We start from the raw sequence: 144,179 nt of genomic DNA on the forward strand, positions 1-144,179 counted from the left end.
TGCCTTCCCTTACCTCTGCTTTCCTGAGTTCCTTAGACTTTCCATTGGGAAGTCTAGATAGGAAATACGTCTACTGACTGAGTTTGTGGGAGTGCAAGCTGAGGGCAGTGCCAAGTCCCAAGCTGGGAGCGTGGTACCCAAAGAAGTCTGGGGAAGCGCTGAGGACAGTTATGAATTAGGGCTGGTGTGGTGTCTTTAGAACCACAATGCAGCGCTTTGTAGTAAGACTGAAGCTTTGTCTTGCAAATTAGAATGTATAGGGAATTTCACTTTTAATTATTTTCCTCTACTTTAGCAGTATGTTTCTTTCCAAGCTTTAGCAATGAATTTGTTATCTCAATTCACTTTTAACTTAATATGTGAGTGTTGTATAGTGTTTCAAGTGACACATATTTCAAGACAATATGCTACTTTTCTTTGAGGGTCTAAAATAATCTTACACAGGGTTACCTCCCCATTTCAAATGGTACTCAAAGGTATATTTTATTTTTTTCAACCCTTTGAAGCACTGCTTAAATAGTATTTAGTTTATGTTAGTTAGTTCAGTAGTTCAGTTGTGATTTTTATAGATAAAGAATTTTCCTTCAGAACTTAAATAACTCTGATTCTTTGCAAAGTTAGACTTCTGTATTTTCACATTTTCTTGTTTTTTTGGTATCAAAACTTATAAAGTTATATAACTACAAAGGCAATAATGTTTTCTTATCATTTTTACAGGCTGGAAAACATTAATATTTACAACAGATGCCAGAGATGGTAGAGCAATTATTGCAAAATAATATAAAGCTTTAACTTCTATCTAGAGATGATAAAAAATTTTAAGAGAATATGTAACTTATACACATGGAAATACTAAATCTAATTGGCTAGCCCTATTGGTCCCTCAAAGTACTGTTGCTATTAGCTTTATAATAAGGATGGCAGAATCTATCTTTTGATTATTTATTCATTTAAATGATGACTCATAAGTGGATGGTGCTATGGTCTGAATGTGTCCCCTTCCAAATTCATATCTTGAAATCCTAATGCCTGTTGTAATGGTATTAGGAGATAGGGTTATTATGTCATATGGATGTAGCCCTCATGATTGGAATTGGTGCCCTTGTAAAAGAGGCTCCAGAGAGATCCTTAGCCTGTTCTACCACAAGAGGACCCAACAAGAAGGTGCCACCTATTAACCAGAAAGTGGGCCCTCAAAGGTGAGATGAAAGTCGCTCAGTCATGCCCGACTCTTTGCAACCCCATGGACTATACATACCGTCCCTGGAATTCTCCAGGCCAGAATACTGGAATGGGTAGCCGTTCCCTTCTCTAAGGGCTCTTCCCAATCCAGGGATGGAACACAGGTCTTCTGCATTGTGGCAGATTCTTTACTAGCTAGCCATCAGGGGAGCCCAAGAATACTGGAGTGGGTAGCCTATGGCTTCTCCAGTGGATCTTTCTGACCCAGGAATCGAATTGGGGTTTCCTGCATTGCTGGCAGATTCTTTACCAGCTGAGCTACCAGGGAAGCCCTAAGTGGGCCCTAACTAGATACCAAATCTTCTGGTGCCTTCTTCTTGAGTTTCTAAACTCCAGAATTGTTATTTATAAGCTACCAGACTTAGTTAATTTGTTATGGCAGTCCAAATGGACTAAGACAGGAGATACATCTACTGACTAGTTTTATAGAACTATCCCACAGGTGACTATATCAAATCTGAAACAACTGATGCTTTTCTATAGTCATTTCTCTTTAAACTTACTAATTTTTAATTATTCTTTGTTAATTTAACTGCTTATAAATTATCTAATTGGCTGGTTGTTTTGAGGGGTGGAAAGGGTAGAGGCAAGGAAATTGATATTGGCCCTGAATTTCATATTGTTTCAGCCTGGAGCAATGGCTATGACCAAACAATCTATTTTGATGATGTGGAAAGGATAATTTTCATAATAAATTTGAAAAATCTGGAGACATGGAATAGCACATTCTAATGATCTCTTCCTTTCTATAAATAGTAGCATTTTGGATTTGATTGGATCATATGGATTCCAATTAAGCTCTATTCTCTTGATCCTTTCTTTCACATGTTGCATATTAAGCTATGCTTTAAATATTCCACAGTCAACAAGTGGAAATATTGGTTTACCACAATAATTCATTTCCCCCCTCCCACGCTAAAAATGTCAACATTTAAAGGAGACTAGGATGGCAATCAAGAAAGTTAGGATCTATTTGCATGAAAATGATTCACTTTCCTAAACTGACTCTGCTTGTCTATGTCTTTTTTGGAATCATAAATTACTGTCACTGATGGTTTGGATAAAATTATAATCTATTTTCCTGTAGTGTTTGGTGTGCTCTTATTATGAGTCATAACCATTTTTTTCTATGGGAAAAAGATGAGTAGGGGCAAACTTGATGATAAATAGGATCTGCTTCTCAATAGTTATCACATAAAGACAATCCCTAGGATGTTAAATACCAAGTGTTTTTATTTTTGTTTTTTCTAGTTTTTATTTTTATTTTTGTACCGTGTCTTTTTGACTCATGGCATGCAGGATCTTCCCTAACCGGGGCTCCAATCCAAGCCCCTTGCAGTGGAAGCACGAAGTCATAACTCCACTGGGCTGCCAGGGAAGTCCTAGTTTCATTTTGTTTTGATTGTATTAAACTACTGCTTTAAGAAGTGTAAAATAATGTCTTTCCTTAGTTTTACATTGAGTAGAGGAACTTATTAAACTATTTCTTCTCCAGCTTATTCCTAATTTTTAAATCATTAGGTCACTTTTTTTCCCTTCTCAAACTAGCCAACCAAAAAAAAAAAAAACAAAAAACAAAAAACAAAAAAACAACCAAGCAAAGTATAGGACCAAAGCAAGAGGCTACAGTCCAGGATGACTGACATTGCCATCAGGAAGAGCCCAGTGCCCCATGCCCTAAGGCTAGGAATGTGGCTTTTCTTCTTTTTTTGGATAACATTCTTGGAAGAAGCAGGGCTTCCCTGATAGCTCAGTTGGTAAAGAATCGCTCTATAATGCAAGAGACCCCGGTTCAACTCCTGGATAGGGAAGATCTGATGGGGAAGGGATAGGCTACCCACTCGGATATTCTGGCCTGGAGAATCCATACCATGGACTGTAGTCCATGGGGTCACAAAGAGTCAGACATGACTGAGCAACTTTCACTTTCACTTGGGGAGAAGCAGAGAGGTAATACATAGCTGTCAGTGAGTAAAGCTAAGGGCCCCCATTCTTTTGGAATCATAAGTTTTCTTCTATTTTCTTTTTTTCAGACCTTGAGACTGTCATGGCCAGATGGTTGACTGAGCTATTAAAGAACTTTCTGCCTCTTGGGAGGTTGGAACTCGGCAAGAGTGTGGATGATCCAGGGACAGACAGCACACTCAACAACGCACTCAAAAATGTCAAAAACGTTTCCAGTATAAAATTAAGATTTGCTGGGAACTTATGTTACTGTGTTTAGGCACCACAAAATTTGCAAAATGAAGTGGTGTCCCCTTCCCCATTTTTGATGTAGCGCCAATGACAGCAGCTATAAGAAAAATAGAGTGAAAGGGAAAGTTGCTCAGTAGTGACTCTCTGTGACCCCATGGACTCCCACCAGGCTCCTCTTTCCATCGGATTTTTCTGGGCAAGGATACTGGAGTGGTTTGCCATTTCCTTCTTCAGGGGATCTTCCTGACCCAGGGATCCAACTGGGGTCTCCTGCACACCAGGCATTTTTTACTGACTGAGCTACCAGGGAAGCCCCAACAGAAAAATAAGCCAGAAGAAAAGACTGCGTGCTGCATTCTCAAATATGGGGTCTGTCAACTCAGGAATGAGTGCTTTTATTAATCCCTTCTTGGGAGGGATATGGATAATTTCCTCTAAAAATAGTCTCCAGTGTCTCACAGTGTGAGGAATGGAGAAAGGCAATCTGTTGCTTTAGCTAGTGACTGGCTAGCAACAATAGTAGCTTGTATATTTACTGTGCTTTGTAATTTCAAAGCACTTATTTTATTATAAAAGTAGGCATTTCTGCAAAAATTTTAATGGGTTGTTAAGTGGGTTGAAAAACTCTTTCTTGCTTAAAATCTACTTGTGATGTGGAAATTTGATAGGGATAACTAAAATAGTAACTGATGTTAATGGTACAAAAACTTTTCCAATAAGGATTTGCTAATTTTCTATTTTCAAAAGTAAAACTTAGTCTTTAGTAGATTATTCAATATTTTTGATTGTCTCAATATCATTTTGAACAATATTTTTCATTGTACAGACTGTAGATATAGAAGTGTAAGGTATTTTTCAAACTATATATGGTCATGAAATTCAGTCTTCTGAAATTGTCATGCTGCCAGTTTTCCAGTTAATAAAATATTCTTACTGGTTGAGATTCTCTTACAAGTGAATTTTCATGGCTATGGGGATTTCCCTGGTGGTCCAGTGTCTAAGACACTGTTCTCTCAGTTCAGGGGACCTGGGTTTGATCCCTGGTCAGGTGACTAGATTCTACATGCAGCAGACTTGGTGCAGCCAAATAAATAAGCAAATAAATAAGTAATGACTATGAATAAAGCTGTGGTTACTCTTTTGACCTCTGTCTTTACTTTCCTCCATTCATTTCTTCTTTCTTTTCTTCATTTCTTAAAACCTGCTCATATGATGGATATGCTGCTCTTTGAAATACTGGAGAGGCAGGATGGGCAAGAAAAGACATGTGGCAACTGAAACAAGGACACTGAATGTCTGAAGTAGCTAGGAGAAAGTGAGGAATTATCTGAAAGAAGTTGTTTTGGCAGTTCCAGTAGTGAAAAAGACCTGCTGATGCTTCTTCCCATGTCATTTTAACCCTTGACAAGGACTCAAGGAAAAGATACTAGAATTGGCCAATATCCTGCTTACACTGTAAGAGAACTGGATTGAGAGTCAGTACACAGTAATAAAGAATGGCTATAGCCATCCAGGACTTTCCCAAGCAGCCATACTTGCCATTCCTTTTGTATATGACTGCCGGTCTTTTTCTGAGGGCACATAATTCTCATTTTTCTCATTTCCCTCTGAGCCCACTTGAATCCTCCCATCAAATCTCCTACTAGCCAGCCCATAGACTCTTTGGAGCCTGCATCCTACCCCCCGACCCCAACACACACTCATACACATAGTCATATTTGAGTTCAGATTCAGAATTGAGTCTTATCCTGGGCCAAGGCTTCTGTGATTTGACTTCTCTGCTGCTTCTTTATGAGCTATTAGTTCAGATCACAAGAAAATACTCTCATAATACATTTATGGACTTCTTTGGAATGAAGAATAAACATGATTTTTTTTTTTTTTTTTTGGTCACATTGTACAGCACGTGCAACTTCCCCGATTTAGAGATTGAACACACATCCTCAGCAGTGGAAGCATGGCGTCTTAACCACTGTATCACCAGGGAATTCCAAAGAGTTACGAGGTAGGGGAAGGAGCAAGGCAGAGCTGAAGTGACTTCCAGGCTTATTGATTACTGGTTCTGTGACTTTGAGTGCTTCTCTGTGCTTCAGTTTCCTCAGTTTAACAGCAAATATATCAATAACTTGCTCACTGTGCTTTGGAGATAATTACATAATATAATTTAGTCAAAGGATAACTGGTTAGCATGAAGGAGGTACAGACAATTTTGGGGTTTTGTTTCATTTTTCTAATAGATCCAGAAGTAGGAATATAATAAAAATGATAACACATCTACTAAGTTAGTGGCTTGGGAACAACCTGGAGGGGTTGGTAAGTAGGTTGGTAACAACCTGATTGGGGAGGGAGGTGAGAATGGGAGGGGACATGGGGAAACCTGTGGCTGATTCATGTTGATGTTTGGTAGAAACCAACACAATACTGTTAGGCAGTTATGCTTCAATTAAAAATAAATAGGTTAAAAAAACAGGTGAAGTGTTATTGTTTGCAACAGAAAAAGTCCCAGTTGATCCAACCACCATCTTTATGTAATCTTATTCTTTAGTGGAGGATGAATTTATATTGGCTTCCATACTAACTCTGTATTACAAGAAGTAACATATCAGCTTTAGAAAGAGGCCTTGCTGCTGCTGCGGCTGCTGCTAAGTTGCTTCAGTCGTGTCTGACTCTGTGTGACCCCACAGACAGCAGCCCACCAGGCTCCCCGTCCCTGGGATTCTCCAGGCAAGAACATGGGAGTGGGTTGCCATTTCCTTCTCCAATGCGTGGAAGTGAAAAGTGAAAGTGAAATCGCTCAGTTGTGTCTGACTCTTGGCAACCCCATGGACTGCAGCCTACCAGGCTCCTCTGTCCATGGGATTTTCCAGGCAAGAGGACTGGAGTGGGTGCCGTTGCCTTCTCCGAGAAAGAGGCCTTGTCTCCCACTAATTTACCCAGAAATAGTTGCAGTTGGACTGAGATAGAGTCTAGTCAGTTCCTCAGTGTCTTTATGCTCATTTATTTAAAAAAAAAAAAGCTTACTTTTAAGAATATGTGATTTCTTAACTTTAACAAGGTCTAAGACAAAACCTGTGTTTACATTTTGGCTACTAATATTCATTTCATTTCCACTGAATCCCACAGATATAGTTATTCCTTGAAATTATTACATCAAGGAATTACTTATTCCTGGAAATTAATGTAATAATTTCAAGGAATTACTTATTCCTGGAAGTTAATGTAACAATTTCAAGGAATTACTTATTCCTTGAAGTTAATGTAGTAATTTCAAGGAATAAGAAGTTAATGTAATAATTTCAAGGACTAAGCACACATATGGATAATATCACATGTTAGTCAAGATAAAAATTGATCCATATGTGTGGCTTGTGGGATTGTTTTTCTGGATATTTATTATGTACAGAATAATTATTATATTGAGTGGTGAAACTTCTAATTCTCATCTAAGAGCCTGTACATTTCCACTTTTTGGAAAAGCAAAGTTGGGGAGCCCAGAAGGACACTGTCACTAATGAGGAGTTATTAGGGACATCACCTTGAACTAACATAAATGCCTTCAGTGACTAGTATAGGAATTTTATCAGAAGTCAAACAGATTTTCCCAAAGTTGAGTTGGCTGCTAGTTTGAAGATGATAATGATTTCATGTGCTTAAAGATCTAATTACATGTGGATTAAGAACTGCAGTTAAAATTGATGTTTTCTTTGTCTTCACTTACATTTCACCCAATATGTGACTATTAGTGCTGGTTTTCATTTCTTTTTCCTTTGTAATAATTCTACTTGTAATTATGTGCTGCATCAGGGATTTAGATTATCTGCCATTGTCTGGGGGACCAGAGAGTATAAGTCTGTAGTCAAAATACCTGGGAAGACATCATAATCATTTGCCACAGTTGTTGTGTCCCGGTTTATTTAACCTTTTTTTCCACATTGCATATGCAGGTGTAGACCTTCTCAGTCATTGCTTGTTGAAAGGATGAAGACAATGATAAACATAGAAAATACACAAAAATTATTTGGCCACATAGGCTTGACTAGGTAAGACTGAGGACAAAGATGGTGATAGAAACCATCTCTAAGGTCTAGAAGATGGGACTATACTTCCACCTAACACAACTCTGTAAGGAAAATGTTTGTTTCTCCTTGGTGATATAAACTGTAGTTGAAGATAGGATTATTTTTATACATAACACATCTCACGTGGACAAGAAAAGAAAATTCAGAATAAGAAGCAGGAACACATCACTCAAAATTTTATATCTTGAAAGAGGAAAAGAGAATTAAGGCAAACAATCTGCATGAAGAGTACAGTTTGTAGGGAAAGAGTGGCCAGAAATTGGCAGCAAGAAACCAGACTCATTGCCAGCTCTTCAGAAAGCTGTGCTCCATAGAGGGCTAGGAAGACTGGTGGACAGGATAGCTGTGTGTCCTTCCGTTGCAACAGGAAGGTTATGGTGGGTCAGGAGATTCTGTGGCACCTGTCTCCTCTTGCCCCAGGCTGGCTGTGGCCTCTCTGAAATACTGGTGAAGCCTCCAGATAGGGTGACTTCAGTTCCCCAAAGAGATCTAGAGAGTGAAAAAACATGCAGAAGAAAAGGCCAAATGTTCAAGATGCTGGAGGAACGCAACATACAAGAAAAGATACAAATTTTGAAGCAAGGAAGGGGGAGTAATGAAATCATTTAGGGAGGCCCCTGAATCTATAACTAGAATTTTTTAATCACAATAAGAAAAATGGGATAAATATCTTCTAATACTTTATATGTAAATTTCCATCAGTTCAGATAAGGCTGGACTCCAAAAGCAAACACTGAGAAATGTAATATGTTCTGAATTCCATAGGATACACAATCCTCTTTCCTAATTCAGGAGTCTCTAAGAGTAACAACTTTTTAATAAAACAATAAAATGAACAAAACTTTAAAAACTATCAACAAATATATTTATTGTGGTGGCCTTCCCCCCTATTAGATACACTTTGTTAGAAAGTAGTATCCCTTTTAGTTCCATGTGGACAATTAAGCAGGTAAGAAGATTGTTCTTCCCCCTCCCAGTTGAGAGAGAAAGAAAACACACGACTTTGCAAACATGTTATATTTTCCTTGCTCTAGTTTTTGTTTTCTATGAAATCAGAATTTTCTTCTAATAAGTATGATTTTGTTTTTGGAAGTAAGTTACAGGTACATGTTTACAGACATATAACCCAAGGGGTAGCAGAGGCTGAATCACACAGTGCGGACATAGACTGGAGACCTGTTCCAGGTAATCACAACCCTTCACAGTTTTGTAAAGCACAAAAATCATCTCCAGCTCTATGGTTTCTTCCACATTTTGCCTTCCTCCAATCCCATACAGTATATTAATTCTGAAAATATGTGCACTCTCACGCTTCTTGCAGAAGGACAAATGAGGGCAAGAGAACCAAGCTTAAAACAGTTGTTTCCGTGGTGATAATTCCTATGATTCCAAATGCCAGGCCTTAATATCTGAGCACTCCCTAGATTTCCTGCACAAATGAACACTGTCCTTTGAAAGGTGTTTCTCTCCTCTGATCTCTGGTGTCTTTTGAAGGGACACAGCATCTTGTGAGTTTGCAGAACTATCATTTGCTTCTTTAAACAATAGCTTGAAAACATGTTTTTATAGGGAGAAGATGTTGCTTCTCCAGCTGTCATCATTAGGTTGTTACAGCTTCTAGCCTATTGATGATTATGTACAAAATTTCTTGTCTCTTAAAAATGCACAGAAGCACATAAGAGAAACATTCAAAAGCATCCCTTCTTTGATCTTTTGGCTCTTTGTTGTTAACTACGCTTGTATGAAGAATATAGCAACTATCTGGAATGTTGTTTAGACTGAGCGGTAACTGACACGTTGTCCGTTTGTGGTCCTAATGGCTGGAGCACCTGTCCTGGGCATCTGGTGGAGATAGCAGCATCACGAGTTTACGACAATCTCACGGGACCCTCTAATGTACAGTGCTGACGGATACCGATTTCTGTTGTTTATCTTGGACCTTTCGTTTCTTCTGCTGCTGTTTGTTTTCTCGTTGCTCTGGAGTTTCCCTGCTGGGCTCCAGACCTTTGTTATCAGGTATTGCATCTTTACTTTCTTCTTTATTAGGTTTTTTTCTTTTTCTCTCCCTTCCTTTTCTTCCTGAAATGAAAGGAGACACCTTTTAAAAAGCATTCAGTCATGTTCAATTTCAGTTTTCAAAGTTTTTAAAGGCAAGTTGAATTTCTCTTAGGTTGCATACCATACCCGTAGATACGAAATTATCTACTATTTAAATCATTCATTCAATTAGTTTTCTGTAGGCTATTGTGCTATACTTTAAGCAATGCAAACATGAAACACATGCAACATATGATGAAGCAATTAATATTTGATAGTTTTGAATTCCAGAAGGTTCTATTTCTGTAAGTTTAGTATAATTTTACGTGATAGCTATTGATGGATAATTAATATAAATTTTCAAATAGATTTCTGGTGGTTCAGATGGGAAAGAATCTGTTTGCAATACAGAAGACCCAGGTTCGATCCCTAGGTCAGGAAGATCCCCTGGAGAAGGGAATGGTAACCCACTCCAGTATTCTTGCCTGGAGAATTCCATGGATAGAAGAGCATGGTGGGCTACACTCTATGGTGTCGCAAAGAGTCAGACAAGACAGCAATTAATCCTTTCTTTCAAGAAACTTACTGATGTGTATATGTTATCTGACTCCTACAAAAGGTTCTATTTTGTTTTCAAAATTTTCCAAGTAGCAGTTACCGATTTGCATTCTGTCCCAAAGAAAGGCAACGTCAAAAAAGGTTAAAACTACTGCACAGTTGCATTCATTTCACATGCTAGCAAAGTAATGCTCAAAATTCTCCAAGCCACGCTTCAACAGTACATGAACCATGAACTTCCAGATGTTCAAGCTGGATTTAGAAAGGGCAAGAGATCAAATTGCCAACATCCGTTGGATCATCAAAAAAGCAAGAAAGTTCCAGGAAAAATATCTACTTTTGCTTTATTGACTACGCCAAAGCCTTTGACTGTGTGGATCACAACAAACCGTGGAAAATTCTTCAAGAGATGGGAATACCAGACCACCTGACCTGCCTCCTGAGAAATCCGTATGCAGGTCAAGAAGCAACAGTTAAAACCAGACATGGAACAACAGACTGGTTCCAAATTGGAAAAGGAGTATGTCAAGGCTGTATATTGTCACCCTGCTTATTTAACTTACATGCAGAGTACATCATGCGAAACGCTGGGCTGGATGAAGCACAAACTGGAGTCAAGATTGCCAGGAGAAATATCAAAAACCTCAGATATGCAGATGACACCACCCTTATGGCAGAAAGCAAAGAAGAACTAAAGAGCCTCTTGATGAAAGTGAAAGAGGAGAGTGAAAAAGATGGCTTAAAGCTCAACATTCAAAAAACTAAGATGATGGCATCTAGTCCCATCACTTCAGGGCAAATAGATGAGAAAACAATGGAAACAGTGACAGACTTTATTTTCTTGGGCTCCAAAATCACTGCAGATGATGAATGCAGCCACGAAATTAAAGGACACTTTCTCCTTGGAAGAAAAGCTATGACAGCCTATTAAAAAGGCAGAGACTTACTTTGCTGACAAAGGTCCGTCTAGTCAAGGCTATGGTTTTTCCAGTGGTCATGTATGGATGTGGGAGTTGGACTATAAAGAAAGCTGAGGGCCGAAGAATTGATGCTTTTGAACTGTGGTGTTGGAGAAGGCTCTTGAGAGTCCCTTGGACTGCAAGGAGATCCAACCAGTCCATCCTAAAGGAGATCAGTCTTGGGTGTTCATTGGAAGGATTGATGCTGAAGCTGAAATTCCAATACTTTGGCCACCTGATGTGAAGAGCTGACTCATTGGAAAAGACCCGGATGCTGGGAAAGATTGAAGGTGGGAGGAGAAGGTGACGGCAGAGGATGAGATGGTTGGATGGCATCACCGACTCGATGGACATGAGTTTGAGCAAGCTCTGTGAGTTGGTGATGGACAGGGAGGCCTGGGATGCTGCAGTGTACAAGGTCGCAAAGAGTCGGACACGACTGAGTGATTGAAATGAACTGAACTGAACTGATACATCTGCATGTCATTTACTAGAAGAGAATTAATTTGCACAACAAATATGCAAAAAGGGTGAGGATAATTATATTTTAATACAAATATTTATATGTTGAAAGTAATTTTTATTGAAAATTATCTACATGCAGGGGTACCTGTGACTATGACTTATCAATAAACCTATGGTATTAGCCACGAGGGCAAGAACTTTATCTCTTTCAACGAAATGAGTAGATATTTATTGAAATATACAGGATTCCATGAGAATCTTGACCTTGAACAGGGTTTGAAGCACAGATTTATTCAGATACACAGTGTGAAACATTTTAAAAAGTGGAGTCAATTCAATTTTAAAGGTTTTGATGTAGGAAGCAGAGTGAAAGAAAGATTGGAGCTAGGGCGAAGAAATGAATTTCATTCTATTGGCCTTGGGTAACCGTTAGCAGTTTTAGGAGAGAGTAATTTGATCAGTGGGCTTCCCAGGTGGTCTAAGGTAAAGAATCCACCTGCCAATGCAGGAGACATAAGAGATGCAGGTTTGATCCCTGGGTCAGGAAGATTCCCTGAGGATGGCCTGGCAATCCACTCCAGTGTTCTTGCCTGGAGAATCCCATGGACAGAGGAGCCTGGCAGGTTGCCACGGTCCATAGGGTGGCAAAAAGTCAGACACGACTGAAGTGACTCAGCCCGCAATTTGATCAAAGTGCATGAGTCTGGTACCAAATTAGATGAATTGTTTTTTAAATTTCAAATTAGTATATTAGCTATATTTTATTATTATGTTAACATTTTATACACACAACCTACATCGTAAAGTAATTTTGAGGACATGGTTTAGCAATCTCCATTAACACACATATCCCAGTAAAAAATTACTGATTCAAAAATACAGTAAGTGAAAACTAAGAACTAAGTATACCTGGGTGTGGAAGAAATTCTGATTGGGTGTATCCCTACATACTGAGTCATGCAGAATCTGAAATTAGTTTCAGTCTACAAAAAGTCATTTTGAACAAAAGTATTTTCGAGAAATTATTTGCATGGGAGAACCAAAATATTTTCATGTCCTGAAATAGGCTGCAAATATTGAATTCAGTGGTTTGGCTTTCCTTTTCTTGAGCTCTGGTTATGGAATTCTAGGAACCAACATTATTAATACTGTATATGTATGCTCAGCCAACACAGTCTCCTTGGATTTTATGCCACAACTAGCTTTGTCTGAGACTATATTTATAAAATCTTCCAGTTACTTTGTGAAAACTTGCCTTGTTGGGCTCAACATAAAAATCTCCAAAGTTTAGACTTTAAAAGGAGAGTAAACAAAAATAAGAATTCAGACCACGTAAATCAAATATCAGGCAAATTATTTGGGATATGTAGAGAACAAAAAATATTAGAGTTGACTATTACGTCTAGGGCTGACTAGTCGTATTGATGAATTCCACTATTCTTTTCACTTAAAAGAATATTGCTGTATTGATAAGATTTCTATAGAAGAAATTCAGGGTGTTTTCTTTTTTTTTCATGCTGGCTTTACACATTTTCAGTGCTGACATGAACTTAGTAATGAAGAGAAAACTGAAAAGTTAATTTATTGTCTTGCATGTGTACTATAATTTAATTTTCATAAATATGTACAAACTGAGACAGATGCTGGTTTTTGTGGTATGTGCTTGATTTTCCAAAGAACATGGCTGAAAAGGTTAGATTACATAATATTTCCATTTGAAGAGCATTTTGGAGGTGTTCAAGTTCAACTCTAAAAATATCGTCAGTGAAATTCATTCCAAAGTTCCATAAAAACTACTGACCCTAAACAAAATGTTATTTTTATGGAAATCATCCAAAAGTTCAGTGTTTGACATTGTTCTCTTGATGATGGTCCAACATTTTACAGCTGTGATCCCAACCATAAAAAATATATTGTTTCTTTCTTGGTCATGGATTGATTTATATGTTTGCTAGCTACATGTGACAACATACTCAACTTACAGTGCATTTCTGCTTATTAGCAAACTGATATGATTATTTCTTAATACAGGCAGAAACATTCTTGGAAGTAGCTTGAAGTTCAGTATTAGAGTTTTATTATCCAAGGAGTAACTATTTAGTCTGGGCGGTGAGTGAAAGGGGAGGCTCTACTGAAGTAACAGGAAACTAGCACGTTGTACGTTGCTGTTGCCTAACAGAGGGCTATTGCACAACAGAAAAATGAGATTATTATTTTTTACAGGCCATGTGTTAGTGGTTGGAAATGCTAACTATCCTTTTGCATAAATAATATATTTTCCTCTTGTCCAAGAAATAAAAATGCAGAAGAGTGTCTCTAGTCCATTAAAAATCACATGCAATTTGGGAAACTCTGTCAGGTTTTCATTAAAGGGGATTTCTTTTTCTATTCTGCTGACTTTTCATTGATGTGGGCAGGAGTTATTTTTATACATTTTTCTTTTGGTGATTTTGCAAACTATGCATTCCAGTTATCACAGTCTTACATATACATTTGTGCTTTGTCATTCACTGATTATGTGTGTGCATGCACACACGTGCACCAGAATTGGGTTGTAGAGTGCTCCAATGATTAAAAGAATGTTCATCATGCTTCCATGTCCCAGCTATGAGGGCCGTGTTTGGATAGAAACCATCAAAAAGAAATTAGTCCTTGCATAGAAGTGTAACGTTTAAGAACATTAAAATGACATTAGTCAGAAAAACATGGTGTTCAAATTCTAGATCTGCCACCAGCTAGTTGTGTGACTTTTGACAAGTTGATATCTCTTGGGATTAATTGTCTGATATTTAAAATGGGGATAATCATTACCACTTGCTAAACTTTTTAAGGATGCTTGTAAAGCACTTACTGTAGTACATGGCACACATTAATCATGGGAGAAATGAGGGCTAATGTTATTAACTCATTATACAAACAGGAGTTAAGCCTCTATCTCTGCCAAGGAGTGTGTTAAAACCTGGAGAGACAAGTGAGAGATGCAGACAGATACAATAAATAAAGCCACACACTAATGCAAAAATAGTAGCATGCACAAGATCTATTGGTTGCAGAGCAAGGAAAGCATTGAACTCTGCCAATGGAGATCGAACAAGACTCCCCAGATGGGGTGATGTTTAAGCTGAGCTTTAAAGAATGAATGAGAGTCTGCCAGGCTGATGAGGGGAAAAAGGCACAGCAGGCAGTGAACAATATGTCAGTGGCATGAAGGCATGCAAGGACATGGTGAATCTGGGGAACTAAAGTAGACTCCCTTGGTTTGATCAGAGTCTATATATAGTATATTACCCAGAGAAACTGGAACGACAGACAGTACTTGATTGCCATTTTGGGAGTTTGTTCTGAGGACCAGTGGTACTGAAAACTGGAGGAGGGCAAGTGTCAGAATTTGAGAGCAAAGCAGAATTTGGGTGTTTCTGTGACTAGTTTAGAAAAGGCTATTTTCTATTTCAGAAACACTTCTAAAAGTAATAAGAACCCATAAAGTGAATATGGTGATGACTGGTATTTATTTTTGAGCCTTGACTTTTAAAAGAGTAGCTAAAATTTAGCTAAAATCTCTGTGAAGACCATATAGCCACATATTATTCAATATTCGTTGCAAATCATAACTGAGTAGGTGACTGACATTTTTGAGATTCTGAAGTTATTTTCTATGAATACAATACTGGAATGGGTTTCTGTGCCCTCCTCCAGGAGATCTACCCAACCCAGGGATGGAACCCCAGGTCTCCCCCATTGCAGGTGGATTCTTTTTGGTCTGAGACACCAGGGAAGCCCATGAATACAATAGCGTATTGTCACTTATGTAAACATTTCCTAGGATCTTCTGCAAACTGGGTTTCCAAGCACAGATGACTTTGAAAAATAGATTCCTAGTGCCACTCCTGGAGATTATGAGTCAGTAGTTTTATGATGGGCCCAGGAGTTAATAACATGTTCATTCCCAGTTTATTCTTCTGTGCAACTACATTAAGAACCATAACTAGAGATCAATAGAAGTCCAATTTTCTTAAACATGTGCTTTCAAAAAGTTTATTTCATATCACAGCACTGACCATTTAATTTCTTATACTTTTCCCATGAATATCTGGTATGTTTTTTTGATTTACTGTAGCCATTAATTTTTAAGTCAAATTTTCTAATTAGGTACATTTGGAAAAGACACCTATATACTAAATAAAAATTAGTTGTAGATTGTCTTTTTAAAATATGTTCAAACAAAAGTATGAACTGAAAAGAATAAATATATTAAAAAAGAACAAAATAAGTGATCTTGAATAATATTTCCTAAATTATGTATTACATATTTTAAGTTCCAAGTAAAAATAAAAACCACAGAAAATGCTCAGTTATCTTTTTAAATGTAATAGGGTTATGAATAAAAGAATTGTTCTCCTTAGAATCACAAATAGAATTTGTTTATTGAGAATTACTCAAATTAGGAATATCAGTTCACAATTTTCTGGATGTTTAGAAATATCTGTGTATGCTGCTGCTGCTAAGTCCCTTCAGTTGTGTCCGATTCTGTGCGACCCCGTAGACGGCAGCCCACCAGGCTCCGCCGTCCCTGGGATTCTCCATAGATCTTTATAAAAGCTGCTTCTTGGTGAATTTCTTGCAAGGTACCACTAAGGGGAGCTATTGAGCTTTAAGTAGCTCAACTTCAAATACTAAGTTTTCTCAGAAAGCTAAAACTGTATCCCACACTCTATGAACTGAGGACTAAATATCACAGAATCTACCATCAAGCCAGTTAAATGAGTATCTCATCAGAAGTATGAAATTAATTGTTAGGTAGTTTCTCTTTATTGGGTATGGCTGGAAATTCATTTGAGAAGCCAAGACTTTATACTTTCAAAAGAGCACAAATGATGTGAAAAAGGAGTTAATCTGATGATTTTTGGACCTAGAGCTGGACCTGAATTTTATGTTTAGAGGATGAAAATTCCATTTTTTCCCCTTTTTTGTGAAGACATCACTGAAGAAATTTCGCAAAGGAGGGGAAATTGCTACAGTATGACTTCTTCAGCAAATATGATCTATTGTGTAAATACATATTTAAAGGTCTTTGAATTGTGGGCTATATAAACACAGGACAGCTTGACCTAGTGGTGCAGAACAGAGCAGAAAGTCAACAAGGCTAAATTCCTTCTCAGCTATATTTTCACCAAGTAGAATCGACTTGAGAAATGCATTAAAACCTTTTGCGTTTTTTGTGTTTAACAGAACAGAAATACTTATTTCCTTTCTATTATTTTAGCCTAGGAATTTATTTCAAATACAGTGCAAATATGGTATAATGGATACTTAAAGCAAAATAGGCAGACAATGTCTCCAAACGGAAATTTAAGCTACCTGTTTTATCTACTCTGTATAGTTGATCCTTGAACAACACAGGTTTGAACTGCACAGATCCACTTATATATGGATATTTTTCTACAATAATACCACAGTACTACAACTTCTGGTTGGTTAAATCTCCAGATGCAGGGGAACCACAGATATGGAGGGTGACTATAAATTATACTTGGATTAACCCTCTGAAGTTGTATAAGGGTCAACCATTGTTTAATACATGAATTAGTTCAACTGTATTTCCATCTAACTTCCAAGATGCTTCTGAGTAATTACTTGCAGAAAAATAATTTGATGTATCATTACATGCTCTGCTAAATGCTGTAATTTGTGAAATTATCTTGAGCCCATTTTTGCAAAGATATTAAGACTAAAACAGCATTTTGGCTACCAATTGAAAAGGGTTAAAATAAGAGGTGTTCATCTATTGTTAATGGCAGAAAGTGAAGAGAAACTAAAGAGCCTCTTGCTGAGAGTGAATGAGGAGAGTGAAAAAAATGGCTTGGAACTCAACATTCAAAAAACTAAGATGATGGCATCCATCATTTTGTGGCAAATAGAAGGTGGAAAAGTGGAAGCAGTGACATATTTTTTTCTTGGGCTCCAAAATCACTGCAGACAGTGATTGCAGTCATGAAATTGAAAGACACTTGCTCCTTGGAAGGGAATCTAAGATGAACCTTGATAGCATCTTAAAAAGCAGAGACATCACTTTGCCAACCAAGGTCTGTCTGTCAAAGCTATGGTTTTTCCAGTAGTCATGTACAGATGTGAGAGTTGGACCATAAAGCTGAGTGCCAAAGAACTGATGCTTTTGAACTGTGGTGCTGAAGAAGATTTGAGAGTCCCTTGGACTGCAAGGAGATCAAATCAGTCCATCCTAAAGGAAATCAGTCCTGAATATTCATTGGAAGGACTGATGATGAAGCTGAAGTTCCAATCCTTTGGCCACCTGATGTGAAGAGCTGACTCACTGGAAAAGACCCTGATTGATGCTGGGAAAGATTGAAGGCAAAAGGAGAAGGGGGTGGCAGAGGATGAGATAGATAGCATCAATAACTCAAGGGACATGAATTTGAGCAAACTCCGGGAGATAGAGGAGGGCAGAAGAGCCTGGCGTGCTGCAGTTCATGGGTTCACAAAGAGTGGGACATGACTTAGTGACTAAACAACAACAACAACGACAAATCTATTTATGTCCCATTCTTTTGGGGATTCTGTAACAAGATTGTCCTGACTATAAGGTACTGAGTGTAAATTTTCAGAGGTTAAAGAAGATAAACCCAAGCTTCCTACCATGGCACCCAGGGCGCTTATCCTCTGTGACCTGGCCCTTGCTTATGTAGTTGTCAACTTTGAAGTCTTCATCCTGCTCTCCCTAGTCACCCCTGCACATCACTCACCATAACCCACAATGCTTACAAGTCCCACTGATGCATTTCCCTAGAACGCATTCTCTAGTATCCCTGGATCTAACTCAGACTTAAGTGCTTGCATGTCACACCTTCAGAAAAATCTTCCCCATTCTTGTAACCTTTTCCTCGGCTGGATTAATTAGGTCTCTCCTCTCTTTGCTCCTTAAACTCCCAATTAGTAATCCTGTTGTAATAATCAAGATGAAGATGACTTAGGCTGTCTATTTTTAGAAATACAATCTGCCACTGTTTCTACTTTTTGCTTATCTATTTGCCATGAAGTGACGGGACTGGATGCCATGATCTTAGTTTTTTGAATGTTGAGTTTTAAGCCACCTTTTTCACTCTCCTTTTTCACCTTCATCAAGAGGCTCTTTAGTTCCTCTTCACTTTCCGCTGTTAGAGTGGTATCATCTACATGTCTGAGATTGTTGATATTTCTCCTGGCAATCTTGGTTCCAGTTTGTGATTCACCCAGTTGGCATTTCACATGATACACTCTGCATGTAAGTTAAAAAGCAAAGTGACAATATACAGCCTTGATGTACTCCTCTCCTAATTTTGAACCAGTCTGTTGTTCCATGTCTGGTTTTAACTGTTGCTTCTTGACCTGCATATAGGTTTCACAGGAGGCAGGTAAGGTGGTTTGGTAGTCCCATCTCTTGAAGAATTTTCCACTGTTTGTTGTGATCCACACAGTCAAAGACTTTAGTGTAGTCAATGAAACAGAAGTAGATGTTTTTCTGGAAGCCCCTTGCTTTTTCTAAAAGACCCTGATCCTGGGAAAGACTGAGGGCAGAAGGAGAAGTGGGCAACAGAGGATGAGATGGTTGGATGGCATCAGTGACTCAGTGGACATGAAAACTGCAAACTCTGGGAGACAGTGAAGGACAGGGGAGCCTGTCATTCTGCAGTCCACAGTGTCTCAAAGAGTTGAACACCACTTAGCAACTGAACAAAAACAGTAACAATTTTTAGAAATAGTGAGAGTAATGACAGATGACTAAAATTTAATGAACACTTCCAAGTGCCAGCCATACTTCTAAGAGTCAGTACTGTGTCTATAAGTTCTGTTATCACCTCCATGGAGAGATGAGGAAAACATCTTTCCAGATGAGGAAAAAGATGAGGAAAACCACTGCACTTCTCTGCCTTCACATTCTATTTTGAGAGTACAATGTGACATGACATCCTTGTATTCTTGTTTTATTTACACGGAGACTGATGAAGACAAAAAAGCAAAAAAGAAAAGACAGTGTCCAGGTGTGAACTAACACAAGAAAACATAGAGGTTTTGTAAAGATGAGAACATACTTCCTTTACCTCTTGAAATTCCAGTTTCCTGAGCACCCAGTTGCTCTTCAGAATCTAAGAGGACTTTGCAGTAGATGTTTTGTGACAGCACCGTTCATTTACATCATGCATTACAGGCTTCTGTTTTATTTCTACAAGTCAATTTTCATTATTTCCACCCGTCTCACAATCATATAGGGGTGACATATTGTATACATATAATTTGGAAATCATTTATATATTTCATCACTCATATGTAACTTAGAAACTTCATTTGACCTTTAAAACTACTACTACTACGCTTTTAACATTCTAATAGAATTTATCAGAGATTTTTTATATTTAGCTACATTTAATAACATTTAATATCAGATAAAGAGGAAGAAAAACTGTATGAATTCAAATTTCAAAATCCCACTGAGGTTTGAAGGCAGTTCTATTATCAATAACTTCATTTTGTGGCAGACATCATAAATAGTAATAATAACTTTTTAGAATCTGTATTTCCATAATATCTTAGCATAATGAACTTGCTTTTGCCAAAGCAAATATGTTTCTTATTGATTGTTGTCAACAGGTCTTTATGGATTTTTTTCTCTCCTTCAGTTGTTTAAATAGTTTCATTACTCACTGAAGATATAGGATGTGAAATTTTGAATTCTGGCTCCATGTCCCAACTGAACTTTTCATAAGCCTTTCTCCCAAGGTAACTCCAGTCTATCACAGTGCTTCTGCTGCCCAGAATACTACCCTGTAGACTTTCTGCACTCAAAAGGGGCATTAACTGAGAGTCCAAAGTTAAAGATATTGAATAAAGCATACTACGATGCCTTCTTGTTGTAAGTCATCAGTATTCATCAGTATTAAAATAGTTAAAAAGTACAAGGAGAAAAAAGAACCCTCAAATGTTTTACTATTTGCAATATGCACAATTTACCCATTATAAAACTAAAGTGTATCCTGTATTTTATTTTACAATATTTAAAAAATACAATAGGGCATTACAATTTATATTATATAACTATTTTAAATTTAATATTCTTTTATGTGGGCTGATTTCTTTTGAATCAACTACTTTGGTTTGAAAGTTCATTTGAAATTAGTAATTTCAGTGTACTTTTTTTTTTTTTTAAGTGCAAAATTTCTTAACTTGACTTTGAAATTTTACCCAGCACATTAGGGTAGATGACAACATTCTTGGAAACTAAATCACGTACAATTTATGTGTCAAAAGTTTCTTGATCTAAGCATGTTTGCATAGTGTGTTTTGAACTAGATCTTGGGTCTTATACAATTTTATCTATTGGATAAGCATGTAAACATTCTGATTTTCATTTGCTGTCAAAGAATGTGTTGGTAAATTTCAGCTTTAAATCAATTAAATTTGGTTCATTCCTTCTACCATGCAATTCACTACTAGTTTGTAAAATTACTATTACGGCTCTCCTTGGAAAAAATTGACTCTGCATATGAGTTTTTGATTGCTAAACATACTGTTTGTGAATTTATGAGGATGTGTGTATATTGCTTATCTTCAGAAATTCAGATAGTGATGTGGCCAGTACTGCTATTTCAAAAACTGTTGAAGCCTGCCTTGTGGCATTGTCAAACGTCCTCTCTGAAATTTTCAGTTGAGATCAGTCTTCTCAAAGTATTAATGACTCTCTCAGGAATGAATGGATGTGTTTATCTTTGTTGTAGCACTCATTCCCTACCCTCTTTCCTTCCTCATGGCCCACCTTCAACTCAGAGTAGCTGCTATATAGGCCACCACCTCATAGAGCAAGGTAGAGAATATATGTGACTCTGTGGAATGTTTCCATCAATTTTTTTTTTCATATCACCCTTAAAAAAATTGATTGCAGCCATTTAAATATTAAAAAAAAAAAACACCCAGTAGAATAGCCTCTTAGAAAATTCCTACCATATGCATATTGCCAAACTTAGAGTGTGTAAGATAGTATTATAGATGGGATTTCCTGCAAAATTATTTTAAAGCAGAACTCACAATTATCATTCAGACCATATTTTGAGTGATTCCTTTAAGAAGGATGAACAATTACTTCTTTAATACTTCATTATAATTAATCCTTTAAAAAGTTTCACTTTTGTGATAAATTAGTTTTCCTAATTTGTGTCAATTAAAAAATAAATGTAACAATTTTAATATATCACTAGTCAACAATAAGTTGAAAATACCGCTCAAAGTGTAGACTGCTTTGAAAATCTGAGCCTTAAAAATGTTTTTTCCTAGTGAATTTTCATTTTCTTGCTTTAAATCTTTCTGGGTGGACAATCATGTTACCCCAGTCCCCACAAAACATGTCAAAGTAACAACTAAAAATGTTTCAATATGTTGACTTACCCAATTCATTTACCTTAGAAGATCAGAAACCTCAGTTATATCAACATTTGATTCTGAAAATTAATATTTGATATTTTAAACTGTTTTACATCCTTGCATATTCCTCTTGAGAGAGAACACAGTGATAATGCATTTTCGTGTAGAGCTTAGGATAACACTGGTATTTCAATTTTCTTCTTTTTCTTCAGTTAGGTGTATAGGCTCACAGTTCAGTCTTTCATACTTGAAATACAGGTTCTGAAATCTTTTTATGGTAAATATCCACCAAATACTTTTTTTTTTTTAAAAGAGAATCTCTAAGCCAAGAGCACCGTCTTCATCTTTGATGAAATATAACTTTCCAATTAACAGGAAAGTCCTCCATTTCAAAAGGCTGAACAGAATGCTACTTGAAAATTCATTCCAGCTGGTTAAATTAAAGAACTGAAATAAATCCAAAGAAAGAATATTCTCTTGGCATTTATCATTTGATTTTCATTTGGATAAATTTCCATTTGCTCCAAGAACTTGTCTCGTCTCAGAATTTTGTTCTTCTGAGACAAAAAAAGAAGTGTTGATAGGCATGTTTGTGCTGTACTTCCCCCCTTACCCGGATTGTCTACACGGTTGTATTGACAGTTGGAGATGGCCTCGTACTTGATGACACATTTGTAGTGATTGATTATACAAGATGTTGATATTATTCTAGTCTCTTTCATCATTTTATGTACCAGCTGACTGTGCTGTCTAATTCTCATCCTACCACATCCCACTCTTTCTTTCCTTTGAAGCTTTTTACTGCTCTATGGGGGAAAAAAATGTAACTCTAATCTGGAATTACATCACAGGGGGAAAAAGAACCATCAAGAGTCTCATTTAGCATGTGCTACTCCACATTTTTAGTAAAGATGTCACACTCTTTTATAGTCATAATTTACTGTTTTCAGAAATTTATTGATTACTTATGTAAAGCTAATTTTTAACACACCTTCAGTACATCCTCAAATATTTTCACTTTTCTTTTTTATTATAGACTTTATCCTAAACTATTGACTTTTTAACTAGCTTGGAAAACATAGAAAATCCCATGTAGCCTTTACTATATTAAAATGTGTAAGAAATAAATTTTCTTCGTCCATGCAAATAAGATCATAAGGGGCGTATTTCACCTTTAGCAGATAAAACAAGCTATTTTAGTTCTTTTTCTCTCACTTTTGGTGCAAATATCTGTTCTGATTAGAAATACTTTTCACATTCATTTTCATGACCAACAAGACAGCACCTTGTAATTATTTCATCAACAGTAGTTACATATACTTGAATGGAATACAAACAATTTAATTTAAGTTTTTAGCAGTTGAGTGTTCACTAATCTAGAAATATCAATCTGATAATTAAGCAAGATTTGAGACCTGGGCTTGATCCCTGGGTTGGGAAGATCCCCTGGAGAAGAAAATGGCAACCCACTCCAGTATTCTTGCCCAGAGAATCTCACGGACAGGGGAGCCTGATGGGCACAGTCCATGGGGTTGCAAAGAGTTTGGACACAACTGAAAGACTAACACTCACTCACTCACAGTAATATTTTACCATATCTCATTTTACAGTTTTTTGTTGTGCTTCCATTTTCACTGTACTGATGCATGTTAGGGTGGGAAAGGAGTTAGGAGGGTAGACACATGTGCAACAAATGTGTATGTTTGTGTATATATATAAGTATATATGCACATATTTATTTATAGGTCCTTTCCCACCACAGATGGAAAAGTTCTATTTTTCTGGTGGATTTAAAAATACCAATTCATGACAGAAAGCCTGTTTTCCAATTTAATTTTCAGTAAGTCTAAAAGGGGATTTAGCCAATTAAAAGAATCCTTCAGAAACTCAAACCTTTAAAATTAAGAGACATTGCTAAATTACACTTGACTTTTTTTCTTATCAAACATTTTCCATATGTTAAATTAAACTTAAATTAACTTGCACCCTTTCTTTCTTTGCAAATTTTCAAAATGTTGCATGAAAAATAGAATATGATACCCTAATATGCATTTGATTAATGCAGAAAAGTTTAAAAATTATATTCATTCTTTGAATACTCTTTTACATGTGGACTTTCTCTCCTAACGTTGACATTATCATGAAAAGCCCAATTTCCCTCTTCTTTCTTCATGACCAACTAGTTCATTTCCTTCCATTGTTTTGATTGGGTTTCTAAGTGTACATTATATGTATTTTATATATATATTATCTACTGAATTCTGACCTATATATTTCTAGGCCCTTTTGTAATACATCATGATATTGAATTATATTTATATTTTTTGTAAAAGTAGTTATATTTTATATATATAATGTATATATAATTATATTTCTATTTTTTGTAGTAGTAATAAGTGAAAATATGGTGGGCTTATCTTTGTAGAAACTCAACCTTAATTCTGTTTCCCTATAAAAATATTTGAAAAGGAAATACAATTCACAGAATGGGTTATTTCGGGTGGGGTGGATAATGTTGGGGCTTCCAGTAGTGGGTTCCTGATTCATTTGCATAATTTTATGCACAGAGCACTTGGAGGAATAGGGAGGCCTCCACACCTGGGTACACAGGTAAGTGTTGCTACCATTGCTCGGAAGAATGTGGCAGTTTTGCCTTGCTTTTTGTCACAAGCCTCCTGTACACAGTAGTGACTCAATAAATATTTGTTGAAAGACTAAGTGAAAATATGAATGATGCTTTTTTTTCCTTGATTTAATGCCTGTCATTCTATTGAGGGAGAGATGGGGAAGGGCAGGCATGCACAGAGATACTTTTGGTGTTATTCTCACACATGCAAGCGTGCTGTGAGTGAATGAAGTCACTCAGTCGTGCCCGACTCTTTGTGATGCCATGGACTGTAGCCTGCCAGGCTCCTCCGTCCAAGGGATTTTCCAGGCAAGAATACTGGAGTGGGTTGCCATTTCCTTCTCCAAAGCGTGCTGTGATTACCCAATATTTTGAACAACTTGTCTTAATGAATGACATTTTGGAGTCCTCTGCCAGTTAGGGGCTTCCCTGGTAGCTTAGTCAGTAAAGAATCTGCTTGCAGTGCAGGAGACTTGGGTTTGATCCCTGGGTTGGGAAGATCCCCTGGAGAAGCAAATGGCAAATCATTCTAGTATCCTTGCCTGGAAAATGCCATGGACAGAGGGGCCTGGCAGGCTGCAGTTCATGAGGTCCCAAAGAGTCAGGCATGACTGAGTGATTAACGCTGTCACTTTTCTGCCAGTTAGCCACTTCCATTTCAGCATTGGTTTCAAGTGACTACAACCCACTCCAGAGAGCTACATCATGGTCGCAGGCAACAAATTTTGATTTGTCATGCTCTAGAAGATCATCTTTGGGACCAAACCAATGATGAATAACTGGAGTATCCACAAGGCCGCTTCAGAAGAGATCTTGGAAGTCCAGGGTGCAGAGAGATTACAGAGGATCTGACTGCCTTCTACTGTGAGGAGGAACTTCAATTCCAGAACAGTGTTAGGGATCTGAAGGCTCTAAGGTTTCACTGGAACTCGGAATGTGGACCAACTCCTCAGCCCCAAACTGGGAAATGGGGCTTAACAAAAATTTTTTCTGAGGCTGGAGAATAAGAGGTGGTTAGGGAGAGAGACAGAGACGGGAAACAGAGGAGGAAGGGAAGGGAAAAGTTGAAAGATGGCAAAATAACTTTTTCTTCAAGTTATCTTCTATAGCAGGCATAAATGATGTGTTAGGAGTTAGGAATGTAGCCTTCTTCTAAAATATGAAAAATGACCCTGGTTTATCTTGGCCCAGTCTTGGGCCCAATCTTTTGAACTGGTACTACACAGTCTCAGAAGCTTGATTTCCTTTTGAGTTTTGAATGACTGTGGCTCTTGTAATGCACTGAATTCTGCATTCAGTGGAATTCCACTATAATGAGGGGCCATTTGATAATATGATGAAACTGTCAATTGAAGAGGGTGTAGCAAGGGCAGCAAATGGCACGTGTAATGCAATTAACCAGAGAAAGTCCTGGAAAGACTTCAGCCAAATGAGCTGAAAATGAAAGAAACTGTGACAGTTTCTGAAGGAAGGAACGCCCTCTTACTCAATCTCCATGAAAATGAATATTTATTGTTTAATTGAGTATTTAAGAATCAAATAAGAAGGTCTTGGAAATAAAAAGGCTGAATGAAATAGCAAAAAATGTTTTAAAGGAATAAACAGTTATTAATATCTCATGTTTTGGTTTTTTATCTTCTGAGAAAAATACAGAATCTTCCTGTATCCCTGAAGACCATTTGAAAGTAGAAAGGGGAATATGTGACTAATGACTGCTATAAAACTTTGCCTTCTCTCCAGGGGATTTTTAGGAAAGAGGGTAGTAGTCAGGAGGTGATTGAAAATGCTGAGGAATATGGACTTCCCTGGTGGTCCAGTGGTAAGGAGTTTGCTTGCCGATGCAGGGGACACAGGTTCAATCCTTGCCCTGGGAAGTTTCCACATCCTGCGGGGCAACTAAGCCCACGCATCGCAACCTCTGAAGACAGTGCCTAAAGCCTGTGTGCCACAACAAGAGAAACCACTGCGATGAGAAATCTGAGACCCGCAACTAGAGAGTAGCCCCTGCTTACCACAGCTAGAGAAAGCCTGCATACAGCAAAGAAGACCCAGTGCAGCCAAAATAGTATTATTATTAATAATATTAATAAGTATTAATAATGCTAATAAAATATTAAAACTAATTTTGAAAATGCTGAGGAGTAAGAATATTTAAGGAAGGCAGGAATAAGACTGGCAGATTTGTCTCTGCTGGGCTAGGGCCTGGAGGGACAGGAAGGAGAATCCTTCCCTTTCCATCACACCCTGGCCATCCTTTTGTTGTTGTTTAGTCACTAAGATGTGTCCGACTCTTTTGTGACCCCATGAACTGCAGCCCATCAGGTTCCTTAGTCCATGAGATTTTCTGGGCAAGAATACTGAGTCGGTTGCCATTTCCTTCTCCAGGGGATCCTCCAATCCAGGGACTGAATCCGTGTCTTCTGCATTGGCAGGCAGATTCTTTACCGCTGAGCTACCAGGGAAGCCCTGTGCATCCTTAATCAAGTACATTTTTGGATCCTGCAAACTTCATTGGCCTTTTTAGCTCCAGAAGACTTGAGGAGCGAAGCACAAAAGGCTGTCTTGTGGGCAGCCTTCCCTGAGTATGAACAGGTCTGGGGGTGTGGGTGATGATTCTGTCCTAACAGAAAACAATCCAGTGATTTCTAAAAATCAGCAAATATTTCAGAGCTCACCAAAGGCTCTAATAGGTGGTTTTCCCTATTGCTTATAACACATAATAACTATTTGTGTTCTTTAGGTATGCTAATATATTTAACATTTTTGATTCACACATGGATTAATCACATATTTTGCTATACTAGTTGTTAAATGTTTTGAAAATCACTCCTTGCCTATAGACATCCTTCAAGATACATTTCAAAGGCTGCTTTGTCCATGAAGTCTTCCTTAGTTATTCTCCAGAAGGTGAGTAGGGATGCAATAGAGTCTAGCTCGTATGACCTTGGACTTTGAAGTTAGACAGATCTGAGTCTGATTCCCTGCCAAATCATTTAGTCATTGTCTATCCTTGGGGGATGTTACTTAAACTCTCAAGACCTCATTTAAAAATATGTATGAGCTTAAAAATATGTGTGGCATTAAATTAAATGTCAAACATGTGAAATGGGTATCAGAAAATGTGCATTTTATATTTGGCTATGTTCCTTAGCAGCTATGTGACCTTAAGTGAAGTTTTTGCAATTTAATTGCCTCATTTATAAACATGAACAGATAATTCCTCTTCTTCTCACTAGTTGGGATAGATGTGAGGAACAAGTACTTAGAAAATTGAAAAAATTATATAATTATGTAATTTATAGTTATAAAGTTTTAACTCCTAAAATATTATGATGATGGTGGTGGTGGTGGTCTCTATGAAAATACAAAAGACTGGAGTAAACCAAGTCACCTTTGAAAATAGAAAAGCTCTAATAGGACTAAAATAAAACTTCAGGGGCACTTAAATTTTTAAGACTTTTGGTGGAAGTCCTTAACCCACTTAAGTCTACGTTGTTCAGTCATTCACTTGTGTGTGACTCTTTGCAACCCCACGCACGGCAGTACATCAGGCTTCCCTGTCCTTCACTATCTCCTGGAGTTTGCTCAAATTCATGTTCATTGAGTCAGTGATGCCATCCAACCATCTCATCCTCTGTCACCCCCTTCTCCTCCTGCCCTCAATCTTTCTCAGCATCAGAGTCTTTTCCAATGAGTCAGCTCTTCGCATCAGATAACCACAGTATTGGAGTTTCAGCTTCAGCATCAGTCCTTCCAATGAATATTCAGGACTGATTTCCTTTAGGGATTGACTGGTTGGATCTCCTTGCTATCCAGGGAACTCTCAAGAGTCTTATCCGTCATCACAGTTCAAAAGCATCAGTTCTTTGGCACTCAGCTTTATGGTCCAACTCTCACATCTGTACATGACTACTGGAAAAACCATAGCTTTGACTATATTGACCTTGTCAGCAAAGTGATGTCTCTGCTTTTTAATATGCTGTCTAGGACTATGACTCAAGTCCATGTGCTTTAGTAAAATTTAAAAAAAATCTTACTTCTTACATGTCTCTCAAACATGTTACAGTCTCTTTATTCTCATTTAGTTCAAGCCTCTTACCATCTCTAGAGTATAATTTTGTACAACTAGGGACATTGCATTTTTTTTTTTTTTTTTTTGCTTCCAGATGTTTCCTACCCTGTTGTCAGGTTACCTACTCAGCACAGAGGGCTGCTCTGCCCTTCCTGTTGGTCTCTTGTTTTTTTAATCTCCCTGGTTCCTGTACTTCCAAAGTTGGGAGTATGTGGCTTAGAAGGTCCTTCAGAATCTGACTCCAGGCTCTTTTATTGAGTGCCATTTCTTTCCCTAATTCGTCTTTGATTTAGCTAAAACCACATGTGTCATGATTAACTGATCACATTATACTCTTTTTTTGCTTTTGTGCCTTGGATGTCGGTCCTTAATAGAAAGCTTCTTTAGCTAGAAAAATGCTACTTGTTCTTCAAGAACCAATTATACTTTACCTCCTCTGTTTCCAGAACACCCGACCCATCTGTCTATTTTATCATTATTTGTTTACAACCAACTCTCACATGAAATTGTAAACTCTCAAGTGAGTCTCATTACAGATTTATGTATCCTCCTTGTCATTTTCGCCTCTTGCATCTAGGATGGTTTCCGGAATACAGTAGTTACTCCACTCATAAAGTCAAATGAAAGGATGAATAGACAGAATGTTCAATGCCAGAACCATGCAAAGCTGGGCAAGTGGTAATACCACAGAGCTTAATCAACAAAAGAGTTTGACAATTCTATTCATGAAAACAGATTTTCTTATAGGACATCAAGTTATTTTTTAGACTTACTTTGCCTTTGTCACAATGATATTGCTTTGTCAGTTTCTTTACATTCTTTTTAGTAAAGGGATCTTTGTTTTTGGTGATGGTGTGATCCTGTAAATAAAACTGTTCTATATGAAGAATGGCATCATCACGTCACCCCAGCTGGAAGCAGTGAGGATACAAGGCTTACTCATGGTACCGTTACATTCAGCTTTCAATTTTCTAGGCTTCAGTTTGTCCTCTGATTAATATGCAACACATGCCTGATGAGTTAGAGATGATGGATTTAGTCATATTTTCTATAGTCTGTTTATGAGAACGATTAACTTCTTTTTTAAGTCAGTGAGGATAGTCAGAAGGGACACATAGAGTAATGAAAGAACTGGGTAGACAGCTGAATCTGTCAGCAATTTCTTATGGAGGAAATCATCACTGTGAGTCTTCACTTCATAAAAAGGGGCAATGCCAGTTAATGTTTGGTCCTTGGCTTGGTAATCATTTATCCAGGGCCCCTTCAGAGAGCATTATGTAAATTGGGGGAGCCCTTCAAATTTTAAGTAGCATGGCTTGTTTTGCTGGAACAGCTTAGTGTCAGGCAGAATAAGAGTCTCCCAAAGCTGTCCATGTCCTAAAGCTGGAGCCTATGAATATGCTGCTTTACAAGGTAGATGGAATTAAGGTTGCTGTTCATGTGACTTTGAGATGGATAGGATATCTGGGATTATCTAGGTAAGCCTTCACGAGTCCTTGTGTACACATGTCCAGTCGTGTCCGACTCTTCATGACCCCAAGGACTGTAGCATGCCCGTCTTCACTGTCCATGGGATTCTCCAGGCAAGAATACTAGAGTGGGTTACCATGCCCTTCTCCAGGGGATCGTCCCAACCCAGGGATTGGACCTGGATCTCCTGCTTTGCAGGTGGATTCTCTACTGCTGAGCCACTGGGGAAGGCCTCATGAGTCCTTAAAAGAACTTAAAAGGAAGAGGCAGAAGAGAGAGTCAGAGATATGGTATGGTTAAAGACTCAACCTGCCATCTGTGGCTTTGTAGGTGGAGGAAGAGGCCAAGAGTCAAGAAATGTGGGCAATCTATACAAGCTGGGAAAGGCAAGAAACTGAATTCTCCCTTGGCGCTTCTAGAAAGAGACACTACCCCTTGGACACCCTGATTTTAAAGTGATCAGGCACGGGTGGGTCTTCTGATATAAGAGAATTGTAAGATGATAACTTTGTGTTGTTTAAGACACTGAATTTTGGCAGTGATAGAAAACTAATATGAGCCCAAACTTTGTAATGGTTTTCTTATATTTCAGCTCATAAATATATGCCAAAATGGTTTTGAAGGCCATTGTCTTGCTATTTAAATGCTCTAGGAAACTTGAATGGATCATCTTGGTTCTGAATAACATCTCGCTTGTCTACAAAGACTTTTAGAACATAAGCACCATAAATTTCTTTCTGGCAACTTTCTTCCTGGACATTTGGAGAAACTGAATTCACTGATGATCAAGTGAAAAATAGTAGATCAAAAGCAGCCAAATGTCAGAAATACTAATTTCTTAAAAAGTTCATAGCCTCTAATATTTATCCAGTTCTTGTGAGAACCAAAAATTTGCTTCTCCTGAATATGATCTGATTAATTTTAAGACAAAGTTGTAAAACAAGATGGGTCCTTTCCATCTTATTTTTACATGTATGGTGAATACATTTTCTGCATCAATTTGTGAACAATGATTCCTATTAAGCAGAAATTCATCTGGAGTATATCATCTGCAAGATCAGCTTTAAGAGAAATGAAAGAATGTAAAAACAGGGAGATTCTTTTTTTTTTTTTTCAGGGAGATTCTTTAAGAATGAAATTATGCCTTCCTCCAAGCACCCACACCAGTGTGGTTATAGAGCTTCAGGGAATTTATTCCAATGTTTTCTGAACTCACAGTGTTCATTGCTTTACTTCTTCCTATCAGAACCTCCTGAGGTCAGAAAGTTTTGCCCTTTTCAGAGACTTTTTTCAGCCAGTGAAGGCTTCTGAGCTAACCAGAAATCAAAATGGGATGCTGTATTATGTCAGAACTGCATGTTTAGTCTGCTTTCTTAGAAATAATCAAGAAAAGTTAGATGTGAAAAGACACAGATGTTCCTTTCCCAGCAATATTTTCATACTTTTGAAGTATACTATGAAAAAACCTAGTTGCAATCTAGAACAATATCTATTTTGTATATCCACATATTTTATTGATTTATATAAATTAAATAAAGATAAATATTTTTTGGAAATGTTTAAGATTACATATTATTATTATATCATATATAATATGTAATGCAAGGCAATAAATGTTGTTTCATGTTGATTTTGACCCTTAACCCAGCATGTCTTTCTTTGAAAATTCATAGGAAATAGATATTTTACTATTTATTCTGACTTATGTGAAGTGTTAGTCACTCAGTCATGTACGACTCTTTGTGACCCCATGGACTCTAGCCCACCAAACTCTTCTGTCCATGAAATTTTCTAGGCAAGAATACTGGAGTGGGTAGTCATTTTCTTCTCCAGGGGATCTTCCTGATCCAGGGATTGAACCCAGGTCTCCTGTATTGTAGACCGTTTGAGCTGCCAGGGAAGCCTATTCTGACTTACAGTTGAGCATATTTATAGCATGGAGAATATTTTTAATTTATTAGACTTCCAATCATTTTAGGAAAATCTTTGAAGAGGTACCTAAAAACTAAGTTGCCCAAAATTTAATCATGTTACTTGTCTTTCATTTTTATTATTATGTGAGAAAACAGGGCTCAAATTTAAGTTACCTTAAGACATATAGTCTGTTTTGAGTTTAGTAACTAAGCATGTGTATATATCTTAGAGAATCTCAAGGAGTTTCTGTAACATTTAAAGTTGTTGTTCAACCCAAATTCTATAAAATGTCAGTACTTGTCAACTTAATGTATAATCTACTGTTTAAAAATATATACAGTGAAATAAAATTAGTTAACATTTCAATCTTTGAATTAAAGATAACTATAGACTCTTTCACAGAATGTAAAGTCCTAGAGAAACAGTTAGGTAAATACCTATTAATATTCTATGAATGCCAGATTCATTAAACACGTCATTCTATTTCAGAAATGAGTCAAAGGACTGTAACCCACAGTCTGAGACTAATACTAGTGAAATAAAACTTATTATTCTATTCAATCATTGAAAAAAACTCAGCAAAACCCCAAGAAACAAAAACAAAACTTTAAGACCACTATTTGGCTGTCTCTTACTCCTTTCCCTGGATAGCCATTAAATAATTGACTTTTGAGGAAAAACAAACACATTTGTAAAAAGTTTGGCTTCCTGTGAGTCCTTTCTCCCTTTGTCTTTCATCTATCTTACTCAAGTTATTAAAAAAAAGAGAGACAAAGTAGATGCAAATCTTTTTAATTTACATTTTAAAAACTTCTTTTCAGTTCCTGTTTAACCAGTTTAGTTGTTCACCCAACTCTGAACAACACCTTTAAATGTTACAAAAACTCCTTGAGATTCTCTCATCTTTACAGTTCCTGACTGACTAGTCACACCTTACCAGAAATTCTAATTGAATATAGAGTTCAGTTCTTGTGATCAGAACTTAATACTGGCATGGAATATTTGGTGCCAACCATAAACTAATTTCAGATTATGTTTGCATCCACGTCCTCTCTTTGGCAGGGCACTATCTTCTGCTCGGAGCAATGTACAGGTCCTGCCTGTTGGACGGCCAGCTGGGTTTAAGAAGGAGGGAGGCAAGACCTCATGGTTGATAGATACCAGATGAATGTGCCTCTTCTGTACAGCTGAGATATGGAATTGTTGTTGGTGAGCATTTGGTACAATCTGGTAGCTTGAAAGGCTGGGAATTCACATTCGTGATAATTTAAGCAGATTTTAGTCTCACTGGCTTATTCCCAAGAATTGGGTAACATGTTATAGCTTTTGATGATTTGTTGGTTATTTGTTATTCTTCTAAATTCCCAAAGAATGAGCAAAATATCCAGTGGGAACACTGACGTGAGCAGCAGACTTAGCAGTCACTTTTGGGAGCCATCAGCCGTGGCATATCACATTAAAAACCCCCAAGGCAGGCCAATTTTGGGGTCAGAACTCTCTCCAGTTAGAGGAAGGCTCTACCATTAAGCAAAGAACAAGTTCAAAAGAAGTCTTGGTTTAAAATGTTAGGTTTGAGAACTTAGTAGGGTGGAGGGGGGTGGAAATAGGTAGTGTTTATTAGAAGTAAAAATTTGCTGCCCCGGAGAATCATAGGGATTATCAAGAGTATTGTAATTTAGCAACAAGGAATTCATATCTTGTAACGAGTGTCACCTGAGTTAAATGAAGATAAACTTGAACATTGTTTTGCGTGCTGCATTCCATGGAGATGCAAAGAGTCAGACACTATTGAGCTACAGAACTGAACTGAAACTTTGACTTTTATTTGAAATTAAATAAATATATAAACCCTAGAGTGGAATATTTCTTATTTTATAATGTATCTTGAGGTTTTTCATTGTCTAAACCCTGGATTATTATAAATTCATCCTAATTACTTTCTGGTGATTCCTAAGATAAAGTGCTTTTTCACCCCCTTCCTAGACATTAAAACACATTATGTTCTTTTAAAGGCTTATTCCCTCCATGTGTTTGGCCATATTAAGAATAGTCATGAAAAATGGCTGACCTAAAATAAAACAAGTGGGATTTTAGGACCCAAAGAAGCTGATAGTTAGGAGTGAGCATTTAGGTCTATTCACACACACAGAAAGGAAATAACAAGTTCCCTGATATTGGAGCGTCGATTCCTTTTGTTACAGGCTTGCACTTCAGCTTCTTTTTCTGCTTAGTCATTGCTTTAACTCCCACTCTGAGATTAATTGCATGACCCTTGGAGATGAATGATCTTCTACTTAATCTTAGCCAATGCAATCTGGACAACCTCAGGGTTGGTGAGGCTCCTCTTGGGTGGTTTTTCATTTGTTTTAAGAACATTAAAGTATCTCATAAATCTATATTTATTATATTGGTGAGTTATCTATTATAAATAAATATGAAATGCTGAAGACAATGTTAAGGTAACATTGGGGTCACAAACACTCTTTTTATGGTGGTTTCATGGCTGCAAAAATACTCTGGAATTTGCTTTTGTCTTTATGTCTGCATCTGTTTAACATTACGAAGCATCCAACAGCATATCATTTTCAAATGGGCACTTTGTGTTTTAAAATAATAGTGATCTTTTTGATTATAAATACACACTGCTCATAACAAAAAATTTAAGATGAATCTTGGAGGGAACACAGCTAATAATACCCTCATTCAAAATGAAGTGTCTTCACTCACCAGTATTAGAAAATTTGGTAAGCCAGTCTTAATAATACAGTATTTACGAATATTCAGGGTTTAATACTAGATCTGTTCCTACTAGTTTTCAGATTGAGACCAGTATAGAGATAAAAGAAATTAAAAAAAAAAATTCAGCTTAAGTATGTGAATTTGGAATTTATATTCAGAACAAACTATGATAAATATGCTGAAATTGACCTTTGCAATATCATCAGGTAGAAAGAGGATTTGTTATGCAAATTAATACTGAAACAAATGGTTATTTTAGAAGTGTTTAAATTATCAACAAAATATAAGCTTTTCCAGTCTTTTATATCATTTACAAAAAAAAAAAAATTCATGTTACCAGGAAGTATTATTTGATAACTGAAGCAGCTCTCCTAATCAATTTTCCACTTGACTACAATAGATCAATCATATGCATCTGAGGAAAGGGTCACAACTGCATATCGTTCAAACATGTTCTGTAATTCACACCAGGAAAGCTATTTCTTTGGATTTTCTGAGTTTTCAATATTTAGCAGATGCAACCCCTCCCCCTCCTCCACCTCAACAAAACTAAATACCATGCTTTGGGACTTTCTCTTCAGTAAAAGGACTCAATTTTCTAAGTCAGACAGATGAACAAACCAAAACAAATGGGCATACCCAAAGATAAGAGACACTGTCAATTATAAGGATAAAACCATGAATCAACAAATAACTCATACTAGGAAAATAAATGCTAGAGGAAAAATGAATTATAGAACATAATGAGAGTGAGGCGAATTCAGTAAGCTGGGAAAATCACTACTTTTTGTATTTAAATGTGCTACAAAATCTATTCACTAAAGAGTTTTAAAATTGAATAAAGTTTCACGTAATTGTACCTAAAGTCAGGGATACAAAGGAGTTACTCATAATGATTCCCCAGCTAGCTTAACGCATTAAGATAAAGTTGCCCAAGGGTAGCAAGCTTCTTTGTAAATCTAAACACTATTTCTATCAGACATTCTTGCAAATTGGTCTAGGAAAATTTTACTGAGTACTTCAAATGGAACTTTATTGTATGGCTGATAATAAATACAAATAGATCATACAATGGACTTTGTTAAAAAAAAAAATGTAGTTGGTGACTATGTTTCCAGTTCTCTTGACTCAACATGTATTATTTGAATTACTTTTTAGCACATGCGTACTTAACTTTTGAGGAGAATGAAGTAAGACTAATTACATTCTAATGGTGCCAGAGAATACCTGGTGTGTGTGTGTGCGCTACATTGCGTCCAATTCTTTGTGACCCTATGGATTGTAGCCTGCTAGACTCCTCGGTCCATGGTATTCTCCAGGCAAGAATACTGGAGTGAGTTGCCATTTCCTTCTCCAGGGCATCTTCCCCACCCAGGGATCAAACTTGCATCTCCTGCATTGATGGGCAGGCTCTTTACCACTAGCATCACCTGGGAAGCCCTATGGTGGGAGTGAGGTCAACTTGTAAAGCCATGGTCTTCATGTTCCCACAGGACAGCAACAACAAAATAAAATCCAGCAAAGAAGCAGTTTTATAATGTAATTATTACCCTGATTTTTTAACCTCCGATGTTTCTTTTGCTCTCTTCACACCTCTTGTTCTTTTCCTGATGGAAGCATATCCACCATTCAAAAATGAGATTAAATGAAGTGTTTGTAAAAACACACAGGCAAGGCCAAAATGGCAACCACCAATTTGTTCTTATTTCCATGAGGCCATCCTTGAATTTGAAGATGTCTAATTATGTTTCATGTGCTCTAGAAGGCTTAATAGATCACTAGTAGGTTTTACCACATCTTAATTCTGAAAATCTGTATATAATTTAAAGGCAACATATCCATGTGTTTTTGACTAACTTGCCATTAAGCTTATTTTGTGAGCTCAATTTCATGTCTAAAAAATATTTAAAAGCCTCTTTAAATTGTTAAGCTTTTGCCAAGAGCAAGGTATCACAAACATGCACACCATTAGAAGTGGGCTGGTCTTTGACAGCCCAAACTAAAGTCTGTAAATAGATACCTAATAAAACTACTAGAAGAAATATATGCTCCCATCTTTTTGCAAACAAACAGCTTCCTGCCCTCTCTTTCCCTACCTGGAGGAACATGCTACATGTTTATAATGTTAGAAATAAACTTTTCTTCTGTAACAGTTTCAAAGTTAAGCTACTATATTCTAGGAGGAATTTTACACCATCGCCCTACCCTCAATCTCACGTGCCTTCAGCAGATGTCTAGAGCAATTGAGAGCAGCATGTGATTTTTCCATACAGTCGTGAGTTCCCAAAGAACAAACCAAAAGTCATGCTGCATCTGCTTTATTCCTACATGCACATTGTGTTCTCTCTTGGAACTCTATCCTCTTACATCTTGCTTCAGGCTTGGAAGCCTCCTGGGCTGGGAACTTTGCTCCACGTCTGGCATATTCACTGATTCACACGACACTTAGGAGACATATATATTTTGTAAACTGAGTTGCAAATCTGAACCTCTGAAATACATTTTTGTTTTTTGTGAACTTCATTTTGTCTTGTTATTTTATAGTAGTTAGATGAGGTATTATTTTTCATAACCTTTTAAAAACCCAAATGAGGATTGTTATTAGGTTCCATATTTAAACATAACCCTGTGAAAACTGCACTAAGGCACTTAGAGCCTGAAGGTCACAGACTATTGACGGACAGTGTCTTTGTTTAGGCAGCATGATGCTGCTAACATAACCATTTACTCCATTTGAATACGATGTTAGCAATTTGTGAAAACCATTTGGCTTTAAAACAGCAGTGTGATTTGAGGCAAAAGGCCAATTTGCTCATTAAGTTTGAGTTTGTTCTTTGAACAACAGAATGATTGTAAAACAGGAAAGATGTAGCAGATTTCGTGGTAGAAATAGAAGGTTCTCAATTTTACCAGCAAATAAAATGACAATAAGAAATGACAGTTAATGCCAACCACATGTGTGGTATATATAATTTTAAAAGGTCGGAAAAATATAAACAAATGGTCATCTTGAACATGTGGCAAAAATGTTGAAAGACATAGCATAGAAAAAAGATTGGATTAACAGACAAAATATCCACATTCTAGTCCTGAATCATCTATTTACTAGCTAATACTCTTGAAGTGAAGTTGCTCAGTTGTGTCCAACTCTTTGCGACCCCATGGACTGTAGCCCACCAGTCTCCTCTATCCATGGGTGTTTTCAGGCAAGAATACTGGAGTGGGTTGTCATTTCTTTCTCCAGGAGATCTTCCCAACCCAGGGATTGAACCTGGTCTCCCACATTACAGGCAGACGCTTTACCATCTGAGCCACCAGGGAAGTCACAACTTCTTAGTTAGTGACACCAGGGAAGTCACTAACATTCTTAAGGTTGTTATAAACTTTTTTCAGCCTCAGTTACTTGAAATCTCACTGATCTTGGAGTCAGGTCTGAGCTTGAGTTCTATGTCTGTAGCTTCCTATGTGTGATTTACAGTCACCCACTCACATGCACCCAGGTGGCTCAGTGGGTAAAGAATCTGCCTGCAATGCAGGAGATTCAGGAGACTCAGTTTCAGTCCCTGGATTGGGAAGATCCCCTGGAGAAGGAAATGCAACCCACTCCAGTATTCTTACCTGGAAAACCCCACGGACAGAGGAGCCTGGTGGGCTACAGTCCAAAGGGTCAAAAAGAGTCAGACACGACTGAGTGACTAAGCACTCAAATGCAAAGTCACAATTTCCTCATTTTTAAAATGGAGTTGATAATAGAAATGCAGGGATACCTGAAATAGTTAAAAGAACTACATGAGATAATTATGCAAAACTGCTAAGATTTAGACAAATCATATTGTTAAATCACAGCCCCATCAGAAAGAATATATGTCAATGGATATGGTTATTGGGTTTGAGTAAAGGATATACAGCAAGGATATACAACCTAACCAAATTATTTCCTAGCTTTCTTGCCTGGAGAATCCATGGACAGAGGAGCCTGGTGGGTCATAGTCCTTAGGGTTTCAAAGAGTTGGACACGACTTAAGTGACTTAGCATGCATGCAGGCAGGGATATACAAACCAAGCAAATTATTTTCTTTGGCTTTTTGAAAAAGGTAATTTGAGGCCCACTATAATTACCCTGGAAAACCGTTATTATTTCTTCTTTAATAACTAGAAGACTCATCTCTATTTTAATCATCTTATCAAGTTCCCAGGAATAATGAAACTAGGAAACTGAACTACCCCACCTTACCCCTTAGTGTCCAGCAGTAAGAAAATTCTCTTCCAGTTGTTGTGCAATTTAGTGGGGCTCCATGGAATATTAAGATTTAAACCAACTCAGAATTTGAATTTTTTAATAAAAAATTGACTATAAAAGCTAAATATGTTAAACAATCTGGTTTTAGACTGCAATGTCAATAATTAAGGGTTTATTAATGATTCATAAGCCTCCTTTCCAGAGAAATGTAGGTTTGTGAAACAGGCCTTTTAGTTTAAAGGAACAGAGTTTCATGGCAAATCCAATATCTAATATCATGAATTAAAAACAGTTTTATGTTTCCTATGGAACTTTGGGTTTTTGCAGTTAGAAGATTCTGGATCATGTGTTGGTAGTTTTATTCTTTTCAATATTCTAAATACATATATTCAAGTCCTTTGGGTCTTAAACTAACTTATTTTTTTAAATCTAGTATTGCACACACATTTTTAGTTAAGCAATAAACATCTGTCATCTGCCATTTATTAATATTAATTATAAGTGGTCAGTGGATCATGGGATCCAAGTACAGCAGCTGAGATTTTTCTACATCTGACCTCCTTAGAGTTTATATAAAAAGTGTTCAGAGTAGTTCTCCTAAGCTCCTAGCCAATTTAAAGCTGGTTTGTAACCTAGTGTTTTTAATTCTGCATCTAGAAATTAAAAAAAGGAGAAATAAATGACAAAAATCCTGAAAAAGTATTATGCTAGGGGATTAGGTGGAACAAATAACAAGAATATGTCCTGGGACATATAACAAGGGACAAATAACTGGTCATAGCAAACATCCTCTTCCAGCAACACAAGAGAAGACTCTACACATGGAAATTACCAGATGGTCAATACCAAAATCAGACTGATTATATTCTTTGCAGCCAAAGATGGAGAAGCTCTATACAGTCCACAAAAACAAGACTGGGAGCTGACTGTGGCTCAGATCATGAACTCCTTATAGTCAAATTCAGACTTAAATTGAAGAAAGTAGGGAAAACTACTAGACCATTCAGGTGTGACCTAAATCAAATCCCTTATGATTATTCAGGGGAACTGGCAAATAGATTCAAGGTATTAGATCTGATAGACAGAGTGCCTGAAGAACTATGGACAGAGATTTGTGACATTGTACAGGAGGCATGGATAATGATCATCCCTGAGAAAAAGAAATGCAAAAAGGCAAAATGGTTGTCTGAGGAGGCCTTACAAATAGCTGTGAAAAGAAGAGAAGTGAAAGGCAAAGGAGAAAAGGAAAGATATACCCATTTGAATGTAGAGTTCCAAAGAATAGCAAGGAGAGATAAGAAAGCCTTCCTCAGTGATCAGTGCAAAGAAATAGAAGAAAACAATAGAATGGGAAAGACTAGAGATCTCTTCAAGAAAATTAGAGATACCAAGGGAACATTCCATGCAAAAATGGGCACAATAAAGGACAGAAATTGTATGGACCTAACAGAAGCAGAAGATATTAAGAGGTGGCAAGAATATGCTGAAGAACTGTACAAAAAGGTCTTCATGACCCAGATAGCCACAACAGTGTGATCACTCACCTAGAGCCAGACATCCTGAAATGCAAAGTCAAGTGGGCCTTAAGAAGCATCATTATGAACAAAGGTAGTGAAGGTGATGGAATTCCAGTTGAGCTATTTCAAATCCTAAAAGATGATGCTGTGAAAGTGCTGCACTCAATATGCCAGGAAATCTGGAAAACTTGGCAGTGGCCACAGGACTGGAAAAGGTCAGTTTTCATTCCAATCCCAAAGAAAGGCAATGCCAAAGATTGTTCAAACTGCCGCACAATTGCCCTCATCTCACATGCTAGCAAAGTAATGCTCAAAATTCTCCAAGCCACACTTCAACAGTACATGAACTGTGAACTTTCAGATGTTGTAGCTGGATTTAGAAAAAGCAGAGGAACCAGAGATCAAATTGCCAACATCTGCTGAACCATCATAAAAGCAAGAGAGTTCCAGAAAAACATCTACTTATGCTTTATTGACTATGCAAAAGCCTTTGATTGTGTGGATCACAACAAACAGGAAAATTCTTCAAGAGATGGGAATACGAGACCACCTGTCCTGAGAAATCTGTATGCATGTCAAGAAGCAACAGTTAGAAATGTATGTGGAACAACAGACTGCTTCCAAATCAGGAAAGGAGTACATCAAGGCTGTATATTGTCACCTTGCTTATTTAACTTATATGCAGAGTACATCATGCAAAATGCCAGGCTGGATGAAGGACAAGCTGGAATCAAGATTGCCGGGAGAAATAACAATAACCTCAGATATGCAGATGACACCACCCTTATGGCAGAAAGTGAAGAAGAACTAAAGAGCTTCTTGATGAAAGTGAAAGAGGAAAGTGAAAAAGTTGGCTTAAAACTCAACATTCAGAAGACTAAGATGATGGCATCTGGTCCCATCACTTCATGGCAAATAGATGGGGAAACAATGGAAACAGTGAGAGACTTTATCTTTTTGGGCTCCAAAATCACTGCAGATGGTGGCTGCAACCATGAAATTAAAAGACACTTGCTCCATGGAAAAAAAGTTATGACCAACCTAGACAGCCTATTAAAAACCAGAGACATTACTTGCCCAACAAAGTCTGTCTAGTCAAAGCTATGGTTTTTCCAGTGGTCATGTATGGATCTATACATACATGTTGGACTATAAAGAAAGCTGAGCGCCGAAGAATTGATGCTTTTGAACTGTGGGGTTGAAGAAGACTCTTAGGAATCCCTTGACTGCAAGGAGACCCAACCAGTCCATCCTAAAGGCAATCTGTCCTGAATACTCATTGGAAGGACTGAGGCTGAAGCTGAAACTCCAATACTTTGGTCACTGATGCGATGAACTGACTCATTGGAAAAGACTCTTTGGAAAAGATGCTGGGAAAGATTGAAGGTGGGAGGAGAAGGGGACAACAGAGGATGAGATGGTTGGATGGCATCACTGACTTGATGGGCATGTATTTGAGTAAGCTTCAGGAGTTGGTGATGGACAGGGAAACCTGATGTGCTGCAGTCCATGGGGTTGCAAAGAGTGGGAAACGACTGAGCAACTGAACTGAAATGACCACCTCTTTAACCTCTGGTAGAAAACGAGTGCATCAGTTCATTAACACTATAGAGATTTTTGTTGTAGTACTAAGAGCAAAAAAGAGGAAAACATTTTGCTATCTATGTGTACTATTATGGTATATTGGTAGTATGCCATTCTGGTATCTATACATGCCATAGCATGTATACAATTACTGTCATCAAAAATAATCCTTTTGTGAAAATTAACCAAAGACAATAAAGAAACAGCAAATCCAGAGCTGAAGTGAGATGTTTTGGTTGTCAAACTAGTTCAGCGCTCTTTTATTTAAGTAGGCTGACACTGCATGTATTAAACTACTTTAACAACTGTGAACACAAGAAGAAATTATGATTTCTATGAACAGACAATCCTTTGAAAATGGAGGAAACCTGCATGAATGGAAGGAAAGGGTGATGAGGCAGGACACAAAGCAAGAGGAGGGACACTAAGGGCATGAAAGATGGGAGGAAGCCAAAGGTCCTAGGGAGAGGAATTAAATAGAAAAACTCCCTTCTCCTACACATCTCAAAGAAAAATTAGAAAAACTGGACAAGTGTGCATCCACCACCAGTTTGTCCAAAAAGTACTTTAGTCAACTGCATCTTAACTATTGAAACAAACCAATCTGAAACAAAACAAGATTCCTTTATGAGTTTAGTGTTGGTTGGAAACCAGAGGAGCATAATATCAGAGATTAACAGTTTGTACTTATTACCTTGAGGAATAGTTCACTATTTCATATGTCTACAGTCCATAAAAAAATAATTAGCTATCTAATTAGCATTCTCCTATAAATTAGGATAATACTTTTTGTTCACAGGTTGTAATTAATTAGATATGTATACATTTCTATGACTCATTTTTGGAATTAGCAATTACTTATATTTTTCCAAGTGTGAATTCAGTATACTGATATTTCCTTGCCTAAAATGTGATATTATTTAAAAGAAAAAAATCAGTGAGTTATTTCCTGGTGGTCCATTGGTTAAGTATCTGCCTGCCAAGGCAGGGGACATGGGTTCAATCCCTGGCCTGGGAAGATACCACTTGTTGCTGGGCAACTAAGTCTGTACACCACAATTACTGAGCCTGAACTGTAGAGCCCATGAACTGCAGCTACTGAAGCCTGTGCACCGAGAGCCTGTGTTCTTTAACAAGAGAAGCCACCGAAATGAGAAGCCCACGCATCACTAGAGAGTAACCCCTAGTCTCTGCAACTAGAGAAAGCCTGCCTGCAGCAATGAAGACCCAGGGTAGCCAAAAATAAATAAAAAATTAATTAATTAAAAAATATCAATGAAAAATGAGTGCCACTGTGTTTCCAGACATTAGTTTTCACATAAGACAAGAGTAAAAGGCACATCTCATTTTAAAATGTACATTTTGCATTGAGATAGTAAACATAATTGGCCTCTGTTCACAAACCATTTCCTAAATTTGATCTCTTGCAAAAATTATAAAAGTTGGCTTTTCCAGCAGAAACAACAAATAAACAAAACAAGCTTTTACAAAACATATTTTTCAATTATGGCAGCTTGGGCTCACAAAGGATAGAGTTATGACCGGGTGGTGTATACCCAGTATAAACACAAGAGTTCAGTAATTAGGTTTGAGTTAATCTTAAAGTTCCAGTGGCCTGGTGCATAATCAAGCAAAAGGTCATTACCCACACTGGTACATTTCACACAGAATGCTCAGCTGCTAGAAATGGAAATGGACATGACTTTACTTTAGCCTGCACAAATCAATCCCAGAAACCATTCATAGGAATAGTGGATTCTATTTCTATTCATTTGAGAGCCCATTTACTCACAAAGAATGGTTTATATCAAATCAGAAAAATCAGAAAAAAAAAATCAGTTAAAATATTAGCATTATGCTGGACACGCCTGTCTAGTCTAAAACAGATGAAGTAAAGCTTTGGTTACACTTTCTTACTTAAACATTTTTTTTCCATAAATAATATTGGATAAGGATTACCCTGGAGAAGAGTACAAGCTTTTTAATTTTGGAATTCCCTGGTTGCTCAGAAGGTTAAGAATCTGCCTGCAGTGCAAGAGATCTGGGTTCGATCCCTGTGTCAGGAAGATCCCTTAGAGAAGGGAATGGTTACCCACTCCAGTATTCTTGCCTGGAGGAATTCCATGGACAGAGGAGCCTGGAGGGCTACGGTCAATTGGGTTGCAAAGAGTAAGACACGGCTGAGCGACTAATATTTTTTTTTTACCCTATAGAAGAGTAAAAAACTTCTTAATTTTGAACTTTTTGTTTTTTTGGAAGAGTATCATGTGCATCTGTTGTTTCTTCAGCCTAGCACTCTTATTTCTACATGGAACTGCCACTCAAAATGGCCCGTGTGTCCCTTGGCTTCAGCAGTGGGCATGTGACTGAGGCAGACCAATCAAGCACTCCATTTCCTCTGCCACAGTGATGGGTTCAAGGGCAGACACATGAGTCAAGCAGGGTCAATTTGCATCTTCCATGTGATTGGATGAATGGACGCTGAAAGAGAGAGCTTACTATCCTTTTGGACTGAGAGCAACCTGGATGCAGAGTTAGGGCGTCCCCAGCCAAGCTTTCCCTGTGAGTAGAGACAGTCTCCCTGTAGCAGGGGAGAACAATGCCAATAAACAAACACAAACAGAGGCAGGATGAACTGAAATAGCAAGAAGGAGGAAAGACGATGTATCCATTGATATCCTTTGAGCACTTAGAGCAAGCTGTGTTTTCAGCCAATAGGTTCCTTTCTGCTTAAGGTAATTTGAAATCTGTCATTTTTAAATATCCTAGTGAATACACAGAGGGTAACAGTGAGTTTGGTGAAAAAGGACTATCAGTGAAGGATAAATACTCTGACAAACTGTTTTACTGTTAATAATTACAACATTTGCAAATAATCTTTTAAAGAAACTTAAAAACAGTAAGAAAAGTGATAGAAAACATTTCCGATTTAGGACATGAAGTATGAGGTGCTTTAAGCAAAAGGAAAAAACAAATCGAAAAGAAAATAAAAGTGACGTTCATGTGAAAGAGAGCAGAAACTTAGTAGAATGATGGGTTTTGAAAAATTTCTACCCATTTTGCACCTATTACTGATAATAGCCCACCGGTACCAGCCACTGCACTAGAAATTTTATGCTTGGGTTTGTCCTTTAGTACAAAAGTACACCATAATCTATTTGGGGGTCTGCTTTGAGAGCAATGTATGAGAGTGAAACCATTCAAGTGATCTTTCCATTTCATGATGCTAAAAATGATAGGGTTTTAATGTAAACAAGTTTGAGAATGTTTCTGTTTCAATGAGGTCAGGGAATTTTATTGTAACCTGGTTGTATTGGCTTGGTGTTATAACTTTGGTTGTATTGGCCTCTTGGGAGGCGGGTGGATGGAGGTAACTAGTCTTTTCTGTCAGGCTGTTAACAATCTACAAAGTTAGTCTATAATGCTTCTATGAAGAAGTTACAGGAGTAGATAAAAAAAGGGAACAAGATAATGATCTATGGAAAGAATAATTCTTTTGTGCCTTCAAATGTAAGGTGATTTCTTTGCCAAAGAGGTTTCAGCAACACCAGCAGTTTCAAGGAGTGACTGTGTTTGGGAGGTGGGAAGGAGGACAGCAGCATGAAAGGAGGAAGTGTCTTTTTTGCTGGAGAAATGTTTACTTTGTAATTAGCAAAGGACAAGAAGGCCCTTTTGGAAACTATACTTGGGGGTCCAGAATTTAAATTTATGCTGATGCTCTCTGAGGCTCTCTCTAGGGAACCCTCTTCACTGGCAGGGATCTCAGCTGGCTGGAACAGGCTGCACATGAAGCCAAGGTCTCAGGGTCATTTCTCCAAAGGGCCCATTAACTCAGCTCTGTTCCACAGCTACAAGCTGTACCTTTAACCCTACTCAGTCATCTCACAAACACACATTAGCACATCGGCATGGTGGTCACAGAGAAAAAGATTTGCCTGGAGACCAAAAAGAAAAGCAGGCAGAGAGAGTTCGTTTTTGCCAGCATAAACAAATGTTTTTGTAAACACAAACTAATGAAACTGCAGCTACTGACAGAACAAATCACTATGAAAACTGTCCACACAATTGGATGCTACAAGTGAGCTGATCATTGATGGTCTTTGCTCTGTGGCCCGATATAAACCATGACGGGCTTTCCCAGTGGTTCAGTGGTAAAGAACCCCCTATCCTCCTGTGGAGGAAACATAAGAGACATGGGTTTGATTCCTGGGTGGGAAGATCCCCTGGAGGAGGAATTGGCAACCCACTCCAGTATTCTTGCCTGAAGAGTCCCATGGGCAGAGGAGCCTGGCGGGCTACAGTCCATGGGGTCGCAAAGAGTAGGACACGACTGAAGCGATTTAGCACACACGCATAAACACACTAATAGTTAGAAAAAGAGATTCATGATAGCCGGGACTTCTGTGTTTCCTGTGCACTGTTATTGGGTTGGCCAAAACGTTCGTTCGGGTTTTTCTGTAAGAGGGTGTGGAAAAATGTGAACGAACGTTTTGGCCAACCCAATATATCTTCAGCACCGTAAAGTGCCTAGCATAAAGCTGGTGTTTTAACAGAGATTTGTTGAGTGTATGAGGGTTTCTTGACTGGCTTTTTAAAAAATTATTATTAATATTCCTACTCTTCCCTTTACAAATTGGAAAGTACAATAGAAATAATCTCCTATACACTATCGCCTGTATCAACCGCTGAGTGTGTTTTTACACAGGAAGAGACATTACCTTAGACAGGAAGAGAATGCTGAATAAAAGAGCGGTCACACTCATCTAACTACAAACAAGAGAATGACCTCTGTGGTAGATGGAAAAAAACAGCTACAGTTCTGCATTCATCCCTGTATATGCAGAGCAAATAGCAAAGTATTGGGGGCTTCTCCCTGCAAGAGGGGAAATCTATTTCTTTAACTCTTGAATTAGGACTGGCCTTGTAACTTGCATAGACTAACAAAACATGGTGGAAATAAAATTATGCCAGTTCTCAGCACATACTCAAGAGGACTGCTTCTCATCCTCTTAGAACATTATAGAATTCCTGGCCACCTTGAGGATGATAGAAATAGCAGTTTCCTCTGTCCTCAACCAGTTTACCACATTAGGAAGCCAGCCAGAATTGCACAGTGGATCCCAGCCCACATTGCCCATCCACATTTATTGTTTTAAGCCTGTATGTTTGGGGGTTATTTCTTATGCAGCAAAAACTAACTGCAACAATTTCATCCCAATGCACAGGATGTAAACAATGTCAAGATCATTGCTTGGTTAGGGGCTGAAGAAGGCTTTGTATACTATCGCTACTAGTTGATTCAACATCCTGACCAATGTGCACTATGTTATACACACCAATGGGTTGAAAGCATTAGATATTTATTAAAAAAAAAAAAAAAAAAAAAAAGGAAATCTCAGAAAATATAGGCATTTGCAAAAAATAATTCACTATAAAGATTTATTGTAAAAATAATTTTAGAATAGAGATGCTGTAGTGTATGTACCAACACACTGGTGAAGCCTAAAAATGATTCTTCTACCAGCAGAGACTGCACAGATAATACTAATACTTAAGTATTTCACACTGTGAATAATGTCTACTGTGAATAATGTCTATTGTGAATAGCCCTCAAATCTTAAGAGAACCTACAAAAATGGAATGGTACAAACTTGGCATTAATTTTAATGAGATAATAACTATTGGCTAAATTATAAAAAATAGTATAGTACCTGGGATTGCAAAACATGAAATGAAAGGCATCTTCTGCAGAACTTTTTCATTAACAGAAGTTTAAGAACATACAATGACCTTGTAAAGTGTGTTCAAAGCAAGAAATCTAATAACTGTCATTTAACTTTTTTCCAAAATCTTTCTAGGTGCTGGATGTGACCCTTCAGTTCCATTATTACAGAGGGGAGTAAACTGTACACATATAAAGGATCTTAGCATGCTCTTCAACCCACAAACCTGGGCAAGAGAGAATGCCTACAAAGATCCTGCCATTGTAATGTCAATGTCAGAGGAATCCATGAGAGAAGCTGGGGCCTATCACAGATGCAATAACACTCTTTTAACCATATGGATAATAAATTTGGACACAGAGCTGTGGAATTTGCAAGTTGATTTAATGTTTCAAAGATTAGGTTGGAATTGGCGGGAAAGAGAGGAGTAAGAGTTGAGTGACATAGTGAAGGAAAAAATACATAATCAGATAAATCAGTGCGTAGGCCATGAGTGAACGTGACTGAAATGGACTAGATGAGCCATGTTTTTATGTGGTCTTTAGAGATCAGTAACAGCAGCACACCTGTATTAATATTAAAAGCTCAAAATTTGTATTTGGTGATAGCATATACAAACTGTAATCTTTTAGTCAGTAACAATGGTACTCTAAGTCTCGTTTGAGTATTTATAGAATTTAGAGAATTTTTAGAATTTGAAGTATTAGGTTGAACTCTAGTGAAAGTGAAAGTCGCACAGTCAGGTCTGATTCTTTGTGATCCCATGGACTGCACCCTGCCTGGCTCCTCTGTCCATGGAATTCTCCAGGCAGGAATACTGGAGTGGGTTGCCATTTCCTTCTCCAGGGGATCTTCCCGACTGGGAGTTGAACCCAGGTCTCCTGCACTGCAGGCAGATTCTAGAGAAGCTGAGAAATTGAACCACTAGAGAAGCCCATGAAATTGTTAATATTTGACCACTGACAAGCAAAGTACGAGTCGGTCCCTGGTAGCTTAGATGGTAAAGAATCTGCCTCCCATGCAGGAGACCTGGGTTTGATCCCTGGGTCTGGAAGATCCCCTGGAAAAGGAAATGGCAACCCACTCCAGTATTCTTGCCTGGAGAAGCCCATGGACAGAGAAGCCTGGCAGGCTACCGTCCATGGGGTTGCAAAGAGTCAGACACAACTAACACACACACATTTATAAGCAAGAAAATGGCAGTTGCATATGGTTTAACCGAATAGACAGGAAAGTATTGAGAAACAGAGATGACTACAGTCACATAATTAGTCTTGGTGAAGACAGAGCGATGGGGCTTTACTGTGGTCCAGTGGTTGGGAATGCTCCTGCCAGTGCAGAGGACACGAGTTTGATCCCTGGGCTGGGAGGATCCCACATGCCGTGGGGCGCCTGAGCTCACGCATCACAACGACTGAGCTGGAACTCCTGAGCACACACGCTGCCACCACTGAAGCCTGCCCACCTAGAGCTTGTTCTCCGCAACAAGAGAAGCCGCCACAGCAGGAAGCCAGCGCACTGCAAACGGTAGACCCCACTTGCCGCAACTAGAGAAAGCATGTGTAGCAACAGAGATCCAGTGCAGCCAAAAAAAAAAAAATGAGCTAAACAAATTTTACCAAACAAATGACAGGCATCTCCACTGGGGACATTAAATGAAAAGCTGGGTTTAGCCTTTAAGAGAAAGGCCACACATTTATATTAAGGACCACATCTCAGAGTGAAAGGCATTATATATTTGCAATAGATTACTTTTCTTAGAGGCTTTAAACATAGCTAAATCTTTTTGTATGGTATTGGAATATCTTAAATTCAAAGTGAAAGTCACTCAGTTGTGTCTGACTCTTTGCAACCCCATGGACTTGTAGCCCACCAGGCTCCTCTGTCCCTGGAATTCTCCAGGCAAGAATACTGAAGTGGGTTGCCATTCCCTTCTCCAGGGGATCTTTGAAATCCAGGGGTTGAACCTGGCTCTTCTGCATTGCAGGCAGATTCTTTATGGTCTGAGCCACCAGGGAAATTGGGTGGCAAAAATTTCCCCTCTGTTCCACCAAATTGTTCTTGTTACCAAAGGTTTGCACCGCGCACAGGTTTCCATTGGTGGCAATGAAACCTTGCCTTGGTTGAATGAAAACTTACATTGGTTCTTCACAGAATCTCAACAAAAAACCATTCAGGTAAGGGGCTGACTAGACCCTAAAGAAGGATCACAAAGAGAAACGGTTGAGTTTACCCCAGGGTTTCTCCTCTTTGGCACAGTTCAGTTCAATCACTCAGTCATGTCTGACTCTTTGCGACCCCATGAACCACAGCACGCCAGGCCTCCCTGTCCATCACCAACTCCCTGAGTCCACCCAAACCCATGTCCACCGAGTCAGTGATGCCATCCAACCATCTCATCCTCTGTTGTCCCCCTCTCCTCCTGCCCTCAATCTTTCCCAGCATCAGGGTCTTTTCCAATGAGTCAGCTCTTCGCATCAGGTGGCCAAAGTATTGGAGTTTCAGCTTCAGCATCAGTCCTTCCAATGAACACCCAGGACTGATCTCCTTTAGGATGGACTAAACTGGCAGATAATTTTTGATGTAGGGGGCTGTCTTATGCATTGTAAGATATTTAGCAGCCTTGCCCCCTAGATGCCTGTAGCATCCTCCTCCTCTAACTCTGACAAGAAGATGTATACACTGGGGAGCAGACTCACGACTGGCTGTAATCCAGTCTTTAATGCCATCCTTATCTCAGCTCTCTACTTTGTGGAATTTTCTCTGACATGTCAAAGGGCCAGCGTACCGACTGTGTGCAGGGAAAGAGCAGAGTGCACCCACCCTCCAATGCTTAAACAGGAGTGTCTGCAGGCCAGCTGGTCTTCCTCCACGAGGGGAAGGTGGTGAGAGGACATCATCGAAATTCTCTAAGCCAGTTGGCATCCTACAATTTTGAGCTAATGAAGCCTTCTATTTGGATTTTGAGAACGATTCCAAAAATTTTGGCTAAATGTCTTGTTTTGAATTTGAATGAATTTTTAATATGAATCCTTCCTGTAGAAAACTCAACTCTTCATCACTGGAGTGGTTGTTACAAATATTTTAAGAAGTAAACCAGAGGACAGAGGCGCAAACCTGGGAACAAAGTAGATTCACTTTTTATTTGCTTCCTTTTTTTAAAACTAAATTTGCTGTAATTTTAAATATAGCACTCATGATAAATATAATGCATGTGTATAATACTGGTATTTAAAAACATGATTAATAACAGTTTGTAAGTTAACATACAACACTTTTCTTCTATGTAAAATCTAGTAGAATTTTACAACTGGACTTAATTTTGGGAAGGCACATAAGGTGACCTACAGTACGTTCAAATAATGCAATAATTCCTGTGCTTGTTTCTTCCCTGGAAATGTCTGGATATTTTCACTTATTTATATTTTAACAGATTCCTTTTCTCCTTCTCTGCCAAGAAGGGTGCTATTTCTTTCTTTACACCAAGAAAGTAGACCCTGTCCCCATTTTTTCCATGACTCTGTTCTTCTCTCTCCTTTCTATCCCAAGACAGTGTACTACATGTAATTAATTAGGATCTTGTTCATGCAATTCACCAAAGGACAAAATTTCTTTCATTCTTTGTAAATTTGTTCAAAACCCAGTATCTATCGGAAATTCTCTTCAGTTAATTAAAGGAATCTACATATGAATGGGAAACATTTTGGTGATCTTCTCTTCTTTGCATCTACCTTCCACTCCAAACAAACAAAAAATTCATGCTTTTGCAAATGCAAACATATATATACTTCCCTGCTCTGCTTCACTTCCCCTTATCTAAGATGGTTACACCCAATATATCAAAAGAGTTAATAAGCATAATTTGGAAATTATTAAAAGTGCGTTTTTTCCTTGCTTATCTCAATTTCAAATATTTTGTTTTAAGGCATATGTGATACTAGCATATGTGTTAGCCTTCATAATCTCTTAAAAATACATGTTACATATCTGTGACATTTCAGATATACATAATTCAGTTGAGATAGACTCAACTAGAAACTATTGCAATGGTAATAACTTCTTATAAAAGATTATAATTGATGAAGTTAAGAGTGATTAAAAGGCTGCATGTCAGGTAAAAGGAAACAATCTTAAATGTGCAAGCAAGTAGTATATCAGAGAAAAGTTTAGATTTGGGGCTACAGAAAAGACATTTATTGCCTTGGATTAATTTATGATAATTATTCTAAGCATGAGAAGAATATCAGTAAGAAAAATGTGTGTATGTGTAAGATTTTGCAACCAATTTTTCATATATATATGTGAAAATTTCATGTGTATAAATATCCATCTCACAACCAGAGTAATCCATTCTGTTACTAAAATCTAGTTCCTCTTATTCAGCTTCTTCTTTGTGTACATTTTGAAAAGTGATTTCTGGATCTTATCATTCTTCCCTGGAGACCTTGCCTTTGGCAATTACAACACAGCAGAAAAAATCCTGAACACATGCTCCATACCTTTTCCAAATAAGAATTATCTACCTCTGTCTATTGTTAACCTCTTAGGCAGGGATGATAGATGTAAATTTAAATTCAAGATTTTCAGGCTAAATTTTGGTTTATAAAATCTTATCTTTTAGCTTACTCATATGGAAATGCTCAGCCACGAACCTAGAAGATGTTATTTTATAAATCTACAAGCATTTAGGTGCAGCTAAAGTAACAGCTATTCTAGTGATAGGAAAAATCATATCGTCATCACTTTATTGTGTTTATATTTATCACTTTATTGTACAGCTCTGAGATATACAATATAAATGAGAAGACTCTGGGTAGAAGTATGATTTTGATGTGATATTTGCTAGAGTGGCAAGTTCAGAAGTCATAATGACTTTTCTATTTGGTTTCTTCATATTCAAATAGATATTTATTTGACATTTGAGTTATTATTAAGAGAAGTTAAGAAAATCAATAGATTAGAGAAGTTAAGGAAAGAAGAGAAAAGTGGTTTCCTTCCTATCTTAAATTTCTAGATAGGCTAATTGAGAAAATACTTTTGACAGACATATAAAAACATGAGTGAAAATTAAAAATGGAATTGAATCTTGAACATAATTATACATGTAATTCACACTTTCTACTCGGTAGTCTATTGATTATCAAATTTGGAAAAGAATAAAGCACCTAAAATTTTCTATTTGTATACAGTTCTCATTGTAAACATAAAATGTCATGGTATCCTACTTAGAAGGGAAGAAAAAGACCAGAAAGAAACTTTAAGTCAAGCTTATGTTACAGGTTATTATTTTAAACTTCTTATGGCATTTATTTTACTTGCTGCTAGTCTAAAACCTAACATTTTTCAAAGTTAATGTTTAAGTCAGTGCTAGCAAAATATATTAGAAGACTACTTTCTCAAAAAAAGAAATAAAATGTAATTAGTATTATAATTTATCTATTGGATGAGATTTTCTTCACTTATATTTTAAAAGCAAAGTACACTAAATACTGATTAGTAATGTAGAATCTTTGTGCAAAGAATAATATGAGCAAAGACCACCTGTGAATCATTAAATTTCAAGAAAATTTAGTAAACATAAGTAAATGTACGGCTATGGGAGCTTACCAACAAGTAAGAGTGATGAAATATTTGATTTCCAAATCCAACTTTTAAAATCTAAGATGTTTTAAATTAATTGGTAACAAATGTCAGAAAGACCTTTTTCACTAGCCAACTTTCATTCCTTAAACTTAATTTTAATCAAAGCCTCCTATAAATTCACAAAAGTTTGAAATTTCCTTTAAAATAATCCATGTATTCAAGAAGTCTGTCACATTAACTACTTGATTACTAATGGCCATGGCAGGCTGCACCCATCCTGATGACGGTCAGCTTGGTCTTTTGGTACAGTGAGGACACTGCTGAGGATGGGTGACCCAAGTTCTTTCTTGCATGAGCAAAGTTAAAGTTTCACAGCACTCTCTTCTGTGTTTCCATTGAGTTTTTTTCACACACCAAGTCTCCCTTCATATGTGATACTATGATTATCTGCTTAAACTTATCTTAACCCTCTGCTGGACTCTGAGTGTAACTTCAGAATAGAGATGGTACCCTATTTAGTTGAGAATCCCAAGTGCTTAGCACTATGTGTGGCTATAAAGTACAAATTCAATAAAATGATGAATGAATGAAATAAGCAAAGGAAGTTCAACTATAGAGTCAGCCAAGCTGTAGCTTGGCTGCATTAATTTTTTCAATTAATTAATTGAAAGGATCATTTATAGACTCAGCAGATTACTACCAATAGGTACATAGCATATTTGTAGGCAGTGGTGCTGGGGATAAGAAAGAAAGATGGAAAAATTATATTTTAAGTCAACAACAGTAAATCTTCTAGATAGATGTTTAATCACCAGAAAGCATCATATTAAATGATAAATGAGTTTTCTTTGGCCCTAACAAGACTTCAGAACAAGCCCTTACACAGAGTTATTTAATATTGGTTTGGTAGGTTCTATAATCTGATATATAAAGTTAGTGTAATATGAAAACAATCTGGAGATCAATTGTCATTAATGCTTGTATTATGCTAATAAAATATATAACTTTTAAAACATGTTTTGCTATAAAAGCTTAACACCTAATTGCACTACTTTGATTTGTAGGAAATGAAAAAAGGAGTAAGTTGATGGCTGGTATTTACCATTCTCATGTGTGTACCAAATGCTGTTAGACTTTGCATTTCTGAGGCTTCCCATGAGTTTTCCAGGTACTAGGAAGGTGCATGATAGGAAAGATAATGGCCCAAAGGAAGATATAGACATAGATGCATTATAATGCAGCTCCTTCTCCAGGATTCATTTAGCACACTTGTGTGTAAAGTTCTGATATCAAGCTCCATTTTTAAGAATCACCACCTCAAGATTCTGTACTTTGCAACCAACATATTCTTTGGTACACATTTTAGACGTTTTTAGACATGAGTGATCATACTAAATGTTCCCTAAGAAACAGTGAAATTTGCATCAAATCACGTGGATCCAACCGAGCACATGTTGTTACTATGACTGTACCTCGTTCTCCCTTCGGACACTTCTTCCTTTGGACTGTACACTTCCTTGACTCACTGGTGGGGGGACACAGGTTACCCTTTGCTGACGGATGCTGTATTATTTCTCGGACCCGTGTTTCAGTTCCTCTTTTGAAGCCGCATGTTTTTCCTTTCTTCGTGCATGGACTCCAAGGGCTCCATTCACTGGCCTCACAGTGCACTGAAACAGGACACCAGAAACAGCCTCAGTTCACTCACACATAGTTTCACAATTGTTAAATAAACAAAAAGGCTTGCTTCCATCAGTACTTGCCCAAATTCTGAGCAGAAATCCTGCAGAACGAAATTGGGCAAGATGACTTAAGGAAAAAGGGAAAGGCAGGAATTGAATGTTTCCCCCCTTTTTAATCCTCCTATTACCAGGTAAACTCACTCTTGCATTGGGTTTACTTTTCACTGTAGATTTTAACTCAGGCATTAGTGTAATTACTCATGAGTAACCAATGCTTTATAATTTCTAGAGCACCGCTACAATTTATTTATTTGTTGATGGCTATGCTGGGTCTTCATTGATGCTTGGGGGCTTTCTCTTGTTTCAGTGAGCTGGAGCTACTCTAGTTGTGGTGCATGGGCTTCTCACTGGAGTGACTTATCTTGTTGTGGAGCATGGGCTCTAAGGGCACACGGGCTTCCGGAGTTGTGGCACAGGACTCAGTAATTGCAGCTCCCGGCTCTAGGGTACAGGCTCAATAGCTGTGACACATGGGTTTAGCTGCTCCGTGATACATGGGATCTTCCTGGATCAGGGATCAAACCTGCATCTCCTGCATTGGCAGGAAGATTCTTTACCACCGAGCAACCAGGGAAGCTCTGCTAAGACTATTGATTGATCCTAACCAGATGGTGACTGCAGCCAAGAAATTAAAAGACTCTTGCTCCTTCAAAGAAAAGCTACGATCAACCTAGAAAGCAAATAAAAAAGCAGAGACATTACTTTGCCAACAAATGTCAGTCTAGTCAAAGCTATGGTTTTTTTCAGTAGTCATGTATGAATGTGAGAGTTGGACTATAAAGAAAGCTGAGCACCAATGAATTGATGCTTTTAAACTGTGGTGTTGGAGAAGATTCTTGAGAGTCCCTTGGACTGCAAGGAGATCAAACCAGTCAATCCTAAAGGAAATCAACCCTGAATATTCATTGGAAGGACTGATGCTGAAGCTGAAACTCCAGTACTTTGGCCACCTGATGAGAAGAACTGACTCATTGGAAAAGACCCTGATGCTGGGAAAGATTGAAGGCAGGAGGAGAAGGGGATAACAGAGGATTAGATGGTTGGATGGCATCACCGACTAGATGGACATTGAGTTTGAGCAAGCTCCGGTAGTTGGTGAAGGACAGGGAAGCCTGGCGTGCTGCAGTCCATGGGGTCGCAGAGTCAGACATGACTGGGCAACTGAACTGAATTGACTGACCATAGCTTGCTATGTTAGTCATTCTCAAGAATTGATTCTCAAAGTCACTGTGCAACAGGATCACCTTCAGTGAGGGCTTGCTAAAACAATGTTGGACCTGTCCCAACCCTGAGTTTCTGATTCAATTGCCTTAGGTGGGGCCTGGGATTTGCATTTTTTATGACACAGGTGATACAGATTTGCAGGTACTGAGAACACACTTTGAGAACTTCTATACGAGACAATGGTTAAGCAAAAGATGAATCCAGGTCTTTGGCCTACAACTCATTGCCTTTGCTGCTTCATGTGCTGTTGGGTACTGTAATATTGCCAATTATTATTTGGTATAGATCAGGCATAGCAGTGTCTATTTTAAGTGAATTCCAGGTCAATTTCAGCCGATTAACTGCTTCTAGAATTCACTTGACTGGCTTGTTTCTAGGATGAATTAATATCCTTTTCTAAAGCTTCTTTTGTAGAATTTTTTCCCTTTTTCTGTATGTATCAATCTTTTCAATCTTGGCTTTCCAAGGTCTCTCCTATAACAGATCTTTACACTTATAAAAATATGTACCTGCAAGGTTATATTCTTATATTTATGTTCATAAAACTTCTTGACTTACAACAACTGAATGACTTGCAATAGTAACCCTTTCAGATGATATAAGACTCTCTTTCTACAAAAACAAATTCCCAGTAACCTTTTTTGCTGGCTTCTTATGTAAAGAATCCTTATTTCAGAGCAGAATACTATTTTTCATACAATCTCAAGAAATATAACTTAAATGTTTTAGAAATTTAAAACCATTCATAATACATTTTTTTCCCCACATGCTTTTTTCAGTCACTTTCAGCTATCTGAGTGCAACACAGAGATGAGTGGAAATGGGTGTGAGTTTAAGTTTCTATGAACTTAAATGAACTTTATTGAGCCACTTTCAAAAGAGTCTTCATGCTCAGCTATATTGTTACAATACTGGCTAGAGAATAGAGCAACCAGATCACTTAATGACATCATAATCTCTTGCCAGTTAAGGTCATATCTCTGATCCCAATATTAGTCATTAAAACGTAGGGGAGCTTTAGTACACAACAATAAAAATACCTCCAAGAAAGTAAATGGAAAAAAAAAAATCCAGTTTGTGAGCTGTAACTTTGTCCAGTATTCATTTAATGCTAGAACTATGAGTACTAAATTAGAAAAAAAATTATATGATGTGGAAATGACCCAAACTTTAGAGGTTTTTTATAAGAGCAAAGATGCTCTGGGAAAAAGCATATCTAAACTTCAGAGAAACAGATTTAAAAAATTACCACATAGGTAGCTTCAGTCAGATGATGAATGGTTCTAAAAATGAAATTTTACTGACAACCTTATATTATTCCATTGAAGAAGGAGGAGGAAAAATATTCAAAACGAACAAGTTCAGACGATAAAGGGCTCTAACATGACAAGACAGTTAAAAAGTATTGAGAGAAGAAGGAATGAGCCTTTAATGTTTATGTGCAAAAAAATATTTTTAGAAAAAAATGGCAACTTTGTTGAACATGTAAAGACAACAAAAAGGGTGATTTAAGTAATATTCAGGTCATTACAGGAGGCCTGGCGTGCTGCGATTCATGGGGTCGCAAAGAGTCGGACACGACTGAGCGACTGAACTGAACTGAACTGAACAGGTTATTAAATGAACAGTGTAGGTCTGGGGCACTATTTGGTTAAGAGGTAATTAAGGAAAAAAACAGAACTGCTCAACTCTGCCTTTCTTCTATCTTCTGCATTAAGAATAATCTTAACATTGGAAACATTTTACTGTTCAATAGTGAAACAAGTGTCTCAAAAATGTAATTAGCTTCTAGTCCCCGGAAGTGGTCATGATGTGGTTGATCATCAGCCTGGAATGCTGTAAAAGGAATTCTTGAAATGGAGAAAAGTTCAACTGAATGTTTCACTAGTAATGGTCTTACAACATTATTCACTTCTCATTCTTGTTGTCTGACTGCATAGCTCCAGAGGGAATGTAGCAAGGCCATATACTTCGCTACTCACTGTTTGGAGCTAGGTACTTTCCTTCTATGACTACTTGAACACCAGCTCTCTAAGAAGAGCAATGACAATGGCAGAATGACAGTGCAGAAAGGAGACAAATATTTGGAGCACAAAGTGGAAGTAACAGGTCTACTAAAAAGTTGGGTTCATTTGACATTTTTGCTTAATTTGACCTGCAAACCATGAGAAGTGGATATATTATGATGTTAAGTCTTTCACCCTAGCTCTGTATGAGGGTAGTGTTTTCTCGGTTTATGACATGCTCTCTCAATTTAAAATCTGGGTAAGACACAGTCATATGGTATAGATTTTAGCAAAGGGAGAGACACATCCTTCAACCTCTGTCCTAGAGAGCTAGAGTCGAGATACTAATTATAGCACTGACAATAACTCACATTGTGTCCTTGGGATCACTGTTTCAGCTCACTGGGTTCTAGTTTTCAGATTTGTTAAAGGAACAGCCTTTAACAGTTCTTTGTGGTCATCAAGCAGGTCACCATTTTTCATGAAATTCTGAGGCAAACCCACGGCATGGCCAATACACTGCTTGTAGGCCAGATACCATGCAATGGGAGGCATCCTTTAGGGAGCAAGCAACAAAAGCCAGCCGAGAACTAAAGCAGTTGATTTGCCTATTCCTATGTCTGAGGTCAATTCCAGCAGTCCCCAACCTTTTTGGCACCAGGGATCTATTTCATGAAAGACAATTTTTCCATGGACCAGGGGTTAGGGGATGGTTTTGGGATGATTCAAGTGCATCACATTTTTTTTTTTGAACTTTATTCCTATTATTATTACATCAGTGCCACTTCAGATCATCAGGCATTAGATCCCAGAAGTTGGGGACTCCTGATTTACACTGATCTATTCAAGGAGTCAGATACACTAAATGGTTTTTAGACTGCTAACCCCTATTCTAAAATATATACATTTCTTAAATTTAATTGTGATACCAATCTTTATCTAAATTACTTTGCATAAATTACCAGGAAGCTTTAATAGCCAACCCCACAGTTTCAGATGTTAAATGCTCCATCTGATAAGCATTAAGATAAATGGCCTTTGAAGGACTGATGCTACCCCTTCTACAACTGATAAAGTCTAAACATTCACCCCTTTCCTAGGTAGAGCAACACCACTAACTTTCTGCAACTCATTCTGAATTTCTGTCCTTGAATATTCCACAGAACTGTTTCCTATTTTCTCCACAGTTTGGAAGTTATTACCTCTAATCATCAGCCCTCAGGACCTACAGAGAGATGAATGTGAAGTGCTTTCTCATGTATCTTTTCCTCTATTTCTAAGTTATTTTTCTGTTTTTATTGACTAGAGGGAAAAAAATAAAGACTCAACCAAATTGAGCCATGCGCTGTTTCAGGAAAGTTGTTTCCCAGATGCTTCTGAAATTATCTTTAAAATATCATCTATTTGTTTCATTCTTACACAAACTTTGTTTAGAAACAAAAGTCTCATATGGACCTGAAATGGTTGAAGGGCCACTTTAGAGTTATTACTCCAGTATTTTATATTCTAATGGATCTGTCTGTGGGGACCCCAGGGGTGTCCTGGAGACTATCTTGTACTGAATCAAGGGGACATTTGTGTGCATATGCCAACATCACTGCAGCATCAAAGGGTCTTGCAGCCCTTGCCCAGGGGATTTTGAGATTTAGTATGCTGTTTCCCCATTTGGTTGAGCATCTGCTCCCCAACTGTTCATCAAACTTGTAGCTGTAGTAGCTGCACACCATTTAAAAGGGGGAAAATATAGCCTGACAGTGATCCGTTATTTAGACAAACAACTTGTCTGAGGAACCTCCCCTCCAGGAAACTCAGCCTGCAATTAATCAGACCCTGGGACTGTGTCCTTCTGTCAGTTTGAGTAAGTCCAAAATCCTCTTCTTGTCTCTGAATACCTGTGTAAGCAGAGAATTCCAGCAAAGTAAGTAGTATGAGAGAAAAAAGTGTGATTTTTTTAAAAAGCATTTATCATATCCAGTTCTTTAAATCTTTGATCCATTTACTGAGTATTAATGGGCTGGATCCAGAGAATATGTTTCCTCCTTTTGGAAAATAACTTTGGTCACTGGTTGACATTAGACCTAGGTGGAAACTCTTAACCTAAGGTGGAAATGTAGTTCAAGATTAAATTTGTAACACACACATACACACATGCATATATATATTTATATGGAAATATGTGTGTGTATACCTATAAATTGCTATAAGTAAAACTTCATTAAATAATGAAACAAAATAAGCCTATAATGATCACAATAGTTGAAACAGTTATCGACAGTTCCTAAGAAATAATGGGGCATCCACAAGGTGTTAAATTTACTGTAATACATGCTGAGGCCCATTAAGATGTTATCTTTGTAAAGAAGGGAGTGAGCCTCTAAGAGGAACCCCTCAGGTTCTTGTGAGGCAGGACTCTGAGCAGTACTTCCACGGAGACTGACGTTATCAGCTCTGATGTTTCTCAAACCTCCTAAGTCCTCACCAATACTGACGCACTCCATGGTGTGGTTATTGGCTTCCAACCCTTCTGGGCAATTGTCAAGGCACTTTCCAAGGTGTAAGTAAAATCCACTTTTACACTTTGTGCAGAAATTTTTGTTGAAACAGGTATCACAGTCAGCTTTGCATTCTGAAAACAAAAAAAGAAAAGAGAAATATACTTCCATTATTGTGAGTTAACTATTTTTTGTGGGTCCAGTTCTGTATGCTTACAATACTGGCACCTGCAACTTGTGTGTTAAACACACAGCCTCAAAACTATTTTGCCAAACAGAATTCAAGATTCCTCCACAATCATTTAGTTGATATACATCAGTCATTGATTTCAAAATTGTTGTTCTTATTGCCTTGTGAAAAAATTTTTGACAAGAAGGTTATATAAGACTACATGTCTACTTCTATTAAATGATAGTAAAAATGTCTTATTAGAACTTTCATGAAATGTACTACGATATTGCCTTCATGCTGCTCTTGAGATTTCTTTGTTCATTCACCAAATATTTGACTGCCCACTGTGTGCCAAGCACCATTCTGGATACAGGTTGACAACAGCATACAAAGGAGAGATAAAGTCTTACTTCATGATGCTTATATTCTAAGAAGGGAGATGTGATCAATAATGATAGCTGACCCTTATATGGTGATTACCGTGGGTCACACACTGCTACAAATATTTTACAATATTAAGTCATTTAAACCTTACAACAACCTAGTGAGGTAGCCCCTATGATCTCTCATTTTATAAATAAGGGAACTATGGCTCAAAAAGATTGTGTAATTAACTCAAGACCATGGAACAGAGTGGTCTTTGAAACTAGGCAGTCTGTTTCGGACTTATTCCAGAGTGACACGTGTTCTGGAAGAAAATTAAGACAGACACAAAAGGTAGGAAAAAGATACGAAAAATGACAGATAAGGGGAAGAGGTTGATTATTTTGGATAAGATGGTCATGGAATGCCTCTCTCAGAAGATGACATCTGAGTAGCATCTTAAATGAAGGGAGAGAGCCAGCTAAGTGAGGGTGTGGGCAAAGAGCTCTCTAAACTACCAGACAAGGAGTGTAGAACAATGATTTCAAAATCCTTGAGGTGAGAGGATTCTGCAAGCAGGCCAGTGAAGTTTGTGCAAAGTGGTCGAGGGGCAGTCACAGGAGGGAATTTGGAGAGGAAAGCAGGGCCATATGTGGTGTATGCTGGAGAAGTGCTGTGTGCTAATTCATGTTTTGAAAGGTTCTTGGGTTTACAGTGTGGAGAGAAGACTTTCAGGGTCTGCAAGAGAAGTGATCTGAGAGTGTTTCCAACATTTAATTCCAACTGATAAGTCAATATTTCAGTTGTTGTAATGGAATCCTTCTTGAAGCAAGAGTAGCTGAATTGCTTCTTTCAGTCATTAAATACTTGGATTCTGTGATAGCAGTGGGAACCCAGACGGCATTGGTGCTTGCCATATTTTTCTACAGGTTCAATGAATAATCACATTCTCAGTTTTGTTTTTTACAATGAAAAAAAAAAAAAAACCCAAAAAACACCTCTCAAAACTGGAATATTTTTTAGAGTAGTGAAAATTTTCCTGTCCTGAGGACTAAGTTCAAGTATGGCTTAGTCTAATTGTCAGGTAAAGACTATTATTTACTTAACATTGAATATTACAAAAATGCTAGAGGCCATTTCATATCTGGAAAGTCCCCCCAGTCAGTTCAGTTCAGTTGCTCAGTCCTGTCTGACTCTTTGCGACCCCGTGGACTGCAGCATGCCAAGCTTCCCTGTCCATCACCAACTCCCGGAGCTTGCTCAAACTCAAGTCCATCGAGTCAGTGATGCCATCCCCCAAGGATGAGATAAAAACATAATTTTGTTTAGGCACTTACTTGTACACTTATTTATATCTGGATATCGAGTTCCATAATATCCACTTGGACATGAAGAGAGACACACTCCAATCTGCTTCATGCCAATTCTTTCCAGAACAAAAAATAGTTTGGGCTTACATGACAAACATCCATTGTAATCTGAACAGGTTGCACAGCCTCCTTGGCAGCCTTGACTGACGTTAGGATGCACTGGGGGGACAAATGTAGAAAGACAAAAATAACAGTTAAATCATAAATATAGAAGCTCAATGACGTTCTCTGGGCAGGATACACATGTTCTTTTATTAGCTTGCAATTTGGTGGTAATGGGTGAATGAGTTCAAAATTTTTCCCTCTCTTTTCTGTGATCTGCTGTTTCCCTTGAATACATACATGCATTGTTTTTACTTTCAAAGTTTTAAAAATGCAAGCATTTGAAAAATAAGAATATACTGCCTCAAAATATTTATAGACAATATAAATTGAGTGGAAGTATCCTTACTGAACTAGCATCCCAGTAGATTAGAGATGAGAATTTTGTGCTCTTTCATTGAAATCAGTACATATTAGTTTTGCTTTTCAAGTATGTGGTGGATGTATCTAAAGTTTTCAAATAAGGATGACAACATAGACTGGGACTTAATTGGAGAAGGAACATTACTTTCTAGGATATCTTTTTTAAACTCTGGTGTATTAGAAAACACAATTTTACTCTTTGATTCAAAGCAAATTGACTCTGAAGCTATGTAGCTATTTAGCACTTCACTCCTTGCCAATGATTTCCTGAATTATTTCTGCTCACATGATATTTACCAGTTCAAATTGATATAGTGGTGAAAATGTGATTTACCTTACCAGTTGTTCCATGTGGATCATACTAAGTATTTATAATATTGAATAATATTTATTATAAGTTGTGTCCAATATTTGATCTATTAGGAGAGAAGTCATAGTTTTTGTGTCCTCATCTTTCATTTACTTAAGTGAAATCTACATTTGGTGAAGACATGACCAATCCATGCTAAGGGCTGCTACTACACATGTTCCTGAGAATTCTAAGATTTCTGAGAGTCACCAACATGCATGGTGAGACTATTCATTAGCAAGTCTGAACAAATATAAACAAACATTTGGAAGATTCATGTTTACTTGAGATCTTCATAACTTTAAATCTTTTTTTAATGACTATTAACTAGTTATAGACACTTGTGTGTGAGCAGATGGAATTTGCTGACTGAGGGGCATCTCTCATGTAGCTGGTGTTTGGGATGATTTTTTCTTCTAATGTATTCTCTATTCAAATACAATATTAACATCTTTATTGTCCCTTTAGGAATGCAGAAGGAAATCATCCTGACCCTAAGAGAAGTAGGACTGATGCACAAGAGTGCAAAGGCATCCCCGTGTCTCCCTCTCTTCTGTTGGTGGTGGGAGGGACCTTCAATTATTAAGTCTGTCTTCACAGTGATGTTTGATTATTGCAAAGTCTTTTACTGCAAAAACAGGCTTAGTTAGAAGGGGTACACATAAACCCAATCAGCCTTACCACAGGGGCGCACGGGTTAGCTGCTGAGAGGTCATTCAGTTGACCAGCATCCTCTGCCTGGAGGAAACCATCCCTGAATCAGCCACAGGAACCACAAGCAGCTCATTCTCATTCCAAGACATTTTGTAAATAAACTGAGGAAATGTGTGGGGGAAGGGAAGTCTGCTTTTCCTGCACATGCTCCTCCATGGGGTGGGGCGGACATATAAAGTGGCACAGGAGGTTTAGACATTACAGGACCTGGGGGACTTGTAAGTGAATGCTGCCTTCCAAGGAACAGAGTCATTTTTCATGCCAGTAACTCCAGTATTGGAGACTTACAGAAAATGTGTACATATTTTAATCGGGGAAAGACCCTAAAAAAGAAAGGGGGGTGAAAACTCCATGTGTTTGGAATCAAATTGATCCATTTCAACAAGTGATAGTTGTAGGTCAAAACCTGTAAAAACCTTTCATAAAAATTATCCATGGAAAAATAGACCTCAGTTTGAAAGAAAGTCATTTTAAGCTCAAGGAAGCAAGTGATTGAATTTAAATGAAGATGGACTGGACTGGTCCACATCAATGTGTCTCTCTGTCTCTGAGACACAGTTGCTCCAAGGAACACAAGTGTTTAAGTTTAAGCACCTTGAAACTTTTGTCAACTATAAGGTTAAATAGATTAGTTACAAAAATAAACATGATTTACATGTTCTGAGCCTCAAAAATGGATATATCTTGAAATAAATTTTATTTAAAAATTTGGGTTTTGAATGTCTGGAAACTTCTGCAAGAGAGACCTCTGTAGGCATCCCAGGATTAACAATTTTGTCCCAAATTATGAAATGTACTAAAGTGATCTCGCTCAACCCCCTCTTTAAAACTTTTACTGATGAAATGTAGCACATTCAACTTACACATGGTACTACAATTACTCTTTTCCCCCCCATATTTTGCTTTTTGAGACAAAAGCTTTTGACAAAATAGCATTCCTTCCCCCAATTTTCTTCATTCCACTATGACACTGTGTTAATTACTTTGGCGTAGCCATTTAGGATATTTTCTAATTATGAAGTTTAATACTTACAACTCTGATCTGCTCTTTCAAGGTTCTGACAACATAGTTTTGAAAAATCAAAGATGCAATTGTTCTAGCTAGCAAAGAAAATACCTGTTTGTTTTTAATCAGAGAATTTTGAACATGGGCAGCTACAAATAATGGCAAACTTTACTTATTCAGGAAGGGTTAAGTATTATGTTGCGGGAAGTAAGAAAAATAATCAAGACTACAAAGTTCAGATTCTATGATTCTAGATTCTTTTGTAGTTGAGTATCACGACATTTTGCTTTCTTGAACCCTGTATAAGGATCATGCAAGTTATGCAGTTGGTATTACACAACTAGATACAAATTTCCCAAACTTCATCTTAAGGGAAGAGTTTTTACTTTTTATTTGGAAACCACAGAAAACTTTGGTCTGGATTGACTGTAACAACCCTTTTAGCCTTAAAATCTTATAATACTAAGAGAGAAAATAGAATACTTGTCATGCTGTTTCTTTCCCCCCTACTCTAGTAATACCTTCATTTGCAATTTCCAAATCATTTCTTTGCAAACAATGTTTTGTATTATTATTTTATTTGAGCATTGGAGGGATTGGTGGTGGGGAAGTTTCATAGAATATCTAACGTTTGAACTTCATCTTAGAAAATGTGTTGAAGTTAGCAGTATGTAAAAAGGCCATGGTGGGGCCGGAGGAGGGAACACCACATTCATTCCCATCAAGGAGACGGGCATGAGTTCCATGCAACTGATGCTGAACTAGTAGTGAATGGAGGTATAAGGCATATCAAGAAAATTTTGAAGCACAGGATAGATCTAGATTACAAAACCTCTTGTGGGCTCGCCCAAGGAAATTATTCTGTAGACTTGGAGGACTTAAACCTGGTGAGTGATATAACCACATCTGTATTATTATAGAGGGGAAATTTCCCTGGCAGCATGGCCGGCATGGAAACTAGAAGACTAAAGCAATGATCAAGGTAAAAAGACAGATGAAAGCTTAAAATACAGCAGAAGTAGTGTGATGTGGTGAGGAAGGGATGCATATTCCAAGGATACTTGGGAGGTGGAGTCAATCAAATATGCTGACCAACAGAATGTGGACTGAATACGTAAAATAACTCGTGTTTTGCACTTTGGCCAGTAAACAGAATGGAAAGGGACTGCTAAATAAAAGCCTTCAGTTGGAGGGAAGGGCAAGGTACATAGAATAAGAAGGTCTACAAATATAAACATGGTTGGGGTCTTTGATTTTGCAGATTTTGTGAAATATCCAAAAAGTGATGCTTAGTAGATGGAGCTTAATGTTGTGATGGTTCTTAGAGATGAATGTGGGAGTCATTTAATTACAGAGGACATCTTGAAAGGGGGAGGTTGCCAAAGATACCGAAAGAAGGAACAGTAGTCCAAATAAGGAAGAGAAAGGGATGTATCATCAGCTAATTTTAGTAATAGGGATTCCCTGGTGACTCAGTGGTTAAGAATCTGCCTGTCAATACAGGAGATGTGGGTTCAATCTCTGGGTCAGGAAGATCCCCTGGAGGAGGAAATGGCAACCCACTCCATTATTCTTGCCTGGGAAATCCCATGGACAGAGGAACCTGGTGGGCTACAGTCCATGGGATTGCAAAGAGTTGGACACAACTTAGCTACTAAATAACAACAATTTCAGTAATACTTTGTATTTCTATATCACTTTTGCTTTCAAAGCATGCATCTCAGAAGGCTGAATTAGTCATGGAGGGACTCCCCTGCTGGTCCAGTGGTTAGGAATCTGCCTTCCAAAGCAAGGGACTTGAGTTTGATCACTGGTCGAGGAACTAAGATCCCACACTGCAACTGCGGAGCCCACACACCACAACTAGAGAAGCCTGGACACTGCAACAAAGACCCAGCGCAGTCAGTAAATAAACAAATAATATAAGCATGGAAATGACTGTTAGTAAGGACAGAAGTTATCTCAATTACTTATTTTGGAACCCCAGACTAGGACTCAATGAAATGCTATAAGCTACTGGACAAATAGTGAGGTTAGATCCAAGAGTAGAAATTAGAACTTTGATACCTGACACCAATCTATTTAGGACTTCCCAGGTGGCAAAATGGTGAAGAATCCACTTGCTAATGCAGGAGACACAAGAGACGTGGGTTCTATCCCTAGGTTGGGAAGATCCTCTGGAGAAGTGAAATGGTAACCCACTCAAGTATTTTTGCCTGGGAAATCCCATGGACAGAGAAGCCTGTGGGCTACAGTCCATGTGGTTGCAAAAGAGTTGTACATGACTTAGAGACTAAACAACAGCAAACCAACCTATTTACATATAAGTAAACTTTAGATGTGTAATGTGGATAAATATAAAGTGAAAAATGGGCAGAATTCATGGAAACTCTAAATTGGGACCTTCTGGTTACAATGCATCAAATACATGGTGAAATTTGTATGACTTTTCCTAAAATTGGGAAAGAAGAAAGTATCTTTTCTTAACTTGTATATGAAAGTTAAGTATGAAGAATATATCTAAATGTATAACTTAGACCAGTTTTCAGTGTCTGAAGTGTGGACACTATCTGTGTCAGTGACTTCAATTTCTCTAGCTATTAAACAAACCTTCCTACTGTTTCTCTGTTTGATAAACTTACGATGCATAACTGATGCAACCATTCCTAAAGGCTCTTGTCATGAGAGCTAACTCAACTTTTTAAATAAAATATCCAGAACATGGAGTTTTCAATGGTACTGCGCATTAGAAAAAGACACAACTTTTATATTAGTATTTATGAAATATAAAACCAACTGCAGCATTGGAATCTAAGTTTGTTTCTTTAACCATTTAAATGATTTTCCAACTTTGTGTGTTCATGCTAAGTAGTGTTAGTTGTGCCCAACTTTTTGTGACCCTATAGACTGTAGCCTGCCAGCCTCCTCTGTCCATGGGCTTCTCCAGGCAAGAATACTGGAATAGGTTGCCATGACTTCCTCCAGGGGATCTTTCCAACCCAGGGATCCAAACCTGTGTCTTCTGCAACTCCTGCATTGCAGGTGGGTTATTCACTGCTGAGCCACCGTGGAAGCCCTTGTGTTACGTTAATTCCCTTCTAAAGCCCAAATGCAAATACTAACATCTACTGTAATTGTTATGCAGAAGGAATCCATTATTGTTGTTGTTCATGTTCAGTTACACAGTCACGTCTGACTCTTTGCGACCCCATGGAGTGCAGCATGCCAGGTTTTCCTGTCCTTCACCATCTCCCAGAGCTTGCTCAAACTCATGTTCATTGAGTTGGTGATGTCATCCAACCACCTGGTCCTCTGTCATCCCCTTCTCCTCCTGCCTTCTATCTTTTGCAGCATCTGGGTCTTTTCCAATGAGTAGGCTTTTCATATAAGGTGGCCAAAGTATTGGAACTTCAGCATCAGTCCTTCCAATGAATATTCAAGAGTTGATTTCCTTTAGGATGGACTGGTTGGATCTCCTTGCAGTCCAACGGACTCTCAAGTCTTCTCCAGCACCACAGTTGGAAAGAATCAATTCTTCAGTGCTCAGCCTTCTTTATGGTCCAACTGTCACATCCATACATGATTACTGGAAAAACCATAGCTTTGACTAGACAGACCTTTGTTGGTAAAGTAATGTCTCTGTTTTTTTTAATATGCTGTCAAGGTTTGTCACAGCTTTTCCTCCAAGGAGCAAGCGTGTGAATTCCATGGTTGCAGTCACCATCCATAGTGATTTTGGAGACCAAGAAAACAGTCTTTCACTGTTCCCATTTTTTTGCCCTCTATATGCCACAAGGGTTCCAAAATCACTGCAGATGGTGACTACAGCCATGAAATTAAAAGACGTTTACTCCTTGGAAGAAAAGTTATGACCAACCTAGACAGCATATTGAAAAGCAGAGACATTACTTTGCCAACAAAGGTCCATCTAGTCAAGGCTATGGTTTTTCCAGAAGTCATGTATGGATGTGAGAGTTGGACTATAAAGAAAGCTGAGCACAGAAGCATTGATGCTTTTTTTTTTCCCCCAATGAGTTTAAACGCGTTTTATTTTTAGACAACCTACGTAACACATTTTCTCAAAAACAATGCCTCTGCTCCAAATAAATCAACGCTCAAAGCAAATGAAGAGCTTGAGATGACATCAGTCCCATCAGTCTAAGTCCTGGTGTTGTGTGGATGAAAAGCAGTGGCCAGCCGATTATGACGACAGGTGATTGAGCCAAAGTAACTGCCAACTTTGTTAACATTTTTCCATCTCTAAGCCATCCTTAAAGAAAATCATATATGGGGTTACACCATTCTCACGGTAGTCCAGCAGAGCAACTGTGCCATCTGGATTCATGTTTTCACCAATAAAGAACTGATCGTTTTTGAAATTAGCAAGAATGTGCTTGATTTGTTCTGCAGCCCCTGTCATAAAAGGTTTTACTCTTTCTGGTCTCTGTTCTTCAAGTTTCCCTTTGATTGACTTCATGTAATCTTTGATGTACTTCTTGGAGGCTTCTTTTGTGAAGCTGGTTTCCTGCAAGTGATGGTTCATGACAATATCGACACCAGTGATTAATGGGTTGTCGGTACCTTGGCCCTCGGGGCCTTCAGCGGAGGCATTTCAACCAAAGAGCGAGTCATCGATGTTACCCTCTGTCCTGCTGACCATCTTCCCCTCCACCTCCAGACACAGCTCATCCGCGACCTCCCGGATCTTGTAGACGTCAGAGAACATCTCGTCATGGCTAATGAGGTCCCGGTAGATGATCATGATGGCGACTGGAGGGAGGCGACAGCTGCGCTGGCTTAGCAGGAGCCCGGAGCTCAGAGCGAGCGCAGTGAGGCCGAAGCGGTGCTCGGGGTGGGGGGCGGGGTGTGGGGAGCGGGCGGAAAAAGCGAATTGATGCTTTTGAACTGTGGTGTTGGAGAAGACTCTTGAGAGTCCCTTGGATTGCAAGGAGATCCAACCAGTCCATCCTAAAGGAAATCAGTCCCGAATATTCATTGGAAGGACTGATGTTGAAGCTGAAACTCCAAAACTTTGGCCACCTAATAAGAAGAGCTGACTCATTGGAAAAGACCCTGATGCTGGAAAAGACTGAAGGCAGGAGGAGAAGGGGATGACAGAGGATGAGATGGTTGGATGGCATCACCGACTCAATGGACATGAGTTTTCCTAAACTCCCGGAGTTGGTGATGGACAGGGAGGCCTGGTGTGCTGCAGTCCATGGGGTTGTAAAGAGTCAGACACGACTGAGCGACTGAACTGAACTAAACGATATGCCATGAAGTAATGGAACCAGAGGCCATGATCTTCATTTTTTGAATGCTGAGTTTTAAGCCAGCATTTTCCCTCTTCTTTTTTACCTTCATCAAGAGGCTCTTTAGTTCCTCTTAACTTTCTGCCATAAGGGTGGTGTCATATGCATATCTGAGGTTATTGGTATTTCTCCCAGCAATCTTGATTCTAGCTTGTGAGTCATCCAGCCTGGCATTTCATATGATGTACTCTGCATTTAAGTTAAATAAGCAGAGTGACAATATACATCCTTGACGCACTTCTTTCCCAATTTTGAACCAGTCTGTTTTTCCATGTTTGGTTTTAACTGTTTTTTCTTGATCTGCATACAGGTTTCTCAGGAGGTAGGTAAGGTGGTCTGGTATTTCCATTTCTTTAAGAATTTTCCATAGTTTGTTGTGACCCACATAGTCAAATACTTTGGCTTAGTCAATGAAGCCGATATTTTTCAGGAATTCTCTTGCTTTTTTATGATCCAACAGATGTTGGCGATTTGATCTCTGGTTTCTCTGACATTTCTAAATCCAGCTTGTACATCTGGAAGTTCTCAGTTCACATGCTGCTGAAGCCTAGAGAGGGTTGCCTTGCCCTTCTCCAGGGGATCTTTCTGACCCAGGGATCGAACCCAGGTGTCCTGCATTGCAGGCAGATTCTTTACCATCTGAGCCACTAGGGAAGCCCAATAATTGATTTTAAATGAACTGTATCTATGAACATAGAGTAAAGAAATCAGATTTTATATCGCATATATTCTGAGGATGCGTCATTAATTATGAAATAAATCACTCAAAATAATATAATAAAAGCTTCCCTAGGGGACTTCCCTGGTGGTCTGCTGCTTAAGACTTGGCATTCCCAATGCAGTGGGCATGGGTTTGATCTCTAGTTGGGAAACTAGGATCTGGCATGCTGCAAGGCTCAGTCACACACACACACAGTTTTCTAGGTGACATTTACTTCAGTTATCAATTCACTTAGAGAAAATGTAGACCTTTTTCCTGCCTAAGTAAGGACAGCAAATTTCTATCATATCTTGAGACTTGATTGTTATAGAATCATTTTTAAGTTTAATGCAATGTTTTGGTCACAGAAAAAGATGTTCCATGGTTCCTCTGGAATGTTTAGCAATATTCACTTTAACAAAAATCTAATACTAAAAATCTGAATAACTTGGCAGTCTCTTTCAAATTTTATTGATTCAACCCCAGAAAATATTGAGAGTCAATGTTTCTTATTTATTCCTAAGTTAAATCTTTTAGGGCAGAAGTGACTATAGTTAAGATCTCTAGAACCATTTGGGCAACTTGGGACTATTAGGTATAACATCAAAATATCAAAAGTTTTTGAATAAATATGATTACTTGTTGTACATATAAGTACAATACTTCTATACATAAACATTTGTATACATACAATGTATACAATTGTATACATACAATATTTGCATATGTACTTGTATACATTCTTAAATAATGATATCTGGATAACAGAGGTCTAGCATAGTCATCCATTATTATATTTGACTGATAATTTGTTGAAAGAGTGACATGTTTATATATACATACATATATATTCTATTGTTGAAATACTGTGCATCATCTGATAATTTTAATGTTTTTGTATACCAATGTTTTAATCATTAAATGTATTAAAATTCACCTATGCTATGTAAATATACAAATGTACACATGTTTTTGTGTTAGACACATGACATTCACACCTCCTATTTGGTATTTTATTAAATCAACATTACAGACATTAGCTGACATGAAGCAGTTAAAATAATCGAGTCTGCCACATCTTTTATCCCAGTGAATCAACTTCTGATACTCTGAAAGTCTGTGCCCAGACCAATGGGTTCACAAAATTCCTAGCAATCTCAGAGAGGAATGTATTCACCAGCTGCTGAATATAGCCCAGTTAGGACTCCACCATTATTATGTGGGAAACATACTGTTTTTAATGGAAACTATTTCTTTGAAAACTTGGAAGATCTTTCTTGTTCTCTTACTGAATAATAATTTCCTGAAGGGAGTCTAATATTTATATTCTATAAATACTTTAAAATAAAACCACAGCAATAAAACAGACCTAACATTAAGTAGCAATTAGCTAGACTTTCCACTAAAATCAAGCCAGCTCAAATTATTAAGAACATGGCTAGCAAGTGATGGCAGATATAGATTTCCCGAAATCTAAGATATGATGAATATTTGGAACTAGATGCCAAGTTGGTGGCCAATGACTGTGCTTTGTGTATCCACAGACTATAGTATCAGAACTAGAAGTGAAAGATGAAAGTGGGTTGCATCGTGTGTATATATGTATCAGGTCAGTTCAGTTCAGTTCAGTCACTCAGTCGTGTCCGACTCTTTGCAACCCCATGAATCGCAGCACACCAGGCCTCCCTGTTCATCACCAACTCCCGGAGTTTACTCAAATTCACGTCCATCGAGTCGGTGATGCCATGCAGCCATCTCATCCTCTGTCATCCCCTTCTCCTCCTGCCCCCAATTCCTGCCAGCATCAGGGTCTTTTCCAATGAGTCAGCTCTTCACATGAGGTGGCCAAAGTATTGGAGTTTCAGCTTCAGCATCAGTCCTTCCAATGAACACCCAGGACTGATCTCCTTTAGGATGGACTGGTTGGATCTCCTTGCCATCCAAGGGACCCTCAAGAGTATATATAGTATTATATGTAATACATATGTACTACATAAAATATTACATATAATATTACATATGTTATATATACATTATATATCATGTTATTATATATAACATATACATATATATGCTATTATACACACATGTATATAGTGGAGATCAGTGCTAAGGTTTTTTTTTTTTTCTTCTTTCTTTAAAAAATATGGAACGCTTCACGAATTTGCGTGTCATCCTTGCGCAGGGGCCATGCTAATCTTCTCTGTATCGTTCCAATTTTAGTATATGTGCTGCCGAAGCGAGCACCAGTGCTAAGGTTTTTAACAAAAATTTCAGATAACTTCTATGTGCCCAACACTACACATGGTGCAGAAAACATAGGAGTGAATAAGACATCTGGTTCCCAATCTCATGATGTTAATCAGTTAATAAGCAAGTCAGCAAAAAAATTAAATGGTCAAAGGTTGTAATGAGTGTTGTGAAGGAAGTAAACAGGTGGATAAAGCAGAAAATAACTCTGGGAATCTACTTTAAATACGGTGGTCAGGAAAGGCCCCTTTAAGAAGTTTACCCTTTCTTTGAGACCAGGAGGATGAGAAGGACTCAGCCATGAAAACCCGAGGGCCAGTACTCCAGGTGGAGCCTCAGTCAGTACAAAGACTGTGGGAAAGAACAGGGCAGAAGGAATAGCCAAGGGGAACCAATGAGGCTGCGGTGCTGTAACTGGTATGAGACGAGCTTAGAACCAGATCCTCCAGACCCTTAATGACCAAAGTAAATAGCTGGGAATGTCTACCAAGACCCTTTAGACTCTGCATTGCTAAGCAGACATCAGAAGGAAAGGAAAAAACACATTTTTGCCTGATTTAGTCATCCACTTTAATTTTTGCTAATTTTATAGGTTATAGAACAGAACCAGCATCTTATATTCCACAAACAAAGGTTTTCTTATGGGCTATAGCCTACCAGGCTCCTCCATCTATGGGATTTTCCAGACAAGATTACTGAAGGGGGTTGCCATTTCCTTCTCCAGGGGATCTTCCCGACCCAGAGATTGAACCCAGGTCTCCTGCATTGTAGGCAGACGCTTTACGATCTGAGCCACCAGGGAAGTCCCAAGTTTTATATTAAAGGATAATGTTCTAACTAGACATAACTTAGGAATTTACATTCAGATTCCAATCTCCAAAGAGCCTGTACATTGTTCTACCTGTACTTTGCTCTTGGGAAGATGTTGTTTCATTTTTGTTTCTCCCATCTCTCTCTAGCAGTAATTTTAGTTTTCTTTGGGGTTTTAAATTTTCATTCTATTGTACTGGAGTATGTGTGGGGGGAGTGGAGGGGTCCTTGGTAGTGGTGAGGAGAAACAAAAATGTTACGAAATATATAAGATGTCATAAGAACAAAAAAGTAAAAAGTAAAACATTCTGCAATCTTGCATATGATCTTTTTTGTGTGTATTTTTCTGAATTCTTGCCATTAATGACACATACTGACACAGTCTAAATAATTTAGAGCAACAACATTATCGTTTTCACTTATGATCTAACCTTCCTTTTAGAATCCCACTATTATGTCCTTTTTTCCTCCCATTAAATGAATAAAATAACCTAAGGGCTAATTCCAAAGTTGATTCTTCAAACGCAGTGAAAACCATATAAGTTTTCATGTGACCTACCAATAGCTGTAGTCGATGCTGAAACTGCAGCAAAAAGCATTTGTAGAATCAAAAATAGTGGAATTTTTCCCCCTTAACTACAAGTAGAAAATCTATTATAAAGTTAATGCACTCTGCTACGGGTGTAATACATAAGGTACTGAAATCAACATCTCCAGCTGTTGGTAGGAGCCGGAGAGCTTCCCCTTCTCCAAGTGGCTATGTTCCCAAGTGGAGGTGAATAGAGGACAAGAAGGCGTGGATGGGGGTAACGGAGACCCAGATTCTGTAGAGAGCCAGGACCTGTTGATGAGTTAGTGGGTGGTAATAGCAGCGTTTTTCATGAGACAGATCCAACAGTGTTCATCCAACAGTGGGAATCATTATGTGCTCTGGTCTGGCTGAGCCATTCCTTTTTTTTTTAAGGAGAGAATTAATTAGAAATCAACATAAACAGAAAATGTGATAGTTTAATGGTAATGAATCTGCATGGGTGTGATTCCATAACTACTAAGTTTGCATTCTTGAATGAAACAAACTTCAGTTTGTGCTAAAAACAAACTCCACTTTGTTATATTAGGAATAAACTTGGATCTTCTCACCACATAGCATGCTCAAGTGGCATATCTCATGCTGAAGTCTTAGCATAAGCAAACAGCAGGCAAGGGACTTGTGGTATTTTAACAGGCACAAGAAGATGTGCAAATAGTGGGTATACCATTAAATAAATCCAGCTTTATGTTTGACATCTGAAATCCTGAGCAGAAAAAAAAAAAAAAAAAGTGGATTTTTTTTTCCCTAAGTTCACAAAATTGCTGACACAACAGAAGGTGCAGACATGCACCTTTGTGAGTAGGATGTGTTTTTGTATTTATGTGTACCACTCACCGTGGCACTGCCTCAGTCAGAAATGGGGCTTCCACGCTTCCTAGAGGAGCACAGGGGCTGGGAGGAGGAGAACTGGCTTTGGACTTAAACCGAGTTCTGACATTTACCAGCTGGAAAAGCAAAATGTACCTCTTCATCTGGCTATTCATCTAAGAGATTGAGTTTTCTAAACATCCAGACATGGGGCAAGTTGGTGAACATTCAAAGATGAATAAAACCAATAATCTGTGTCGAAGAGTTCACAGTCTGATTATTTATTTAGATAGACAACAGTTGTGTAACCTCTCTGAACCTAAGCTTCCTCACCTGTAACCTGAGAATATCTACCTGGTAGACATAGTGGGGGTGGAGGGAGGGAATTAAGTGAGAGCCTGTGTAAGCACCCAGCACTATTACAGGTGTGTGTGCATACATGCATGTGTAAGCACCCAGCACTATTATAGGTGTGTGTGCATACGTGCTAAGTTGCTTCAGTTGTGTCCAACTCTGTGTGACCCTATGGACTCTAGCCTGCCAGGCTCCTCTGTCCATGGGTTTCTCCAGGCAAGAATACTGGAGTGAGTTGCCATTCCCTCCTCCAGGGTATCTTCCTGACCCAGCAATGGAATCCACCTCTCTTATGTCCCCTACATTGGCAGACCGTTTCTTTACCACGAGTGCTACCTGGGAAGCCCACTCTTATAGGTACCTGTTACAGATCAGTAAGTGTAAGACATTTTGTTTTACCTGAGAAGTACCAATCACGTTCTTGTATTATGTCCGCTCTTATTCAAGGCAGCTGGGAGCTTTGGTCAATAATAACTCTTCAAAAGCCTCCAAGCAAGGAGACGGGAGATTTGGGGAACCTTGAAGAGCCAAGGATTCACTAACAGTCCTAGAGAGGGGCTACTTTTTAAGGACTGCAGACACAACTTTTAATGAATATCCAAGATGGTCTTACACAACATTCTGAGCAAGAGGTCCTCTGGGACTCTAGCAATCCACTGAAGACAAGAACTTGCTTAAACAGATGGAAAGAGGTCAGGCATGCCATGGAAGTGGTACCAGAATGATAACAAAAAACCTGAAGGTTCTAGAGTATGTCCAGACTAAAATCTAGACTAAACTTTGCTATGTGTGAAAACGACCTGGAGTACTTGTTAACAATGCAGATGCATAGGTTTCACTCCAAAACTCTTTGCTTTTGGGAATGAAGAGGCGGGCTTCGGTAGCTCCATCTATAACAAGCACTCTAGGTGAATGTGATGGAGATGATACTAGTATCATACTCTCAGTATCAAATCATGGCCATCCTCCCAACTAGGTACTTACTCAGTGATTACTGGAAATTCTCTACTAGGGACTGGGAAACAAAACATGGTCCCTGGCTCAAGAATTCTATAATACCATAGTAAAATAGTCTGTTTATATTCTGAGGGCTATAAATATATAGTTTAGAAATGAAGTACAGCAGACATTAAAAGGTAGGCGCAATTACTGATGGTTGAGGTATTTGAAGATTGCAGAGAGCAATTAGGAATAGTTATGGGACTTGAGGGAAGAGAAGAACTTAGACAAATGGAAAGAAATGGAATGTTATGAATAGGAATGTTCATAACAGGAATATAAAAAGAATATTTGGGACAATGGTGAATATAAAGCTGTGGAATTTTAAGGGATCTTAGAACTCTTCCTTCTCTCTTAAATTTCAAATGAGAACACTGACACCCATAAAATTAACCAGCTTTCAGCTGATAGAATCATAAACCTTTGGAACTTTAGAGAGATTTAGTTCAAACAGCTTCCCCAGAACAGTCTATTTAATCATGTTTAGTAAAACAAATCTTATGATATCTGGGGGCAAACAATGTAGTTATTTTACAGCATCCCATCATATTGAACATATTAACACATCTCCCCACAGTGAACGTAAATCTGTCTTTCACAAAGTTCATATGCTTAGTTGCTCAGTAGCGCCCAGCTCTTTGTGACTCTATGGACTATATCCCACCAGGCTCCTCTGTCCATAGGATTTTCCCGGCAAGAATACTGGAGTGGGTTGTCATTCTCTTCTCCAGGGGGTCTTCCTGAATCAGGGATTGAAGCTGGGTCTCCCGCATTGCAGGCAGATTCTTTACTGTCTGAGTCACCAGGGAAGCCCTCATTTGACAGTACTTCCCAAGTAATCCAACATACCAAATAAACTTAATCAGTTAAATATCTTCCTTTGGGGGTGTTTTAGGGGCCCTTTGAAGCATACTATTACGTTGGAGCAAAAGTAGTTATGGTTTTGGACCCTGAATTTTAAATCATTATAATTAGGCTCAAACACATTTTTATTAATCAAAAGGAACCATTACAATCAACACATTTTTGCCAATGAGAAATAACTTTGTTTATTCCTATAGCATAAAAATCCATGCTTTGGGATTCGATGAACTCTTGGAAAGCATTTTCTGAGTCCTGTTGGTTGCGGAAGCATTTTCTGTGCAAAAAGTTGTCGAGATGCTTGAAGTGGTAGTCAGCTGGCAAGAGGTCAGGTGAATATGGTGGAGGAGGTAAAACTTCGTAGCCCAATTCATTCAACTTTTGAAGCATTGGTTGTGTGGCATGCAGTCAGCTATTGTTGTAGAGAAGAATTGGGCCCTTTCTGTTGACCAATGCCAAACTCAGGCATTGCAGTTTTCAGGGCATCTCATTGATTCGCTGAGCATACTTCTCAGGTGTAATGGTTTCACTGGGATTCAGAAAGCTGTAGTGTATCAGAGAGGCAGCAGACTACCTAACAGTGACCATAAATTTTTTGGTGTAAGTTTGGCTTTAAGAAGTGCTTTAGAGCTTCTTCTCCATCCAACCACTGAACTGGTCATCAACAGTTGTCATAAAAATTCACTTTTCGTCACATGTCACAATCCAATTGAGAAATGGTTCATTGTTGTTGTGTAGAAGAGAAGATGACACCTCAAAACAACTATTGTTTTGATTTGTGGTCAGCTCATGAGGCACCCACTTATTGAGCTTTTTACCTTTTAATTTGCTTCAAATGCTAGAGAACTGTAGAATGGTCGACGTTGAGTTCTTTGGCAACTTCTGGTGTAGTTTTAAGAGGATCAGCTTCGATGATCCACTCAACTGATCTTTATCAACTTTCAATGGCCGGCCACCGCACTCCTCATCTTCAAGGCTCTCCTCTCCTTTGCAAAACTTCTTGACCCACCTCTGCACTGCATGTTCATTAGCAGTTTTGGGGCCAAATGAGTTGCTGATGTTGCAAGTTGTCTCTGCTGCTTTATGAATCCATTTTGAACTCAAATAAGAAAACTGCTTGAATTTGCTTTGTCTAACATCATTTCCATAGTCTAAAATGCATATAAAATAAACAGCAAGTGATAATTCATTAGCAAAAAACATAAAGAAATGCACATTAAAATGATGTAGAACATAACCACATTTTAAGAATGTATTCCAATATCAAATGGCAAAGTTCAACAACACAAAACCAAAATTACTTTTGCACCAACCTAATACCATAGACCATGCTCAATATGCTTTCTGTTTTCCTTAAGACAGTTTGTCAGACAATACCCAGTGCCTAGGATGGAAAGATAGATAAGACCTAGGAGTTTCAAGTATGGTTAGAGATTACAAACTCGGTTAAGCCAGCGTGGTTAACTCTGTGTACAAACCAGGCAGAAAGAAAACACCTAGTTGGCAGATTTGAGCTGGATTTTGAGAAATAAGGAGAAACTGGGTGGGGGGTTTGAATTTAATCTTAAATGTAATCTGGACGAACTGTTTATGGACAAATCCAAGACATGATCTAATTTGGTTTTAAGTGAATCCTCTCTGATGGTGAGAAGAGATGTACTGGAGAAGGAAGACTAAAGTTGAAGGAGTCAGTAGGATGTCCTGTTCTGCACCTGGCATTGCTGTCAGCTCAATTAGTATAGCATTAACTGGATGTTAAAAAGAAAGCACAGATCTTAAAGTTATTTCCAAAGAAGATGGGCAGGACTGACAGGATTTGACAATCAGTTTTCAATGGGCAAATGAAGGAGTAATACATGTTGAGTTGGGGGTTTCTAACTTGGGAGACCAGGCATAAAACGATGTGGTAACTGAGATAAGGGAATTCAGATATCAAGCCAGAAGGACAAGTGATGAGGGAGGGAGAAAAGTAGGTAAAAATGATTGTTTTATTTTGAGGTCCTGGGGCTTGGACTTGTCTTATTTCTCTTATATCCCAAAGCCATAGCACAGGACAAGGCATATTAACAGGTTCACAATATACCATAAAGAAGAATACCCTAACCCCCTTCATTTTATTAAAAAGAAAAGTCAAACCCCAAAAAGCAAAAGCTGAGGTTTATGGAGTTTGGTGCCTTGACAAGGATCTCCTGGCATTAGTGGCACTCTTCAGGGTATTTTTTTTTTTTTTTTGGTTTGACTGGAATGTAAAATTTGTGGAGAGAAATAGAGGGGAGAGAAAGTTAAGACTAAACATAGGAAGCAGGCCAAGGAGCTGACCATGACAATAACAAGGATACATCATGGTTTTGAAAGGTGATGGGACTTTAGGACAAGTTGTTCTTGCATTATATGAGTTCAGAACACAAAGCTGGGAATCACAGCGCTTGAGATCCAGCAGTTTAATCATTACACCTGAGCATGTGAGAACTTAGGAATGGAATCTAAGAGTTCTCCAAAACCAAAGAGAGCTAAAATGCTGACACTAAGTGTAATTTCTTACAGGATCAATATCCCATTACATTTTCCAGTGTTTGAGATCATTCCCTGATGTTCATTTCCCTGTGATTAGTCATTGTGGAAGACAGGTCTTGGAAAGTTAGTTATTAGTATTGCCCAGAGTAGGAGCACAGACAGTTGACTGTTATACCTCTGATGTTCTATCTTCCTTACTGGATGAAAGAAATGTTCCTGTGGTCCATGACAAGTGATCACTCTCCATTGAGACTATAGAGCCAAAATCTTTAGTAACAAAAAGAGATCCAAATTGGTTCATTTTCTATCATGCCCGCAATAAGCATGTTCCTTTGGATACTGTATCATCAGAAAGCTCTCAGTCAGTTTTAATCAGGAAGCTAATTTCAAGGTCCTAATTCATGACCTTATATATAACAAAAGTAAATGATTATAGACAATGAAATAACAAAATGGGAAAGTATTTTATCTTTAATAATTTTATAAATTAATATATTACTATGAATTTGTATTTTTAGTTTCTTTTAGCTTATAAGGACTATTGAGGGAGTCATGGGTTTAGAATTTTATTCTTAGATTTAAAAGCATTTTTGTTCATTCTTTAAAATGGTCCCCCTTTTGGGGTACCCTTTTCCCTCAGAATTTCCCCACATCCCACCTTCCAGGATGAGCTCACGCTTGGGTATTACAATGAGAAAGGAACTTCAAGAACCACCAATTCACCTTATCAGTCAGTAAGAATAATCTCATCCATAACAAAGATTTCCCGATTTCCCTTAATTTATATGCCTTTGTTGTCAGACTCAAAGAAAATTTTATTAATAGTAGTAATTTCACAGGAAGATAAAAGAGGATTCTGCCAATGCAGGAAAGGCTATAAACTTGTAGTAAAACAAAAGACATATTCCCCTGTAAGAAACCTGAGGCTGAGGTTTGCCACTTACCACCTTTATGATGTTTATACAAATCACTTAACATCTTTGAGTGTTATTTATAAAGTGAGGATGGTAAAACCTGTTCTGCTCATTTCATAGGATATTGAAAAAATCAAGACAAACATGAAAAAGAGCTTATAAGTTACACAAAATTATTGGGTTGCCCAAAAGTTCATCTGGGTTTTTCCATAAGATGTAAGATGTCCCATAACATCTTATGGAAAAACAAAAGTTCATCTGGGTTTTTCCATAAGATGTAAGAGGTTCTATAGCATCTTATGGAAAAACCTGAATGAAATTTTTGACTAAGCTAATATATTGATATGTTTGTTATTGTTAATAATGGGCATGATGGTACTCTACCATCTCAGGACCAGATTTGAACTTACCATTCCCAGGAATAGAATAAGAATACATTTGACAAGAAAACTGACAACTTTATTTTATGGCAATATGTATAATTGAGTTATTTTTTTTTTTTAATTGTGTCCTCTTGTGAGTCTTGTTACACTAGGGACTTTTTAAGGTTTAGATCTTGGAGTAAGAAAATGAAGAGATTGTGAAATAAATAGCCAGTGAACAGATAATTTTCTTTGAAATGACCATTAATTAAACAAATAGGAAATCAGATTGCTGGAAGATCCACAGAGCACTTCTCTGGAATATCAGTCCTTGGAACCATCTGCTGTGTGGTGTTTGGTGTTACAGAATGGCCACAGGAGTTGTTTCTCCTCTTGGCTCCACTGCAAAGTGAGTTTGGTCAAGTAATTCACTTCTCTGGCCTCTCTTTTTCCTCTTAAGTTACATAAGGGAATTATACCACAGACATAATTTCCTCCAATCTTCCTAGCTATTAAAACATGTTGTACACCTAATCCACATGGCTCTTTCTCTAGTATTCTCAATTTCAGTAAATGGTACCACCCATTGGCTAGAGCCAGAGAGCCGAGCGCCCTCCCCATTCTCCTCCCCAATCCCTTTGCTATGAACAGAGCTCACATCTTCCATTTCCTACTACCACTTCTACTCCTGCTGAGCAGTGACAGTGGACTTTTCAGAACAGTAGCTGTGATCTTATCAGGCCCCTGCTGTAACAACAGTTTAAAGGCTTATACTTCCCAAGTAACCACTTCTGCCAGTGAGCCCAGTTTACTCTTTCAACCTCACTTGTCTAAGAAGGCGTTAGTAGTTCTGTCTCAGTAGCAGAAAGAGAATTTCCTCACTTAAACCTCCTTTGGTCTTCATGGTTAATGGACTTAATGAAAAGCAGAGTGTAATGGAGAAAACAGTGCTTCAGGCTAGAAGATCTGGGTACACACTTAGTTTGACCCCTGCTGACTATGTCATTTTGATCTGTTTCCCAATTAGTTTAAGCCTTAGTTTCTTCATTTCTAAAACAGTTAACTATATATTGATATTGCACAAGACTGGGGTGAAGGTTACATGAGATAACACACATAAAACACTTGAGGGTCACCTCTCTTTACTCAAAATCCTTCACAGGCTAGTAATAACACACAGAAAAGAAGCGGGTCATATAATTTTCAGGAATCTGAATTCTGACAACTGATTGACTTAAAGCTATCAAGTGATGTTAGGAAAGATCACTAACAGACTTACATAGAAATCCAAATAACTTGTTGACATGCATTTGCCAAACTTGTGCTTTAAGTATTAATAGATCGGATTGTATGTTCCATGTAGTGAGTGGTCAAAGGTTACTATAAAAGGTTTGGAAAATGCCTCTGAGATATGAGCAAAAATGCACTATGTTTAAACATACAATATTTTAATGCTTGTTTGATAAAAGTAATTCCAGTTAATGAACTAGTGTGAAAGTTCAACTATAGATATTGTTCAGTGACAAAAAAAGAAATTCACTCAGCTAAACCATGTCGCTCCATTACAAGCTTTACCTAACAATGTCAACCATTTTTATGGTTTGCATGGCAAACTTCCTATGATTGTCACAAAGGTCATGCTAAATGATGACTCCTATTCATTGGTCATAAATTTTCAAACAAGAAAATACCAGGAGACTCAATAAATTCCAGTGTTTTCTGTTGATCTGTCTTCTACTTTCCTGTGTTTTCTTTACAGTAGATCTACTGTCCTTATTCTCCAGAGAAAAACCTGGATGTTCATGAGGCTTATTTGTAAATAATTCAATTTCCAATTCTATTTAAACAAGCCCTAAAAAAGAAAAGCTATATAGCTTAGCGTGTCTTGCTAATCTGGCTTATTTGTAAACAATTTGATTTCCAGTTATATTTATGCAAGCCTTAAAAAAGAAAAGTTATACAGCTTAGAGTGCTTAACAGTTCTCATTTATTGTAAGCTGATTATTGTTTAATTCTGGTTTCATGTTTCTTTTCCCTTTAACCACTGTGATGTATTACGAAGGCAGGTTTCACATGTGCTTTGCTCACTTTTGTAAGCTCAGCACATACTAAATGTTCAATAAATAACTGTTGAATGAATAAATGAATGAATTTATGCTGTTTTGATAAGGGCTAGGTTTAATTTCAACTTTTCCCCCAATAGAACTTCTTTTCCATTTGTTAGTTTTTAAAAATACGATCTAAAAAACCCCATGAAGAGAAACTTACGCTGCATTCAAGCCCTAACTCCATATTCTTGAAGTTTTGATGAATAGTTGTCAAGTTTAGAGAATGCTACAAGGAAGAAAGGGAAAGTTCTTTGATCTTACTGTCACAGGGACTTCAAGATCAGTCTCCTGCTTTCAAATAAAAAAAAAGATTAAAAATCAGATTTTATAATGGCTGCAACTGAATCACAGACTAAATGATTTGTCTAAATTATACAGCAGAGTGTTAATCAGAAATCAATTCACCCACCCTCTTGTGTGGCATTTCTCTAACCATAGTCCAAACTCACAAAGATCAAGATTCTAAAAAGCCAAGGAAAAAGATATTCTCCTTCAATGAAGTTTACCAAGTTTCCATTTCATCTTCCTTAAATCTCTTTCTATTTTCTTTGCTAAATCATCAACAAATACAGGATTCAAGTGGGATCCGACTGGAGACTCAGCATCAAATGGTTGTCATAATAAATTAGACTCAAAACAAGGAGGAATAAAATCTCACTGTAGATATTTTAATAATATTCTTTATAGAGCATTGTTTTTCTAAAATGATTTTCAGCAGAAAAAAAAAAATCCTATGGAAAGTGAAGAAAAATCCTACTCCTATAAAGAAGAAAAAATTACATATACTAATAAGAAATCTTAGATTGTGACTTGTCAATATAGAAACTGAATTAAAATTCTTGGCTTTTTATATTTTAATGTAGGCCTTAAATCATCAAGGGAAGAAAGAAACAATAATTGGTGTAAAGGATGAATACCTTTTCTAATCAAGTATCACAGTAATCATCAATATAGTAGAATTAATTTAAAATTCAGTCAGTGAAGCCTCCAATGCTTTAAATTACTTAGCTGGGTAATCTCCTAGTATATAAAACACTTGAACACGCCATACAAATAGGAAAGCACAGATGTGGACTACTGCTCTTCCACCCATTGAGGCTAGGGTACCACCCTGTTTTAACAGGTGGTATTTGATATAAGCATTAGAGCCTAGCCATTATCCTTTTTAGTAGTTCTTGAATAATATAGAAATGAGAACTTACATCAGATAGGATCTCAGATGTATGACTTCATTTTCTTGGGAATATGGAGAAATAGCTAAGAACTGTATTTAACTGGCAGGGTTGATCAAAAAAATCTGTAATTGCCCCTCACTTTTTATTAAATCATTAAAAACACCAGTAGCCAAGTTTTACTATTCTCAATTTAATCGAACTCATTTCCCCTACATTCTGTGTACATTAAAACATGTCATCTCTCTGGTGATAACTTAAAATAATATTTTGCAGCTCAGGTTCCATAGAGTTCAGTCTAACTCTTGTCTTGATTTTTTTCCCCCTTCATCATTGTCTCTAGTGTCCCATATCGGATCTGGGCATCAGATAGCATAAGGCTTATTGTTGCAAACATTAATAAGATCTATCATTTGGGAACACTTACTTACACTTTGTCTCATCTCTAATGGAAAGGATTTCTCTAAATATTTACACCAGAACAGTTGTCAGAATGAATCCTGCAAAACTGCTGGCATACTCCCAGGAGCAGGGAGCTGGTGTTGGGGGGAGGGGGGGATTCCTGGCCCCTGGTTGTCTAATCTTAAGCAGTCCTAGATTTTCAGGAAGCTTCTTGCTGGAACATGAGGGGGTTGTATTAACAAAAAGGTACTTTAGTGTGTAGACCAATTCAAGTGAAGTATCTGAACAGCCACTTTCACTTATTGCTCTTATAAAAATGGCTCTCCATTGGCTTTAGGTTTAAAGTAAAAGGGACGGTTTAGGTTTCAGAGACCCAGCAAACAAATTGTACATGAGGAAAGAATCTTGTACAGGAACTGTGAAGAAACATCGAAATCATTCTACGCAATGGCCCTCAAGGTGCTTTAATATATAGAAATGTCTTGTTCCCTCCATGAATTGCTGAGCGAGAGAGTCAGCATGCAAGAGTTAGACAGGAGAGAAGTGAAACCTGCCAAGATAAATGTAGCAGTGTTTTATAAATTAACTCCGCTGTGTTTGTTTTTTCTTTGGAAGAGCCTAAAATTAAGGCTATTTGACTCATCTTAGTAATGGTTTAGAATTTGAGGAGTTGATGAGGAAGTTAAGTTTGGGCTAGAAAGGGAAGAGAAAATATCCTACACTGGAAAATCTCGGCAATTTTCACTTGAAATGTGTTCTTATCTGATGAACGATGGTACTTCTGCCCCCAAAGTCTATGAAAGAAGTAGTTTGGTTAAAAAACGATTCCACAAAGGTTTCTGGGTTTGTAAGCACTCCATTATAGTATGGGCAGTTTATTAAGTTCAAAGGCAAACAGTTGACAATGAATTCCGGGAAAGTCAAGGAGATGTCCATGTGGGTACTGAAAACAGTAGAAGTAGCCTGAAACGGTCTAGAGCTACTCTTGCCGGAAATCTCCCTTATTCTATTAAAAATTAAATGTTGAGGTATGGACACATAATGGTCACAAGTCTGAAAACACATATGAATTAGGGCTGGCTCCTGGAGGCTCCATGCTTGGTAGAATGGCACATGCTATTGATTGTACTAGGGCCAAGAATGCATCGGCATGATCTTGCAAGTCTAGCTGGCTTCCAAGGGAATCCCACTGATTTATGTTAAAAGCTTGGATTTACATGAAGCTCTGGACAGAACTGGAATGCTGGATGGATGTCTTAGAAATATGCTACAGGAGACACTGCCCATTTTAAATTACAATAGTCTTTGTGGAGGGGGCTACAAGTTAACATTTTAATATTGGCATCAAATGAATGTGTGAATTGAGACCAGAGGGGCGTAAGGATACTACTTTTGGGCTTTACTTCTTGTTATCTAATAGTAATGAGGGTCCTTTTAAACTTAGATCAACAAATCGGTCATACATTGGAAAATAAGACTGAAATCTGTAAGAGACAAACCTTCAGGGACTCAATGAAAAGTCAAACTGTTAGTTGCTCAGTTGTGTCCGACTCTTTGTGACCCCATGGACTGTAGCCCACCAGGCTCCTCTGTCCATGGGATTCTCCAGGCAAGAATACTGGAGTAGGTGGCCATTCCCTTCTCCAGGGGATCTTCTCGAGCCAGGGACTTAACCCAAGTCTCCCACATTGCAGGCAGATTCTTTACTATCTGAGCCACCGGGGAAGAGGCTCAATATGTGGTCCTTTAGTTTGTGGCCAGGCAACGTTCAGGTTCAGGTGCAGTTCAGTCGCTCAGTTGTGTCCAGCTCTTTGCGACCCCATGGGCTGTAGCACGCCAGGCCTCCCTGTCCATCACCAACTCCCGGAGTTTACTCAAACTCATGTCCATTGAGTCAGTAATGCCATCCAACCATCTCATCCTCTGTCATCCCCTTCTCCTCCTGCCCTCAATCTTTCCCAGCATCAGGGTCTTTTCAAATGAGTCAGCTCTTTGCATCAGGTGGCCAAAGTATTGGAGTTTCAGCTTCAGCATCAGTCCTTCCAATGAACACCCAGGACTGATCTCCTTTAGGATGGACTGGTTGGATCTCCTTGCAGTCCAAGGGATTCTCAAGAGTTTCTCAAGACTCTCAAGAGTCTGGCAACATTAGTCTATATCTTTTGTATTTCATGGCAGAAACTACATGTCATCAAAAAGTATGATACAAGTAAGCACATTTTGCTGCTAAGTTTCCAAAAGTTAAGATTCTTCCATTCTTAAATCAGTTCATGGTCAGATTTAAGACCAAAGAAAATCAAATACATGATTCATTAAACTGCCATCATATTGATAGCAGATCATGATAACTCTTTGGCAAAGGGTATGAGTTCAGAGTTTACTTGCCCAGTGTTACCTGGAGATTGCCAGTTGCCACAGAAGGCTGGCAAGAATGAGAATCTGACTTCCTGCCTTTCTGTGGATTTAAAAAGAAGCAATCTCACCCATCCACATGTTTAAACAAAGACAGACTCAGGTCATAGGAGTCTAAGGTTTAAGATCATGGGAGTACTGAAGTATACTGACGTCATTCTGAATCATAAAAGAATGTCAGACTTACCACATTTAGGACACTAATCAGTGGGGACTCTGTGTCTTTGTTCAATTAAAGATCCAACACTCGAGGTGACAGAGTAACCTTTCTGGCTATTGAGGCAATGCCAATAGTTTCAAAGGTGAACTTTCACTGAGATTATTAAGGATAGATATATATGTGCTACTTGAGTATTTTCCTATAGAAAGGTTAACAATCTTCTCCCATGCTAAGTTGCTTCAGGCGCGCCTGACTCTTTGTGACCCTGTGGACTCTAGCCCTCCAGGCTCCTTTGTCCATGGGATTCTCCAGACAGGAGTACTGGAGCGGGTTTCCATGCCCTCCTCCAGGGGATCTTCCTAACCCAGGGATCGAACCAACTTCTCTTACGTCTTCTGCATTGGCAGGAGGGTTCTTTACCACTAGAGCTTCTACTTTCTAACATATTGAGAGCTTAAAATCAGAGCACCACTTAGCTCTTAATAATTTTGACTTAGCTACGGACAGTGCCACACTTTAAAATGGTACTGTTTTCAGTAAAAGAAATCCTAAGTTTGCTCTTGGTGTTTTCCTAGCTCTAGAGGTTTTAGAGCTCCTATCCTGTGTAATGTACTTCTGTTTTCTTATTCCCAAATATTACTTCAGTAATATTATATCTAAATTGACCTTAGGATGTTTACAAAGATCCTTTCCCTTCCCTCCCCATCCTAATCGGACACCTCTTGTACAAAGACTCAGGCTGCATTCCTGGAGTTCTTTTTATCTACTCAGGAAGGGAGGAGGAGCGCGTACAGTGGTGACATCTGGAGCTCTGAATGTGTGGTTTGCCCTCATGCAGGCAGACAAGGTGGTTTATAAGATGACCGTGATTTGCACTGGGCACGTATACTGGCGGCAAGTTTCCATCTCGTGCATGCGTAGGGTGAATAACCTATTGAGGAAAAAAATTGGTGGAAAAGCATTGTTTTCTGGTGGGTTTCCTGCTGTCTGTAACTCACGATTGCTCCCAATCCCCAGGGACAAGTAACTAGGTCTGACCACGGAGCAATGGCTCAAGCGTGCTGTGATGACCCTCTGCCCCCAAAGCCTGGCTTTCCTCAGTCTAATTGCTTTTGGCAATTGTGGTTATTGGGATTTGGCCTAGTGACTCACTGGAACCCAAATTCTCCCAAGGAGCCCCCTTAACAAGCAGAATTAAGTCTGACAGGAAGCCCAGACTTCCACTTCACTTTTACACGGAGTTTTCCCTGGCTTATGGCAAGGTCTGAACATCGTTCGTGGGCTAGAAAATAATAAACAAGATTTAATGAAGATAACCACTTAAAGAAGAGCACATTAGGAGGGAAGGAAGAACAGTAAGTTCAAGGATAAACAACCTACTGCAAAACTTCACCCATTAAGATAGAGTTAAAACTATGCTGTTTATAGTAGTTTCATTGATCACCAGTAGTCAATCTAAAGTTAGTCAGGAATTGTAGAAACCATAAAAGAAAAAGATGTTTATTTTTTATTAGAGGCTATTTCCTAACCATTTCGCTTTTCCTGAAAACAAAGAGGACTCTAGGGCACAATCATCTGTAAGACTTGAAAACAGTTGTTTATGATGATGTAGCTCTGAAAAACATCTTTGGTATGGCTGATACCTCATCTTCCATCCTATTTACTGCCTTCCTCACCCCTGCTGTAGTTCAACAGCAAGCACTCTGACTCCTGAATCCACTTCTCCTGGCAGCAAGGTTCCCATCAGGGAAACCAACAGCCGCATCTGTTACACTCTCCATCATGTCCTACTGTGGGCCCTTTGGCATCTCTCCTTAGACTCTCTGAACAAGACAATTCTAAATCACATGATCTCGGCCGAACCAGTCAGCGCCACAAGTTTAAACAGGACTCAACTGATTAACAAACTGGGGCTATCAGATAAATAAATGCTCTACATTTTAAACTACTATCTGTTCAATGACACAGCTCTCATCTCTTATCATAATCCCCACAAGTCTATTTTGTCTAACTCTCATGAAACTGGCATTGTTTTCAAATTGTTCAGCTCTCAGTGTTATCCTCAGATGAAGGTTTCAATAGAACTTCTCAGTTTTGATGATGGGGAAACAGTGTAAACAGTGTCAGACTTTATTTTTGGGGGCTCCAAAATCACTGCAGATGGTGATTGCAGCCATGAAATTAAAAGACGCTTACTCCTTGGAAGGAAAGTTATCACTAACCTAGATAGCATATTAAAAAGCAGAGACATTACTTTGCCAACAAAGGTCCGTCTAGTCAAGGTTACGGTTTTTCCAGTGGTCATGTATGGATGTGAGAGTTGGACTGTGAAGAAAGCTGAGCGCCGAAGAACTGATGCTTCTGAACTGTGGTATTGGAGAAGACTCTTGAGAGTCCCTTGGACTGCATGGGGATCTAACCAGTCCATCCTAAAGGAGATCAGTCCTGGGTGTTCATTAGAAGGACTGATGCTGAAGCTGAAACTCCAATACTTTGGTCATCTGATGCAAAGAGCTGACTCACTGGAAAAGACCCTGATGCTGGGAGGGATTGAGGGCAGGAGGAGAAGGGGATGACAAAGGATGAGATGGCTGGATGGCATCACTGACTCCATGGACATGAATTTGAGTAAACTCTGGGAGTTGATGATGGACATGGAGGCCTGGCGTGCTGCAATTCATGGGGTTGCAAAGAGTCGGACACGACTGAGCAACTGAACTGAACTGAACTAGCATCACCAGGATTGTTTTTGAAAATGCAGATGTCCAGGTCCCATCCCCAGAGATGGTTGTATCTAGTCTAGGGTGGAGTCTGACTTTTTTTTTTGAAGAGCTTCTAAAGCTTTTGAAGAGCTTCAGGTGATTCTAATTTGAAATCAGGGTTGAAAATCACTGTACCAAGGCCCACAAAGCAAGAATTCAGGGTGGAAGTTAACTGTTAATGCTCATGGTAAAAGGAAAATAAATAAGAGATTTTATGAAGCACCATAAAGATAACTTTTCTGGATAACAAACACTAGCCAGTGAAATATCTATTGTGGTTATAAATTACATAGAAGGATTTTGATATTTAACTGCAAAATTACATACTTTGCCCACATTCTCATGACTTAGTTAGTCTTCTCTTGAATTGCACACCATAGATGGGAAGAATAATCTTCAAGTACTTCATATAAACTGTGCTATTCTATTGCTTCTAAGCAACTTTCTATGTTTAAAAACTATCAGTAGGGCAGGTTTAAGAAAGGAGAGGAAAAACCACCAAGAAAGGCAAGAGATGTGGGAAAGAGTATTAGAATACCAGAAGCAACCTCTGGAGTAAAAGTCTGAAGAAGGCTTGTGGTTAAAGGAGGAGGAAGAGATACTAAGCAATGAGAGGAAGGGAAAGAAAAAAAGTAGGGTAGGGTTTGAGAGCCCCCGCCCCATCCCCCGCCAAGATTGCTTCAAGTACTCCAATCCCAACAGTTGAAGTGACATGAAAAAATCAAGGAGGGCCATGAGTTTTGAAGTCAGTCCTGAGCTGGAAGCCCAGGTACCACATCTTACTCAAGTGACCTCAGGCAACTGATATGAGACTATTGGCACCTGTCTTACAGGTTAAGTGTGAGCACTCAGATAATATTTGCAAAAACATCAAGGACAAAGTCTGGCACCCATGGGTGATTAAAACACAGCGCCTATTTAAATCATCATCATCACATTAGTCACTTTAATAAATAAATATACATGCACATTCAGATAGAATGCATGTGAATATAACTGGTTCTGAGAACTATAAAAATATAGCTGCCATGCAGTATCTATACACACTTTGTCATAACATTTCACCTCTTTCTTATCATCTAAATGTGACTGATGCCGCCTCTTCTTATTGGACAGCCTTTGACGAGATGACCGTGTTCACATACGTCCAGTCCCATTGTATGAGGGTACATAACAATGGGAAAATAGCTGCTCTTTTTCTTACCAGCTAATCAAGCATATGTTAAGAAAAGAGTGTTCTAAAATAAGCATTTCACAAATTATGTCATTTTATATTGTGTGGTGGTGGCTTGTATTATGTGGTTATAAAATGGGGGCTGCTTTACCACTTACTCTCAGGAATGTGCTTTGTATTGGGGTATAATTATAAATGTGCTTACCAGCTAGTTTTCTAAGGGCAATTTTTGGGAGTGAATATGGTGCATTGAATTATTGTGTATCCATTTTAGAGAGAAGTTTTAAGGTAACTAAATCTCAATCTCATGCCCCTGTCAACTGCTCAGAAGAAGGAGAACAGGCATGCTAGAAAACATAATCTGCTTCCTGATACAGAAGACCCAACTTGACTAGCAAGCAAAGGCATGGGACCTGGTTGTTACTGAGTAGTGTTAGTCATGTTTGACTCTGCGACCCCATGGACTGTAGCCAGCCAAGCTCCTCTGTCCTTGGGATTCTCTAGGCAAGAACACTGGAGTGGGTTGCCATTCCCTTCTCTAGGGGATCTTCCCAATCCAAGGATCGAATCCAGGTCTCCTGCATTGCAGGCAGATTCTTTACCATCTGAGCTACCAGAGAAGCCCTAACTGGTTGTTACTGAGGCTAGACAATTACTCAATGGGCATGATGCAGAAGTAGTTCATGTTCTATATAGATGTACTGAATTCCTCAAGTTTCAATCCATTCTGAGAATTTGTGTTTACTTTATTTTTACGCTTTTTATTGGGATATAATTGATTAACACTGCTGTGATAGTTTCTGGTGAACAGTGAAGGAATTCAGCCATACATATACATGTATCCATTTTCCCCCAGACTCCCCTCCCATCTAGGCTGCCCCGTAACATTGAGCAGTGTGTACATGACCATCCCAAAGTCCCTAACTAGCCTTCCCTCCATTCTTCCCCACTGGAGAATTTCTTATTTTAAGAGAGTGTGCTTCGAAAATTCTGCTTGAAAGTAGAACGCTATGAGTAGATGTTAGATCCAAGTGGAATGACATAAAAAGTCACTTTTACACTTTAGGAAACATCTTTCCTTACTATAAACTTTTTTAGGTCTCCTAAGATCTGTGGCAAACTAATACAGCTCCACAGTTGATGAGACTTACAAGTATTATCTTCAGTTGGAAGTCTTGGCGACGTAAAATTAAAGCTCCTGATACCAGTGACCACTCTCTTATGTGCACAAACAGGGCTACAAAAATGAGAAACCACAGTTGAGAATGATATATTAGGCTCCTTAAAACAGATGAAGTGAAGTGAAGTGAAAGTTGCTCAGTCGTGTCTGACTCTTTGCAACCCCATGGACTACACAGTCTATGGAATTCTCCAGGCCAGAATACTGGAGTGGGTAGCGTTCCCTTATCCAGGGGATCTTCCCAACTCATGAATCGAACCCAGGTCTCCTGCATTGCAGGCAGATTCTTTACCAGCTGAGCCACGAGGGAAGCCCAGATGAAGTGCCTTGTTTTTCATCAGACCTGAGTCCTTATACTCCAGAGTTTGGACAAATGTGGCTCTCTTCCTCTTTTCCCTTCATAGGCACTCTTCTGCTCAGTCACTCTCATAACACAGGGTTTTATAACTTAAACCTGGGTCACTGTAATTGCCATTTCCACCCCCAGCACAGGCCCCTTCTAAAAACCTGTCATGTAAGGGAGTTCTGAAGCATCTCTCTGGTTGGGATTCCAAACCAATTCCCTGTGACTCTTATGCTTAAGGACAAAATGAACATGCTGGAGATGGAGTGTGTGGATTGATGCTATGGCTATAGTCTTCTGGCACTAGAAATTGTGATGTGGGGGGTGTGTGTGGGATAACATAATTAGTTCAGTCTCTATGTTGATAAGTTACTTATTAATCTTTATATGATGAATTTACATTTTACTTACAATAAATGAATACTTCTTATATTCATTTATATTCTTCATCTACTAAACTTAGTTAAATAAGATAGCTAGGTTTAGAAGAAATAAGTCCCCACTTTTGCTCATGGTTCATGCTCTTAGACCAAAAGATTAAAGGTTGAAGAGACTATAAGAATCGTTTAGATCTAAAATTTTAACCAACCACCTCACTTCACAGAGGAGGAACTGAAGCTTTGTGTGGTATAGGGGTTTGTCTGGTTTATTCAGATATTACTAGCAGCGCTGGACCTAGAACCCAGGTCTTCTACTTCTGTCTACTTTTCCCAAAACACACTTGGAATTCTCCCTCAGTGATGTCTTAGGTCTCAGGCTCTAGCATGGATTTATGATGTTTGCTGTTATCCATCACATTATGAAGGTCAGAGGGGAGCCTCATAAAGTAGTAATTTGAAGACTGGGTTAGATACTTGCATAAGGCATAAAGCATAGAGGGAGTTAAAGGCTATTAAATATGTATTTAATTGGGCAATCATATCCTTTAGGACCGTTAAATTTTCCTTAAAAACTTCCAGAAGAATTTTAGTGACAGCAGATGGTACTGGTTCCCTTGCCAAGATTACAAATAAGGCAGAAACATTCTTATCAGATAAGAGGCACCTGCAACCGTCTTTTTTAAAATGAGTTTTTGAAATTATTCAAACATTTTATGGTTTGGATAATTGTGAATCGTGAGGAAGTGGGAAGAGAAGTTAGGTAAAAAGAATTCAGGTCTTTTTCTTAAAAGTTTCATATTGTTGAAATACCTTCGGAGCAGAAAGTGGGATTTCTTAATACTCAATGGCATCATCAGCACCCCTACAATCCTTGCGAATGGAACATTCCAGTCTTTTCAGCAGTGTTGGATACGTACTTTAATCAGAATACTAGTAGTAATCCTGAATAGAAAGATCTGATGGATAGAATTAAGTAAATAGAAAAAATGGACAGCATCTTTTACAGATATGTATTTTATACCTTATATGTTTATATGCTATATGTTTGCTAAGATATAGGTACAAAGCGTTTCAAACTTACTAGGTTGGCCAACATATGGTAAATTTTAAGATAATCCAATCATTTTAAACCTTACGAAAAAATTCACAATCAAGAAAGCAACCCACATCTTTCCTCAAAATCAAAAGCAAGACAAAAAAAAACTATATAATTTATGATGCAACACTTTTACAAATGATCATTCTCAAAAGAATACCAGTGTACAATGCACTGTTCAGAGAAGAAAAAGTCCTAACCAAGTAAAACATATAATTTCAACACACTGTCTTACATGATCTTTACCATGCTCTCAAAACTGAATGATGTTTTCCTAATGGTAACCAAAGTTGATTCTTACATTTCATGAAACATAATACCCACTCTGATGGCATTTCAAGAATTCACTACTTGGAAAAAAATGTTTTGGGGGCTGGGGAGAGTGAATAGTGAGGAAGTGGGAAGAGAGGTTAGGACAATGTCCAAAGTGAAACATTTGGATAGAGATAAAGCAGGGGGAAGATGATTTAGAAAACTGTTGTGTGGAATAGTTTTATTTTTTTGATAGTTTATTCTTGTAATTGCAGAGGGATCATGTTGTCTTAATTCTACATAGGGATCTGACAGCGCACAGTATTCTATCAAAAATACACAGAATTTAAAAGAACGATTGCATTTTTTTTTAAAAAAAAGATTAACCATTTAACTAGAAAATATTTGAAATAGTAGCAATCTGAAGATCTCTGTTCAGATTAAAATAGCCTCAAGTGATCAGATGACTAATAAACTTGTTTTGCAGTAGTGTGGCGAAAGTTTCCCCATAATTTGAAAATCAAAATTAACTACATGTTGTAATTCCCCATTCATCACTTTCTGGGGACCTAATTTGTAGAATATCAAATTCCAGGAGATACTTAATGGAGAAACGATTGAACAAAACTTATTTACTTACAAGCTAAAAAACCGTTCATATTTCATGCTTAAAAAATACTGAAGTGATGACATTGATCAATTTTATGCCTATTATATTGTCAATGACTTTACATAGAATAACTTGGGACTAAAGAGACAGTATTTAAAAACTATCATTCTTAATGCTCTTAGTAAAATCATTCTATTGAAGTGATAAAGGATTAAAATAGTATGACAAAGAGATATTTTAAGAAACAATTTTGATACTGTAATAATGATTAAATTAGAATTCACAAAAATAGATCTTTGCTTATATTTAGATGTTGCCATCACTGCTTACTTAAGAGTCTGAATTTGGGGCTTTGATTCATGAAGATATCATATGATATGTTGCAGAATATATTTCCTCTAGCAAATTTTGCTCATATCTCCATCCATTAAACAGTGTTTCTCTCAAAAACAAGGTAGACTGGTGACAAAAGTGGACAAGTGAAAAAAATGCACTGTAGTCAATATCCAAACCAGACACACTTTCATTCAAAATTAATATTACAAAATGTACAGTAGAATGAATGATTTTTCTGTCTTACAGTTAACCTGTTATTTTCCAAGTTAGTTATGTAATCATCAAGTGAAGTGAAGTTGCTCAGTTGTGTCCAACTCTTTGCGACCCCATGGACTGTAGCCTACCAGGTTCCTCTGTCCGTGGGATTCTCCAGGCAAGAATACTGGAGTGGGTTGCCACTTCCTTCTCCAGGGGATCTTCCCGACCCAGGGATCAAACCCGGGTCTCCTGCATTGCAGGCAGACGCTTTAACCTCTGAGCCACCAGGGAAGCCCTAATCATCAAGAGTGTATCATAATTTCAGAGAATGGCTCAGCATCCAAGATATCATGAGCAATGGCCACTGTATTCATCATTTTTCAGTCTGTCACCATTAAAATGATTTCTCTTGTGTTCTTACTCCTTTATTTCAAACATCTTTATGAAATATTTTTAAAAAAATTTTATAGATTGTGCAGTGGGTGCTTGGTAATTATTGTGCATACAATGACTTGTCAAAACTTGGATCTATCTGGAATCTAAGCAATTAAAAATGAATCAATAGATGGCATCAAATAAAAAGGATACCATAATGGCATCTGATGTTTCTCACAATAGTATTCCGTCATAATATGAACCTACAATGTCTTCCTAATAACCAAATAATATATTATACTTGGCAAACTATCAGGTATTTAACTCTTTTACACATATCATTAATGTATAATACATATAAAGAACAGTTCAAAAATGTCCAGTCAACCATAAGGGCTTATTCTCCAAACACAGGATAAGTGATGGTTTGGAGACAATCAGATTTATTATCTAATAGTCCTGACACCTACTCTCAAACATGTATTAGCATATAGCATAAATAGCAGGAGACAAGTTCCATTCAGTATCTTATGGCTTTGCACAGATTACTTAGCCTCTGTTTCTTGGGTTCTTTCCCTGTAAAATGGGTATATTAATACCAGCCTCTATACCTCAAGTGGCTATATAGGGTCCCTAGGAAATAACTCAAGTTAGTGTGGTGCAATTGTAAGACACTGTGGTTATTATGGCAAGCACAACCTTTACTTTTATTAGCAGATAATCTGGAATTCAGAAGCTAACTCTATCAAGTAGCAAAGGCTGAGTGGGAAATGATTTTAAAACTGGATTGAGGATTCTTTATGTAACATCCTCTGAAAACATTTCTGGTTGAGGACTGTTGAATGAGGATGCATTCCATGTTTATCTTAAGTAAATTCAACTTAGTCAACTCTAGGAGCTGTATATGAATCCAAGTAAATAATAAAGTTATTGGGTATTTTTTCATCCATAACACCATGGTGGTGGTGGTTCAGTTGCTAAATTGTGTCTGACTCTTGTCATGTTATGGACTCTTGTCATGCCAGGCTCCTCTGTCTATGGGATTTTTCAAGCAAGAATACTGAAGGGGGTTGCCATTTCCTTCTTCAGGGGACCTTCCTGACCCCTGATCGAACCCACATCTCCTGCATTGCAGGCAGATCCTTATCCATAACCCAATAAGTATTTTTTAGAGTATCAAACTCCTGTTTAAAATGTTGTTTCTTTTATAAAAGGAAACAAGAAGCTAGTTTGCAACAAAGTAGAAATAAACAGTATACCAGTTGACTGAGGGAAACCGGGATTATTGATATAGCTTTATCTCCTTTATCTGAGGATTAGTCATGGCTCCTTATACTTAATAATATTTAACACTGCAAATGATTTTTTTTTTTTTTGCGAGAAACTTTTCCACAAAAACATTCAAGAGATCGCTTTAAACATTTTTGAAAAATAGTTCTTGCATGCACCTCAATTTTCTATCATTAGTTAAGATTTTAAAGTTTAGGAGAGTGAAGCTATTTAACTCTAAGGACAAAATGGATACCCTTAAATACTTTAATTGTCTCTTGAAGAAAAGGGGGAAAGACTGTTTCTTTCTAGAATACCTCTACTACCTTATTTTTCATTGAAACAACCTTTTACCAGTCCCTATTTGAGAAAACTTTTCCCCCCAGAGATTTCCCAAACAATGAGTATGTGAACATGCAATCTGACCTTGAATTTCTGGATTTTGGAACAAATCTCTCTCTTTACCCTCTTTCCCCTTCCCCATTCTCAAAACAAGCCAGCCCCATGCTACACCTGCCAAGAGAATCTGTCTCCTTAAAGAACGCAAGGGGTCGCCCCTCTCCCATAACTGCACCAGCAAACCCCAGTAGCAAAGGCAAGACTCAAGCGTGAAGGCGCAAGGAGCATCCCCTGCTAGGGGAATTCTCTCCCGGCCCCACACCCACAGCACAATCGGAATTTCAACACAGTTCCACCCACTCCGTCTCTCATCCCCGCTGCACAACAAGAGGGCGCCTTTGACTTGGCCTTGAGACGATGAAGGCAGATCAAAAAGCGGCTCGTCTTTAGACTCTGTAAATCGGCTCGAGTCCAAGCCCAGCGGTGCATCAACCCCCTCTGCTCCTAGAAGACTTGGGGTAGCACCACTGGGCAGCTTCCTGCACCGCTGTCCTCGCTGGGGAAGTGAGAACCAATGGTGGTCAGCTTTCTTGCCGGTGTATTTCATCTCAAACAGCCCCCCACCCCCACCCCCCACCCCTGACCCCGGAATCGGAGACAACTCTAACACTGACAGGCAAGACCCTGTCCTTCCCCTGCAATTGCGGGGCTCCTTGCCCTGGGATGCTCGGTAGGGTGAAAGAGGGTGTGAGCCATGGGCGCCGGGTGGGGTACTGTCTGGAAGAGGGATGGGAAGGCAGGAGGCTGCCACTTGTGCCTAGCATCTCTTTCTCCCCACGGACCTGCGGGAGAGACTCAGTCCCTCGGGCCGGACTTTGCAAGAAGGGGACCTGGGGGCTGCCAGGAGCCAGGGCAAGGCTCGAGTCCCAAGCCATTTGTTTTGTAAGGCAGCCGCAAGGCTCGAGGGGAAGGGTAGGTGGAAGAGTTTCGAAGACTACAACCATCCAGAGGCCAAGAATAACAAATAGGATGCCCTGACGTGTTTAGATTAGGCCCTCCTGCCCCTTGCCACGAGAACCCAGAGGCAGCGAGGCTGGGCGGGAGCCCCGGGCGCTTTGGCTCAGCTATGTTTTTTAAAGACAATTTTCAGGTGAATCAAACCTTGTCTGCCTTAGGCAAGCGGCACAAAGGGAGCTTTCAGGGGACCCTCACGTCCAGGGACAGGGCACAAACAGCGGCGGACAAGCGATTACTAAATCTCCATCTCACACAAGCCCACGCTGTGTCTTCTGCGCTGTTACCCACGCGTACCCCGAGGGGCTTCGCGGGCCAGCGCTGGGAGCTGGCTCTGCGCGCCGGAGCAGGCGCCGCCAAGCGTCATTGGCTCCCCGGCGGCGGAGGTCTGAGTTGGTTAAGGCAATAGCATCGTTTTCTGCGCCCCGGGAAGCTTTCTCCCTCCGGGTCCCCGCCAGCGCTCCCTACACTGGAGCCAGGGTCGCTCCGGCTCTATCTGCGAAGAAGGGACACCCCACTTCTGCACAGAAGCCAGAGCGCCCGGCGCGCCAGGCTTCCCGGGAGCAAGGAGAGGTGCCTTTCTCGGGTTTGTCTCCTCATCTGTGGAAGACGCCACCTTGAAACAGACCAAGCCGTGTTGGGGGTGCCCTTGGGGGTACCCGTTTTATCCCAGCTACCGCACAGTCCTAGGAAGGCTACACCAGCCAAGCTTCCGAGGAACTGGAGTCAGGATAAGGGGAAGCGAGGAAGCGAACCAGAGTCTTTAGGGAAACCCCAGCCTCGGTGTGTGTCTGCCCCCAGGGGACCCACTTGAAAGGGCCTGAGACGGTAAAAGCCCTCCCGGGTGACAGGCAAGATTGTCACTGGAAACCTGGCGCTCTTGGCTCCCAGCGGCTGGCTCGGCAGCCCTCGCGATCCCCCGAGGGGTACGCCGCGCGGCTCCGCCAGCGCGCAGGCAAGCGAATCCAGAGCGCCCGGCGCGCCCTACCGTTCCACTCGCGCGTGGCTGAGGGTAGCGGCCGCGCAGGCGCTGGCTCTCCGTTTCCCGAGTGGCGGGAGAGCTCTTCGCGACCCCAGCGCCGCGGGAGGACCCCGCGAGGTCTCCCCACGCGAGGCGGCGACGCAAGGTGAGCGGGCGCCGCGGCCGCGCCTCCCCCGCCGGTCACAGTGGCTCAGGGGCACCTCGCCAGCCGGGCGTCCGCGATGCCTGGGGGCTGGAGGCTCCGGTCCCAGTCTCGGGAGGAAAGCACACATCCCCTGAGCTGGTCTTAACCAAGGAGCGAACTTTTCCGCTAACCTGCGGTTATGGGGGCGCGGGAGGCACAGGAGCGCAGGGTCCGCCGGGCTATGGCACCCAGGAAGATGCGGAGCAAGAGAGGGGCCGCCGAGGGGAAGGCGTGACACACCGGAGCCTAAACTGTTACCTCCTCTCCAGGCGTGGGGTGTGGGTGCGAGGACTGCCGCTGCTGTGAGCCGACTCAAGTTAAGGGAAAGCGACCCGACAGGTGAACGCGGCGGGAGGGAGCAAATGCGTAAAAAAGCCTGCACTTACTTCTTCGCTGGCGCCTTCCCCGGGAGGCGTTTTGGCTGCCGATGTATTCCATAAAGTTCAAAATGATAAAAAACCAAGAAATCAGTCGCAAGTGCATAGTAACCCAATAATGTTTCCCTTCCTTTGCTCCTTTTTTTTTCCTTTTGATTGGTAATTAAGATTGACTGTTTCAGAAATACACGTAGGTGTTAGGCGTAATGGAGAGAGCAAGCGCTAACCCCAGCTGCGGACAACTTCTCCACTCAGATCCGACAGGCGAGCCGGGATGGCAAACGCAGCGGGGTCGGGTGGTCGGGGAAACCAACTATTGTACTTTCAAACTGTCCGAGCCCTGAGCTGCGGGGGCTCCCGTGCGGTGGCTGTCAATGCCGCGAGTGAGGATTCCAGAAGCAGCGAGCGGCCTCGCCAGGGTGGCCGCAGGTAGCATGGTGCGCCGCGGCTGCGCGGGATCCGGGCGGGCGGTGGCGACGGTGGCGGCCCCTCGGGCTTTAGAGGTGGCGGCGGCAGCGGCGGGGGTCCCGGGAGCGGAGGGGAGCGGGCGCCGTGGGCACCGCGGCCATGGCCAAGGGGCGGCGGAGAGACCCCGAGCTGCTTCTGCCGTTCGCAAGCAGGAGCGGCTCCACTGGTGGAGGGAGGGAAGGAGGGAGGCCGCGAGGGAGGGACAGGGCGAGGGAGGGGGAGGGGGGCGGCTGCGGGGGGCGGGGGGAGCTTGGGGGCGGGGAAGGAAACTGCTGGAGCAACAACCCCGAGCGACCTCAATAACTTTCAATTTCAAGAGGGAAAGAGGGAGCTGGAAAAGTACAGGCGTCGCGATTTGGCAGAGGCACGGGAAGAGGCGCCTAAGGGGTCCCGGGTCTGCGGCGGAGCATCTCTGGACGCGGCGAAGAAGGCGGGAGAACGAGAGCCCGGGCGGGGGGAGCCGAGGAGGCACTGCGAGCGCGGTGGAAGCCCTCCGAAGGGCGGCTCTCGCGGGGAGAGGTGGGCGCGCTCCGGCTGCGAGTGTGGAGGTGGAAGGTCCAGCGGCCGCGAGACCACCCCGCCCCTCGTCCCCCCCTCCCCGCCCCCTGGGCCCGACTGCCGAGTTGGGCGGGTCTCCGCCGCCCGAGGTCGGGCGCGCTCCGCTCCTCCCTGCGGCCGAGCGTCCCGGCTCCCGGCGCCCGCGCGCAACCCCGGCCGCACGGCAGCTCGCTCCTCGCACTCCGGGGCAGATCGCTGGAGGGTTTCTGGCTGCGGACTCCTTCCCCGTCTTCTCGAGCCCCTCCTCGGTTGCTTCTCTCCTTTCCTTTCTTTCTTTTCAATAAAAGTCGCTGCAGTTGGTCGGGCGCAGGGCGGCTGGTCCGGAGGAATCTCGGTGGACACTCGCGGTCAGCCTGACCGCCCGTTACCTGCCCGGCGCGGGTCGGTCTCAGAGGCGTGTGCTCTCACACACCGTTTGGAAGTTCAACTGTGCTGCGACTTTCTCCCAAAGGGAGTCTCTGCCGGGGCTCTGGAAGATTCCTCCTCCCCTCGGGCAGTTCCCTCCGCAGTCAGCTCGCCCTCGCTCTGCGCCGCTCTCTCTCTCTCTCAATCTTCTCCAGAAGATCTCGTGTGCAATTTGGTTTCTCATCTGGGGGACTGGGAATGATCTTGGGAAAGATTTTTCCCGGCTTGGGCGGGGGGAGGAGGAGAAGGTCCGCTATTCCTGTTCCCAGTGCAGGTAGCGGTCCTTGGCAGCAGTAAATAAGGTTCGTTGTTCTCCCGCGCCTTCCCCCCCCTCCCACCGCCGCCCCCCAACCCGAGGTGGGAAAGTTGAGGGCTGGCCCTTCAGAGCAGGGTCCACCCAGGCTCTTATTAATCAGTGGTAGCTTCCCATCTCTTTTCTCCAGTACCACAAGTCGAAGAGCTTCCAGTACTTACTGAAAAAGCTGAAAGTCACAAGCCCCCAAAGTGATTTTAATGTTAATTTGTCCTCTGTGCTGTATTACTCAGACTGTCTCCAGGGTTCTGCTCTATGGCCTTACAGCTTTACACAGCCCCAGGCTTCTTAGGGGTGGCTTTGAAAAAGTCCCTGATTCAAAGACACCTTGCTAATGCTTGTGCTAAAAAATTTAGGCTTAGAAAATAGCTAACGCCTTGCAGAAAAACAGTAAGATCTGTCTTTTTCTCTCTTTTATCCATTTGTAATCCCTCTTACTGGATTGCCTTAATTTATATGTTGATGAATAAGAGGAGAAAAAAAAAGTGATTGCTTCTATCCATCGCATTTTGCAAACTTGCAATGCTTCATTCAAATTGTTGTGTGTCTATGAAGATATAGCTGTTATTCATCCCCAAAGTGAGGAGATGAAATGACCTAGAAGCAATAGGAAGGAAACATGAAATAAACACTCCTGTGAAGGTGCTAAAAATTAGAATCTGAGAGACTGGCCTTTCCTTGTGAATTCCTTCATTAAATATCATGTATTACTTTGCATACCTGTATGGGAATTTTGAAGGTAGAAATAGTTTTCTTTAGGTTCTTTATTCTGCAGAAAACAACAACCCATCAAGGTGATCTTTTGGGGCTTATTTTAAAGATTGTCATTTGCAACATTTCTCTTTCCATGGTGGAGCTGTATTTTCTATACATCACACACACACACACACCCTTCCTTTATCTGTTGCATAATGTCCTGTTCCAAATGACTGAGTATTATTTTGAACCAGAAAAGTTGCAGATAACAGGACAATTCCAATACTGATTGTCCAAGGAAGAAGCTACTCTAGTTTTCTGTGCCCCTCTCAGCCAGCTTTGCTTTCCTTCTTCCTTAATGCCTCAGATCCTGAATATCTGCACCATAAAACATGGGGATTTAAAGGCTGTGGGAGGCTCCCTTTGAAAAGGACTCCAGAGAGGGCTTTTCTAATCCTAGATACTTGAGCCGGATGGGGTGAGGTTGCAAAAAGGGGATGTAAAAAAGCAATTTGGTGAACAAGTTCAGGGAAATAAACATGAAGAAAGACATTTACTTTTCACTGTGTGCTGTGCAGACATACATTCATTTGGATGAGGGCAGGAATGGCCCTGTCAATAAATAAACAAACACAGTGAGAAGCTACAGTTCCTGAGCCATCCCAGAAAAGATGCAGTGGGCAGGAAAAGCTTGTCAAGGAGTAAGTGCTGCTCTGAGGAAACATAAGGAAAACATTAAATAAATGGCGAGTGTATTCTTTCTTGAAGCTATGCATTAGAATAACTTTTTCCTGATCCATGTTATCATACTATTAAATGCGTATTTTCTTGCCTGGCTGAGTCTTATGTCCCCTCCACTCTCCTTGCAGCTAATGGAAAGCTTGCCATGGCCTATTTTGTGCAACATAGTCCTTTTTTTTTTTTAATCAAGAAAACGATGCTTACAGAAGTATGTGGCTGCCGATGGATTCTAGCGCCCAAGCCTAAAGCAAGTTAAAAGCCATAGGCTTAGCCTAGAAGTCAACTTTTGCTTGCTGTCTGTTTTTCTCCAGAAAACATTACAGTTCCAGGGAGTTTAGATAACCAGGAGTTTGAGTCAGCCCATGAGGAGAGAAGAGTTTTGGACAAAGAGAGAGGGTTAAACACATCCAGACTAGTTATTGCAGCTTCTCATCTCTCCTTTCTTTACTTCCCCCTCCCAGGCAGTGACAACAGTAACAAGTTATTTTTGTCCCTTGCAGCAGTGGCACTTTAAGGAAAGAAAATAACTGTCATATTGTTGAATCCATACTGCAAATATGTGAGGTGGGGTGGGGGGCCGTGGTGGTGGTGGAGGCATGCTCCAGAAAGACAGAGCAAGCCCTAGAGTTTGGAATGGGACATCACTGGTAGTGATGAGAGATGTTTGGCAAAGTTCGGGCTGACATCAGTCATTATACCACAGAGCTAACATGCAGACCCTGAAAACGCTCAGCTCTCCAGTTACTCAGATCTGGCGGCCTCTGAGTGAGTTAAGTCAAGCAGGGTACTGCGGGTGGGGTCTGTGTAACTGATGCAGCTGGAAGTCACTCCTGAAACTGAGAGCAGACAGCAGTATTTAAAAGCCATTGAAATGAGTAGATGAAGGAAATGACTATTTTTAGAGAGAGAAACAGAGGAGACAGAATTATTATAGCAATTTAAAAAATGATTAAATGGTTATATAGCACTAAGAACATGAGAAAATCAAGACCCATGATGAATTACTTTCTGTGAACGAGAAAGAATGTTCTTCCTCCCAGATGAAGTTATGGGACACTTGGAAAGTTGTGGTGAGCACCATCTGGTGTAAGGGCTTCCCAGGTGGCACAGTGGTGAAGAACCTGCCTGCCAATACAGGAGATGCAAGAGACTCCAGTTTGACCCCTGGGTCAGAAAGATCCCCTGGAGTAGGAAATGGCAATGCTTCTCCAGTATTCTTGCCTGGAAAATTCCATGGACAGTGGAGGCTGGTGGTCTACAGTCCCCTGGGGCTGCAAAGAATCAGACACAACTGTGCGCACACACAGTCTGGTGTGCCTGTTTTTAAAAACCTTTCACAAATCAGTTGACTACTGGCTCATTTAAATAGTGAATGTCTGGTAGTACTTAATATAAATTATTTACTACCTCAGAAAATTTTGTTTGGCTACAGAATATCAATAGAAAGAGGCTGTGTGTTGTGATACGAAGGGCAAGAAATCTAGGGATCAAGGTGGGTCCTTGTTCTGAATCCAATCATCTGCGGAGTCCCTCTTAGCTCTGAAAATAATGGCAATATATCCAAAAAAGAAAGACATGCTTGTAATTGCAAATGTCAACGCTATTTCTAGTTATGTGACATCACAGCTTTCACTTACAGAATTGTGTTTAACTGAATAGGTCCAGATTTAGAAATCTGCCTGTAAATGTGTTGATTTTCTGGAAATGCCTAAGCCCTTACAAGAATCCTAGACGACTGGCCTGGCAAGTCAGATCCAGGACTAGTTTCATTTTTCTAGATGTCTCTAGACTTGGGGACAAAGAGGAACAAATTTTAATCCTGGATTCTGAGCACACGCCCAGAGAGATTAGGGAAAAGGACTTCTGCGCCTCATGGAAATACTGCTCAATCTCTTTTTGTTTTTAGGAATTGTAAGTGGGGAAGGCGCATGGATTTCACTGAGTGTTTGGTCTTTCCTTTTATTCTGTGTTATTCCTTTCTTTTTCCTACTCCTGTCTTTGGATGAGGACTGATATCCATGTCTCTTTTGTCCCAGGAAATGCTCAGGAAGTCAAAGGTGAAGGTTGAGTGGCTGTGGCCACAGATGTAGGTGGAAGGATTACTGTCAATGACATTCAAATCCTATAAGATGTCATGGGCAAGGCTACATGATAATTTTAATGAACAACTTTTTTGCTGTTGCTCTTGCATGTGTTGTCTCAAAACAGCCTCGAAGCACATGATTTCATAGATGAGACAACATAAGTCAGAAAGATAAAGTTGTTTGCCTAAACTTATATTGACACTCTTTGGCTATGTCACCCTCAAGAGCTATGTTCTCTGCTCTCCCTGACCCCCAAGTTGTTGATTTCTACGGACTAATCACCAGCACTTTCTTCCTCTGGTTCCTGATTCAGTTCGGTTAATGGGACCACCAGGAGGAGATCAGAATACGGGAGGAAAGAGTGATTCTGCTCCCTCTCAGCTTCAGCATCATTCTAGAAGTGGCTGTATCCATAGGGGCGACCACAGCTCTGTCAAGCAGCCCCGTTTCTATGGCCCTAGTTCTTAACCAGGTTTCAATAACAACATTGACTCTCCCTGCCTCTTTACCTAGGAGTGAAAATGGCTAGTTCCTGGGTACCTTAACGTCTCCTATTGTTTCCCTTCCCTTTGTGCTATCATAGATAGTCCTTTTTGTAAAAGTATGTTCCAAAAATTCTTCTGGGGTTCCAGACTTCCCTGGTGGTCCAGTGTTGAGACTCTGTGCTCCCAATGCAGGGGGGCCAGGTTCAATCCCTGGTCAGATCCCAGGTTAGATCCCACATGCTGCAACTAAGAGTTCACCTGATGTGACTAAAAGTTCCTGCATGCCATGACTAAGACCCTGTGCAGCCAAATAAATAATCTTTTTTAAAAAAAGAAACAAAAAACAAAAACACCACCTATTCAAAAATTCTTGCAAGGTCCCTCCCTAAGTGACACATAAGTTTCAGAGCTGAGACTTGAAACTAGGCCATCTGACTTAGTCAGTGCTTTTTCTACCATGTCATCAGCCCTATCCAGAGGAATGTACTCTTGATTAAAACTGAGATAGGTAAAGGGGCGGATAATAGGGGAAGTTGCAGGGTTTCAAGCCAGGAAGGCTTCTGATGTAAACAAGTAGGCATACAACAGATTTTGGAGCAAAGCTGTGGGTTAAACCAGAGTGAATAACTAGAATCAGAATGGCAATGAGCAAAGTGAAATTCATATACAAAATTATAGCTGGGCATCAGAAATAAGGTGATTACACAGGAAAGGTAAATCAGGTACCCATTTGTTCTGCAAGTAAGTGTACGTTGATGGTGCCTCCATTGAAGGACACCAGGCTGGACCAGAAATTCATGCACGGTCTTTAAGACCAGAATGTGGAAGTGATGACTGTGTAGGTTGTATTGGCGTTCTGGTTAAAAACAATGTAATGGTTTATGACAGAAATAGAATGTCATGGAGAGACACATAAGGGCATGTTCAACAAGCTTTAAGGAAATATCTCATCCAAGCAATTCTATTAAAAAGCAAAACAAACAGAACAGAAACAACCTCCCTCCATCTATATATTTACCTGCTGCTTCTGGTTCACATTGATTGTTAATCAATACATTTAGGTAGCTGGTTTTGGTCAACTGGTCACCCTTATTTCAGCATTCACTGACCATATGGTAAGCACCATGCTAGGCTCTAGAGATACAAAACTCTGAAGACTAGGACCTTGCCCTCAAGTAGAGAACACTCAGTGAGGGAGCGTGTGTGCTAAGTGCTGTGTCTGACTCTTTGCGACCCCATGGACTGTAGCCTGCCAGGCTCCTCTGCCCATGGGGTTCTCCAGGCAAGAGTACTGGAGTGGGTTGCCAGCCTTTCTGAGGGAATCTTCCTGACCCAGGGATCAAACTTGAGCCGCTGTCTCCTGCAGTTCCCTGCTTTGCAGGCAGATTCATTTCTACTGAGCCACCGGGAAGCCCCTCAGTGAGGGAGAGAGCCACATAAACCATGAAAGCTTCCAGGAGATAAATACTGTGTGATAAGGCTGGTGGTGTGTTGTGGGAAGAGGAAAGAGGAACAATGCTTTGGGGGAAGGCGGGGCGTGATAAGCTCTGTGTCTAAGATGGGCAACATTTAAAGGACTAATAGTGAACCTTAATGCAGATAAGGAAGGATTCCTTCCCTTGCTTAGACTGGCCCTAACTCAAAGGTGGAGGGGATAAGCTCTCCTTCTTTTTGCTCTGTGAAGGTCAGTGGTCAAGGTTGGCTGCCTGCTTGCTAGGGAGGAGGCCGTACTCCTGGAGTGGTATCAGGCCTCCTCCTCTTCCAGCAATTCAATGTGGCTCAGTATTGACTATGTGGGAGTATTGTTAATGGCTGATACCTATGCAGGGGTCTTTGTGGGTTAATGATTTGACCAGTTTATTATAGCTGCACTGTGGGTGGATTCCACTCATGTGAGAAAAATGACATTTCGTTTCTCCAGTTTCTTAGAAGTATTTTGCATATATTTATAGTAACCAACAACAACAAAAAATGAAAGTCAGTCTTCCTTGGTGTACGGCTGCTCTCATCCTCCTGCCCCAGCCCCGCGCTCCGTCATTCCATAGACGTCCAAGTATTTCTTTGCAACATGTTCTCTTAGACAGTGTTTCGGTCACCCCACCTTGCCCATACATCCCCTGCAGAGTCTCATCCACTGGTTGATCTAACCCTCCCCCACTTTAGAAGCGCCTTACTCTGAAACCTAAGTCTAGTTCACACATTAGTGATAAAGGATGGACTTAGCTCTGCCAGTGTCTCCTTCCTCTCTTCCCTCACAGAAGCCTTTCTTTCTAGAAACGTAGTTTGATTTCACATTGGTCTGGGGGGTATGTCCCAGATATAGGCATTTTTAAACCTGTATGAGGAATAGAAAAGTTTCTGGTTTGCTGGTGGTTCTGGCGTGTGGATGCTAGCCTGCTTTTGACTTTTTTCCATTTGGCAGGTGGGGTTAGTGGAGGACAGGGAAGCCTGGCAAGGTGCAGTCCATGGGGTTGCAAAGAGCTGGACATGACCTAGCCACTGAGCAATAGCAACAGAGTTCCAGGACATTTGTAGGACAAAATTTTGGACTTAAGTCCAAAAGTAGAGAGCTGTTATCATTTGGAACTCATGGAGGAAAAAATTGTTGGGGCATTGTTGTCTTGGGAGGAGTCATAAGAGCTTCCCTATATGGAGGTAACTCGGGCCTGTTATTTTCCTTCCTTTCTCTCTTGTCTCACGGGCTAAGATAAGTGTGACTTAAGATTTGTGAATACAGCATAGAGACCTCTTTATGAAAAAGAACCACTGTTTAAATGCCTTCTTCCTGAGAGCCTTCCTTTTACCTACTAACACTGACAAATGGACTTATCATTTTAGTGCAGAGGAACATAAGGAATTTAATAAGGTGAAACCACCATCTTTACTCCCTCGGTGTTCATTGATTCTCTGACTTAAGAATGCCAGAGTGATTTTGCCTGACTTTATGGTGAATTTTCATCATCTGTGGTCATAAGAATTAAAATTTTTAGTAGCATCATAAATTATATAAAATATGGTGTCTTTCATGTTTTTGTTAGAGACATATGGTATAGTAGTTAGAAATCTGATGCCAGCTCAGCTTCTAATAGATAAGTAATAACCTGAGGATGTCTCCCCCAAGTAATTATATTGGTATATATAGCTTGCTTTATCTTTTCCTCTATGTGTGCTCATGATTATATATATTTTTCACCTGTTCAGTCCCATTGCTGAAATTGTTCACAACATTATGTATACTACTTGAAATCATCATAATTAAAAATTAATTTTAAATGCTCATACCCCCTAGAAAGTTAAGAACAAATGAACTATTTTAATTAGGTTGTTTTTTCTTAACAGATCTCTGACATGTGGCAAGGAAAGAAGATCAGCGTGTGCAGGACATTATGAAATGTGATTATGTGGGAGACGTGTCTAATAAGCATGCTCAGTGACTATGGGAGGTTGAAAAGTAAGGACAGAAACAGAAGCTGCAAAAAAAAGCAGCAGAAGGGGAGATGTGACTGTTTCAAGGATGAACTTAGTTTTCTAGAGGTGAGCAAATGAAGCGTTAATGAAAATTTAAGTTAGATGCCTTATAGCAATTCCCTTACCACAGGAGAAGATTGTGTCAAAGATTAAAGAATGGATTGTCCTAAAAATAATTTTGACAAAATGAAGCCTTCATCAGACTAGGTCCCTGGGGGACTATGGTGGCCAGTCTTCTTACTCCCAACCTGTTGATGGCTAAATTGGACATGCAGCAGGAGTGAGAAACAAAACTTTGTAGTTAGTGGGCTACTAAGATTTCCCTAAAGTCAGATTTTGATTCTTTCAGTCAGCATAGGTCCTGCTGCTGCTGCTAAGTCGATCAGTTGTGTCTGACTCTGTGGGACCCCATAGACGGCAGCCCACCAGGCTCTCCCATCCCTGGGATTCTCTAGGCAAGAACACTGGACTGGATTGCCATTTCTTTCTCCATAGGTCCTAGCATATGTGAATGAAAATAAGTGTGCATAAGGAGAATAAATTAGAGAATTAAAATATACAATTTCCATAAAAATAGTAATAATGAATCATTTACAAGGTAAGATTCAATAGTTTCTTACTGATAATGGTAAAATTGACTGAAAGATTGCATAGCTGGTTCCCTGGAGTAGGATATGTTTGTTATGAACACGTTTTAGAGAATTTGAAGGGTCTGGTAGTTACTCTAATTTTTCATATTGGCAAATATTTCACTCTGATGCTACAGCTCCCGCCCTCTGAAGTGCACCCATTGACTGTGATTGTGGCACTTTGGAACACCAAGCCCTAAGGGGCTTCAGGATTACTTTATATACAGGCCTCCATGCTATGACCGTGTTAGATGGGAGCTGGAATACTATAGGGAAACCTGCTGCCACTAGAACCTGAGGCAGAATGCTTAAGGAATCCCTGAGACACAAAGCCTGCTCTGCTGTTAGAGACCTTGGTGGGAGGGATTTCCAGTCTTCTTTGCAAGCTTAAAAAAGTACAGAACAAATTTTATTTCACTCTAATGCAGCTTATGGGCTTCCCAGGTGGTGCTAGTGGTAAAGAACCCACCTCCTAGAGTAGGAGACGTAAGACAGGCAAGTTAGATCCCTGGGTCGGGAGGATCCCCTGGAGAAGAAAATGGCAACACACACCAGAATTCTTGCCTGGAAAATCCCATGGACAGAGAAGCCTGGTGGGCTACGGTCCACGGGGTCTCAAAGAGTCGGATACGACTGAGCAACTAACACTAATGCCACTTGTGCCAGCATAAAGTTTCTGTCCTGAATTTAAATTCTGAAAGCAAACCAAAAACTGCCCAGAAGCTGGTAACACTTCCAATTCTTTTTTTTTTTTTTTTTTTAATTTTTTTATTAGTTGGAGGCTAATTACTTCACAACATTTCAGTGGGTTTTGTCATACATTGATATGAATCAGCCATAGATTTACACTTATTCCCCATCCCGATCCCCCCTCCCATCTCCCTCTCCACCCGATTCCTCTGGGTCTTCCCAGTGCACCAGGCCGGAGCACTTGTCTCATGCATCCCACCTGGGCTGGTGATCTGTTTCACCATAGATAGTATACATGCTGTTCTTTTGAAACATCCCACCCTCACCTTCTCCCACAGAGTTCAAAAGTCTGTTCTGTACTTCTGTGTCTCTTTTTCTGTTTTGCATATAGGGTTATTGTTACCATCTTTCTAAATTCCATATATATGTGTTAGTATGCTGTAATGTTCCAATGGAACAGAATAGAAAGCCCAGAGATAAATCCACGAACCTATGGACACCTTATCTTTGACAAAGGAGGCAAGGATATACAATGGAAAAAAGACAACCTCTTTAACAAGTGGTGCTGGGAAAACTGGTCAACCACTTGCAAAAGAATGAAACTAGAACACTTTCTAACACCATACACAGAAATAAACTCAAAATGGATTAAAGATCTAAATGTAAGACCAGAAACTATAAAACTCCTAGAGGAGAACATAGGCAAAACACTCTCCGACATAAATCACAGCAAGATCCTCTATGACCCACCTCCCAGAATATTGGAAATAAAAGCAAAACTAAACAAATGGGGTCTAATGAAACTTAAAAGCTTTTGCACTACAAAAGAAACTATAAGTAAGGTGAAAAGACAGCCGTCAGATTGGGAGAAAATAATAGCAAATGAAGAAACAGACAAAGGATTAATCTCAAAAATATACAAGCAACTCCTGCAGCTCAATTCCAGAAAAATAAATGACCCAATCAAAAAGTGGGCCAAAGAACTAAACAGACATTTCTCCAAAGAAGACATACAGATGGCTAACAAACACATGAAAAGGTGCTCAACATCACTCATTATCAGAGAAATGCAAATCAAAACCACAATGAGGTACCATTACACGCCAGTCAGGATGGCTGCTATCCAAAAGTCTACAAGCAATAAATGCTGGAGAGGGTGTGGAGAAAAGGGAACCCTCTTACACTGTTGGTGGGAATGCAAACTAGTACAGCCACTATGGAAAACAGTGTGGAGATTCCTTAAAAAACTGGAAATAGAACTGCCATATGACCCAGCAATACCACTTCTGGGCATACACACTGAGGAAACCAGATCTGAAAGAGACACATGCACCCCAATGTTCATTGCAGCACTGTTTATAATAGCCAGGACATGGAAGCAACCTAGATGCCCATCAGCAGATGAATGGATAAGGAAGCTGTGGTACATATACACCATGGAATTTTACTCAGCCGTCAAAAAGAATTCATTTGAACCAGTCCTAATGAGATGGATGAAACTGGAGCCCCTTATACAGAGTGAAGTAAGCCAGAAAGATAAAGAACATTACAACACTTCCAATTCTTAATGAAAGTTTTAGTTTAATTCGACTTGCAAAATTCATGGATTTCTAGAATTGGAAGTGCTCTTAGAGATCACCTAGTATATATTATTTTGTTTTGTAGATAGGAAACTGAGTCCTGAAAGATTAGATGACCTGCCCAAAATCACACTGGCAAAGCTGAGACTAAAGCCCAGTCCGTCTCATTTCTAGGATATTTTTGACCACACCAAGATTCTACATGTAGTTTCATTTAGCGTTCAGTGTTTCATCACTATTTTAGAAATCTGTATCCTTTTGTTTCACATCAATGGGGGCAGAACAACACATTCATTAACTAGTTCATTCTTTTGTGTGCTCCCATTTATCCAACACTCCTTAACTACCTTCTCTGGGTATTGTATTGATCCTCATTACCACTTTCAAAGGAAGAACTCTTCATACAGAGAATATTACGAATTTACCAATTTCCTTGGGTTAAACACCTTAATTCTGATTCTTTTAATAATTCCTCATAGACTTTCATTTACTTGTATTTGCAAAATCTAGGGTCAGATGAATTCTGAATATAATAGAAGGGAGATCTAATATTTCTGTTTTTATTTTCCTGAGGCCCATATTTGTTTTTATAATATAGGATTCCAATATGAATTTGCTATACAAGTGGCCCTGTTTTTTCAGTTGCACTTAAGGAAAAAAAAATGATAACTTCCTCAGTTGAATAAGGCCATGTGTTTATTCCATGTATTACCCTATACTTGTACTGATGAAATTGTCATTTATTTTCAAATTAGTTCCATGTATAAAAAAGCCACTTGGATTCTGCTTCCACACTGCTAATTAGTGAGAATACTGTGTCTGCCATGTGAACAATAAACATGAATTTATTACCCTTGTGAAAATTATACCAAAGAAATGATGGACATAGGTCCCCAGGAACTCATAATTTAGTTTAGAAGAAGACATAAAGAAATATAAGAACCATGAAAATCTTATGCTCTGGATATATTCTTATCCCTAGAAAAAGGTTACTCTTTAGACTACAGAGAAATGAGAAGAATTAGGTCAGTCAGTCAAGCTGTCAGTGTTTGAGGATTTGGGTGTTAAGCCAGATTTTGAAGCAAATCTGATAAAGATATAGGGAAAGGGGAGTTCAGGTGCTGAAGTTCTCACTGTTCAAAGGAAACACTTGGGCTCAAATCTTTCTCTCTCGCCTTTGAGTCTGTGTACCTGCTCCTTCAGAATGTTCAGGTTCCCTTTCAGCAGCAGTTCCTGAGAGCTCAGTTCTACCGACTATGTAAAGCGCTCTGGCATGTTGTCACATTCGTTCACCCAACTGTTTTTCCATTGAGACAGGTTGGCAGGTTATTCTCATCTTTCCCTCCATGCTATTAGTCTTACTCACCACTGGAATCTAAAATATATAAGTGATGTGTGTAGGTTAGAGGGAGAAGGGAAGGAGACGCTGGTGACCAAGGCCGAGCTCTAGCTCTGACTCTGTTCCTGAAGATGTCAATTTAATAAGCCCTGCTGCTCATATGAGCAGCACCCCAGAGACCGCCTTACTAGAAATGCCAAACCTCAGGCCCCACCCAAGATCTGCTGAATCAGTCTACTGGATCAGTTCAACCATTTTCCTGGGTGATTTGCATGTACATTCAGGGTTGAGAAGCTGCTTCACAATATAATCATTTAAGGGAGCTTTTCAAGGTACTTCCCTGGTGGCTCAGACAGTAAAGAATCAGCCTGCAATCCAAGAAACCTGAGTTCTATCCCTGCGTTGGGAAGATCTCCTGGAGAAGGGAATGTCAACACACTCAAGTTGTCAGACCACCTGACCTGCCTCCTGAGAAACTGTATCCAGGTCAAGAAGCAACAGTTAGTACTGTACATGGGACAACAGGCTGGTTCCAAATTGGGGAAGGAGTCGGTCAAGGCTATATACCGTCACCCTGATTATTTAACTTTTATGCAAAGTACATCATGTGACATGTTGGGCTGGATGAAGGACAAGCTGGAATCAAGATTGCTGGGAGAAATATCAATAACCTCAGATATGCAGATGACACCACCCTTATGGCAGAAAGTGAGGAAGAACTAAAGAGCCTCTTGATGAAAGTGAAAGAGGAGAGTGAAAAAGCTGGCTTAAAACTCAATATTCAGAAAACTAAGATCATGGCATCCAGTCCCATCACTTCATGGCAAATAGATGGGGAAACAATGGAAACAGTAAGAGACTTTATTTTCTTGGGCTCCAAAATCACTACAGATGGTGATTGCAGCCATGAAATTAAAAGACGCTTGCTCCTTGGAAGAAAACCTATGACCAACCTAGACAGCCTATTATCAACCAGAGATATTACTTTGCCAGCAAAGGTCCATCTAGTCAAAGCTATGGTTTTTCCAGTAGTCATGTATGGATGTGAGAGTTGGACTATAAAGAAAGCTGAGCCCTGAAGAACTGATGCTTTTGAACTGTGGTGTTGGAGAGGACTCTTGAGAGTCCCTTGGACTGCAAGGAGATCAAACCAGTCCATCCTAAAGGAAATCAGTCCTGAATATTCATTGGAAGGACTGATGCTAAAGCTGAAACTCCAATACTTTGGCCACCTCATGCGAAGAGCTGACTCATTGGAAAAGACCCTGATGCTGGGAAAGATTGAAGGCAGGAGGAGAAGGGGAAGACAGAGGATGAGATCGTTGGATGGTACCACCAACTCAATGGACATGAGTTTGAGCAAGCTCTGGGAGTTGGTGATGGACAGGGAAGCCTGGTGTGCTGCAGTCCATGGGGTTGCAAAGAGTGGGACATGACTGAGCAACTGAACTGATCTGAAGTAGAGGTGGAGGTGGGTGGGGCTCAAATCAGTTTGCATCCCCTTATCTTAATCAAGAGTCATTGCTGCACCTAGATCAGTGAATGATTTTCAACAACTCTGAATCACTTTGTTTGGGAAAGGGGTGGTGCTGAAAGGTAACATTTCAGAGAAGATAACCAGAATATTTAGGGGAAGACAGAGAGCAAATCAGAATGGATAATGTGATTGAGAGTCTTAGGATTCAATAGGGAAGGAATGAGTAGGCGTTCTTCAGTACTGTGGAAAGCTATTCTGTGGATTTCTTTTATTATTTTGCCTCCAAGTTGAGGAATACTGATTTCAAAAATGTGTAGTCTTTTTATTCCTGAAACAAAGGGCAACAACACTTTTTTTTTTCCTCCCATTTATTTTTATAAGTTGGAGGCTAGTTACTTTACAGTATTGTAGTGGTTTTTGCCATACATTGACATGAATCAGCCATGGATTTACATGTATTCCCCATCCCGATCCCCCCTCCCGCCTCCCTCCCTCCCCATCCCATCCCTCTGGGTCTTCCCAGTGCACCAGCCCTGAGCACTTGTCTCATGCATCCCACCTGGGCTGGTGATCTGTTTCACCCTTGATAATATACATGTTTCGATGCTGTTCTCTCAAAACATCCCACCCTGACCTTCTCCCACAGAGTCCAAAAGTCTGTTCTGTACTTCTGTGTCTCTGTTTCTGTTTTGCATATAGGGTTATCATTACCATCTTTCTAAATTCCATATATATGCGTTAGTATATTGTATTGGTCTTTATCTTTCTGGCTTACTTCACTCTGTATAATGGGCTCCAGTTTCATCCATCTCATTAGAACTGATTCAAATGAATTCTTTTTAATGACTGAGTAATATTCCATGGTGTATATGTACCACAGTTTCCTTATCCGTTCGTCTGCTGATGGGCATCTAGGTTGCTTCCATGTCCTGGCTATTATAAACAGTGCTGTGATGAACATTGGATTGCATGTGTCTCTTTCAGATCTGGTTTTCTAATACTGGTGTGGATATGATCCTCGCATCCGTTCAATACATCAACCATCTTGACATAGAGCGCCAATTATATGAATCCTTCATAAAATTGTTAGTTGTCATTCAAGACCTTGCATCCATTTATAGAACTATTTAGATTTTATTTGTTTTATTTTTGTGGTAGGAAAATACTGTGTATTTTAAATACCTATGTAGAGAAATGTGCAGTGTACTCCACTAGGTGCTGCAGATGAAAAGAATATTAAAGGATACCACCCCTGCCTCTGAAGGGCTTAAAATTTATTGGAAGTGGGGGGCGTGGGATGGTCAGAACTTGTATGCACAAAAACATAAACAACTGTGAAGCAGAGCACATATTGAAAGCCAAATGGGAGATTCAGACAAGTGCTAAAGAAGTTGGGGGTTCTCTTAAGCCTGTGGATATTATGCTTTGGGCTTCTCCCTCTAAAAGGTGTCTGTGTGAACTTGGAGACTTACTCTGTTTCATCACTTTTTCTCACTTAGAGCTTTAATAATCATTTAACTTCTCTTAAAAACAGTTAGCTGAATGCAAAGGTTTCTTGGGTGTGTCTCTGGTGCTATGTTTAAAGGTACTTCAGAGCCACAATGAGTTATCTTGCTAAGCTTGGATATCTAGGGAAGTTACAAGACCTTAAGATAATTAGCCTTTGTAATATGCTTCCAAACTGGACATTTGGCAGATAACTATTGTCCTGCCTTCTCCTTCTAGAAAAGGGTTGTGATTTCCCAACAAAGGCAGAGGAGTTGCAAAACAGCAGGACTTTGCTACAGTTAGTAATTAATGAGGTGCTAAAAGTGCCAGAGCAGAGGCTCCCAGACGCGGTCTGTGACTCAAAGGGATAAGAAGCACCCAGAATTTCAAACAAAAGTGTCACTTAAATAAACAGAAAGTCAAGTGAGTCCAGTCTGTGGAATGGGAAATAGTCTATTGACATCAGGAGTGATCATACAACTGTGTAATACAATATAATAAAGATTAGTCATACATTTTGCAACTTATGAAAAAGTTTTTTTCCCCCTCTAAATCCTGCAGAAATTGAGCAGTTATCTGCTTTGCAATATTCAATGAAGTCAAAATGAACTCTCAATATACCATAGTGTTCAAATAAATAACCAATTCGTATAGGTTCCCACCAGCATGACTTTTCTCTGTCTCTTTAATGTATATTAATCAATCAAGTTAATTATTAATATTAGTTGACAGGCCAAAATACTTTACTAATCAACTAGTAGCCAGAGACCCAAGGCCTAAAGAGAGATTTCTTTACTGATAGGAGCTTTGTTGAGAGAGAAGAACATAAGGGTTGCTTTGGACCATAAGAGTTGCCTAAAGTGGAATATGTTTTCCTGCAGAGTAGAATTCCTACATAAATTCGGATGAGTATTAAGGCATTTTCAAATTAAGATTTTATGGTTTCTTCAGGAATTCCCTGGCAGTCCAGTGTTTGGGACGCCATGCTTTCACTACCAGGGCCTGGGTTTGATCTCTGGTCTGGGAACTAAGATCCAGCAAAGCTGCACATATTCTCCCCCACCCCTGCCCCCTCAAATGCACTGTTTAAATTTGGGGATGGTAGATAATAAAATAACATTAAAATAGGTTTTGCCAACCTAGAATAGCAGAAGTCCACTAAACAGGTCACTAAAGCTTGTATCTATATCCATAAATGGGCTTCCTTGGTGGCTCAGTGTTAAAGAATCAGTCTGCCAATGCAGGAGACTGGGTTCGATCCCTGAATCAGGAAGATACTCTGGAAAAGGAAATGGCAACCACTCCAGTATTCTTGCCTGGAGAATCCCATGGACAGAGGAGCCTGGTAGGCTATAGTCCATACAGTCACAAAGAGTCAGACATGACTGAAGAGACTAAGTATGCATGCACACATATATAGATGTACTTTAGGTAGGTTTCCTGCTAGAAAGAACAAAAGTGGTTAGATGTAATTTGATTATCCTAGCAAAAGTATTATTCCTTTGAGGGATTTCATAGTTACGTTGATTGTTATCAATGTATGATACTTAACGTTTCAATGACCTTGAGAAAATTTCTCTGTTTAATAAACCTACTTGAGATTGAAAATGCAAAACAAGTAGAAGAAATCTCTTAAAGGTACCCAAATGTTAAGATATTAGGAGAATTAAGCAAGTCCCTGATTTTTGTTTTTGCAGTATGGAACTAATACATATATATCTTGCCGTAATAAAATGCATAACATTTTCACATTTACAAGTAACTGTATGTTCATTATACATGTGAAAAAGCTGAATATATTTGAATTTGGTTAGTGAACTTTAATTTGTAGAAATAAAGGCTTCTTGGTAGGTTTATTTGATAGCATTTATCAAATGCCAGCCCATTGGAAAAACCACCAGCTGCCTCACACTAAAGATATTATTGGGAATTTGGAATTTCAGTACTATAAATCACAAAGCCAGTATTTAACGACTTGACTTTAGAGACCTCTTGTCCTGGTACCAGCAGGTGCTGAGTTAGAGATATAAATCAATAGTTTCCTCAGCAGAAACATTTTAGCTCTATCCATTAAGAATAATGGAATTGTTATGGCTTTTCTTCTTTAAGAAACTTTGTAGATTTTGTGGAAGAAGGGGAATATTGTATCAAGAGCTTTTCTTGTTTTAAAATGTGTATTGAAAAAGAATTCACTGGATCAAGTCTTTTCCTCCAGCATACTCTAGAGGGAGTCAAATCTAAGAAAGTTATACTTCCTGCATTTCAACTGCTATTGGTTCTTTTTAGAAATTCCTTTTCTTGGTGACATCGTTGTTTGGCCCCCTTAGTTAATAAAGGTCCAGTCCAGGAGGTGATAAGAACCTAGAGCCAATGAGGCCAAAGTGGGGACTGACTCCCTATACAAGCCAAGTAGCATCTTACACAGAAAATATCCTGTCCTTCGTTACAGACTGCACGGGTCAGCCTGTGAGCCAGTGCATGTTTTGGCATGATTGGGGAGGTAAAGAGTGGAGTGGGAAAGTATTTATGAATCAGGGAAATTCTTCCTTCCGCATCAAAATATAAGCTCCACTATGAGTCCTAACATTGCCATTAATTAGCTGTATGAAGTTGGAAATGCCATTATCCTCTTCGAAAGTCAGTTTTTCAATTCTGCTAAAATAGAGCATTGAGTTAGAAAGACCCAGATCTAAATTTTATGATATTATTTCAACAGAAGATAATTTACCATTTGTATAAAAGCCTGCCTTGAAAATCTGAGAATGAGCCAGGAACTTCTAGATAAATTGTGGATGTCTAGTGTTTTGTTCTTAAAATACTTGGACCATCACTGAACATACATAACTGGACTACATGTTCTTCTCCTAAACACTTATTGGGCCTTTTGCTCCTTTTATGGCAGTATTTTTTTTCATCTGGAATTCCTCCAGCTGCTCTCTGCAACTATAGAAATCCTCCATGTTCTTCAAGGTCCTACTCAGTTGATGTGTGCTCCATGAAAAACACCTTGTACCTTCCAACATTATGGGAATGATTTCTGCTTCCTCCGAACTTTCTTGGCATTTTGCTTTTATTTTTCTTCTGGCATTGTCATTTTTTATCTTGCCTTATAATTGTTTTTTGGATGTGGCTTACCTCTTCATGCTCAGTCATGTCCGACTCTTTGTGGCCACATGGACTGTAGTCCACCAGGCTCCTCTGTCCATTGGATTTTCCAGGCAAGAATACTGGGGTGAGGTGCCATTTTCTAGTCCATGGGATCTTCCCAACCCAGGGATCTTCAGCACATCTTAAAGCTCCTTAAGTGTAGATCTGATTATATTCTTCATTTTAAGCAGCATGACTTGCTCATAGGAGATGCTCAAATATTTATTCAAGGATGAATAAAAGAATGCTACTGAATAAAAAAAAAACCACCTAGTTTTAGAAACTTACTTAAGGAGACATGGAGTTCATTTTAGTATCACTAATTGCAATTCTTCATGCTTCCTCCTTGAATGCTGAGACAACTCCTATATTTTTGAGGAAACAGGTTTAGGAAATTTTTTCTTTAGGGATCAAGGGAGGAAAAATTATTTTGAATATCTTTTTCTAGTGTACTTTACATATTTATTTCTAAGAAATTATAGTTTCAATTTTATTCTCTGGCTGCTATAAGCTGGTATTTACTCAAAGCAGATTTTGAGTGAATGCTTTTAAGATCTGCAAAACATTTTCATATAGTTCATTCTTATAGATGTAGCCCTTGGGGATGAGGAGTAGCCAGGATTTTTCTCATGAGATACCAATTTATTTCCATATCACAATAGGATCACATCTCCAAGTAGAACTGGACATGAAATTAGAAATTCTTATATTTAGTACAAAATGTGTATAAACTTTTGCTTCACAGTTTCTTAATCATTGCAACTTTCTGTTATTATGCCTCCTTTTCTTCCTGTTCTGGTTTCCACATTTTGTTTCTTCCTTACAGCCCACAGCCATGACAAGACGTTTATATGCTGCTGCTGCTAAGTCGCTTCAGTAGTGTCCGACTCTATACGACCCCATAGACGGCAGCCCACCAGGCTCCCCCGTCCCTGGGATTCTCCAGGCAAGAACATTGGAGTGGGTTGCCATTTCCTTCTCCAATTAGATTATATGCTAGGTGTTCAATGCATGTTTTATTTGTTTTGATTCTTACTGGTCATTTTCCTCTACTAGGGAGTGGACTTTTATCCAGGGAAACGAGTGATGCATGTAGAATTGATCTTTTTTTCTTTTTGTAACTTGCAAAATTACCTACCCTCTCAGTGGCCTTTTTCATCACAAACTTTTCATCCTGTATTTTAGCTCTTCTGTATTTCTTTCTTCAAGTGGCTACCATTTCACTCCTGTTGGCCATCAACTTACACTGTGGGATCCCCTCCCTTGGTAATTGCAAAGGCATAAATCCCTGATGATAAAATATTAAGTGGCAGGGTTGAGATTTCTGGACCTGAAGGCTTTGTGCATCATCATGTCCTTCACGTTATCATACCATGAACATTTATGGCTTTATCAGTGAGTGTGGCAGAGTGTTCTTCCTTCTACCCTGATGCTGAATCTCTTTCACTTAGGCCTCCTCACCTCTGAGCTCAGTGCAGGGCCGAAGGCAGAGTTCTTATCCATTCTTTTTAATTCCTATCTCATCCTTCTGCCATAGTTGTTTGTGCCTCTTCTGGACTGGTGTGATGACCAGGGTAAGAGAACTTCATCTCCATTTAAATATGTATTAGAAAATTAACATCTTATATTAATGGTAATATCATATACTAGAATCAGAAGTGTCAAAAAGATTGATGTTACAGGCCAGGTTGAAACAGTATTAAACAGGGATAAATGCCATTTGCAAAGATGAGCTCTGGTAGGAGTTCATGGCATTCTGTATTTGAGTTCTGTACCTTGGATTGATGTTTTATTCAACTGATTTTTTTTGGTGTTCCAGAAGGCTGAACAGTGTGGAGTGCCCAATGTCTAATATAGATTGCAGAGGCTTTGTGATAACTTATATTCCAGGTTAATTTCTAGGTCTTCCTTGTGGAAGGAAGATGTTTTCATTTAAAAATCAAACTATTGATATGGCAGAAAACGAAACGTATTTTTATCCTTTACATCAAAACTCTGAGCAGAATTTCACAATAGAGATAGTATCATCTATGATTTTAGAGGCTTCGTTTCTGTGTCTCTGATGATTCCTTTTGCAGTTTAAGGTGTGTCTTTAAATGACAGAGGAGTACTTTGAGTGTTAAAGCCACTGTGACTCTACTAAGGAGCAGCTGGTTCTCTGCCCTCGGAAGGTGGTTGGTATCATTCTCTTCTCTTGGTTTCAGAGCTGACTTGGCTTTCAGGCAGGTACTTCATGCTATTGATAATGATGTCAGTTGCTGGTAAAGTATAGCGTATATATGGCCAATACTGATAAAATGAACATAAATTTTATGATTGTTTTCATAGAACTGAACTGCTCTCAATATTTCAGGATTTTAGATTTGTGTCATCATCTCCCTTCTTTCTTTTAATCCCTCTTCATTTCTTTTTAATGGCTGAAAAGTGTAGATAAACTGACAAATTGATGTGTTCACGTGTACTGGACCCAAGTCTGTTTTGAAACTCAAAATGAATGACTGATAAAGCTAGTGCTTGAATATCTCAGAAGAATGACACTAATACCATAAAAATGTTCAGAATCTAGAACTAAACACATCATAGTTAATGTGTTTTTCTATAAAGATATATAAAGGCAGCGCCAAGATCGTTCCTTGGGAAAAAATTAGTGTCAGAAGAGTAGTCGTCATAGTAACCTATGCATTACTTATAGTCATAAGTCTTTGCTTTTATCCTGCATATATGGTTTTTTATCCTTCATATCTTATGTTTTGGGGTGCAGCTTATATCAAGGATAGCAATGATGACACAGAAAAAACTATCTTTTAACTGCAAAATTTCCTGAGGGTAAATGTAAGGACTTCAACAACATATGTAAATTTCTGTAGTGCGACAATTATCTCAAACATTTAGACATGGCTTTGGGAAAGCCACTAAAAGTCTTTGAAGTAGAGAAGAAAAAAAGATTAAGTTTCATTTACAATAATGCATAAAAATATGTAAAATGTTTATAGGGAAAAAAAGCTATGTTGGAGCAGAGGCACAGAAGTAAGGAACTTATCTTAATCATAATGAACTCTCTTAAAAATCTTATCTGAATTGTTACTGGTAGATTTCTCTTGTTGCCTTTATACTTCTGTTCAGTTTCATGCCAAGACTTTAAAAAATGCAAAACATATAGAGAAGTAAAGCTCCCAAAGGATCTTCTCCATAATCATGAGGATTCACACTCTTCCTGTGCTGTGTCTCTCCTCACCCCATCAAAACATCTCAGTGCCACTGTGGTTTCCATGATTTATAAAATGATCATTTTTTTCATACTAGAAAACAAGGAAATATAATCATGTTTCTATTACTATAGACAAGATACATTCCATTAAAAATAATTAAGTAAAGCATTTAGATTCAAACTTCCAAATTAGTTCTCGCCATTAGATTTTATGCATAGACATCTGTATTCATCTATTCATTTGGGGACTAACTTTTTCTACTGACAGTTGGAGATGTTTTGCATTAAATAAAATTAATATCTTTTCATTTATGTGCTCTGAGAGGTCTCAGAATTGATGAGGAATGTTTTCCTAATAAATGTTTGGGTATTGATTTGTTTGCTTTGATACTGTGTATTTTTCCTTTTAACAGGGAGGTTGACCATTCAGCAAAATTTAAATCTTTCTTTTTTAGTATTTTGTTTGATGTTTCATGACTTTTGTGCTCCCTTGGAGTCTCCTTTTACTAGTGATGAGTTATATTTTGGTTTTAACTTGTCTAGAAATTTGGAAAGTAAGCATTCCACTTTAAATTTTACTCCTGCTTAACTAGTAGAATTAAAATACTTTCAAAAATGCTTTAGTTCATTAGTGTCTCTTATATTGAAGGTAAAAATATATTAATAACTCATTTTTTTAGGTTATTTATTTTTATTTCTGTAATTAGTATATTTACATAATTAATATATCTGTGGTAGAATTAAACATTCATGCATCTTCTCACATTCACTTGATGCCATGTACTTCCGGGGTCTTGGCTATTTGCTCAGTGGAGATCTTTGACCACTACACTATAGTGTTGCCTCGTTCCCAAATATCACTTGTTGTCTCAGATTCCCCTGGCAAGATGGCAGATTTTATTGCACCTGATGGAGGGAGATCTACAGCAGCATGTAAAGCAGGCTCAACTCGACTAAATGCATGACAATTTTTTCTCTTCCCACTAGTTCTGCTTTCTGCTGAGCACTGAGCATTGGGCAAGAGATATGCCTTTCCCAAAGACTCTTCAGATGTGATGACTAATACAACCCAGAAGGACAGAGGAGTTAACTTGTGAAGGGATAGTTGACCAATGAGAAATAGGCGATGAGAGAGAGCTGATTCTCTAGTTCACTCCCATCTCATCCCCAACTATTTCAGCGTGCGAACGGATGTTCCATGTGGCCTGCCAGGACATGTCCCCAACCACACTTTCCTGTGAAGCTGTGCCAGTCCATGTTGTTTCTGCTTCCTTACTTCCTTGTCTCATCTGCTGGTTTCTCTCATTCATTCTTGTAGCCACTGATTGCATTCTTTTCCCAAGTGAAGCTAGTAAGATTTAATCTTTAACTTAGCCTCTGTTTATAGGAAATCTTGGTTTTGACAGATATATGTTTATTTTAAATTAAGTCCTACATTGAAATATAAAAATGTAGGAATTAAAAAAATAATTCCCATTTTTTTCATTTTCTAGATTTTTTTAAAAAATTGGGCTATTATTTCTATTATTGAATTGTAAGGGTTCTTTCTTTTTTTTAACATTTAGTTTAAAAGATAATAATTTTGTTTACTTATTTCCTTGTTTTTGTCTGTCCTGAGTCTGTGTTGCTGTGCAGGCTTTTTTCTGGTTGCTGTGAGCAGGGGCCACTCTCTGGTTTTGGTGTGGGGCTTCTCACTGTGGTGGTCTCTCCTGTAGTGGAGCGTGAGCTCTAGGGCATGTGGGCTTCAGCAGTTGCCACGTGTGGGCTCAATAGCAGCCGTTCGCAGGCTCTAGAGCACAGGCTCAGTAGTGAAGGTGCTGGGGCTTAGTTACTCAGAGGCATGTGGGGTCTTCCCAGATCAGGGATCGACTTGCTGTCTCCTGCATTGGCAGGTGGATTCTTTACCGTTGAGCCATCAAGGAACCCCTCTTTTCCAGATTTTTAGTAAACATTTTCATATACTTAGGACAGATGGTAATACATATATACATATATATATATATATATATATATATATATATATATATGTTTTCTTCTCTCTGTGGAGTTTCGTAAGAAATGCAATAATCTTGTATGCATTTTCCTGAGATTTGATCTTTTCATAAAGCTATGATTTTTGGACATTGTTGTATGCCAGTACATAGTGTTCTATCTCATTCTTTTAAACACAGTATTCCACAGTATGGATGAGCCACAAAGGTCTAAGCCATTCCCTTTTAACTTATGTTTACATGCTTCCAATTTTTTTGCTGTTACACATAATGTTGCAATAAATATTTTGCAGGTGCTTCTATGTGCTATGTGCCCCTGTTCACTTATTTCTCTGGGATACAGAAGTTCTGAGTGAGATTGCTGGAGATGAATGTCATGCACATTGTAAATTTTACTTGTTACTCTGAAATCCCACATCTTCCATCATCTGCACATATTTTTACTGTGATCAACTTCAGCAATTTTCAAACTCAACAGTACTGGATAATATAAATCTTTACTTTCTGCCAAGCCCATATGTGAAAAAAATTTCATTGTTGTTTTAATTTATATTTGCCTAATTAAAGAAGACAAATAGCTTCCCATATTTTCCCAGCCACTAAAATTGCTTCTTCTAAAAGTGCCTGCTTTTATTCTTTCCTCATGATAACTTTTGGGCCCACATGTGTTATGAACTGTTAGGGAATATTTCACTCTTCAGCCTTTCCTGCTACTGAGGTACTTATTTTTCATAAATACTGATTTTTATGTAAGATTATTAGCAAATAATTATTTTTTCATGTAGTTTCTCATTAGGTTTTATTATCAAATATTTCAGTTTGATTCTGTTAGCAGAAGGAGAGTCTGGAGACCCTTCCTCCTGCAGGCATTGGTTCTTGTTTAGGACACAAAGAAGAATCTAAGGTCTTAGCCCCCACAAGAAAGTTTATTAACAATAAAGAAAGAAAGAATAGGTTGCAAAGAGTTGGACAGGACTGAGTGACTGAGCAGACACAGAGAAAGAACAAAGAGAACACCGCAAGAGAGAGGTGGACCACGCCAGGGGAGTCAAATGGCCCTGGAGGGCTGGGGTACAGAGTTTTTAAGGCAAGGTTATTTGCATAATCCAGGGGGCCATTGATTGACAGCCTTGATTGACCGCTGCAGGTTATATAACAAGATGCTCTACTGTGGATGTCCTTCCCATAATTCAGTCTGTTATAATTAGATGTATGTATTCATGGAATAATTATGAGCAGTTAATGAGTCCAATGGCCACCAAAGGTTACTTTAGTGCAGAATAATGTGAGGTTTGTGCATGTGCTAGAGCAGGGGAAGTCCTGCCAGTGAAGCTAGTGGGGGTGGTTTTTCTGCCTCCTCTGACTATTTTTGGAGTACTGGTAAGGGTGTGTTAAGGGTGGGGCTTGCAAATTGCTTGGTGGGATTAGATAGCTCTTGGATAGTTAGCTGAAGGGGCCAACTCTTGTTGCTCTCAGCTAACTTCCTGCCTATCCTTAACCAGAGTTCAGCACTTAGAATCTTTCTAAATAATATGATTACTTATGAAGTTTTTTTTTTTTTTTTTTTTTTACGTCAGACAGGTAATGTGCCGATGTCGTAACAAGGTTTGTGAGGGAGGCACATGTCACGCAACAGCGTGAACACCCAATCATCATACTCATGAACTACAAAAGGATCACTTATGAAGTTTTGATTTTTCTTTTAGCTTTCAGAAATCTTTTTAAACTTCAACTTTTATTATTATTTTATGACATAAGCAATTACAAACTACAAATATGGAAATTCACATGAGGCTAAAAAACACTTTCATGTATGTTAATATTTTGCTATATAACTTTTAAGATATTTTCAGTGAATATGTCTATAATGATATATATATATTTAAAAATGACATATAATACCTGTTATTTTATAATTTACTTTTGCCACAATTGTATGATGTAAACATTTGTTAAACATGTCAATATAGTTTTTGATAAGTGTTACAAGGAAGGTATGTTTCTGAACATTTGAATGTCTTCAGTTGCCTTCACAGATGAATACTAACTTGTCTGAATATTAAATTATTGGGACAAGAAGTTTTCCCTTAGATCTTTTTGCCAATTATTGTTACAGAAAAAAATTTACATCAGCTATTCCTTTTCTTTATAGTCATCATGTAAATTTCTTCTCTAGGTTTATCTTTATGGGTAATAAATCCACATGTAACTTTTCAAATCCTTTATCAGTTAAATTCTCTTTTTTATGTGACTTTTTTCCCTTGGAAATTATGGCATACCAACTAATAAACAGCAGACTTTGATGTCCAGTGGCCTCATTGTAAGTCTTCCCCTATTTGCTTCGTGCACTTGAGCTAGTCATTGTTCCCCTCAATTGCTAAATCTATAAATATGAAATGGATTATTGAGAGAAATGAGAAAGTGGAATGCGTGTAGAGTGCTTTGAAAGTTGCTCTGCATGTTTAGATATTTGTTACTTTGTCTATATACCACCATTTAGTCTTTTCTTTTTTCAAAGTATTTTGGAAGACTGCTTCAGGTATGTATATTACATCACTGATTTGATTTCTCACAGTGCTAATATATTAATTTATGTCTTCCAGTGTGAATTTAAATTCTGTTATTACATTTTAGCTTAAGAAAGTGATTTCTTCTTACCTATTTCCTTGTTTTTCATATTCTGCTGGTTTTCCATCTCTCCCTTATGGCTTTCTCCTCCATTTGTTCTAAGTCCTTGGGTCTTAAAGTACCAAATATGTACATCTTAAATACATTTTTTTCAAAGTTCTCTTTCTTTCACTGGGCCTTAAACTTGATGTAACTTCTCCCAGGTTGCCACTGCTTTTTATTTTTCTCCAGAAGTCCAGCTTGCTTGCTTTATTTTTGTTTTATTTTTCTATTTATTTACTCTTTGTATTTGCTAACACACTGGCTGTGTGCATTGCCCTTGGGCTTCAGAGTCTATTTACTTTAATGATGGTTAAGTCTACTTCTCAGACTCCTGGCCTTAATGGCTGGTTAGTACAGGGAATTCTTTCTCAATTTTCACTAACTGCAACTGTTTATCTAGTGTCACTGTAAAAAATTTGATCTGTCTTTATATTCCACTGCCTGCTATATGTCATTTTGAACACATAAGGACATTAAAAACTACAATCTTCAATATATTCCACAAATCTTGTCTGTTCAGTTCAGTTCAGCTCAGTTCAGTCGCTCAGTCATGTCCAACTCTTTGCGACCCCATGGACCACAGCAGCCAGGCCTCCCTGTCCATCACCAACTCCTGGAGTTTACTCAAACTTGTGTCCATCGAGTCGGTGATGCCATCCAGCCATCTCATCCTCTGTCATCTCCTTCTCCTCCTGCCCCCAATCCCTCCCAGCATCAGGGTCTCTTCCAATGAGTCAACTCCTCGCATGAGGCGGCCAAAGTATTGGAGTTTCAGCTTCAACATCAGTCCTTCCAATGAACACCCAGGACTGATCTCCTTCAGGATGGACTGGTTGGATCTCCTTGGAGTCCAAGGGACTCTCAAGAGTCTTCTCCAACACCACAGTTCAACAGCATCAATTCTTCTGTGCTCAGCTTTCTTTATAGTCCAACTCTCACATCCATACGTGACCACTGGAAAAACCACAGCCTTGACTAGATGGACCTTTGTTGACAAAGTAATGTCTCTGCTTTTTAATATGCTCTGTACCTATGTCTAAAATGTAGCAATATCTTATTTGTAAGAATTATCTTTTCTAGAGATAAATATGTCATTACTACTGTGTTCACATTCTATCCCTACCCAGATTTTCTAGAGTTTGCGGGATTAGACCAAGATGTAGAAAGGGAGGTCTCTGGTGGTTTGGGAAGTAGAAGTGGAAAGAAGCCCCTTGCCTGCTTCAAAAACCTGCACCTACCACCAGGGATCAATCAGATCTCAGTGATGCTTTATTGTGACTGTGCTGCTAAGTACGGTTATCATCTTGATTTTACATACTTTCATCAGCTTTTTTGGAGAAGAAAATGGCAACTCACTCCAGTATTCTTGCCTGGAGAATCCCATGGACAAAGGAGCCTGGCGGGCTACAGTCCATGGGGTCACAGAGGGTCAGACACAACCGAGCGACTAACACTCACACACCACCAGGGATGGGCTTCCCAGGTGGGGCTAGTGGTAAAGAACCTGCCTTCCAAGAGACATAAGAGTTTTGATCCCTGGGTCAGAAAGATCCCCTGGAGGAGGGCATGGCAACCCACTTCAGTATCCTTGCGTGGAGAATGGCATGGACAGAGGAGCCTGGTGGTCTACAGTCCAGGGTGTTGCAAAGAGTCGGACAGGACTGAAGCAACTCAGCACACACCACCAGGGATATTTAGGTCTTCCTTCTGGTTGATACACTTCAAATCCAGTGGATTGTGATGAATTGAATTCCTGTCTAAAGACCCACTAGATGATTTGACATGTGGTAGTTACTCAATATTGGAAAAGGAAATGGCAACCCATTCCAGTGTTCTTGCCTGGAGAATCCCAGGGACGGGGGAGCCTGGTGGGCTGCCGTCTATGGGGTTGCAGAGTAGGACACGACTGAAGCAACTTAGCAGCAGCAGCTACTACTCAATATAAGAAACCTGTATGAGAAAGCATGAGAAATCTGTATGCAGGTCAAGAACCAACAGTTAGCACTGGACATGGAAAAACAGACTGGTTCCAAATCGGGAAATGAGTACGTCTAGGCTGTATATTGTCAGCCTGCTTATTTAACTTATATATAGAGTAGAAGTGAAGTTGCTCAGTCGTGTCCGACTCTTTGCCACCCCATGGACTGTAGCTGACCAGGCTCCTTGGTCCATGGGATTTTCCAGGCATGGATACTGGAGTGGGTTGCTGTTTCCTTCTCCAGGGGATCTTCCGACCCAGGGATCGAACCCAGGTCTCCCGCATTGTAGGCAGATACTTTACCATCTGAGCTACCAGGGAAGCCCTATGTGAAATGCCAGGATGGATGAAGCACAAGCTGGGATCAAGATTGCTGGGAGAAATATCAATAACCTCAGGCATGCAGATGACACCACCTTTATGGCAGAAAGTGAAGAGGAACTGAAGAGCTTCTTGATCAAAGTGAAAGAGGAGTGAAAAAGTTGGTTTAAAACTCAACATTCAAAAAATGAAGATCATGGCATTCAATCCTATCACTTCATGGCAAATAGATTGGGAAACAATGGAAACAGTGAAAGACTTTACTTTTTTGGGCTCCAAAATCACTGCAGATGGTGACTGCAGCCTTGAGATTAACAGACACTTGCTCCTTGGAAGAAAAGCTATGACCAACCTAGACAGCATATTAAAAAGCAGAGACATTACTTTGCTGACAAAGGTCTGTCTAGTCAAAGCTATATTTTTTTTCCAGTAGTTGTGTATGGATGTGAGAGTTGGACCATAAAGAAAGCTGAGTGCCAAAGAATTGATGCTTTTGAACTGTGGTGTTGGAGAAGACTCTTGAGAGTCCCTTGGACTGCAAGGAGATCCAACCAATCAATCCTAAAGGAAATCAGTCCAGAATATTCACTGTAAGAATGCTGAAGCTGAAACTCCAATACTTTGGCCCCTGGATGTGAAGAAGTGACTCATTTGAAAAAACCCTGATGCTGGGAAAGGCAGGAGGAAAAGGGAACAACAGAGGATGAGATGGTCAGATGGCATCACCGACTTGATGGACATGAGTTTGAGCAAGCTCTGGCAGTTGGTGATGGACAGGGAGGTCTGGTGTGCTGCAGTCCACGGGGTCACAAAGAGTCAGACATGTCTGAGCGACTGAACTGAACTGAACTGAGGTACTCGATAAATAAGTATTCTTTTCTCTCCTTGTGGTGGGCAGTGCCATCAACTTTCCTTTTAAGATTCTTCCCCAATGCTTCCTAAAGTCTGGCGTCAGTTCACTGTCAGTCTTAATTCCCAGTGTATGTCAACTTTTCACTTCTTTTAGGTGGTGAATGGTGAGAAGATTTATCAGACTTCTAGCTGTTTCATACTGAATTACCTATGTGTGTTTTAGAAACGTTGTGCTGATATCACCATGGCAGGAGCATTGATGGGAAGTGAGGTTGAGGAAGAAAGAAGAGTTAGTAGGATACATTCAGTTTTAACCCCAAATGACAAAACTTGAACATTCATAAGAGGATTACAGAGATGAGGGCTGTGCGTTGCAGGTGGATTCTTAACCACTGAGCCACCAGGGAAGCCTTTGTTAAATTTCTACTGTACAGCGAAGTGGATCAGCTATATGTATATATCCCCTCTTTTTTGGATTTCCTTCCCATTTAAGTCACCACAGAGCATTGAGTAGGGTTCCCTGAACTATACAGTAGGTTGTCATCAGTTGCCTATTTTGTACATAGTATCAATAGTGCAGATGCTTGCATTTAGATTTTATTTGCTTATTCTCTTCTCCGCTAGGGTTGCTGCTCCAGATACTAAGTGCAGACCATATATGACTGAACATGAGGTGGCTTTACTCTCTGATGCAGAGGGTGTTAGGATAGAAGGACATTGGAGAAAATGATTGTTAAATTTTTGTCCTTGTTTCCTAATAGATCTGATACAGATTTCTTAGCTGCAGTTTCTGTATAGCCTCTGTGTGTGTGTGTGGTGAGTCTCTCTCTGTGCCCAACTCTTTGTGACCCTATGGATAGCAGCCCACCAGGCTCCTCTGTCCATGGGATTCTCCAGGCCAGAATACTAGAGTGGGTTGCCATTTCTTCCTCCAGGGGATCTTTCTGATCCAGGGATTGAACCTGCATTTCCTGCCTTGGCAAGAGGATTTTTTTTAGCACTGAGCCACCTAGGAAGCCCATAGATGTCAATGTAATGATTATCTTGTGTGCAAAAGCAGAGGTGGCTGCTGAAAGGCTAAACCCAAACGGTGAGTTTATCAGATGACTGTGTGATGCTGACTGATGGCTGTAGGATGGGTCTTCAATGCCTGTATTATCTCTGTCCTGACCATGCTATCTGAAACTTTCCTTAGATTACTTTCTTTGGATTTACTAAAAAAAAAAAAGAAAAGCAAACCTCATGATGGCAATGAATTCACAATAAGATAAGAATGACTTAGCTGTTCCTTTATACAGGTGAAAAAGAGTGACCAAGTGCTGGGTGCCTGACTGGAGACGGGATTGTAGCGGTTGTAGATAAACCACACATCATTATGGTTACTGTATTTCAATTCAAGCTAGTTTTTACATTTCTACTACCTTACTATTTAATAGAAATGCATGGCAAGAATGAGCCTGGCTGCTTGTGATTTTGCATCACTTCCAACTTTATAAAAGTATAGCAACAATTTTATATACATGTAAATATATGTAATATAAAGTATTTTATTCTGATAGGTGAAATCACTTAATAAATGTGGCAAGTTAAACCAACTCACAACCTAAATATTTTTGTTGGCATGGCAGTATGTGTTTGTTTCTATGATGGTCTGTTTCCAAAGATAACTGTCTACTTTAAGTTCCTTAAGGGCAGAGGTTTTGTTTTATTCATCACTGGGTACTCTGTGCTGAGTGAAATGCTTTAAATATAGTAGGTCATCAATGACTTTTATTGCATAAAGAGCAGAAAGTGAAAAATGAGAAACTAAAAGGGAAATGACAATTTAGAACATGTATTCTAGGGGAAAACTTCCATTGATAGAAATAAGAGACCTGCTTACTTAGGGTCCTAGCATGCATTCCTGAAAAAACCAAAACCAAGAATTCCATTGTGTAGTGTTTGAAATAAACAACTCCTCTTTTTTTTTTTATGACACTAAATCGAGGAAACACAGAAATCTGGTCTTGGATAATTTGGTGTGGCCAGAAAGATGACTTGATTCATAACACAGATTAGTTGGGATGAGTGTGATATTTCCCATTGTCTGTAAAACCTCTCAGTCCTTCTGTCCCCTCATCAACAGCCTTTTTAGCCATAATGCCTTTAAGTAGGAGGACTTGTTAGACCACAGACTTCCAGACTCAATTTTTGTATATCCTGATGAAAATTCTCAAATTTCTCTGCTGAATGTAAACATCTGTGTGATGTGTTTAAACTGAAACTTACTGAGTGTTGGCAAGCTTTGCTGAAGTGAATAGGGTGGTACATTTGTATGGATGGAATTGTCTGGGATAAGGAAGTGATAAAACAGAATAATCTAAGCTTGGGATGGACTAGAATGTTTGCCCCAGGTCACAACCTGTCCCTTCACCTCTGCTCCTTCTATCTCCTCCCTTCCTGGACCCCTTTTGAATTTAATGACCTCTTTGACTAAAATTCAATGTAATTCTCTACATTTTGTTTCTTCCTTTGTATTTATATAGTATGATCCTTCATTCTGTCTGGTTGCACTGCATCTTTCTCCCACAATATTCCAGGATGACTGACCCAATCTAGCCGTAACGCCAATAACATTTAAAAAATGAGTTAAAAAATTCCATGTAAAGAGTACCATGTTAAAAGAAAGAAAGAAAGAAAAAAAAAAAGAGTACCACGTAGATATAGTTCACTTTTCCTCCAGTTTTTAGTGAAAGGCTTACAGGACTGACCTGGACCAATAAATGTTGTAGATGTGATAACTGGAAAACAACATGTTGGTGTAATTATAAATGATTACCATTTGAGCCTTGCAAATGTACTGAATATATTAAAGGCATAAATAAAGATTCAGTGCAAATTGGAGTAGAGAGCAAGAATAACTGAGGTGAAACTCAAGGGGGAAAAGTTATAGGATTTGGGCTCTTCTTTCCATGGAATTCTCTAAGCAAGAATACTGGAGTAGGTTGCCATTCTCTTCTCCAGGGGATCTTCCCAACCCAGGGATTGAATCCAGGTCTCCTGCATTGCAGGCAGATTCTTTACCATCTGAACCACCAGGGAAGCCCCTTTCTAAATCCAAGTTTTATCAATTAAGAGGAAATTTCATTTAGTATGTTAGAGAGAATGTACTCAATGTTTCTCTAGGTATAAATGGGTTTCTTTTCAGTAGTTATACATAGGCCTCTTGAAGTAAAGTTATATAAAGCCAGTATTTTTGGTATATAAAATATAATAGATAACTATCACATAAAGTACATACAGTGGTTAGTTTAAGCTTTCAAACTCTTCAGAGCTTATGGTAAAGAATCACTTTTCACCTGGAGGCAGTTAACAGAGATAGTTCTTTTATAAGCAAGTTATTTTAATCTTTATTCTGTTTGAGATTTTATACTCCTTGCAAATTAAGCTAACCTGCCATACTTTCATAGATGCTGGCAGATGACACAGGATTCCTGCTTCCGAGACAAAGGGCCTTATTATCAACAATACCAAAGCCAGAGTATCAAGCATTTTCTTGTACTGTTTCCCCACACCCCATTCTTATTGGACAGTACAAAAGATTAGGTAATACCTGTCCATGCAGTGAGTTGTATTAAAGGAGAAAGGTCCTGAGATTAGGAAACCCGAATCTTTTATAATGGACAGTAACCATTCTTGCTCTTTACTCTGAAAAGGGACAGACTTTTTATTATACGGGACAATAGACAGACCTGCCCTTTGCTCTGGTGTGTAACCTGTCTTTATTTTCCAAAGGCTCTTTGTTATAGAAATATCCTTGAAAAGATAGTCTGTAAGAAAGATAGAAAGTGCCTCTGCTCCCAAGATGTGGAAGAATGGAATGGGCTCATGGAGAACTCTCTCCTAAAACAAAATTGGACAAAAACATGCTTATCCTCTAGATATCTTGCACTTAAACTATTGAGTGACCTGAGAGGCCTGTTACATTTAGTTTGCCAGGGCAATGGTGCTAAGGTGGCTGTGGAGGGTCCAGAATGTTTGAAGAGTGTTTGACACTTTTGTCTTCTCTACTGGGTAACTGTGGGGGGTTGGGGGAGGTGGACCTATATATCCAAGATAATGCTGTTTTAAGCTGACTAATCTATTTACCATTCAACATCCCCTGTACCACTCTCCCTCCCAAAAAAGGTCCTGGCAGCCTTGCTTCATTTGTTTGTGGACAAGATAGCATTTATCATAAACATTTCACTATATGCCAGCATCCACTCTGATTTCTGACTTGCTCATGATCTCTTTAGCGCCTGAATTTTGCCTTATTTCCTGTCTATGTCCTTACATTTGTTTCTTGGATCTTCTGTTTAATACAATTCTTCCAATAGTGACTGATAATCCTTGCAATAAAACTAGTGTTTTCTCCTTGGTTTGTATCTGCTGTCCAGTACTCTGCAAAACAGACCTCTTCTAGCCAGGACTCCAAGATTCTATCTCATTCCTGAGAACTGGTCCACAGGCTTGAAGTCCACACCCAGTTTTCACCAGCTGTTATGAAAAGAAGCCAGACTCTGCCCTAAGCATGAACACCCTTGGTAAGATCCCCACCAGATGGTCATCAAGCTTTTACTTGGTGTGTATCTTCTGGGTTGATAGTGGGGTTGAAAGAATCAAATAGTAATATATAACTGGGAGGTATATCTTGAAAACCATTTCAATAAAGATCCAGACCTTGGATTTAAAACCTATTTAATTATGGATCAGATATATATGCTGTAAAAAGCATAGAGCACACATTATTTTCTTAAGACATATAAAATTGTCCAGTCCTGAGTGCTTCAGATATGATCTGGGACCTGTGAAATATGGACAGAGTTTTTTTCAGAATGAGATAGATATTTTATAAGGAAAGACCACAAATATTTAAAAATGTTTGACTTCAGAAATAATAAACGTTAACTTCGTTGCCTCATAAAAATGTTTGTGATCTTTAAGTAAGGGGAAAACATACAGTGAGGATTGACATGAAGATCAGTGTTAATAACAATTAAAGACCTTGTCAATCCACACGCACTGTTTTATGTCTACCATTATGGTCTTGATCTTCTATTCAACTTGAATTTTCCTTATTTTAATTTTTCAATGTTAATATTTCCATATTATATATATTTTAAAGTTACACATTAAAACAAGATATGAACAAATACATAAAATCTTAACTGCTCTTATATCTGCTTATTTAATTTACCTGGGCAGAAATATTTTGGAATAAAATGTGGCCTTAGCTATATGTGCTGTAGCCTATAAATTCTTCTAATCTATTGGAGTGGGAGGAGAGTGTGTCTTACTTAGAAATACTGCCTCAGTGTTTGGCTACATAGAAATTTCTATGGATTATTTGGAACTCAGAAATTTGTAGAATTATAGAATATACTAATGCCTTAGAAATTAGAAAGAAACATTTTTTCCCCCCTGAATGAAGGAGAAAACTGAACTCCTGAGGGTTAAAGATAGCTTGATACAATTAAGCTTAACACAGTCATACAGTTAATGACAAAACCAGGACCTCAATTCAAGTCTCCCTACATTAAATTCAGCATTTTCCCCATGATAACTTGCTGTGATTGTTTTAGCTTCATATTGAAAAATGAATTGGAATCAAAGAATAAAAAATGAAAGCCAATGTCAGTTAACAAAAGTCAAGATAATGCCCTCAAGGATTGTGGAGGCATTGCCAACTGAATGGGTTGGGAAAAATTGAACACATACCCAGGATATAGAGACGGGTCACCAGGTTAAAAAGTGAGTCAGAGATCCTAAAAATGCGAGGTATTTGGTGACCAAGAGTGTTTGAAGTAACAAAAATCAGATAAAGATAATCAAACTTCATATCCCAGCACGAAAGTTGATTGCTCCAGGGATCCAGCACCTCCTTCTCTATCGCCTTCCCTCTCCCTTATGAAGTAATTTCTTGGCCCTTAGAACTGTTTTCGTGATTTATAAAGTTTTGCTGCCAGAGTCCCATCCCATTTGGCAGAAGGAAGGGAACAAAGCCCCCAGCAGCTCCACTAATTTCTACAAAGGACTTGACTCCCACTGTCTCTTTATTTCTTGGCTTTGGGCAGTGACAGAGTCCAGAATCAGATGTTGCACAGAAGTCTTGATAACAACTTAGAAAGATGGCCATTGCTTGCTTGCTCTGTGAAGTTTTTTTTTTTCTTTTTTTTTCATTGGAAAGGTTACTATGTTTGTTTCCAGGCTTTAAAGAAAGATTCATAGCTTTATCTTCACAGGTATCTAGTTCTGTCTGGAGGGAGTACAGCTACGATGAACCCCTCAGAAAACCATACTAATATTTCTTTCTGTTTAAGACTAACTTATTTTGTAGGATGCTAGTATCTTTCTGCTACTCTAAGAATGTGCTTGGCAACTCAGTACTTGAGACCTGGTCTGAACATAGAAATCCCATTCTGTGTGCATGCTAAGTTGCTTCAGTTATGTTCAACTCTTTGACATCCCCACGGACTATAGCCTGCCAGGCTTCTCTGTCCATGGGATTCTCCAGGCAAGAATACTGGAGTGGGTTACCGTTTCCTTCTCCAGGGAGTCTTCCCAACACAGGGATCACACCCGTGTCTCCTGTGGCTCCTGCGTTGCTTGCAGATTCTTTATCACTGAGCCACTGGGGAAGCCTCTCGTTTTGATGGTCTGGTAAATAATTGTCTATGTAAGAAATCAAGCTAAAGGGAGAGTACTGTCTAATTGAAGGGCATATATGCACTTGTGGTCAGAATTTCAGGGTTTCAGTGAAGGCTCAGCTGCTTACCAACTGGATCACCTAGAACAAGTCACTTTAAAAAAAAAATTTATTTATTTTAATTGGAGGCTAATTACTTTACAACGTTGTAGTGATTTTTGCCATACATTGACATGAATCACATGGGTGTACATGTGTCCCCCATCCTGAACCTCCCTCCCACCTCCTTCCCCATCCCATCCCTCAGGGTTGTTCCAATGCACAGGCTTTGAGTGCCCTGTTGCATGCATCGAACTTGGACAGGTCATCTATTTCACATATGGTGATATACAGCAAGTCACTTCTCAGCTTCACTATCCTCACTTGTAAAATGGAATAATGAGATTCAAATGGGAAGATATGAGTTGAAAACTTTTCTGAAAACAAAATAGCTCTATGCAAAGATTCTACCATCTGAAGAATGTGGGACAATTAGACAACAGTTGTGCCACAGACAGCCAGACTGATGAAAAATGTCAACTTCAAGTTGTCACTCACTGGTTATGCATTTCATTGTCTCAGCTCTCTAATATTGCTATTTGCATTTGTGATGAAGATTTATTTTGCTATTGCTTTTTATTGGGACATTCATCCTAATTGACCATGGTCAGGGCAGGGTTGGGGAAAGTACATATATGGTGATGTTTACTGAAACAAAATTGCCAGTGTTGAGAGAGGTATCCAAAAAGAAGGCATTTTTTAAGCAGTTTTGTGCAATATTATTAACTTAGAATTCTGCAGAGTACCTTGAAACTCAAGTGGAAGAATAATGAGATAGGCCTCATGAGGCCTAGGTTTGAGCTTTGCCTCTGACTAGCCCTGAATAACAAGGCTGCTGCTGCTGCTATTGACAGGGTTGTTGATAATGAAGGTGATAATAGGAATAACAAAAACTTTTAACTGAGCAGTTATCCTGGGTCAGGCACTATGGCTTTACATATATTAAATTATGTAATCATCTCAACTACTCTATCAGGTAGATACTAAAATTATCCTCATTTTATAGATAATTATCTGAGAATCAGACCAAGACTGAGTCCAAGAAACCATTGCTGTTAGCAGCCAAGATTTAGTCTCAGCTGTGTCATTCCAAAGCCCATGTGTTTACTGAATACTCTATTGCTTTTATGTTTCTGGGCCTTATGTTTATGTTCTTGGGCCTTATTCAAGCTCCACATTTCTGTAGATGTTTTAGAAATTTTCCTGCAGAATGCAGAACTCGTAAAGCACACTTTGAGTATTCTACACCAATGGAGTAAATAAAAGAGAAAATATCACCTGAATTTCCCAACATATACTCGTTACCATCTGAATCATTTTTCATTTAATGTCTAACCTGCTAGTACTTTTCAAAGAACAGGCAAAGATTCAGATAGGGAATTTTTACAAAATTAAATATGACATATATACTAAATAGGGCTTCCCTGGTGACTTGGGTGGTAAAGAATGTCTGCAATGCAGAAGACCCGGGTTCAGTCCTTGAGTCAGGAAGATCCCCTGGAGAAGGGAATGGCAGTCCAATCCAATATTCTTGCCTGGAGAATTCCATGGATAGAGGAAACTGGCAGGCTACAGTCTATGGGGTCGCAAAGAGTCGGAAATGACTGAGCGACTAACACTTTCTTTCACTTTCATATACTAAATGAAGGATGCATTTGTAAATGAAAGAAATGCAAGTTAAGGAAGATCAGGCACTCAGGCATGCGTGCTGTCTCTTTAGTTCTGTCTGACTCTGGTGCCCTATGGACTGTAGCCTGTCAAGCTGCTCTGTCCGTGGAATTCTCCAGGCAAGAATACTGGAGTGAGTTGCTGTGTCCTCTTCCAGGGGACCTTCCTGACGCAGGTATCAAACCCATGTCTCTTATGTTTCCTGCATTGGAGGTGAGTTCTTTATCACTAGAGCCACCTGGGAAGCCCTCACGCCCTCATAGTACCAGTCAAAGAACTCATTTTAAAACCTTGCTTTGAAAAAAATAAATAAATAAAAGCTTGCTTTGCCAGCAAGGAAAAAATAAAGTGAGTTGTCCAGTGAAGTGGTTACATGATGGAGATGCAGAGAATGTTAGAATTGGAAGGGGTCTTAGAGAATATCTAGTCCAGTCATTTCATCTTATGGATAAAGAGAAAGTGGAATAGAGAGAGTGATAACAAGCTTTGGAGTCAGACTTAATCACATTTAAATCCCTATGCTTGCTACTTACTCGATATTTGGTTTTTGTAAAATTGACTTCTGTGAGGCTATTCTGTGAATGAGAATAGCACTCTCTGGCTCACTGAAAGTGAAAGTGAAGGTCACTCAGTCATGTCCAACTCTTTGCGACCCCATGGACTATACAGTCCATGGAATTCTCCAGGCCAGAATACTGTGGTGGGTTGCCTTTCCCTTCTCCAGGGGATGTTCCCAACCCAGGGATCTAACCCAGGTCTCCTGCACTGCAGGCAGATTCTTTACCAGTTGAGCCACAAGGGAAGCCCAAGAATATGGAAAACAGCTAGAATGATTCTGGCTATCTAATAAGCATTCTATAAAAATTAGTTCCTTTCCTTCTTAACTGCCTGATCCTCTATAAAAGAGTTCAGAGTTCCACCTCACCGAGTTCCTCAGGTCTTCTGACCTCCACAATCAGCAATGCTCCCCAAGCTTATTGGAGATTTGTCCCACTCTGCTAAAGTGTGGGACATGCCTGTTTTTTTTTTCCTTCTTCAAATGCCCCCTCATACTTTGAGGTACCATTATGAAAAAATAAAAATTACTTAGTAGGAAAGAGAGAGAGGAATAGGAAGTGTTTATATCTTAAACAAAATGAAAAAATTGGTCTCATCTTACAGTCCCTCTTGGGAACGTCTTTCTTTAATTTCCTGTTTTCACTTTGTCTACAAATACACTCAATAGCATTACAATTTGTTGTCCTAATACCACTAAAGGTTGTATTAATTATTAATATTTTAATAATTTTAATATTAAAATTTTAAAATGGCTAAGATAACTAAACGAGTTGTAACCTTTACTTGCTGTCTCTTGTTTCTTGTTAGTTCTTAAGAATTCTCATTTTTACCAGCTCCCTTATACATATGAATATCCTATGCTCTTCTCCCTCATATATATGAATCAAATTTCTTAGCATTTCCATTATCAATTCTATACTCATGATTTCTGTATTCCTATTATACTCAAATTTTGCATTCATTTTTAACAGTATATCAATGTGATTAAAACAAACTTTGTCATTTTGGCAGTCCTCTGCCTCTCTGCTTCTCTACTCCCTTGAACGTTTAAAGTGATTTTATTATATTCCATTTGTATTCATGACCCAACAACAGTGTGGAATCTTGGGTATCCTGTTGGAATATCCCGCTTTCACAACATGTCAGCTACTCTGCCAAGTTGATTCTGTCATCACACAGCTCTTCTTTTCCATTATCAGAGACAATATTCTAGCACAGATCACTAGGAAATCATTTCTAAAATGAGGCAGTTTTTCACTATTTGATATGTTTTCCCTCTTTTGAGCCATCTGCATAGCTTTGTCAGAAAATAATTCAGGTTGGACTTGCCCCCTTTCCCCTCAACTTCAAGACCTTAGAGTGCTTTAACATTGCTTACTAAAACAACTCCAGACAGCTTTTCAAGATTGCAAGCAAAATCATTTGACCCTAATTCTGCCTATCTGACTTGACTTTACATTACTTCCCAAAAGTCTTTACTTCAACCAAGTTGGGTTTCTTACTGTTAATTTCCATCTTCCAAACATTTGACTCCCAGGGAATTTGGGTCTTCCAGTCACATCCGTTCCCCAGCTAAAAGTATCCAAAGCATATTCGTGGCTCTTTGCATCTTTCAAAGCACTTCTGCAGGTATTATTAATCCTTCCAATAATCATGAGAGATAGGTAGATATTATTTTCCTCACTTCTAACATGAGAAACTTGTTTTAGAAAGGCTGAGTGGCTTTTAAGAATCACATGACTCTCAATGAACTCAAAGTCTTGTGATTGCAAATATGGTGTTTATTACTTCAGAACATTTTTTATAATACTTTCTGATGCCTCATTTCTTTTCATTTAATATTCAAACCTAGCTAAATTGCTCTCTTCCTTCCAAGTTTTTTATGGCTAAAAAAGCCTACCAAGAACTCATCCCATGTTAGATGACTGCACAATAGATGTTTAATAAAATATTCATTGCTTATCTCTTCTCTGTTAGACCATGAATCCAAAGGGCTGGAGGGTCATCTTTTTTTTGTCTCCTGAGTGGCTACTGCAATCATTTAATGCTCAAATTATTTTTGTTGAATGAATGACTTCTGTTCTATCTTTGTAGGTCAGAGTTTCCAATGTCTATCACATATGAAACAGAGTTTTACTTTTGTCTTTATTATCATTATTAATTGCTATTTAAATAGAAATATATCGGCAGTATTTGAAACAGCTTTCATTTTCCCTGCAGCAATTCAGGGGTAGAATTCGCACAAGGACTTAGATCAGTTGAGTCAACAATGTCCAGTGTTTTTGCTCCTTGCCAACCGCTTTTAATTTTAATATGAGAAATACAACTTGACATTTCAACCTCACTTCAGTTCTTGGTTATTAAATCTTTTCTGAGAACGAGGTGTGGTGCTCAGTTTTCTCTGAAAATAGAGGAGATGTGGATTAGCTAGTTATTAGCTAAAAGTTAGTGTTATTCCACTGTGATTAGTTCCACGAATGACAAACAGAAATTCCAATTGGCTGTCTTACGTAACTGGACATAATCTTCCTTAGCTGTCATGTTATTTTACATTGCTAAATTATCTCTGCTTGGCTTGGACTTGTTCATATGACACAATTATACGTGACAAGCCAAGAAAAGACAATATAAAATACATACTAACTAACATTTCCTAGTCTTTTTGTATTCAGCAAATCTCCAGAGAAACACTAGGTTGGAAATCTTTTTTTTGGAAATTTTTGGGAAATATTTGGAATTTTTTTTTTGAAATATACCAAATTTGCATTTTTAAAAATATTTATTTATTTTTGGCTGCACTGGATCTTGGTTGCTGTGCTTGGCTTTCTCTAGTTGTAGCGAGTGGGGGCTACTCTCTAGTTGAGGTGCATGGATGTCTCTTTTTGTGGAGCATAGGCTCTAGGGTGCTCGGGTTTCAGGAGTGTGGCACACCGGCTCAGGAGTTGCAGCTCCTGGGATCTAGAGCGCAGGTTCAATAGCTGTGGTGTATGGGCTTGGTTGCTCCATGGCAAGTAGGATCTTCCCAGACCAGGAATCAAAGCTGTGCCCCTTCATTGGTAGGCAGATTCTGAACCACCAGGGACATTCAGCATTTTAAATATTATCCAAATCTATTTTAAATGAAGCAGAACCGCATTAAATTTTTCATTTTTGAATTACTCATAATTATCACTTAACTGCAAATTTAATTATTCTTCCTCAATTATATTTCCTAAATGTTTATTCAGTGCACAGATTACTAACACTCAGATTTTTAAAAGTATGTTACAAATAATTGGGCTTCTCTCATAGTTCAGTTGGTAAAGAATCCTCTGGCAATGCAGGAGACCCTGGTTCAATTCCTTGGTCTGGAAGATCCGCTGGAGGAGGGAAAGGCTACCCACTCCAGTATTCTGGCCTGGAGAGTCCTCAATTATATTTCGTAAATGTTTATTCAATGTACAGATTGCAAATATTCAGATTTTTAAAAAATATGTTATATATAAATACTTTGAATGGAGTGCAGAGATTATACCTACTAGTAAGAAATGGAACCAGCTATCAGTCATGTCTCCTACAAGAGATGTTTCCAAAATTGTCTCAGCCCCAGATTGCAAGTTATTTGAACAGTGGTTTCACTTGCTAAGATTTTAATTAGTATGTTTGGGGCTTAGACATTTACATTTTTGTAGACATTTACATATTC

The 144,179-nt window shown here is 39.1% G+C and overlaps 1 protein-coding gene, 2 non-coding genes and 1 pseudogene across 3 annotated transcripts; all 4 read right to left on the reverse strand.

The window, feature by feature from the left end:
- Positions 1-8,359: 8,359 nt before the first annotated feature.
- On the reverse strand, positions 8,360-101,356 carry RSPO3 (R-spondin 3). The gene is made up of 5 exons (XM_043889981.1): positions 100,924-101,356; positions 62,748-62,939; positions 60,863-61,009; positions 54,884-55,081; positions 8,360-9,596 (listed from the first exon to the last, which is right to left on the reverse strand). Exons 1-5 carry the CDS (start codon positions 101,018-101,020, stop codon positions 9,409-9,411), a joined length of 822 nt encoding a protein of 273 aa, XP_043745916.1. The 5' UTR covers positions 101,021-101,356; the 3' UTR covers positions 8,360-9,408.
- LOC122685324 lies at positions 69,348-70,184 on the reverse strand (annotated as a pseudogene).
- On the reverse strand, positions 73,467-73,573 carry LOC122685646. Its single transcript, XR_006338496.1, has one exon. It is a non-coding gene; the product is annotated as a U6 spliceosomal RNA (small nuclear RNA).
- A 25,896-nt stretch (positions 101,357-127,252) lies between the features above and the next one.
- LOC122685635 lies at positions 127,253-127,358 on the reverse strand. The gene has a single exon (XR_006338491.1). It is a non-coding gene; the product is annotated as a small nucleolar RNA U13 (small nucleolar RNA).
- Between the last annotated feature and the right edge of the window lie 16,821 nt (positions 127,359-144,179).

The sequence above is a fragment of the Cervus elaphus genome, chromosome 28, assembly GCF_910594005.1.
Source record: "Cervus elaphus chromosome 28, mCerEla1.1, whole genome shotgun sequence".
Taxonomy (NCBI): Eukaryota; Metazoa; Chordata; class Mammalia; order Artiodactyla; family Cervidae; genus Cervus; species Cervus elaphus.

What these genes read in the sequence shown, in the direction of transcription:
- RSPO3 (XM_043889981.1), bottom strand. Translation starts at nt 101,020, where the DNA reads ATGCACTTGCGACTGATTTCTTGGTTTTTTATCATTTTGAACTTTATG. An exon ending in CATGGAGTGCGTCAGTATTG is followed by an intron (nt 55,082 to 60,862) that starts GTGAGGACTTAG and finishes GTCCTGTTTCAG; the next exon opens with TGCACTGTGAGGCCAGTGAA. An exon ending in GTGTCCGAAGGGAGAACGAG is followed by an intron (nt 9,597 to 54,883) that starts GTACAGTCATAG and finishes CTTTCATTTCAG; the next exon opens with GAAGAAAAGGAAGGGAGAGA.